This window comes from Engystomops pustulosus, chromosome 6 (genome assembly GCF_040894005.1).
Source record: "Engystomops pustulosus chromosome 6, aEngPut4.maternal, whole genome shotgun sequence".
Lineage (NCBI taxonomy): Eukaryota > Metazoa > Chordata > Amphibia > Anura > Leptodactylidae > Engystomops > Engystomops pustulosus.
Window position 1 is genome coordinate 134,717,299 of NC_092416.1, and position 144,179 is coordinate 134,861,477.

At 41.6% G+C, this 144,179-nt stretch overlaps 3 protein-coding genes across 3 annotated transcripts; 2 read left to right on the forward strand and 1 right to left on the reverse strand.

The window, feature by feature from the left end:
- Positions 1-10,853: 10,853 nt before the first annotated feature.
- Positions 10,854-12,108, reverse strand: RPRML (reprimo like). Its single transcript, XM_072111141.1, has one exon. The coding sequence runs from the start codon at positions 11,788-11,790 to the stop codon at positions 11,455-11,457; it is 336 nt and encodes a 111-aa protein (XP_071967242.1). The 5' UTR covers positions 11,791-12,108; the 3' UTR covers positions 10,854-11,454.
- A 21,929-nt stretch (positions 12,109-34,037) lies between these two features.
- Positions 34,038-89,586, forward strand: ITGB3 (integrin subunit beta 3). The gene is made up of 15 exons (XM_072111142.1): positions 34,038-34,194; positions 38,751-38,833; positions 49,443-49,641; positions 51,885-52,137; positions 56,117-56,279; positions 56,358-56,519; positions 56,626-56,721; positions 56,986-57,075; positions 59,148-59,282; positions 62,452-62,881; positions 69,636-69,858; positions 72,596-72,699; positions 74,855-74,974; positions 81,977-82,143; positions 84,836-89,586. The coding sequence occupies exons 1-15, from the start codon at positions 34,134-34,136 to the stop codon at positions 84,905-84,907; spliced, it is 2,358 nt and encodes a 785-aa protein (XP_071967243.1). The 5' UTR covers positions 34,038-34,133; the 3' UTR covers positions 84,908-89,586.
- Positions 89,587-98,620: 9,034 nt separating this feature from the next.
- Positions 98,621-109,699, forward strand: METTL2A (methyltransferase 2A, tRNA N3-cytidine). The gene is made up of 10 exons (XM_072111143.1): positions 98,621-98,755; positions 99,188-99,459; positions 100,365-100,456; positions 102,203-102,426; positions 102,764-102,813; positions 103,493-103,553; positions 106,343-106,482; positions 106,787-106,893; positions 108,143-108,208; positions 109,370-109,699. Exons 2-10 carry the CDS (start codon positions 99,212-99,214, stop codon positions 109,540-109,542), a joined length of 1,161 nt encoding a protein of 386 aa, XP_071967244.1. The 5' UTR covers positions 98,621-98,755; positions 99,188-99,211; the 3' UTR covers positions 109,543-109,699.
- The last annotated feature ends 34,480 nt before the right edge of the window (positions 109,700-144,179 follow it).

The following is a 144,179-nucleotide window of genomic DNA, read 5'->3' on the forward strand; positions in this document are numbered from 1 at the left end:
CGGGACCCAGGGCAGCGGCAGGAGGGATCGGATCCCCCGGTAAGCACACCGGGGGGGTCCGATCCACGGGGGACACACTTGCACGCCGCGGTCAAACATGTAAGGGGTTAAACACCCGGGATCTGAGGTTTTCTGATCCCAGGTGTTAGTGCCGGGTCTGGGCTGTGATATCACAGCCCGACACCGGCACTATACTGACCCGATGTCCCGAAATCTTCTTCTGACGCGGCGACGTCATTAAGGGGTTAAAGTTAATCTCACTCAAATAGACAATAACTACTTCCTTTACTGCTTTATATTGGTCCAGAAATTAATTCCAGAAATCCTGTGACATTACTGAGGCACAAAGCTCCATGTACCCTAGAGACAGCTTTACTTGCTTAACAATGCCATGGAATAAATGTTCAACCCACAGTTTATCTGCCTTTGTGTTCTATAGGCGGCTCTATCTAAAGTGACTTGGTAAAGAATCATTATTATTTATTTATAGAATGACTTTCTGTTTGCATAGCTTATTTTGTTCCCAATGATTCTTACTTATCTGTAGATTTGCATGATTTCAGAAGAGCAGAGGTCACATTGCATGCGTTTATTTATATGACACAAACAGAGCATATCAGAATTGCTGCATATTAACGACATATTGAGGAGTATATTCTTAAAGAGAACCTGTCGACTATAAAAAGGCACTAGAAGCTGCTTACTAAAGTAAGTAGCTCCAAGTGCTACAACTGTCCCAGCAGTGTTACACTGCTAGCGTTATATGAATCCTCTTATTCATGAGAGGGGCGGGCTTAGGGGTTTCGGGGCGGTGATTGCCGCATGACGCGCAATAGTCACCGCTGGCCTGTAGTGGGCAGGGCGGAATGGGGAAGAGGCAGCACCTCGGACCGCCCCCTCATGAAAACCCCGGACTGTTTCCAGCACGGTCCGGCGTTTCTAGTGCACATCACGGCAGTGTTTGTTAGCGTTATCAGAGGCCCGGGAGATTGGCCATCTCAGTGGGTAAACTCCTTTTAAGTTCAATGCAATTTAGTTGCATAAGTTATTTATATTAAAGGGGTATTCCCATCTTGGCATTCACATTTAATTTAATTCAATTGCCATATATAAACATTTCTTCAATTGGATGTTATTTTAAAAATGTTCCTGTGTGAAGATAATTTCTCATAAATGTCGCCATGTTGTCCCTTAGAAACGAGATAGCTTCCTTGGATATGACCACCTCACACTCTAGCAGAGGTGGCCAGACATGCACTATTGAGTCCTGCCTGACCACATTGATTCAAGGTTCTTTACCGCAGGACGTCTAAGGGACATGCTGTAACTCCCAAGCATTTCATATACAAAAACATTTTGTTTATTTGTGCAATCCCTCCAGCAGAGGTGGCCGTATCCAGGGACACAGTCTTGTTTCTAAGGGACCATATGACTATATTTATGAGAAATTATCTTCACACAGGTAAATTTTTTTAATAACATCTAATTGAAAAAGAAATGTATATATATGGCAGATTAATAAAATTGAATGTAAATAACCAGATGAGAATACCCCTTTAAGTTATGTAACAATAGTCGACTCCGCCCACCGCCAAGTTTTCTGCTTGGCATGGTTGCTGCTCCATCTTCCTTTTTGTTGTGGTGTCTTATACTTGTGGTGTCTTGTCACCTGCTGCCAGCTGGCAGCCTCTTGGTTTGGGGGTGTCTGCGTATGTCACTTCATGAGATTTATTGTGCTGGTGTTCCCACTTCTAAAGTGTCTCTGGCCAGTCTGGGCACACCCCTGATAATGAAATTAGTTTTTTGTTATTGGGTGTAGGTCTGCTTGTTTTTGGATCTCATGTGTTTGACCTCAGTTCCGTTATGTAAACAATGCAAAACACATGGGGGCTTATTTACTAAGGGTCCAACGTTTTCGGGATTTGTGCAGCTTTGACAGGTATTTAACAGGTGTCTGTGCTGGGATTGTGTCGCACGCGATCGGTTTTTGGTGCAGCTGCGCTGGCTTCCATGTGACAGAAACCGCGGGGTGTGCCGTCGGACGATCCGACTGATTCGGACTGAGCACAGGATTTAACTTTCAAATTGTGTCGCAAGACTAAGCACTTACATGCACTGGGAAGAAGGTGAACTCCGGCGGATCTAAGCCTGAAACCAACACATGCAGGATATCGGATGCAGAGTGCATTTTCATCGGACAATGCACTTTTGGGGAACTCGCTGGACTGGGTATGTAAATGTGCCCCATGGTGCTTGTTCCCGATCACGTGTGGAAAATTGCATGCAACGGGACCATGCCCCTCTCCAATGCATTTGAATTGCGTTTCAAAATGCAATTCAAACACCTGTGTCATGCACTGGTGTCTCTAAGCCCACTCAGCCAGCTGCTGTAGGTAGCCACCACAATAGGCAGAGGCCATGCAATCTCTCCACAGTAAATACCGGATCCCTGTATTGGGTTGAAAATGTGAAAACCAGAGAATTCCATGGATAACACCCTTAGTGGTGACTAAAAGTGAAGCCTGAAGGATAGCTCAGTAGATCCACAAGTCACTCTATATTTCAAAGTTTCCCCTTAGGGGCCTTATCTGTGAGCTGCTTGCAGCTGTCCCCTTGTATCTTTTCAGACATTTTCCTCTTTTTTTGCTGAACTTCAAAGCTATTTGGTTGGTTGCCAAGGATCTTTGGATGGAAAGCCACTGGGCTTACAGTACATGTGCCACCTGATATTACCTTATCCCACTCAACATGTTTGGGATGGGGTTCTGCTTGTGTCCTTACATAAAATACAAAGTTGCTTGAAAGCAAAATGACTTTAGGTACCACCAAGATCCTTCACTAATTTTTTCACAAAATTTGGATATGAATGGAGGAGGAGCGATACTCCATATTCATATACTTGGAGACTATTCCCACAATCAAGACAAATACACATCAGCCATGCCACTGCCAGGATTTCATGTTTCAGAACATGGGGGCAGATTTACCAGGTGTCTGAAAGTCAGAATATTTCTAGTTGCCCATGGCAACCAATCACAGCTCAGCTTTTATTTTACCAGTGTTCATGAATATTTTAAAGGGGAGCTGTGATTGGTTGCCATGGGCAACTAGAAATATTCTGACTTTCAGACAACTGATAAATCTGCCCCATGGTGTCTTGGGTTACTTTGCTCTTTGTCACTTTGGTCAATCACGAAAGAATAATTTTTCTCTTTTTCTATGAGGTATAATAAATGGTCTTTGTTTCAGACAATCTTTCTTCATCCTTCTTTTTCGCAAGTCTTCAAATAAAGGAAAAGGAAATCTTGTTTACAATAGAAAATATGGGCAGACTTCTTCAGATAGTCAGAGTATTGCATAATTCAGTGTTTTATTCAAGGTCTTACATCTTATTCATGATTTTTGATGGTTGAGCCCCAAAAGCTCCAAGGAATAGAAAAGTGGATAGTCTCAAGTGAGGTTATACACAGGTACTTAAATGAATCGTTAGCTCTTCTTTTTTTTCACTCTTTATTTTAAATTTTTCCAGAACAAAAAAAATTATGTAACACAGGCAAATCCACAGCATTACAGCACATGGAGATAAAACATAGTAAATCAAACCATCACAAACAAAAATGGTAGACATTTGTCACTTGTAAAAGCTATTCTCAATACATAGCCATAATATGATAGCACGGTTGTGGTTAGCACTTCTAAATACAGGCTGTGCATCAGTCATATGTAGAATATGTAGCAGCCAAGGCAGTGATGGCATCTTTCATCTACCTGCATGTTTATTAATGAGTTTATTATTTTGTATAGTGTGTGGACAATGCATGAAGGTGTGAAAATTTGTTTGTATGTTTATTTACATGTGATTTTTAAAGATGAAATTTGCATTAACCTGGATTCAATGTTGGAAAACTTGTTAGGACTTTTTACCAATCTATACTACTCGATATCTGACAATGTTTACACACATGCGCCTCTACGATATTTCAGAGGAAGAACAATACAAAAAACCTTTGTGATAGCAGCTCTGGATGTTAATAAGCATGTTACTACTCATTTGAGGGTTAACAATATTATGAAGATTACACATGGGGCAAAGTGGCTGTGGGCTAGCTACAGCCAGGGGCGTTGCTAGGGAGGTAAAAGTTCCGGGGCACAGGCCCCAATGCACATGTATCACACTTTCAGTAATGCCCCCTCCTGTACATAACCCCTCACATTTGGTTGTGCCAAAAACAACTTTACTGAGGGTGTATACACCTAGAGAAAACACAGAAGAAATCCTTACTGGTTACATCCAGTGACTGAAGGTGACGTGTCCTCCATCTTCTCCATTAGGCCTGGCATCACCACGTCTCCACTTCTGCCTCGTGTGGAGTTCACCACACAGACATCTTCTATTCTTCTGTCCCTACATCTTGGTTCCCTGACAGTGTTACCCTGCTGAGACCCCTAACACTCTCCCCAAAATCCTGTAAAGCTGCGTTCACATATTTGCTGTGCATTTAAACAATAAAGATACCAGGTGCTCATTACCAATCGCATGCATTTCACTGGAAACGCATGTGCAATCAAACTGAAGCCCATCCTACTGCCAACACACCCCAAGAAATGTCCAACCCACAGCCCCCCAATAATGTCCCCCACACATCCCCACAGTAATGTGCCCCACACAGCCCTCCAGTAATGTTCCCCACACAGCCCCCAGTAATGTCCCCTCACACATCTCCCCAGTAATGTCCCCCACACATCCCCCAGTAATGTCTCCCACATAGCCCCCCAGTAATCTCCTCCACACAGCCCCCAGTAATGTCCACACACAGCCCCCCAGTAATGTCCTCCACATAGCCCCCCAGTAATGTCCCCACGCAACCCCCGGTAATGTCCCCACGCAACCCCCGGTAATGTCCTTCACACAGCCCCCCAGTAATGATAATATAAAGTTGATTTATGGGGATGTAAAGAAAACAATGTTTAGCTAAAAGAAGCGTGTAAGTTAATAGGGCTCTATAGGAATGTGTCATTTGCTTTATTTGTGAAAATATGGTTACAGGTTCCCTTTAAGCTTTAATGCATTGGATATTCTGTATTATCGTTTCTTTTTATTTGGCTTAAATTGCTTGTGTTCTGGACAACAACTGCAGACCAGAGATAGCAGGTAAGAGCTGTCCTGTATGGTCTGACAACTCTGTTATTCCATCCTAATGCATCAATGGTCTGCAATGGCATTTAACTACGTTCCACACAGAGATGGGATGGGCACTGCATGATACTGATGAATATCAGAAAAAACGATATATTCCTTGATTCACAGTAATGCACATTAAATTGCAAATGATATTATATGAATTATGGTACTCAAGAGGAAGCTTTGGATGAGCACCTATGACATTGGAATGAAGGATATTTTGATGCAGCCTATGTAACAATTCTGACTAAATAAGAAAAAATAAATAAAAAAACATATGTTATTAAAATGTATTTATTATGTTGTTTAGAGAACCATAAGCATGATGGGATCTGAAAGATGAGATTCTGTGAGTAACTGTAAAGGGTTTTTTTTTTCCACAAATCAATAGCTCTTGGGATGTAAAACAATTTTGCCTTTTATCTTTGTTACCTAAATCCAGCATTTTCTTTGCTGCCTCTCCCTGTTCTGACAAGCCCTAGAGTCCGTATAATAAACAAACTGTCCAAACTCTTTGGAGGGGAGGGGCTACTGCTCCCTGCTCACAGAGGAGGAGATCATGGGACAGAGCTCTCTCTGTACATGTAGCAGAGCAGGATGTGTTCAGAACTGTGGATACAAATATCTTCTGTATAGGATATTGAGGTACAAGATTTCCCCTGTTCCCTATCAGTCCCTCCATCCCAGCCTGTCATTCTACAGATCTTTCTCTGTCTCTCTGCACCTCATGCTATTCCCTTCCCCCACCTTGTCATCGGCTTGTCATCAGCCCTGTACTGGAAAGCTATTAACCCTTAGTTCTCACACAGCACAAGCTATAGACTTCATGTAACTGGTTTACGTATGATTTATTTCCCTTATTACATGTCCCCTGCTCCTCCATGTGATGAAAGCTGCCAGGCTAGTCACCATATACATCCTGAATGTGCACTGTGCAGTGTTCATTGGATTTACTTGTGAGAAACCTAATGGATTTAATGCTAAATTACTTTATAGAAAACACAAGGCGTCATGGGATCTGGCCTCAGCTTGAGGGCATAGACAGACATTACAGGCAGTCCCCGGGTTACATACAAGATAGGGACTGTAGGTTTGTTCTTAAGTTGAATTTGTATGTAAGTCGAAACTGTATATTTTATCATTGTAGTTCCCGACAATTTTTTTTTTTTTGCCCCAGTGACAATTGGAGTTTCAAATTTTTTTGCTGTAATAGGACCAAGAATTATCAATAAAGCTTCATTGCAGACAATTTTAAGCTGATTATTGCAATCTGGGACTATTTTAAAGCATCCAGAGAGCTTCACCAGAGGTCACAGTGGGCAGAGGGGTCCGTCTGTAACTATGGGTTGTCTGTAAGTCGGGTGTCCTTAAGTAGGGGACCGCCTGTAGTCTCGGCCCACTTCGCCTCTGGTGAGAAAGATTGTTGTCAAACACTTTCAGAACAGAAAGTGCCAGAACTTTGGAAAGGAACTTTGGAGGATGTATAGTTGCTCCTGTTATTGTGGCTGCTCCTGTTATTTTAGCTGCAATGGTTAAATTGGGCACTAACTCCACGGTATCTTTGTATGTTCCATGGTATCTTTGTATAATTTATTTATTTAGCTACTGAAGAAAGAGCCAAGCAGAGCTCAGAAAAGCGTCTAGCGACATACAAAGATACTGTGGAACATGCAAAGATACCGTGGAGTTAGTGCCCAATTTAACCATTGCAGCTAAAATAACAGGAGCAGCCAAAATAACAGGAGCAACTATACGTGCTCCAAAGAAAACCCATCCCTTTTACCTGGGAAGTGTACAGCTAGAGACGATCATCAGCTGGAATAATCAGACGGAGCACAGCATATTGACGCATGTGCACATCCACTCTGGGGACGCCGAGACACTGCCCATCCTCACAGAACTGCTGAGCCTGTCCGATGCGATATCTGAGTCTAAGGGGGACTCTTTAGTCTTTCGGGAAAACCGTGAGTGTGACACTGGTCACGACAGACACGACTTTTAGTGAACAGTACTGTTTACAACATTTTTCACAACATTTTTAAGCAAAATACATAAATTGTATTCCCAGCGAACATTATTGGGACATATTACAAGAACCAACTATTTCATTACTCTGAACTCCAATGAAAAATCTGAGGAGTTAAAAGGCGTATAACTTATCGGCATATATGAGCTGTTTATAACCTATTGGCATATATGAGCTGTTTATAGCCTATTGGCATATATGAGCTGTTTATAGCCTATTGGCATATATGAGCTGTTTATAACTTATTGGCTTATATGAGCTTTTTACTTGCATAAACCCCACAGTACATAATTATCGCTACATTTATATTCCAATTTTTTATTAAGGGCACAGATGTGCACTTGGGCCCTATGGTGCCATTTGTGCCCCTTTTTTAGCCCAGCCTGAGATATTACAAAGTGTTACACACTGGTATGCATACCATTACATTGTACAATATTGTATTTTAATTTGATGTATTATTTGATGTAATTTGTATTTTAACCATCACAGTTAATAAATAACGTGTATGTGTAGTATCTAACCATTAGCATGGATTGGTGCTTGGTGCAATTTCCCCTTTTATACTTCCAATTTTCATACAGCTAAGCACCTGTATATCACCTGAGCACATTCATTGCTAGTTTTGATTCAACGTTGGGGTTAAGGTAGTGCTGAGTTATTACCATTGCTGTTCCCCTCTTTCAGTATATAGCCAGTGCCTGCTTCTCAGTATATAGCCAGTGCTTGCCCATCATATATAGCCAGTGCCTGTCTCCCAGAATATAGCCAGCAGCCCTCTACTATATAGCCAGCCCCATGCCCCCTATTATATAAACAGCAGCCCCCATCTATATAACCAGTGACTCCCCCTTGTATATAGCCAGTGCCAGCCCCCCAGTATATACGCAGTGCCTGCCCCCCATTATATAGCCAATGCCTGCCCCCTCATATATAGCCAGTGCCTGCCCCCCAGTATATAGCCATTGTCTGCTCAGTCTAAAAAAACCAAAAAACTCTTTACTCGCCCCCACAGGTCCTCTTCTATCTTCAGCTCTGTCAGTTGCGTGCTGACATCATAGTGTGTGTCGATGGTGGCGCACACCCTATGATGTTGGCAAGCGACTGACGTCGTGGTGTGTGCGACACTCGCGGGGACCCAAAAGCAGAGGCGAAGCTGAAGACAGACGAGGACCTGTGGGGGTGTTGGAAAGGTGAGTACAGAGGGGTTTTTTCATAGACTGGAGTATAAGCTGGGTTAGGGTTTTTCAGCACATTTTTTTGTGCTGAAAAACTTTGCTTATACTCAAGTACATATGGTAATAAAGATATGAGCTATGAATGAGACACATCTGTGGGAACCTGTCATTAGGTTTAATGGTGAAATTCTCATGACAGGTTCCCTTTAATATGTTAAAACATGACAAAAATGATATCTATTTGTTATCTACAGGATCATACCGTCCCAAAAATAAAGGAGAGGTGTAGCTTGGACCGTAGGGAAAGCCAATAAATATGAAGCCCGTAAGAAAATGACACAACTGTGTTTTTTGTCATTTGTGGTTCTTTTGGAATTTTTTTTACCAGAACAATTTGTCCTGCAGATAACAATCCCTTACACTGTACTGTTTTGTATAAAAAGTTATAATAAATATATAATAGAATCATGTAAGAGAAAAACGAGATGTGTATAGATGACACAATATAAACTTTATTAGTGTAACATTTAAAACATACTTAAAAACCCAAAACAAAGGGATTGGGTGCATATCACATGAGCTCCCCAGAGCAACCTCATGCATGAACGGTATACAAACCGTAATAAACACAATACATAGGCAGAAAATTGTAAATAGTGCACACAGATGTTATTCAGGACCAAGGAAAATAGTTGGTGGTATCAAAAAAAAATATATTATACGATCAGTGTACAGCAAGGTCCAACAGCAGCAAATAAATACATATAGTGCAAAGTTACATTACCAATTACAAAGGTGCGGTCTGGGGAGAGAGGGATGCCCAAATATGCACCCAATCCCTTTGTTTTGGGTTTTTAAGTATGTTTTAAATGTTACACTAATAAAGTTTATATTGTGTCATCTATACACATCTCGTTTTTCTCTTACATGATTCTAGTATTCTCTAGATGTGTGATGAAACCCTCTTATCCTTGAGTATTGTCACCCCACTAATTTCGAAGAAACGATAAATATATAATAAATTATAATAATCAAAATCAAAATGTGGGGAGTGAAAATGGAAACATAAAAACTAAAAAGGACCAGGTCACTAAGGAGTTCAAATCAGATGCCATAACGTCTCCTGTAGGTTCCCTAATACTATCTAAAGATATAAAACAGTCTCATTACATTATAACACCCCATTACTGAATTTCAGATTAATAAAAGGACTGCACATCACTTGGTCAATTTTTCTTAGTCTTATCAGGAAAAAAAACCTACTTTTTTCATGGCCAATCAGTATTTTTCCCCTGTGAGACTGCATCTATCTATCTCAGGCGGAAAGTCAATAAAGCATTTTACAGATTCCTTTAGTTATTTAAGACTATTTGAAGGGAACGAGGGAATTAAAATAAAACTACAACTGGTAAGAAAGGATTTGTTAGGCCTTTGCTATATGTAGAGATTGATGGGATTAGTTCTTCCACTACACACATCGCTTCTATTTTACCATATAGGAAAAAAAAAGAACAAGCATATGCTGTTTTAAAGGGAATAATTCTTTGTGTGTCAGATGTGAAAAAGGCTTTATCTTCCAGCCAAATCCTTTCGATCGTGCAGCGGCTGTTCCATGGAGATTTTAACATTTTCATCGTTATAAGACTGAGGATCTTGGGTGAGTTTTTCAGCCCTAAATCCCAAAACATCTGTTGAGGTTTTTGGCAGTAGTTGTGGTACCTCTGAACTAAGGGATATTTACTTGGAATTACATTCTGTATAAGAAAAAATCCACAACAACCACATACATCAACTAAGAGCACTATGTCCCCGGATATATACAGCATTACATGTAACTATCTTTCCTATCCATGAAACACAACTCAAATGTTATCACTACTATTAATTCCTACATTAGTCTCAAAATTAAAGAAAAGCTTTCATTCTGTGCATTTATGACTATTTGACTACTTGATGTGACTTAGGTACTACATCATATATAAAGTACTACTATTATAATGTAACAGTGGCCTATGTTCATTTTTTTATTGTCTGGGTAGATAGAACATCATTAAATTGGACAAAAATACTTCATTTTAGCTTTTCTTCTCAACGTATCAATGTAAAAGATATAATTGGCATCTATAGAAAATGTGTGTTTGATGCAGATAAAACTGTGCCCATTAAAATTGCCCAATTTGTGGCTCAATAAACTGACATAGAGACTGGGAGACACATCTGTAGTACAAACCTCTTATCATACAGGAGGCTTATTATCTGTCGGCAGCCGTGTCCCATCCTGTGGACTAATTATTAATTGGGGTTTCTGAGTAATAATCTCAGTGTCACGGTAGTTGTATCGCTGTTTGCAGAGAAAAATCATGTAATTATTTATGAGCCATTTGGCTCCAATTAAACCTTTACCAAGCGTTATTAACCCCTTACAAGTATAACAAAATTGCCCATAGGGATTACATGGAAAAGCACATTCCTTAAAAATAGTAGGTTTTATTTTTGTTATTTTCATCAAAATACAAAAAAATACATTTACTACAATATAATTAACATTGACTACAGATACAAAAAAGAAGCATTCCCCATCATGCTTAGAATTCAATAAATATAGTGCAATACACTTTGAAGAAACAGGACTGCAGCCTTGGAAACATGCTTGAAAACGTGTCCACAGAATGAGTAGGAGCAAAGAATGGGATATCGGCATCTCCGAGGTAAGGAATGATATTTTAGGCTGCAGATCATGCAAATTATTAACCCCCCGATTGGAGACAGATGAAGTGTATAGGGGCTTGCTATAACCCATGAGGTATAAAAATACAAGAACGTTTATTACTTAAGGAGGACTGCTGCAGTGCAGGGAAAGATCTTTGCAGATAGGGACAGGTAACCATTATAAAAGTCGTAGCAGCTTTGAAATTTCTTCTTCAATTTACATTCAGTAATGGTATGGTTCTCATTTGGCACACCCCATGCAGACCCCACAAACTCCATGCAATACTGTTCATCTCAACAGCTCTCATTGGTTCTAGGGCATGAATCCCAATGATATTTTCGAAAGATTCTCTTCTCTTTCAGTAAAGACCCAGAATCACTGCGCCCACATCTTTTGATGGCCTCCTGTCCTTCACCAAGAAGTTTATCATACTTTCAGACTTGATAAGCAAGTTGCACCCAAGGAAGAATACGCCAAATAAGACAGTGATGGATAGGACACATAGAACAGCTATCTGGACCACCCTGGTGATGAACAAGCTTCTCTCATCTGGTGTCAAGACAAGAGAGCCCCCATCACTTGTGATGACAGCCCTGGTCCCATTGCAACATTCAATCAAAGATCCAATTCCTTGGGATGAGTTGTTGTAAGCCCCCTCATCCAGGACAGTCTGGTTGAAGAAAGTCCCATTCATCTTTGTAGTTTTAGACCTTCCAAAAGCTCATAAAAGAGGGGACAGGCAACTTCAGCAATCTCTTTAAGAAAATGTCCAAGCAATCATCTCCAGAGGGTAAGTCTTGAGAAGACACCACCTTAGATACTGAATACATCCATTGCAGTGAATCAGTGCTGGAGCTTCTCATCCACAACAAATCTTCTTTCCAGACTATCTATGCTCTGGGGTGAGATGGTGCTCACTGATCTTATATATTGCTGGGAGAAACCATTAGCCTGGCAGGCAAAGGGGGTAGTGATGGACTGAAGTTGACACTTCAGTCTTTAAGCAAGCACTTTATGCTTCACAGTCCAGCAGGCTGGATATGTCCTGTCTCTCTGAGCAGCAGTGTAGGCAATCCGTAGGATTACTTTAACTCATAGTCTGCTGGAAAGATATACATATATACATTCCTATACTACAGTAAAGTCTAGATCTGTGTTAAAGCTCACATTCTGCAGTGCTACATATGGAAAAGGAAAAAAAACACAGAGAGAAGTCATCTGTATTGTATAAGATTTCCTAAGATGTACAATTGATACTGAGATCCACTAACGTCTGTAGGTTAAGGATTTGCCCATACTAAACTGCAGATAAAGAGAGTTTTGATATAATAGAATGGGAAGTTAATTTGTTTGTAAAGGCAGAGGTCAGCTCTAGATGACCCGGGGATGACCAAGCTTTACATGGGTGGCTTATTGATTTCAGTGGGCATTGAGTGGAAAATTTGATGTCTGAATTCCCAATAGAATAAAGTTGGAAATTCTATATTAAATTTCTATCATTTTTTATTTAGCAGTAAACATTCAACATTTACCTCCTGCCTCTACTGCATAAATTGGTTTTGCAGTATCCAGTTGATGTGCCCTTATATTTCTAGGAATCAGACTTACTTATTGAAAGGATTCAACAAATCAACATCTCATTTAGGACCAAGTTGACATATTTCAGATTTCTATCCGCCTGGAAATCAATAAGGCACAATGCTGCATCTTACCAATGACATTTAATTCAGGGCATAGTTCGATTAATGAATGTATTTCCTATATCTTTTTGGATTAGTCTATTACTTATAGCCCGTTTAATAAGCAGCTTCCAATGCTTTACTATACTTTGTGGGAAAACTATAGTTTAATCTGCAAAGATTATGGGTAAAATAAAATACATTTTTAATGAGGCCCCCCCTCAGCCCTCCCACAAACCACACACACTACCTTATAGATGTCTTTATACATGTCTCACTGATGCCTTTAGACATGGGATTAGAGCCATCACTCTTCTAAAAAAGACCTTTATTGATGTCCTCTGTTCCAATCATGGAGACAGGGAGCTGCAGTATACAGTCTGTATACACCACCTCCTCACTGACATTGCACACCCCCTCATGAATAAGAGAGACCTGTCACATACCTCCAAACTTTTTGGCTAGAGAATGAGGGCAAAAAGTCCTTCCCCCTTTTTTCTAAACCATGCCCATTGTCCGCCAATTGCCCCAGCTGCAAGCATAGTATATTATCGACCTTAATGGACTCCACATAGAATAATACCTCTTCCAGCAGCCAACCCCCTATGGACACATATAATACACCCTAATGCAGCTCAGCAACAAATATTATCTTTAATTTGGTCACAACTTTTAATTATCTATAATTATTATAATGCCCTAGTTTTCTATATTCCTCTAACAATGTAGCCCCTCTCGTCCCATTGTGCTCTCTATCCTCGTTTCTCTTCATATTGTGCTCCATGTCCTCCATCCTCCTATTGTGGCCTCCTGTCCTCCATACTCCTTATATTGTAGCCTCCTGTCCTCCATCCTACTCATATTGTGGATCTTGTCCTCCAACTTCCTCATATTGTGGAATCCTGTCCTCCATCCTCCTCATACTGTGGCATCTGCTCTCCATTCTCCCCATATTGTGGCCTCCTATCCTCCATCCTTCTCATATTGTGGCCTCCAGTCCTCCATCCTTCTCATATTGTGGCCTCCAGTCCTCCATCCTCCTCATATTGTGGCCACTTGTCCTCCATCCTCCTCATATTGTAGCCACTTGTCCTCCATCCTCCTCACACTGTGGTCTCCTGTCCTCCATACTTTTCACATTGTGGCCTCTTGTCATTCTGTGGCCCATCTCCCTATGTTTGTAGTTGAATATTGGCACATGGTCCTTAGTTCCTACTAGTCCCATACTGGCAGCTTGTTTGTAGCAGTGAGACCTGTCAATCAGGTCAGAGCCAGGGCAGTGATATATCTGCATCTGTTATGTCTAGAGCATGACATGAAGAGGCAGAAAAAGACTTTTCAGGGCTCTTTGAATAAATTATGAAGTGTAAAAAGCTGATTTGCTTTCTAAGATGAGCATTACAGAATGAAAAGAGTTACAATAAAACTTCTTACACAAGCCTTTGTATGTAACTGAAAGTTAAAAACTCAATCAATATTCCAGTGTGTGTACATAAGAAATAGCAATTCTGGACATTATGGAGGAAATTTATCATGTGTGTTGAAGAAACTGGTCCAATGTTAGACGGTTGTGTCCTACTAATAGCTGGTATAGTCTGTGCACCAAAATGTAGCACACCATCTTATATGTTTTTTTGGCGCACAAATTTTTCCCACAAGGCCCCACCCCCTTAGTTATACAAGTCGGGAAAGGGTTAAAAAAATAAAAGGTCTAAAAGCATTAATAAATGTAATACAATGTAAATGCAAACATTTTAAGCATTTTTTTCACAGAATTCTGCTTGACAATCTCCCCCATTGATGTTCTTCCCCCTACTAGAGGGAGAATATGATCTCCTCTTACTAGGAAAAGACGACATGACTTTGTAGGAAAAAGTCAGTTCTCCAAAAAATGAATTAATGTGGCACATTGAACTAGACCAACTAATAGGAGGCTCATAGTATGACTGAACAGTCTCACACTGCGCCAGCAGAAGACTGATCTTGGTCCAATCTGCGACACTTTGGGGGAGCTTTATAAAGATGTCTGTGCCAGAATTCTCAAGTGATTTGCAAAAAAACTGTCTGAAATACCTTGTACCACATTTATTAGGGTTTTTAGGCACTTTTCCGATTAGCATGAAAAAGAGGTATTGGGAAAGGGGCATGGACTTGCAGCAAAAAGCCAAAAAATATAAATTATAAAGTATTAAAAGTATAAAATTGAGACATAAAACCAAACCATCTAATAGATGTTGCAAAGTACAACTCAACAATCTTAAACTACAGCAGATTAAACCAGGATCAGACACAATGATAAATCTGGTGCAGCAGAGACTGCTTTAGTATAACTCTGCACTGGACACTTTGATAAATCTCATCCATTGATACATCTCCCCAAATGCTGGCATAATTCTGGCATACATGGATTAATAAATGACACCCTATCTGATGTAGCCTTCATTTTCTAGCAGCTCGGTGACTTTGCAGTGCACTTTCAGCTGGTGGAGATTTCATTGCAGTCACTCACTGCTCCCCTTGCTCCCTGCGAAACAATTCTATGTAATCTGGCTGGCACCTCATTTGCTTCTGCCCATCTTGGTATAAAGACAAAATTCAGCAGAAATAAAGTTTGTTGAAATGTAAGTGTACTATTTAGGACATGAGTACCAACATTTTGAGGCCATAAGAGGGCATTATATAATGCCTGGGCCACAAAAATTAGGGCATTATACGGCTTGGGAACCACAATGGAGGATCATACAGTGTGGGGTCACAAAGGGTGGCGGTATAAAAAGATGGCATTTTAAAGTGTAGGGAAAGAGAGCGTTCTTATACAGTGTAGATGCTACAATGGGGGGGGGGGGGGGCACAAAACTGGGGAAATGCAAAGTGTACAATAGTTGGTCATTATACATTTTGGGGGGCACAAAAGAGGTATTATATGGTGTTATGACCACAAGAGGAGGTATTATATAGTATGTGGGGCACATACCTCCCAACCACACTCGATCAACACACAGCAGGGACAGTGAAGCAACCAGGACTGCGGTGGGGAAAGGTAAGTTACAAGGAAAGGGGTCAAATAAAGGAACCACAAAGTGGGAGGTACAGAAAGACAGATAATTATAGGTGAGGGAGGGGGGATAAATAAAAGGCCCAACTATATGTGAGGGATTATAAGTAATGAGGGTATTCTATGAGGGGCAGATTAAGACTACCATGGGCTCTGGGCTGTATGAATATTATAGCCCCTGCTAGTCTGGAATTTATTTCCTACATATGGTACTAGCACCAAGCTTGTTGGGGAATGGAGGTAACTTCCCTTCTGCCTGCCTTTAATCTGGGGTTTCAGGACCTTTGGGGATCTTCAAAAGTCCTGAAATGACTCTTGTGTACATGTGTATTGAGAGCAGGAACAGATGTACAAGTAATACTATTGGTTGGTGTAAATTACAGGGTGAAGGGGGTTGATAAGGCCATGAACATGCATGGCGGCTTCTTCTGCCCCTTTTCCTCTACCACAAAAGTTGTCAGGTAGGCATGCAGTGTGGGGGCCACAAAAAGATGTTAAATTATGGGGACCAGAGGGGCACCATACAGTATAAAGTCACAAGGGTGAGAATTATATAGTATGGGGGCACAAGGGGACATTGTACAATGAAGGAGCTATGAAGGAGCTTATAGCATGGGACATTAGACAATCTTTGGACCACAAGAGGGGAATTTTATAGTGTTGGTTGACTGATGGGGGTGGGGGTATTATGCAGTGTGTGGTGGACACTATGGGTATTTTGCAGCTGTTTATATTGTATGTTTTACCCTCTTTTCACCCTTTAAAGGATGTGGGGTATGACCTAAGTATATGGGGGCATAGTTACTATGCACCTGTACTAGTGTCTGCAGTAGGAAATTACCCGATGCATATGCCATACTGGGAAACTGAAAAACATTCCATAGAAACATTCCATAGAAATGATAATAAAGAATAAAAACTGCAGCCATCATAAACTGGTGCCAATCTAGTTTTCTTCACTGAGCATGATTGGAGTTGAAGACCCACAGTCCTCTGCACAGAATACATTTTTTTAAATAAAAATTTTATGCAGATATTTCTAATAAATACATGTACAATAATTAAAGCACAATTAAGAATATGTACAGTAATATGGAAGTAAATTTATGTTACAATTGACATAAAGTAACAGGAATAAAGGTTAACTACAAAACAAAATAACTAAGGGTACATTTAGACAACCATCTGGGGGGACATATTTGCAAATTTGCAACCGCATATACATCCCCATAGATGGCAATGGTTGCTCCGCAACGGTACGGTGCCACACATCCCATAACATGTTCTATCTTTCCCCGTGTGTGCGGGCGTGCAGAGCTATTTCTTATGGGGATGGAGGGGTGAGCAGCACTTACACCTCCTCCTCTCCAGCACGCCTCCATATGCCTACCCGACTACGGCCGTGCGGGCATACGTGTGTATGAATGTGCCCTTTATCAGTCTCATTACAATTGTCAGTGAGTTATAGATAAACATGTATGTGCAACACCCTCGCCGATGCAATGGCGAGGTAGTGCTTGCGAATACGTCCCACCTGTAGGTAACATCACCTTACACTACATGATCCTTATAGGATCAAGGGGAAATTGCAGTGGTTAATCCTGCCTGGCAAGGCAGATGTTAATGTATGATGTAATTATGTCAACCAATGTCTGTGTTACATCCTGTGCTCTGTGAGCTGAGATGTGATTGGAGGAGCAGCCACCACCTGACCAAAGGGAGATAATAAAACCTCTGGCCCAGGAATGTTCTGGGTCTTTCCAGAGTTCTTTCAGCAAGGATTCTAGTTGAGAGAGATCTTGTAGACTTAGTGAGTGAGTGTGTGCGTATCTCAGTCTGGCCCATACCAGAGCAGGAAGAGCCTAGCCCCTGCCTCTGAAGAGTGGAGCTATTAGACTAGAGTAGTGTAGTGAGGAAAGGGGTATCATCTTACCTTTGAAGGTGATACCTGAAGCTCTACAGGACAAGCTGAAGCTTCCTATAAGGACACAGCTGCCACCCAGCCTGCCCTCTACATCCAGGCTGGTGAACTATCTCCTGAGGCTCCCTCCAACTCACATCTCGGTACTCCATCTACCTGTTAAAGGCACGTTTTCTGCAGTTCCTGCCGGTTGCAATAAACTGTAAGTTGTTTTCTTCAACTTCTGCCTCCGTCTGGTCCCTGCTAATACGGCTGCCTTCATCACCGGCACCCTGTCCATTCCACAGAGACTCACACTCGGGACATTAGGGGTTGCCCCAGGGAGATCCGCTATAGCAGCCGCTCCCTCATCATTTCTTGCCAACACCACCCTGCTGGAGACCTGCCAGGCTGTAGGACAGCCCTCCGGTTCCCCCCGTACCAAGCACCGTGACAATAGCGTGCTTAGGCCGCAACCGCCAGCCACTCCGGTACCGCGGGCCCCGGCTGTCTCCAGGCCTCCCCTTTAAGGCTAGGCCCCGGTGGGGGATGTTGCATATGTATCGTGGAACACGACTAACTTGTGGTTAGACACCAAATACTCATACCCAGTTTTCCCCATGTTTCGATAATACTCTTTTTATTACCTTTACTACAAGCAATTAAGTATTCAATTTTTTGCTTTGTATGCGTGATATTCGTTATTTCTTGGATTGTTGGTATATCGGAGGAGTTCCAATGCTTAGCTATCAAGTTTCTAATAATGTTAAGTATATGGGATATGATTGTATGATGGTGAGGGGGAAGAGCATCAAAGTTTAATAATAAGAGAGACACCTCTAGTCTCCAAGAAATAGGGTAAGGACTTAAGTTGACAATAGTGTATATACTTGGTATTACTTTGACCAGAAATTTTGAAAACTAAACCTAGAAAGGTGGCAGTAATGCTTTTTTACCACTAGATGGTGCAGTAGATTTACTTATTTCACACAGGAAGACAGATTCATGTAAAGTAGGTATAGGACTTTTCTAATGGAAGGGGATAACGTTTATTAATCACTAAATATAAAGTTCAGCAACTTTGATACACTTTAATAGGAGTTATATGTTCAAATCCATAACCATTGAAACACCTAGTTCTGCAAATAATCTTTATATACTCATTTTAATTGAACCTATTTCTAAAAATAATGTATAATAAAGATAATAAAGATACCTTGGTACAACAGATATAGTTGCAGAGGTGAATGTAACACCATTCAGTTGTTTGTATTCTGTAATATTACGCCTGGTGCCTGTTGTATTCGTACCTTGGCTGAATCACCAATGATAATGATACAGTTTGGAACATTTTGTCCTGTGTTATTCACAGATAATTTGCAGAGTAATGCTTTATACTGTGTGTGTTTTCTTTTGGCTATTATAACTTTTTCCCCATTTGTGGTTTTGAGTGGTTTTTACAGATATCCAGCTGTATGGTTCTCATTCTTCTGCACATGGTGATCCTTTCCTTTTATCTTCTGTCTTATGAAAAGTAAGTATGAAAAATAATATGTCATAGAAGCAAAAGAATGTACATATTAAAAAGATAGAGCACAACATAACAGCAACAAAAAAATGAGGCTTTGGGTCCACTCCAGCCTCCTTATTGATTGCATAGCTCGGGAAAGTCCCGGTTTTTAACTGTTCTCCCACTGTCCTGGGCAGATGGGAGATTGTCCCACGCTGCCCCGATTTTTCCCGCCTCCTTCTGGTCTCATACATTACAGGTGCAGAAAAAAGAGAACAAAAAACAACAGCGGAAGAGGACGGCGCCTCGCGTGATAACGTCAGGGTAGGTCAGTATTAATAGAGGTGAGAAGGTGGGTGCTCACCTGATGACCACTTGTTAGTAAGCGGTATAAATAAATCCAATCGGAGGGAAAGAAGGTCCTTAATTGTAAACCAAGGTTACTGCAGCAACTCTTACGCTCTTCCAAAGAACCGGTAACCAAAGGCACCGTAACGTAAATGATACAGGATTGCGCAAAAGGGGAGGGAGAGCCAACAGAGTGCGCTTGTAACCGGAAACACAATCAGATCTCCAAATGTGATGGAATTCACACTATTTATTGACATAACATAAAAGTCCAGTGGTTACGTGTGCTCACCGCTCTCAGCAGGAACTCAGCGTCCACACTATTGGTCTGACGAAGGGGTCTCCCCGAAACGCGTAACCACTGGACTTTTATGTTATGTCAATAAATAGTGTGAATTCCATCACATTTGGAGATCTGATTGTGTTTCCGGTTACAAGCGCACTCTGTTGACTCTCCCTCCCCTTTTGCGCAATCCTGTATCAATTACAGGTGCAGAGAAGGGGAGGTATCGGGGCCAGAAGGAGATAAGATCACCTTCCTGCTACCTCCTCAGGTATATCTTCTTCTCTTTAACAGTCATGTGAGGAGGTAGCTCCTCCCCTTATCGGCCCCCCCACCCCCCCTGCTCTTAGTCATATTCGGAGCCTGGAAAAAAATTGAAGTGGAAATTCTGCTCGGGAATCAGGGAAGATAAGTAATTTTTTTTTTGTTATTTTAAAACAAGCAACAGGGGGAGAATATGGGCCACAGTAAAAGGAGGATGGAGGACAGGAGGCCAGAGTAAGATGAGGATGGAGGACAGGGGGTTACAGAAAGAGGAGGATGGAAGACAGGAGGCCACAATATGAGGGGGATGAAGGACAGGGGCCACAATGGGAAGAAGAGGAAGAGAGCGGCCACATTGTTGGAGAGGGGGGCCACAATGTGAGAAGAATGGAGGAGAGGGGAGGGGGTAGGAGTACAGGTGTACCAGAAAAATTAAAGTGGGGGGGAAAGTATCATAGTATCATAGTTTATACAATTGAAAAAAGACACTTTTCCATCAAGTTCAACCAAGGAAGGGAAGGAATTGCATGAGGAAGGGATTTAGGGGAAACAATTCTATATAACATAACCATCAATGTTATTTTGGTGTAAAAAGGCATCTAGACCCTTCTTGAAGCTCTCTGCTGTCCCTGCTGTGACCAGCGCCTGAGGCAAGCTATTCCACAGATTGACAGTTCTCATAGTAAAAAAGCCCTTTCGCCTCTGTTGATTGATTTCTCCAGACGGAGACAGTGCCCCCTCGTCATTTGATTTGATTTAATCTGAAACAACTTATTTATATTTTTTGTATGGACCATTCATATATTTATGTAAATTAATCATGTCCCCTCGTAGTCGTCTCTTTTCCAGACTATATAAATCTAGTTGTTTTAATCTTTCCTCATAACTAAGACCTTCCATACCCCTTATCATTTTTGTGGCTTTACGTTGAACCTTCTCCAGCTCCAGGGCATCTTTTTTATGGACCGGTGCCCAAAACTGGACAGCAGATTCTAGGTGAGGCCGAACCAATGCCTTGTACAGCGGTAATATTACATCCCTATCACGAGAGTCCATACCAATTTTGATACATGACAAGATCCTACTGGCTTTAGAGGCAGCTGATTGACATTGCATGTTGTTATTCAATTTATGATCTACTAGTACCCCCAGGTCCTTCTCAACAAGGGACTCTCCCAGATTTACTGCCCCAAGGACATATGTTGCCTGTGGATTATTAGCCATCAGGTGCATAACTTTACATTTATCCACATTAAACCTCATTTGCCTAGTGGATGATCAAACACTCGGTTTTTCCAAGTCACCCTGCAGCCTATGAACATCCTCCATTGACTGGATTACACTACACAGCTTGGTGTCATCTGCAAAAATAGACACAGTGCAATTAATTCCTACCTCTATATCATTAATAAATAAAGAGAGGATAAAATTAAAGAGGGGGGAATTATATGTTGCTGAGTTGCATTTGGGGTATTATATGGGTCCATAGGGAGTTGGCCACAAGAAGGGACATTATACTATGTGAGGGCCATTAAAGGGGTTTGCCCATGAAGGAAATAATCAAATTACATTCCCCTAGTGATGTTTACATGATAAAGATAATTTTTAACCTTTTAATTTACAGTTTTACTGCAGTTTTAGCTACTATCACTCCCAAGGGTGTATCTCTAAGCAGATACTTCATAATTCCTCTAGTGCTGTGAGATACAATATGCTGACAATGTGCTATAGAGTATAAAGTATCCGGGAGCAGGTTTTATATACACTTTCATTCAGCTTCTGAACATTCGACTAGTATCTGATACATAGAGAGATGAGACATATGAGAAAAGAGATGATGAGATGTATATAACATTTTCAGCGCTGCTACATCTTGGCTAGACACACACACACTGTCAGATCTGATGTGCCTCCTCCTCCCCTGCATAAAGATCTTATCCGTCTGTAGCTTGCAGCTTTACTCTCTTCACAATGCTGCTGTTGTTTGCAGTGCGTTGCATTGCGTTGCAATGCATTTGGGTCCAGTACGATTCACTAAGGACGTGTGTCCAATTTCCTGCAGGTGCCGCTTCTGCGCCGAGGCCTGCCAGAGTTCACCTTTTTCTTCCTGGCGCATATAAGTGCTGATCTTGTGACACATTTCCTTTTTTAAATTCCGCGGTTTGTCCGAATCCGTCGGGTTGTCCGACGACCACTCCCCCCGATTTCTGTCGCATGCAAGTTGGCGTTGATGCGCCACAATCCGATAACATGCGCCAAAAACACGGGGCAATTCGGTGCAAAACGGAAATATTCGGGAAAACCCAACAGAATTGCGGTCCGTGAACCCTTAGTAAATGTGCCCCAATATGTCTGCCTAAACTCAGAAGATCCAGGGTCAGGTCCAGAGGCAACCAAAATTGTGTATAGCAGGACTGATAGAGACAGGTTGGAATTATATCTGTGAAATGCTGTATTTTTGTTAATAACAGTGAATTAAAGAATGTGTCATTTTGTTATCCGCAGTACACTACAGTTACTATATTAAAAATGTACTTTAAATTAATATAACAGGTCGGGGGAAGTTTTCTGCTTCCAGTTTTTAGAATCTAACATGTGTTCCTATGAGTGGTTATAACTAGAGATGAGCGAGTATACTCGTCCGAGCTTGATGCTTGTTCGAGCATTAGCGTACTCGAAACGGCTTGTTGCTTTCACTTAATAGGAGTCACTGTTATTATTCATTTTAATTTTTGGAGGCACAGAATATATTACCTCTATATACTATAGCAGCGATGGCGAACCTATGGCACGCGTGCCAGAGAGGGCACGCAGAGCCCTCACTGCTGGCACGCGCCCCATCCTCCTAACCACTGCCAGGTGCGGACAACCACTGTCCACACCTGGTTGTCATGTCTGCTAGCAGTATCGGAGCTGCGCTCCGCTACTGCTAACAGCCATGACAGAGCAGGGTGCTGACACTTCCTGCTCTGTCACTACGATCACAGCTTCGCACAGGACGGTAAGCGTCCCAGCGCTGGCAGCGAAATGATGTCATTACGCTGCGAGCGCTGGGCACCTTACTCCGTGTGCGCTGCAGTGATCAGCCGGAGGAACGAGGTGAGTTTTTTTTTTTTTTTAACTCAGCGCATCCACGGGGCATAGATCAGCAGGAGGCTGATTTCCTGCCCGCTCCCGCCCCTCCCCTCCCCTCCCCTAAGCAACCGGCCCGAAACTCACTGCGCCGCTACCACAAGCCCCCGCGCCCGATCCCCAGGCCGCTATCGCACCCCTACCCCCCCGCCCAAACTCCGCCCACTATTGCAATTTGCCTGCCCGAACTCCGGCCGCTCTCACTACCCCCCCCCTCAACTCCGGTCACTGCCCCGCATCACCCCCTCCCCTGGAACTCATGCCTCATAACCCCATTGCCCCGAACTCCAGATGCTGCATTACCCCCCCAGCCCTAACTCTGGTCGCCCACCCTCTGCCCATCTACCCTACTGACCCCCCGGAACAACAGACACCTGAACTTCTGCCCGCCAGCATGGCCGCCACCTTGGACAACCAAAGAGTAAGTAACATATGTATTTCTATGTATGTATTTATGTATATGCATATTATATTATATATTTATATGTGCATTTATATATTTATACCTGTGTGAGGGCTTATTTTTTGCGTAACATATTTTACTTCTCATTTATTATTCCATGTCGTGTACTGGGAAGCTGGATTCTAATACTTTCGCTGTGCGCTCCAAATCATTTGTCTCCTTTATTCTTTGGTTCGGTAAAATCACAGAAAATACCAGATTTGCAGGTTTTATTGTGTTTTAATACTTTTTCAATAATTAAAACAGTGTATGAAAAAGAAAATAGTTCCGCCATCTTGTGACGCTAATAACTTTAGTGCAAGGAGCTGGGGAGGTGTGATTTTTTTGCTTAATGAGCCGTTGTTTTCATTGCTACCATTTTGAGGACTGCGTGACCTTTTGATAACTTTTTATTTTTTTATGTGATGTAAAATGGTGTAAAAGTGGCGTTTCAGTGTGTATAGGACTGCTGGAATCCGAGCTCAGGCAGTCCTGTGTAAATTGATTCTAAACTAAACCGTCAGTTTTCTGGTTAAATTGCCGTACTGGCACTTTGCGATAAGTAATTAGGTTTTGGGTTGCATTTTGGGCACTCGGTCTCTAAAAGGTTCGCCATCACTGTACTATAGTATCAATTAGAGGGCACTGTGTATATTTAGTATAGGGGCCTGGTTTCAGTGCTGTTCTGTACGGAGCCCAGTTCTAGTGTAGTCTTTCTGTATGAACCCACCATAGCACAAAGGTCTGCCACAGCATACTGGACACTGTGCTCACTTATTTAACCCTCTGCTAGGAGGTGGCAGTGCTTGTACAATGCTCCAGCCTTTCTTTATAAGGGATAGGAATAAATAAATAATGCTCCTGCATAACCATCACCAGCCGCCATCTTTATGTACATAATCCATTGTGCATGGGCCAGGAGAGTAATCTGTGTATTGAAATGAAATGTGGAAGGAAAATATAAACTGGAGGAGTAAACAGTGGGGTTATTGAAAATAATGTTTCTTTTAGGGCATGTTTGAAGCGTATAGTCTAGGGCAGTGGTGGCGAACCTATGGCACTGGTGCCAGAGGCGGCACTCGGAGCACTCTCTGTGGGCACTCAGGCCATCACCCCAGCATGAAGTTCACCAGACAGGACTCAAAGAATCTTCCTACAATGATAGACAAATTTGCCCTCCTCCTTTCAGCTGCGTTGGTGTCTTTAGGAGGCAGAACAATTGAAAGTTGTCAAAGAACAAGGAGAAATAAATTACTGCTTAAATTGCTGCGCTGGCACTTTGCAATAAATAAGTGGCTTTTGGTTGAAGTTTAGGCACTCAGGCTCTACAAGGTTCGCCATCACTGGTCTAGGGTGTGAGGTTCGAATTAAAGAGTATAATGATCTTAGATTGCTGGTAGATAGAAGAACATGGGTAGGGGGATAGACTGAGGTGGGTGTGGAAATGTGGGGAGGTGCAGAATTGTGGAGAGCTTTGTGGATTGGAGGAATTAGTTTCAACTGTATTTGAAAGGTAATAGGCAACCTGCGCAAAGCAGCACAAGTCTCCATATAACATCTAGACTAGTATATGTAAATTGTGGTATTGTTGATCCTACAGACATTTGGGATTTTTTTTTTGAAGCTTAGAGTTGTTAAATAACATTACTGGGCCACGCAGTCATCTTAGTTCCCATAGTTGTTCCATAGAGAGGGGGATAGCTCAATTTTGGTCATGGAATGTGGGTTAAATAATGGGTACCCCCCATCCTGCCTCAGATTAACTTGATCAGCTGTTCATGTTATCATTTACAGCATTTCAGACCCACATTTTGAATAGACCTGGGTGTCTGTGCTTGGCCAGGTAGTTGGCTTTCATAAAACCATATGTTGTGCTAAAAAAAAATGTTACAGAAGACATTCGAAAAGATCTATTTAGTGTACTGTAAAGCAATATATTGTAATTCCAGGGGGTGGGGGAGTGCTCAAGTCTTGGATTAGGCAGAACAATACATAAGCTTTGCCTACCGTGATCCAGTTATTGTGTTCTTATATAAACTAATACACTTGGCTGCCCTGCAGCTATGTCCATTGCAAACAATAATTACTTCTTTCAGTCTATGGCTCCAAAAATTTGGTTAACTATTAAAAGAAACCATGAGTCAAAGAATGGCCATGTCAAGGTGAAAGGATCATTGTCACCTGTATTACCCAACAGAAACTCCAAACAAAGAGACTTATTTTCTATAGTTGTCAAGCACCCCTCCCCCAAAACATACAAACAGGAATGAGTGCAAGACCATACAATGCAGTCTTTTAGGCCTTCTGTATGCATGGCAATTTTCCATATGAACTAAAAGTAAAGTTTTGTCTCACCGGTCGTAGTCCTAGAATCTAGGGAATCCACAGTGGAGAGGATCGTGGTTGGGGTGCAGTAGCCTTAATCATTGGCTCCATCACGGGATATCCTTGTGGCAGAATCTGAAATATATGCCATGCAGGAGCTGGCTTACAGCCTAGCTGTTATATACACCAGCTTTTTGACGTTTAACAAGATTCATGTAAATGAACACCATTTTTTGCGAGAAAGAGGACTTGTATACATGTAAACTGGCATACATATAATATTAATTCTTTCCGTAATGTATAAAATATATTTCCATTTTGGACATAGAGATGCATTTATTTAAACTGACAAGATGGGAGGGTGGGGGTAGAAATTAGGCTGTCGCCCATTCATGGATGGAGTGTTACAAACTCCCTTCCTCTTGTGTCTGCCTTCTAGGTTGAACCACATGTTATGTCTCATGGGGATGAATCATGGACCAGAGAGGGAAAAGTTTATTCAGAGCGATACAATATTTAATTTCCTCTAGACAACAGACTCATTCCTTCCCCCTCAGACAACACGTATAGATTGACTACTAATTCCTTCTCTGGAACTGTCCCCTGTCTACCTGACCTTCCTAAGTTACTAAACTATGTCATTAGGGTAATCGCACATCCTCTCATTATCATAGTAGAGAGAGGGGATAGACTTCACTACTTTAGTTGCTTTGGACTATGACTTGTTCAAGTCAGGGGTAATATTCTAGACGTGTTTTGACGAGTCATTCTGATACTTGTGGTACTGCACCATAAGTACTAACTTTTATCATGTTTGTTTAGGCACAGATACACATGACAAGCGTGTAGTGGACCCAGTGGCATAACTAGAAGAGTCAGGGCCCCCTAGCAGGCTACTGCATAGGGCCCCACTTCCCACTTACAAAATATACATATTAGTATACTCACACATGCGAGTTACAATCACATATAAATACACTCATGTGCACACACAGCATATACACACACATACAGTGCCATATGTAACATACACACATACAGTGTATACAGACACCTTATACACATCACAGATACTGCATATATACATCACAGTATATGTTATATACATATTATGCTGGACAATGTGCAGTACAATATAGATATAATGGTGCACATCCTCCATTCTTTATTGTTTCAGGTTGGATGACAGGGCCCCCTGACACTGCGTGCCCCATAGCGGCTGTTATGGCTGCTACCGCTGTAGTTATGCCCCTGAGTTGATCAATATCTAACATCATAAGAAGTAACTGAAATGGGTATGTAACAAAGAACAAATCTCACTTTGATGACAGTCATTGATCAGCAGTAAACAGTGGGGAAGGGAAGACCCCTTTAAATTTTCCTTTGTTTCATTGTGGTCAAGATCAAAAAAGTTCTTTTTTTTGTGCACCCCATCTTAACAGAAAAAAACAGAAATGTAGCTATTTTTGCTAATTTATCTACATTTCAGTTTTTTCTGTCAACATGGGGAGCAGAGTGTACATTAATGAGGAACAAAAGCACTTTTTTGATCTTAGCGATTAACTACAGTGAAGCAAAGATTGAAAAATTAAAAGGGATCTGAATACTTACCGCACCCACTGTAGGTACTTATATAAAGGATAGCTGTGTTATATGGCAGACTTTCTATATAAATAAAACAAGTAATAGAGCAGGAACATGGTGTTCAACCAGTGCAATTACACAATGCAACAGACAGGGGCACTCAAAGTCCCAGTGTCTACACATTGAGGGGAGGGATTTCTATTGTGATTATCTAATGTGTGTACTAAAACTGTATGTAGATTCATCATCCACGCTGTATTCTTTAAAAACATTTGTAAAAAATTAACTAAATTGTGTAATCCCCCTATGCTGGTTTTCTGTAATAAAAATGTTGCGCATAAATTAATACGATTTTTCAACAGTCAGTAGTCCACACAATTGTAAACCTAAAGCAGCTATGATCTGGTATACTGTGTGTTTCTTCTTTAATTCATGGCATTTTTTTATCTGAGCTTTAATGAGGTACAAGTGGCCCAGGTAAACCTCTGGTGTTCGAGTGAGTTGGAATAGGGAGTTACTAGATGGTAGATGGTAGAGCTTCTAGATGGTCATCCACTTGTCAAATGAGGTTCGATGTGGATAAATGTATGGTTATGCACCTAGGGGCTAATAATCCAAAGGCAAAATATGTCCTTGGGAGAGTAAATCTGGGAGAGTACCTTGTTGAGAAGGACCTGGGTGCACTAGTAGATCATAAATTAAATAACAGCATGCAATGTCAATCAGCTGCCTCTAAAGCCAGCAGGATCTTGTCAGGTATCAAAAGTGGTATGGACTCTCGTGATAGGGATGTAATATTACCACTATACAAGGCACTGGTTCGGCCACATCTGGAATATGCTGTCCAGTTCTGGGCACCGGTCCATAAAAAAGATGCCCTGGAGCTGGAGAGGGTTCAACAAAAATGATAATGGGTGTAAAGGGTCTTAGTTATGAGGAAAGATTAAAACAACTAGATTTATTTAGTCTGGAGACGACTACGAGGGGACATGATTAATTTATATAAATATATGAATGGTCCATACAAAAAATATGGTGGTAAGTTGTTTCAGATTAAATCAAATCAAAAGACAAGGGGGCAACAAGGTTTAATCACCAGAGGCGGCAGGGCTTTTTTACTATGAGAACTGTCAAACTGTGGAATAGCCTGCCTCAGGCGCTGGTCATAGCAGGGACAGCAGAGAGCTTCAAGAAGGGTCTGGATGCCGTTTTACACCTAAATAACATTGATGGTTATGTTATATAGAATTGTTTCCCCTAAATCCCTTCCTCATGCAATCCCTTCCCTTCCTTGGTTGAACTTGATGGTCTTTTTTCAACCGTATAAACTATAATGATGATTTTTGAAAGGATATTTGACAATCTGAACAACCAATGCTTCCTTTTGCTAGATTGTATGTTCATACACATTTCACTAGTTGTATTTTTTCTATTTTGTATTTCTTCTATGATGTCCCTTCGATTTCAAGATGATTGTGATTGTAGTTCGAACCAAGAGACTACATTCCGTGAAATAACACCCATTGCTGGTTACAGAGAGCATGTGTATCCTAGATAGGCAACAAGTAGGAAGCGACAGTCCACAAGCTTCCTGTGTCACATCCTCATAGATTGTAAGCTCTTGTGAGCAAGCCCTTTATATTCCATCCTATGTTATTGCTCTGTCATGTCTTATTATGTTTGTATACGTAGACCATGTATAAAGCTCTGCGGAATATGATGGCGATCATAATAAAGAGAAAATAAAGATTTCTTTTATTTATTTCAACTTGAACCTAAAGGGGCATCATACACAAAACTGGTAAATACTGATATACCTAATGCAAGGTCTGGAGAGTAGGTGTATAACAAAGACTTTCAGTAATACTAAGGGTGTGTTCACACGTGGCGTACTGATGAATGCATCTAAAACGCATGCGTTGGAACACCACTTGTGAACGCACCCTAGGAATATAATTCATATGGCATCCTCTTAAACACATGTCATATTTTCTTTTTGTTACATTTCGTCTCTAGACTTTTCAAGGTTACTTCATTTGTGTGTTATGGACAGATCTAGTAAGATCTCTGTTCCTTGCCTATATCAAATAACAACTATTGTACCATCCCTCTGTTATTCTACCTGGAAATGTATGCATAACCTGCATATTACCTTTACCCCGGGTTGTCAACAAAGTTAATCCCTATGTATACTGACACTGAGCAGTTATTGGACAATACCAATCTGTGTGACACATCACAATGACAAGGAAAATGATACCTACCAGTGGTCAATTTACTCATACAACTTTAGTAGGAATACCACAGTAATGAAATAACACAAGGCTTTTTGAGATATGGTTCTCAGCAAGTGTATGTGGGTTTGATCAGATTTGCCTTTCTTCCCAAATAGAGAGTTGTTTTAATTGGCTTCAAACATGCATATCTGTTGTTTTAGGTCCCATGATGTGTATTTTTTGGAGTTTTGTTGTGTTTTTACTGTAACTAGTTAGATATTTTTGTGGTCCTGTTGAGTTGAATTACTCAAGAAAGCAAACAGAGAGATGAAAGAAAAAGAAAGAAGAGAGCGGGGGCGCTCGATGTGTAGTAACCTCACGGCAATGGTGGTTTAGTGCTCAAGCTAAATGTGCACTCACCTTCTTACGTCGTGCTAATGGCACAACACATATCTTCGCATGATTTTTTATATCATGTCAATATTTATGCTTATTACTATTTTTACTATAGATGATTCACGTTCACTTACGATTCAGATCGATGACACCGGTCATCCACTGTTAATCCTGTATGACGCTTCCCACTCCGGTACCGGGAACGCGCCAAAAAATATGTATTTAATGGTTGCCTACAAACTGACCTTGTAAAATCAACTGAAGAAGGACCCAGTTCGGGTCCGAAACGCGTCTTGATCTTAATCTATTTTATTTATTTATTTTATTATTCATTTAATAAACCGCCTTTGGAACGTAGTGCGCTGGGTCTTTTGTCTAAAAAGATCAAAGGGGATAGCCTACCAGGTTTCAAGTAACGGAAACCCTCCATTGCCCAAGAAAGCAAACAGGGAGAGTAAGAAAACATATATCAAGATATGAATGAACTATCCACAGTTATGTCTAAACAGAGCCATTTTAAGGTTCCATGCACAGCAACATGCATTTTCAACGTGTACTAGCCATTGTTTTTACAGCTATTACCCCTCCCTGTGTCTCTCTACAGTCCTACGTATGAGCCGACTGTCCAGGCTGCAAATTTCTTTCAGCCCTTTCTACTGTCATCGGCACATGCGCGGAGTCAACCGCAAAGAGCGGGTCACAAACGATGGACCACTGATATACAGGATTTATCCCATATCATTTAAATAGTGATAGGTTGCCAAGCACGGCTCTATAGCCACGGAGGTGGGTGCATTTTCTGAAAAAGGTTACTTTTTTTTCTTAATCTAGAAACCCTTTTCACACACCGTTTAGTATAATGATTTGTTTTCTAGAAAAAAAACACCAGAGGATTTTCAAAACAAAGCCATTTTGATATTGTGAAGAGTCAACATTTGGTCACCTCGTCACTCAGGAATATCACTTTAAGCCAAACCCGTAGGCCCCCCCACCCCCCCTCCCTCCATGGGGAGTATACTTTGAAAGGTGCTCCAGAGGATGCAGCATGAATTCATGCCAATGGTGGAGCAGGTAGTGCCCACTTCATCAGTGTCTGTTAGTACACTAAGTTACCTCCAGGAGGCAAGATGACATCATTAGGAGGAGGCTCTTAGCTCCTATTCACTTACAACGGATGGGGCAAGATGGCTGGCCATCGAGAGTGGTACATATTAACTTTTTTCATTATTAAATGTAGGGGGTCACAATGAGGATGCATAATCAAATGTGGGGGCCACAAAAGGGGGAGGGGGAACATACAGTGTGTGTGGGGCACATTTATTGGCCATTATTAAGTGTAAAGAAAAGTGTTTTATGTAAAGCGTGGGAACCGTTTACTGTGTGGAAGCCATCACGGGGAGTCATTATAAATCATGAGCTTCATTCATCGGGGCCACAATGGGAGTGTTATGCTTTGCAGGGGACATAATTGGGGATCATTATATGGGGAACAACTGGGACAGTGTAGCATGTGCAACCATCATTATACATACCTGGGCATTATATATATTAAATACATATACATGCATTATACACTGGTTATACCCTGAGGGCCAGAATGATGGGGGGCTTATTGCTACTAACTACTAAGTGCTACTAACATTTTCAAGGAGTCTCAGTTAGAGAACTATTACAGTACTTACTTGGGGGCGCAGTCTTAGGAGTAGCAGAAAGATGACACTACAGGGGACCAGGATTGAGAGGACAATGGAAAAGTAAAGAAATTAAAAAGTAAAAATAGACCTGGTGTGGCTGGAAGAAGTGCATGGGCCTAATGGAGAAGATAAGGTTAAAGAGAACAACTACAATCTGTGCAGGGGTGTAACTACAGTGGAGCCCACATTGTCAGGAGGCCACGTCATAAGAATAATAATCTAATAATAATAATGAAATTTATTTATACAGCGCCATCAAATTCCGTAGAGGTTTACAAGTCATAGGGGACATATACAAATATAATAGGGGACATATACATATATAATAGCTTACCTTATTTATTATCTTACACACGTATGTGTGTTAGATAATAAATATGTGTGTATGAGTGAAGAATTGTATGTTTATGTATGTAGGTATATAAATGTGTGTATGTGTATATATATGAGTGTAATATGTATATTTCAAAGTGGGAAGAAAGCCCCATTGAGAAGTCTGCTATGGGGCCCTGCCTCTCCTAGTTACGCCTCTGAATCTGTGGACATGTCGCCTTTTGTCACTGGATGTAATAGGTACAGATACGCCCACATACACCTTCACCCTACTGGTTATGCACTCACTTGCACCAAAAACAATAGTATTATTCATATGCAGCTACAGAAACACATGAAAAATATATTACTTGTACCTGCTACGCAGAATGTGGTACATATGCATTTAGGCTTGCCCCGTCCAGATCTTTTATGACGTTAACAAGTCCCTCTAGTTAACCACAATGTACAACTTGATATGCCCTGATATAATGTTACCACTTTCTGTCTTCTCTTAGCTCAGCTCCTTCAGATTGCCTTCTGTGTATGGACACTAGCCCAGCACAAGCTCCACCATAGTTTGGTGCATAGGGAGCCAATTCCTATTAAAGCAAAACCAGAATTTTTATACACAAAAAATAACTACCTGTCTGTGCAGTCACTAAAATTATTTTTCAGCAGTGTATTCTGGCATATTGCTTCAAGGTTTACCTTAATTATATGGAAAAAAAACTGCAATCATTTAGCACTTTTCTTTCTTTCCCTTTCTGTAGACTTATACTGAGTTCTTCTTTAGTTATCAAACGCTCTCCATACTTCCTCCATACTAAGTTCATGTCACACTACAGCCACCACAAGAGCTGATAATCTCTCTCCATTTTTAGATTTCTCATGAAACAGCAACGGGTTATCTGAAGCTCACAAACACACGCTAAAATTCTTCTATGGGGAAGATTTATTTAAAAACAAGAAGTACCATCAGTTTTTTTGTGACATGATGCGGTGACTAAAATGAACCCATAAGGTGCTGGAACATTGGGTGACCATTTGTAGAGCCAGTTCTGTCACCTAGACAGATGGATCTGGGGAGTGATCAATATTAGGCCACATTGTATATATATGTATAGTGTGTATATTTATGTGTGTTTTATTTTGTGTATATATATATATATATATATATATATATATATATATATATACAATAAATGAAATAAATGCTTAGACACATTTGGAGTCTTTGCTATATTTTGGTACAGATTTTTAAGCCAAAGCCAAAAGTAGATGAAAAATAACTAAAAAAAAAAAAGCTAAAATGTAATATTACAATGCTGGGCATACTGCTGTATTCAATATGAAATCACAGTATACGTATGTTAACACAAGTCAAATAATCACAAATTTTTATGTTTATCCAAGCTAAATATCTTGCTAAATGCCAGTGTCCTACACCAACTCTACTACACACATTTACCACAAGCTTCCTTTGCTTTAATCTAGTGTACATGTGGTCTTGGTTCTATCATTTATCAGGGAAATACAATTTTGCAGTGTTGCATTCATGTTATGTGTTAAAAAAAAGTTTTTCTATAATTGTTATATTTCATATTAAATATTTTAACTATTTCAAATCAATACAGTAGCAATACAGTATCAGTGTTAGAACTTATTACCTCCATTTTGCAAATTAGCCAAAAGGGGGCAGCAGTAAGCAGAATAAGTTTAACTAAAGGGGTCTAGTAAGGATGAGTGAAGGAGTTGCAGGGTGTGAACATGGGACAAGGGAGGAGTTGTGATGACTAGAGTTGGTACTTACACTCCAGCGCCCAGCTGATTGTCAGCATACAAGCTGGTTGGGAGCTCAAGGAACTGCTTCCCCTTCCCCATATTCTGAGTGACAATGATGTGTCTTATGTACAGAGGTCTGATCCTTGTGTTACTGGTCTCTTCTATAAGCTGTGGTAAGTGGACAGACAATTTGCATTAGATGTATAATGTTATGTATTGAGAAATGTAGTGCCCACTCCTAGATTGTAAGCTCTTATGCTCAGGGATGATGTATGTGTATTGCTTCCTTATCTTGTAAAGTGCTGTTTGCACTATGTAAGTATAGGTTATTATTGCCATTCTGTAAAGTTGCAAGTTGCTACCCGCCATGCGTTAGCTCTTGGCCAAAATATAGCTTTTAGCACAGGAGCCACTGGGAGTTTTACTTCTACAAACTCATGTCAGGATATGCTGGGAGTTGTAGGTCCGTAATAGCTAAATGTATTGCTAGATGTTGCTTCACAACAGACTGTTGTAGAAGAGTATGCTGGGAGGAGTAGTTCTACCACCATGTGATGATTCATAATGCTCATTGCTATAGAACTACAGGAGATGTATAGAAATGTACTGGAGTGTTTCTCTGGTTTGTGAAGGAATTGTATTTTTATTTAAATATATTAAATAAAATATTGATTGATCAGATAGATAGGTCTTCTTATGGGTCCAGTATATAGATATATACAAGATGTATGTAATCACACACGAGTCAGACGCATGTTCCTTCTATATAGTCTATGTCATTGTTTGGCATGTCTCCACATCTGTCTGAAAATTTCCTTTAATTTGGAGAACAGTTCCATTCAACAAAGAGATGTAAAGTACAAAAAACAATTATACCCTCATTCTACATATATTTCACTCACTTTCCTAAATGCAAACATATGGATTGTCCCAAGAAAAAAGTTATATGACTGCATTCTATGGGACACATTTACGAAGGGCTTTGCGCCAGTTTTCTGTGGTACTTTGCATGTTCTCATAGGTATAAGCTGCTTGCACAGGTATTTAAGAAGTGTCTCGTTATGTGGCGCGGCTGCACTAGCCACCATGCAACACAAATTAGGGGGCGTTCTGTGGTAAAGGTGCAACACAAAAAAGTTGGTGAACTCTGTTGGGCCAGTGCAGGGAAGCACTAGATTCATGATATCTGGCGCACGTTCTTAATGAGTGTTATACACCAGCAGAGCACTTTTAGTGTAGTTTCCTACATTCTTAGTAAATGTGCCCTGTGTCAATGATGTCCATCTGGCTGATACATTTTTGTATTTCTTCCTCTAAAAAGAAGAATTCATCATAAATTCACTGTATCATTTTTGCTAATAAGAATAAATTGTTTTATGGATCTGCTAAACACTCTGAATCAAATAGTTTTTACGGGTTGTAGAGGGTGTGGTCATGATAAATGAACGAGTGCTATCTGTTTTTTTTTTACCGGCAACACACACTGCATTAAATGCAATGTAATGGATTAATGCACACTTCCTTTTTTTTAACTGACTGTCGGGGTTATTTATCATCGTGCGTTAGCGGATGATAGTCCTGTCGCTGCTCTGGAGCAGACGGATACATCTAGAGGCTTCTCCTGCGTAGAGCTTATCTGTCGGCCTGGCGTAAAAATAAACACAGCAGGCGGATTTTCATATCTGAAAATTTGCCATCTGAAGCGAGTGTGCACAGGGACAGGAAAATTTGCCATCCGAAGCGAGTGTGCGCAGGGACCCATTCCCATTCCCTGCCGGCTGTCCGCACCCCCTTCATACAAGCTGTAAAAGTGTCTTTTATTTTTTGTGATGCACACTGTATCAGTTGTGGGTTGCACAGCCTATTTTTAGGCCATGCCTTTTGCCCTGATTCTTATCCCACCCCCCACACCAATAATCCCCTCTAAAGGGCCAACATTGCATATTACCTCCCAACACTGTATTAAGCCACTTATTGGGCACCCTATGCACTCACTGTTTAAAGACTCCACCCCTGTGGTCCGCTTAAATATAATTCACCCCTATTGTGCCCCAACATTTATTGCCCCTAACCCCCTTCACACAAACACTTACTTCCTCTATATTTTGGTCTAACAGAAAAAAAGTTAAGGCTTTCTGGATTGTAGTGCAGAAAATCTGCATGAAAATGTGTACCCAATACGCCTGTTTGCATTTTTCATGTGGATTTTTTTGTGTTTTTAAGCATATTTTTTACCTGTTTTATTTCACCTGATCTGATGTCATTTCAATCAAAAATCTGTATCAACTCCGCATCATGGTACAAATTTGAAGCAGATTTATTGCAGATTTTCAGTCTCCCAATATAAAAAAAGCATGAAGAAAAGTAACATCATCATTATTTTATTTCCAGCTCTGAGCAACAATTTTTGTACATTAATTTTTCCAAATCACATTCACATTAATGCTACTGAATAATACTGCAAATTTTCTGCACCACAACCTGTGTGTAAAATCTGCACAGAATCCGTAACATGTACAGATAACCTAAGGTTGCTGTCTTCTCTGCTGCGTGCCAAAAAATGAACCTCTATTTAATATGCGCCAGTGGCACAGTCCCTGAGATCCAGGACTTTCCCACTGAATCCGTTACATAACTCCCAACCATCCTGGATCCACTGAGACAGTCCTGCTTAGTGTCCTGCTGTCCTGGACGGCGGGAGGTATGTACTGGGACATCAACTCTGCCAGCATACTCGAGACGCCAACAGAGTTTATTACTGTAATAATGTATAGAGCCGGCAACTCCCTGCACTGTTACTCCGCTTCCGCTTTGCATAGCATAGCTGGCAGATGATGACATCATGTGATGATGTCATCCAGGCCTGTCGGCCTTACTGCTACATACAGCAGAAAGAGAGGAGAGAGGAGTTGTTGCGGGGGAACGGGGAAAAGTATTATTTTACTGTTGGGGCACAATAAGATGGGGATCTTCTGTGGGGGCACAATAAGAGTGGAAGCTGCTTGAGGATGAGCTGCTGGGTGTGCAGAATAAGAAAGGGGGCTGTTGGGGTTGCAAAATAAGAGGGGGGAATGGGGAGGCAAAAGAAGAGGGGGAGCTGCTGGGGGAGGCAAAAAAAGGAGGGGAACTTCAGGGGCACCATAAGAGGGCTTTAATATGAGAGGGAGCTGGGGGCACAATATAAGAGAAGGAGATGAAGGGCTCTAAGGGGGAAATAATACTGTCTGGAGGTGAAGTTATGGTGGAGCAAAAGGTGTGGCTTAAGGCAAAAAAAATTCTGCAGTGCTCATAGCGCTTTGCATATTTTGTCCTTTTTTCTTGCTATGAAAGTTTGGAGGTATGTCTCTACAAATCCACAATGCCTCCCAGAAAGAACAGTTCTCAGACATAAGTTCCCTGGGACATGCCCTCCAAAATATGGGTGCTGGGGCTGTATTGCTCATGCAGAATTCCAGCATTCTGGAGTTGCCGTTTCTCAAGAACCATGAAAAATTTGTGCTCCATATGCATATGCCAACACTCCACAGATCCCGAAAATCTCTCCTTTTTTTAGGGTGCCTCCCATTAGACTTGGAATTGTAATATTTTATATTGTTTATATTGACACTTGAATTATTGTGTGACAGTAGAAATTTCTTGATTTCTGTCCCACTCTGAAAGATGTGCAGAATTGAGATAAGTAATTAGTTAACTGCTGCATTCACACTTTTCATCTTATTACCAGGAGTAAAACCACATCACCTGGAAGCTACATAGACTGACATACTATATGGCATGGATCCACTTACCACAACCCAGTCTGATCTTTAGAACTCTAGGCATTATCCTTCCCCTTCCCTTTCAGGAGCTGATTATAACTCCCTGTATATATGTATTGCTTATTCCCACAAATATAATACCACTTAGCTCACTCATATTTAACCCCAATGTGTCACTTTAATAAAAAAAGGGAATTTATTTACAAAAAATAGCTTTTAGTCATGTACTAATATTCCTGAATATACCTCAATGGGAAACTGTAACGTGTAAATGATATTCAGGTAACTAACAGAATGTTATAAAACAGGATGCGTTGTGCAGGATAATGCATAGTTTTGTCTAAAAAGACTGAGTATAACTTATTGATTTATTGGTGCTCTATGTGCACTTAAGAGTCCAATGGGCAGTCCTAATCAGTGATTGACAGCCATCTGGGTGTGTATGCTGTTACAGGTAAGGTTGACAATCACTTCAGTGTGTTTGGTTTACAATCTTTGATCCTGTTGGTAGATGTCCTTTAAGGTTAAATACTTAGTCCTTTCACAGCAACCCCTGTGCATATGCCCTATTTGGTCATATAAATGTTATCAAAGGAGAGTTCCCTACTTGAAGTGGAAAGTAGCCAACACGCAGCAGCTCTTGTTGCTCTTCCCATTTACTGTGTAGAAAGACTAACACCATGGAAGTCAGCAGCTTCTGTATGATAGAGTTAGTCTCTTACCTAACACAATATAATCTAATGTCTACAAGTGATTCCCTGGTACAGTCATATATTGTACAAGGGCACAGAGGTTTTTGGATGATAAAGGTATATACAGGCTGTGATTCTGACTGTTAAACTGAAGAATTAGCAACTAATCAGACCTGCATTTCTGTTGTTAACCCTTTTCTATGCAGGAAAATTATGTCAGTATACTACATCTATGTACATTTTCTCATAAGTAACATATGCAATATCTGTATATTTCAGCTTCCATTTGCTCTTCACGAGGGGTGAGCTCCTGCCAGCAATGTCTAGCTGTCAGCCCAATATGTGCCTGGTGTTCACAGGAGGTAAGGCCCTCTAGATTGTAATCTCCTTGGGCGAGAGTATGCTAATAATATAAGATTGATGCCAATTATTGTCTTATATTGTTATATTTTGATGTACCTTTTACATGTTGTAGTTTCCGTGTTGTTTGGTTGCATGTACACAGCTCCCCTTAACCCCGTCAGTGGTCTACAGATCCTTCCCGCTTTCCTTCAGCCTCCTAATAAGGCAATGTTTCCCTGGGCTCATTCTACACGTGGGGCTGTGTCTCCCAGACAGATGTAACAGCGAAAATCCTGACACTGTGCCAGGTCCCCACCCTCAGCTCCTCCAGAACATCTCACATCTGGGAATCCTTGTACTTGGAGCTAAACTTCCACGGACAAGCTCTTGGTTTATATGTTTAAGTCATTCTTTACATATTCTATGACGTTTGAGGGAGTAGCAAAAGCAGCTGGACAGAAAAGATTTCCTTTGTCAAAAACCTAGTTCAAAAACCTACCATTTTAGTCCAGGATTTGAAAATAGTGGGGGACTCCAAACTATTATAGTTATCTAGCCCAGATTAGTACAGTTGTGAATGTCAAAATGTGTGTGTGTTTACTTATTTTCTTTTTAGAACAATTTACATTTTTTAACATGTAAAATACATTGCATGACTTGTGTGGTGCAGTGTATTATACTTTCTGAAAGTGAATCAGATGCTATAAGGCCATGCCTCTGGCATATGCTGTAGGTAACCATTAGTTGACATGTGACATAATAACTTCCTCATGGTCATGCTACTGGGTGCCAAAGAGGACCAGGGCCTTCTGAAACCACTTAGACATAGATGGCTGTTCAGTCTAAGAGGTCAAACACCAAGGGCTATTGCTCTTCCACCACAAAGCATGGGCTGCAGGAAGACTTGATGTCAGCCTCCATAAAAACCCAAAGTTGTTGTCACTAAGGGAATGAAACGTATTTCTATGTAATAGATACTGGTGATTTATCATCAGGATAGACTGATGTGTGGGAGAGTGACACCAGTCAAGCCCACCAATCAGAATAAAGTAGGAACCACAACTTTTGGTCCGATATGTTACATTTCACCTCTTGTTGAAGTGAATGAGATCATAGCTATAATAAAAAAACATAGCTTTTGCACCTAAAACCCCTCAAAAATTGCCATGGAGTTTAGAAAACTAATTTTCAAATATCCCATGAGGAATATTTAAGCTCCTAGAGCAGTGATGGCAAACCTTTTAGAGACCACATCATGGCCGCCACCAATACAACTGCAATATATTTTACCACAGACACCATATGACTCTTTATATTCACACCTCCTTGATTCTTAAAAACAGCTTTTTATTCAGCAGGAGCAAAAAGGCGACAAAACTTCTCTCTTATTGCATATGAGGCCATAGACGTGGTTATCCAATTTCTTCAGCAATCCACACTGCAGCAGGACTTGTTTAATGAGATGCCAGTAACCTTTACAACGTTTCAGAGCCTCCGCCTTCTTCCTCAGGCATGAGCATCCGGCGTATACTATCCAAACCATAACGTATCGGACACAATAATCCTCTACTCAAAACAATTCATCATTAAAAACACACAGGCACAAATTTATCAAAAACAGTGCAAACTGTGCTAAGTGCAGTTTGCCTGTAGAGTGTACAGTGTGCGACAGAATCAGGAAATGTGTCGCACAGACTTCATGAATCTGGTGCCCCCTGCACTGCTCCAGTAGAATGCAAAAACTTTTTTTGTGACCCTTTAACATAGAGCTTGCAACACAATTATGTCGGACTCTGCATGATAAATGTGGCGGTCCAACTGTGCAGAAATTTACGTTGCGTCTGGCAAAGTGCAGCTGCGCCACATATGTGTCATGGACACTTTATAAATACCTGTGCAAGCAGTTTGCACTGAAAAGAAAGTGCAAAGTCAGACAAAAAACTGGCACAGGGGTTTTAATAAATCTGGGCCACCGTGAACAAGCCCTGCTGCAGTGTGGAACGCTGAAGAAATTGGATTCTCATGCCTTTGATTTATTTGCAGTAAGAGAGAAGTTTTGTTTCCTCTTTGTATTTTTAGAGTGCTGCTAAAAAAAGGTGTTTTATAGAATCAAGGAAAGGTGGATATATAGAGTCATGGGGAATAGTAATCACTGTGCGCCGGTGTATAATAGCCCCGCCGCTGGGTTCTGCGCTGTGTTTATTTCTACGCAGCCAGTGACTCTTCACACGTGAAAATTCTCCGGTTGCAGCGAGTGCACGGGCATGGTGACGGTAACACCGCATGCCAGCCCACTCCTACATGCGCTTCCCTGCACCCACCCCCCCCTTCACTCCCCACTGGCGTGAAGGTGGCGGATTAGGTAGAATAATTGCAAGTGCTAGCAATAGGCTAGCATTTTCAATTATTTCAGGGCATCTACTACACTGACGTGGTACAGAGGCCATGATAAATATCACACATGGTGTCGGTGGTATGATACATTGTAATGGCTAAAAGGAAGTGAGAAGCCTCCTAATTTAAAGGACACCTGTCATCAGGTCTCTGTCACTATTTCTGTTGCCTCTACCTGTTGGAGCAGATCACAAGGATCCATCCCAGCCTTTATCTAGTAAATTCATACATTAATCATTATAAAATCATCTTTTCTTTATTATGTAAATGAGGCTGGTCACATGGTCAGAGGCAGTGATATCACCCCTGTTACCCCTCCCCTCTCCTCCCCCTGCTCAGGTCCGTGTGTAATGTATAGTAAAGCATTGCTAGCGTGTGTGCTGCATCTGCTAACATGCTGCATCCTCCTAATACACAAGTGTGAGACACAGACATCAGCTACACAAGTACCTGACATGTTCTGCTATAACATGGATGCCTGGAGCTGTTGTATATCTCCTATACACACACACAGGCTGCAGGGGGCGTGGCCACCAGCAAGCACATGGAGCAGCCATCACCTCATTATACAGCCTCACATCATTACACAGGCTGTCAGTCAAGCACTGGGGGTGTGGCTGTACCTCCCACTCATGAATAAGGTGGACAGCTTGAATATGCTAATGAGTCATTGGACATTTCACAGGTCATTTGCATACAACTTTAGGACCTCATTGCTTAAGTTTACAGGCATGTAGAGGGACAATGAAGGGATAGAGGCGATGCTCTCTAATGGCAGGTTATGAAAATATATTTAGTTTAGGGGGGTTATTTTGCCTGACAGGTTCTCTTTAAGATTTCATCATGTCGTCTATGTGAATGTTATCTGAACCCAAATACTTATTTTTTCTGCATTATAACAGATAACCTATGAATTTCTGCAATTTATTCACAAATGTGAAACCACAAATTCCAATAGTGTTCGGAAACCATTAGGAATGATTTCCTTCCACATTTCACAATTAGCTGGATACATCTAGAATATGTATGTCACATCATAACAGTTTTTAGATCTTCACATGAATCACTAGACGTCTGTAAAGTACAGTAATGTACAGTAAAGAGTAAAATAGAAAATACAAGGACTATTCTATACTAGTTACCACTAGTGGTAATGATGCAAACCGTTACAAGCCAATGGAAAAATATGCCATGAAACACAAGGTATGAGACATGCTGTAGTTGAGAATGTTCTTAAAGGTCCAGTGTGTTAAGTAAAATTCATGAGATGACTCTGCTTATCCTATCCCTGTCTACACAGGAAAGCTAAGTAAATCTAAAGGATTGGTCTGTTGTGGTCGTTTTTGTCACTATGAAAATGCATTTTTAGTCATTACAAATGCTACTTTTGCTATAGGGCGAGCTGATGTAGAAGAACTATATCAATGGTCCTCCTGCCCACAGAAAAAGACACCACCATTATAAATGTAGCTTGTTAGATTGGGGCCTTGTTAAAGATTTGGCAATGTGGTACAGAAACTGGGGCTGCAGGGGGGGACTAGAACTGGGGCAGCAGGGAGGGACTAGAACTGGGGCAGCAGGGGGGGCTAGAACTATGGGAGGAGAGGGGAACTAGAACTGGGGGCTGCATAGGGGGAATAGAATTGGGGGCAGGAGGGGGGATAGAACTGGGGCAGAAGGGGGGAACTAGAACTGGGGGCAGAAGGGGGGGAATAGAACTGGGGGCAGGAGGGGAGGGAGATAGAACTGGGGCAAAAAGGGGATAACTAGAATTGGGGGCAGGGGGGAATAGAACTGGGGGCAGGAGGGGGAACTAGAACTGGGGGCAGGAGGGGGGAACTAGAACTGGGGGCAGGAGGGGGGACTAGAACTGGGGCTGCAGGGGGGAAACTAGAACCGGGTGCAGGAGGGGAGGGGGAAATAGAATTGGGGGCAGGAGGGGGGAACCAGAACTTGGAGCTGCAGAGGGGAAACTAGAACCGGGCAGAAGCGGGGGCCTAGAACTGGGGGCAGGAGGGGGAAACTAGAACTGGGGGCAGGAGGGGGGAACTAGAACAGGGGAAAGGCGGGGGAAATTAGAACTGGGGACAGGAGGGGAGGGGGAAATAGAACTAGCTGCAGTAATGGGGAGGGAAACTAGACCTGGGGGCAATATAATAGTAGTCATATTGTTGTACATAGGGGCAGTATTATAGTGGTTATATTGTTGCAGATACAGGCAGTATTATAGTAGTTATATTCTTGCACATAGGGGCAATATTATAGTACTTATTGTCTTTTACATGGGGCCAGTATTATAGTAGTTATATTGTTGTACATAGGGAGCAGTATTATAGTAGTTATATTGTACATAGGGGGCAGTATTATAGTAGATATATTCTTGTACATAGGGGCAGTATTATAGTTGGATTCATGTATATAGGGGGCAGTATTATAGTAGTTATATTCTTGTACAAAGGGGCAGTATTATAGTAGTTATATTCTTTTCACCTCAGGCATCAAAAAGGCAAGACTCTTCCTGGTGCAGCAGATAATTAGTAATGATAACCGGCTGGATGCAGGCAGGGCACAGTACTGAGGTCTACCAGAGCCCCTGTGTGCAGTCAGTTTTTCACCATTATTACCTGCTGCATGGGTTCAGACAATTTCCAACATCATTATTATCATCTTGTTTGTGCCCTGTATTGTAGTCTGCTCTGGGGTCTATGTCACTTGTTGTACAAATACAGAATTATGCAGTAGTGGTTTCTGGGGGGAATTTGCTATGTATTGTGGTTTTTGGCGCATCAAGGGTTTTGGTTAATAGTGCGGCCCCCTGAAAGGTAGTGGTATGACAATGCAGCCCTCGGACCAAAAAAAGTTGTGCACTCCTGGTTTAAAAAAAACAACGTGTCTGTTTTCTATTAGTCAGAATTTAGTTCCAGAGCCTTCTATACGCCCATCCCAATGTCCTGGTTGCTTCCTGCCTTCTTACCTACATAGCTGCAGGTTATCTAGTTTACAAGCCTGTACTGCACTCAAATGGGTAATAGATAGGGTTTTGTGTGCCAGAACACAAGTGGGTGGGTAGCAGCTTGCTTCAGGGAATATAGTACTGTGTCAATCACTTACAAAATATTCACATACTAAATAGTTACTTGTGTGGGAATAGAAGTAAAATGTATGCTAGCACGAAGCATCTAGGCACAGAGTAATGGACAGAGGGACATTAGCTCACAGGGGGAATGACGTTATGTGTTACTTGGCCTACAGAGGAGAAACTTCCTGTCTCAGAATACAGACACCCATAAATACACACACTGATTCACAGACGTACAGCCATACATACACTATGTGACGTATGCAATGTATACAGACACATGCATCATCCACAAACAGAAAGCTGTATTTACACTACAAAAGAAAATTCTGCGGATAAATTGATCGCCTCACTGATGAGAAACACAGCCATCATCTGTATGTATAGGGTCCCTGCAGCCGGTGTTAAAAGGAAACGTTTTTTTGTATTTTCAGCTCGCCTTTATTGCTGTCCCGGGATAGCCGGTGCTACGATTAAGGATCATAAAGATTCTAAAAGCATCCGTTTTTTTACTCTCTTGTCATGGCAATAAGAGAATGTTTTTAACTAGAATGAATTTTAAGGATTCAATGTATTTCAAGGATTTGGCTGAGTGCTGGAAACCATTTATTCCTGTGAGCTGAAGTTAAACCCTGTGGCAGTGCTACCACAGAAGAAATTAAGTATTGTACGATGTATTGGATTATGTATTATCCCTATGTCTTGTCACATGGCCTCATAAAAGTTAATCAGGGTATAGGCTTTTCTGTCACCAGGAATGTCCTTCTTAGGCTACATTCACAGACATGTATGGGGGACGTATATACAACCGACGTATGTACGGCCGATATACGCCCCCCTTACACTTCTATGGGCTCACGGCCATGTACGGGCACCGTGCGGCACCGCACCGTACCGCTCCGTAGCCCGGGAAAAGATAGGACATGTCCTATCTTTTCCTGTGATACGGCGCCGTGTGCTATATCTTCCTATGGAGAGGGGCGGGGGTGAGCAGCGCTCATCCCCCGCTCCTCTCCGCATCGCCGATGTATGCCCGCCGTACTACGGTACGGCGGGCATACATCGTGTGAATGTAGCCTTAGCTCGTGACAGATTTTAATAACCTATGCTTTGCTGATTTTAAAAATGTCTTTGTCAGGATTACGATTCATTTCAGTACTTTATATAAGCTTAATTCACATTACCGCGCTCATTAACTTGGTGGGGGCAGGGGGCAGCTGCAGCCTGTGTGTGACTGTGTCGGTTTCCTCTCCTCCACACTCATCCAGACAGGTTGATTGTGGAGTAGAGGAAGAATGCATGAGGAGACACTGGCTGCAGCTGCGCCTCCCCATGGGACTCACCACATATCACATGCTGCGGCTATTGGAACCTGTTGCCAGCTGAAAATGACCTGGTGAAAAGTTCACTTTAAGATATGACTAGAGGCATAGATATCCATTTCCCATGTTTTTGTATATTCCTTACTCAGAATACCAAGTGTGGCATGCAAGGACTTTAAGAATCTGTAAACTTGTAAAGGTGGCCTGCACAGGTTAAATTCCCTTCCTGACCCACATCCATGGCCATCATATACACAAACAATTCCCCTACACTGTATTGATGAAAGCAATTACTCTATAACAGTGCTGTCTGTAGTTTGGAGTCTTTTGTTTTTGGCATAGGTACTGGTTTGGGCATCCCATGTCATGTTGCTAGTAGGGTGCTGCTACAAAAATAGAGATACATTGCCAGTGGTAGATGACACAAATAAGTCTCACCTGAGACAAATGAATATGTTTCAACTGAGACAAAAAAATTTCAAATGTTGAGGGTTGGATTAAGCCCCTCGGCTGTATTTATTTTATAGCCCCTACAAGTCTAGAATTCACTTTATACATATGGCACTAGAATAAAACTTCTTAGAGACTGGAGGATGCACCCCTTCTGCCTCCTCTTAATCTGTGGTTTTGAGACTTATTGGAGGACATTCAAAGGTCATGAAAGGGCTCGTGTACATGTGTATGGAGAGCAGGAACATATGTACAAGTATTTTACGGGTGAAGGTTGTTTTCAGTGTAAAATTTGGTGGGCAGTTTGGTTGGCCATGGGCCTTGTAGAATGCTTGGGCCCCACGATACAGCCGAAACTGCCTATATTACTACTTCTGCATCCACTGCTGCAAAGGGTGCACTCACATGTTGCAGTTAAAACTGCATTGTGATCAGTTCTGATGTGGTTTTAGGTCCATTTTCTTAATTTAACTGCAAAAACATGAACTGTGAAATGTGAATCACATTTATTGAACAGGTTTCGTCTTCGTGACGGACATTCCAGCAAACACATGATGCAAGTTTGATGTGAGTTGAATGCATCTAACTCGCACGTGGGGAGTAAGTCTTAATCTTATAGGAGTAGTTCACTCTTATATATCTAAGATATTTAATAAATGTCTTACAGATGCAGATCCCTCAACTGAGACTTGCACTTGTCTCCAGTTCTGGGGAGTGTGTCTCACCCGATGAAGTGTCAGTGTAGGGTTGTAGATTCCACAAGTCAGTTCCTCTCCCCTTAGTCAGGTCTGTTAAATCCAAAGTTAACAGAGAAAAAAATGGAGATCTCTGGTGCACTCCTTACGTCTTTAACATCCTTTCCGAAGTATAAATGCTTGGCTCAGTGGTTAGCACTAACACCTTGTAGCGCTAGGGTCCTGGGTTCAAGTCCCATCCAGGTCAACATCTGCAAAACGTTTGAATGTTCTCTATGTGTTTGCGGAGGTTTATGCCTTCCAAAACACACTGGTAGGTTGATTGATTGATACTGTGCAACACTGCAGAATCTGTAGGCGCTATGTAAATAAAGAATTATTATTATTACTCCATTCTCGTTTAAAAATTGGTTTTCTATTTGTTTATATTGATTAAAAGAAGTACAATTGTTAAAATGGCCAATTGGGCTAATCATGTTTCGAGGCTAACCTTGCCTCTTTATCAATCTATTATCAAAAATATGTACATGCTGCTTATTCTGACCTTAATAAACTATTCTGCCCTAAGGCAGAGAGATGCCTTCTCAGTCAGGCCTAAAACTTAACTTTTAATAATTAAGTAAAATTGTAACTTAAACTAAATTCACACACATTTTTAAAACTGCAGGTGAGGGTTGCAGATTATAGTATGGTGTCGCCTGTGAGGTAAGTATCAACTCAGGATATATTGTATGTTAGTCGATCCCTGCAGTGATCGTACTCATTTGCAACAACACACTTGCGCTTAAAACACACACTCTAGCCCCCCCGACATGTTTCGCCGGTTAGACCAGCGTCATCAGGGGATCGGGGCTACTAGTTTGTGGGAGGAGCTAAGGCAAGTATAAATGACTTCTAGGTGGGACTTAGACACGTTGTTAGCCAATAGGAGGTACTTGGTTCTCGTTGTATCCCAGTAACCGTTACCGACAAGTGAGGCGGCCAATGGGTACCGGGTATATGTATAGCGTCCCTCCTGTTATACAGGAAGTGACCTGATAGTTATGAGACCGTATTGCGATTGGTCAGCTGGTCAATTAACCCTTCATGTTTATTTTTACCCCCATCCAATAAAGTTTCTCAACGGAGGTGTATGTGTGTTAACTGCGCGTACCTCAATTGGTCATCCTCCTCGCATCATCCGTTTGCGCCTTATCCTTATTGGTGAGGGATGCAGCCTGTAGGATCGCGATCTTACTTACCACAAGTTCTCGCGACTGTTGCGTGCTGATGTCACTGTGCGCATGCGCGTGGAGATAGAATTATTTTCTCCACCCTATTCCTCCGTGCTAGATGTCACTGTGCGCATGCGCGTGGAGATAGAGTTATTTTCTCCACCCTATTCCTCCGTGCTAGATACCGTAGTGGGCATTGCGCATGCGTGGGGAGATAGAATGTTTTACTGCCCTATTCTTCAGCACTAGTTATCGCTGTCGGCTTGGCTCATGCGCACAGGGGTAAAACGTATTTTATCTTTACTTTCAGCCGCCCCATTTGCTCAGCAATGAGCACCACTCACTATGACTAAAAGAGTGGTCGATAGTGGTATAGATATAGTTCTATTATTAGCAATTTGCTTGGATGTTTTTCTCTTTGAGGGGATGAGTATCCTTGAGTATGCTTGGGTATGAATCGTATCTTTGTATGACTATTGTGCCCACGTAAGTCTTTTTATTCTTATTTATTGTTATTTTGTATTATTATTATTTATTTATTATTCTTCATGGGATCGTCGTAGTGTTATAAATGTAATGTAAATCTGTATTAAGGTTGAATTAGCTTGTCTATACACTGGCTGGCCAGGGTCGCTAAAGGGTCGAATTTGTTATAACAGATAGACTACAAATTCGTCGAATTTGTCATATTTATAACAAATAGACTACGATATGTCCCCTAGAATAACTTTTGTCATTATTGTGCCTTTATTGTGATAGCTCCCAAAATTGTGTGATTCTTGAACATCAGGTAAGTTATTAATCATGTCTTTGGTTATGCCAACATTCCAACATGCTGCTTATTCTGTGTGCGAAGGACGTTAATATAAGGACCTATGCCTCTTGATGTATCTGGCCGGACGTGGGGGGGGCTTGCTATCATATCCCAGCGTATGATATATCTCCCCCTTTATGTTTATATCCATATGCATGGCAGCAAATAGAAGTCAATAGGATGTTATGAATAAATTCTGTTTACAAAACCAATGTGTAGATGACGTCACTCATCCCTTGTTTGCTGCATTTTACCCTTATATTTGCACACAGAATAAGCAACATGTACATTTTTCCAATAATAGCTTGATAAAGAGGCAAGGTTAGCCTCCAAATGCGTAGCAATTGGCCATTTTAACAATTGTACTTCTTTTTATCATTATGAATAAATGGAAAACCAATTCTTCAACAAGAACATTTATTTTTCGGAAAGGATTTTAAACGACACAAGGAGCGCACCAGAAGTGACTGCCTGTGAAGTGACTGCTGGCTGCTGCATTTAAATTGAGACTGGATGGAGAGATAGTCACTTCTATGTGTGCCACTGAAATTCGTTGATATGCTATCAGTGCCTTAGGTTGGACTACGTATTGGCCTGATACCATCATCAATACTACTGTACAATAACTGGCATATCTTATACGTCTACTTCTGTCCTGCAGGACTATGGCAGAGGAGCTTCCCGCTGTGATACAAGGTCAGAACTTGAGAGTAATGGTTGTCTCAGAGACTACATTGAATACCCTGTCAGTGAAATCAGCTTTTCAGCCAACCAGCCACTGAGTGACAAGGGTTCTGGTGGGGAAACAGAAAAGATCACCCAGATGTCACCACAGAAGATAGAATTGTTCCTAAGACCAGGTAAAGTAACATTAAGACATCTGCTATCATGTTGCAACCCATCGTTAATATATAGCAATAAACAAAGTAACCTTTAGAGGGGACCTGTCATCAGGGACCTCATTTTCACTAAAGACAGGTTGCAGAAGCCCATCACACCAGCAGTGCAAATCTGCCTTTCTGCCTTTTCTAAGCATTTGCATTACAATATAATTGTGTGTTATAACTTACTCTTGCTCCCTGACAAAATCCTGGGGTAGTCACAGGGGCTGGACCTTTGTTTGGATGCATTTCAAAAAACAACATTTGACCTGTTTGAGCTGCAGGCTGCCTCCATCTTTGTGCTCCTGTACAGCTAGTCTCTCCTCCACTGATGTCAGGCTGACCAGGCTGTGACCTCTGAGAAGAAGCAGGAGGTGGAGCTGTACAGGAGCACAAAGGTGGGGGCCAAGCTATGAGGAGTGGGTAACACAGACAAGCCACATGTTGTTTTTTGAAATGCATCCAAACCAAAGTCTAGCCCCTGTGACTACCCCAGGATTTTGTCAGGGAGCAAGAGTAAGTTATAACACACAATTATATTGTAATGCAAAGGCGTATTTGCACTGCAGGTGTCATGGGCTTTTACAATCTGTCTTTAGTGAAAAATGAGGTCCCTGGTGACAGGTTCCCTTTAAACCATTGGTAATGTTGACACATCCTAAGCTTGAGACTTCATTCACAAGTTGGTATTGTACTGCATTACAGATTTTTAAAGTATTGTTTGGACTCTACTAGAAAATGCATTCTAAATACATGAATTTCACAAGAAATGCTATATTCAATCAATTATCCAAGTGGAAATACATGGCTGCAAATGTTTTTAGATTGAATAATTGATCAAAGGCATAGATCTGTAAAACAGCATTTTGAAACATTTTAAAACTATAACAACATGTAAGAAACACTATGCAGGATTTATCACCATGTTGCCCGGTTTCTTGTACTACCTTTTGAGACATTTTTGTTGCAGTTGAGACTTTTTAAAAGTTATTATAGCCCCTACAAGTCTAGAATTCACTTCCTACATATGGTACTTGAATTTAGCTTCTTGGGGAATGGAGGATGTGCCTCTTCTGCCTGGTTTCAATCTGCAATGTCAGGACCTTCAAAGGTCCTGGAATGGCTCTTGTCTACACATGTATTGTGAGCAGGAACAGATGTAAGAGGATTTTTTCAGTGAAGCTCCTGAGTATAAAATTAGTGGGTGGTTTGGGTGGTCATGTGCCCTATAGAAGGCTTGGGCCCCGGGCTACTGCCCAAACCACCTGTATTATAATCCACTACTGTACATAAGTCATTTGAACTGTTTAGCTAATCACAATGAGGAGCTATGCTAGCCAGAGTAAGAATTCTAGAAAGAGTGTCTATTATTGTGTAGACCTGGCATTTTCATCTATTATACAGCATATTCATTTATATCTGAGATATAGAAAATACTTTAGTAACCAATGCTGCCAGCCTGTCCTACAGAATGCTTACAAGCCTCTCACACAGACAAACCAGTTCCCTACGCTGTACTGAGGAGACCCAATCAGGCAGAAACAGTGCTGTCTACAGTTGGGAGTCTGTTCCTTCTGGAATAGATATACTGGTTTGGTTTTTATCCCGCATCATGTCATAAGGCCTCTGTAGGTCATGCTTGATGTCAAGGGAGCTACCCTAGAAGGTATCTAAAAGAGGCGTGGTCTTCCTTATCCCATCCTGGAAAACTTATGAAACTGTGCAGCGTTATGAAGAGCTTTGTGGATGAGGGTCATTAATTTAAGCTGTATTCGAAAAGAGACGGGCAACCATTGCAGTGACTGGCACAAACTGGAGGCATCTGTGTAGTGTTTGGCCTGAAAGACAAAGCCTGGCTGCTGCATTAAGGATAGATTGTAGATGAGAGAGTTTAGTGAGTGGAAGATGGATTAGCAGGGAGAAGGGCATAACAGAAACCAATACGCAAGATGATCCTTCCATTCCCCATGGACTTCAATTGACTTTCCATCACATTTCCGCTATTTATAGCAGAAGATAAGGTGCAGGCATTAGTAACTGAGGTGGGAATTTAGCCTAATGAGTAAGCATTTGAAATGTGGGTGACTTTTTTTTGTGTTGCTCTATGATGTTTCCCTAGAATATATAAATAAGAATGGCATTTAAAACCAAGAAATACTAATAATTTGGGAACAATTTAAGTTTTATGAAACCATAACAGACATTATATCTATATTTTACAGATGATTCTAAGGTGTTTACAGTAAAAGTGCGGCAGGTGGAGGACTACCCTGTTGACATCTACTACCTTATGGACTTGTCTTACTCTATGAAGGATGATTTAGCCACAATTCAGACATTAGGCACTAAACTGGCTGAAAGGATGCATAAAGTAACCAGCAATTTACATATTGGTTTTGGTGCTTTTGTTGACAAACCCATGTCCCCCTATATGTACATCTCTCCTCCAGAGGTTATCGCCAACCCATGCAAAGAGTGAGTATTAAGAAGTCTTTTAAATTATTTTCTTATTTTCAGTTCTCAGAGTTGTGTGGATGGAGACTAGTTGCTACTATATACTCCCATATACTGTACAAAGAAAGTAGCAGAGAATTTACTCACTCTCTTACTCAGAAGGATCAAGTAGAACAATATGGAGTGCTGGGCATTCATGGGCAGGGGGTTAAGCAGTTGGGATGAGGTAGAAATTTCTTTTTATTTCTGTGTTGTTTCCTTTCGCCATCTTCTGTGAAGACTTTATGTTATCTGTGAGCTGCATTCTGTGTTTACCTACAGTGGTAGCTTTTTAAGAATTTCAGGTTAGAGTATCCTGAAGATAATTAAAAGCCCCCACTAAATTTTTCTTTAAACCTTCAAACTGGAACCTAATACAGAGATTATAGCAAAAGCAAAGCTATAAATAAGAAGGACATGGTTTATGAGATAAACCTTTCAAAAACATTTATGTACATTCCAGAGGTGCAGAAGTCCATAACTTATTGTTTCATAAACACCAATATTGCCAGTTAAGACCTTTATCGTCTGCCCTAAATACTATTGCTGCTTCCTCCCACCCTTCCAAATGTCTACTGTTTATTTGTGTTCACACATTCCCTGAGCAAATCACCTTTAGATAATCTCAGATTGTAAAAAATGGGGAGGAATTGTAAATATTTTAAGACATACATTGGCCGGCTGCCCGTAAATCCCCAAAGACCAGCAGGCTGGGAACACAGTGACCGCACAGGGTAGATAAACTAGCTAAATATGCACGCTTGCTAAGACTTTCATGTCCAGAAAGCACTTGTCCAGGTAAGATTATGTAAAAGCAACACTGAAAAGCCCTTAAGATCATATCCTGCTATAAAAAATGTTACAGATCAAGAAACAACACGATTTTAAGAAGTGTGTCAAAAAGACTAACAAGCTGTTGAAGGGTTATGTTCTTACCATGGGGTGTTGTGTGTATAACCAATAACCCACTCATCCATGCAGGTATTACAAAAGCCTAGTATCCTAAGGCCTAGGACAGATAATGAGTCCAATGAGGAGGCAACAGAGCTGGCAACAGCAGAAAAAAAAAAACTGCTAGTTTCCATTACAGCATTGCAGCACAGACCATTTTGCTATTAAGGTTTTCTTAAACAGATGGTATCTGTAAAAATCGTATCCACTGTGCTAAGATTTAAATCACTGCAAGTTTTTAAAGGATCATAAACATTTATCCTGATTTTTAGCCTTCTAAACAGTGTATTCAATTTTTTTTAAAATACTTATGTCAACCAGTAAAAGATGCTTGGTAAAAGAGGTTCTCCAATATTCCGAAAAAACCCTGGGAACATCATTTGCATAAAAATATTGAAAAAAAACCCCAGATACTTGCAGATCTACAAGGCCACCTCAGTTCCAGCAGGTGCTCCATGGTCTCACCTTTTGCCTATAGCATACATTTTTTGGCAGAAATGCAGTACGTTTTACATGTTTCATTTAGTAAAAAGGGTTTTCCAGTGTGACAGGAGTATCTTAAGTCTACACGGCACACCGGGCAAACGGCGTTACCGGGGAGAGGAGGGGGGAGAGCGCTGCTCACCCCTGCCCCTCTCTATAGGAATATATGGCGCAATGCGCCGTATTCCAGAGAAAGATAGGACATGTCCTATCTTTCTAGAGGATACGGAGTGGTACGGTGCCGCACGTGTGCTGCACTGTACCACTCCCGTTGGGTGCCAGAAGCTCATTGCCGTCTATGGGGGACGTATATAGGCCTTATATACGTTGGCCGCCTTTTTAATTTTTTTGTTTCATTGCATGTTTGGTTAGAACAAAAAAGTTTTATTTTTGCTCATTAATGTGCACTCTGCCCCCCATAGTGAGGTGCAGAGCACTCTGGCAGAGGCAAGATGTCTCTGTACTTGGCGGCATTTATCTTTCCTTCAGTTGCAACCAGTCGTCCTGTCCCTGCAGCTGATAAACCCCACATAGCATGATGCTGCCACTACCATGTGTCACTGTTGTGTTTGTATATGGCAGGTCATGAGCAGTGCCTGGCTTTCTCCACACATACTGCTTAGAATTAACACCAAAAAGTTCAATCTCATCAGACCAGGGAATCTTATTTCTTATCATTTAGCAATCCTTCATGTGTATTTTTGCACACGGTATGCAGCTTTCTTATGTCATGCACTGAGGAGACACTTCCGTTGGCACACTCTGCCATAAACCATGACTGGGGGAGGCTGCAGTGATAGTTGACTTTGTGGAACTTTCTCCCATTTCCCTACAGCATCACTGGAGCACAACCACAGTGATCTCGAGGTTCCTCTTTACCTCTCTCTCCAAAGATCTTCCCCCATGATTGCTTAGTTTGGCTGGACTGCCAGGTCGAGGAAGAGTTGTGGTTGTCCCAAACTTCTTCTGCTTTTTGAGGCCACTGTGCTCTTAGAAACCTTGAGTGCTGCAGAAATGCTTTTGTAACCTTGGCCAGATCTGTGCCTTGACACAATTCTGTCTCTTAGCTCTTTGGAAAGTTTTAATAATCAAGTTCAATCAGTTAAATTAAACACAGCTGTACAAGGAAGGAGTAGAACCATGCAAAAGGTCTGAATAGTTATGACCATGTGAAATATAAGTTTTTCTTTATTTTTAACAACAAAAAAAAAACTATCTAACCAACTGGCTGCAATAAAACAAATAGTGAAAATTTTAAAGGGGCCTGAATCCTTTCCGTACCCACTGTAAGGGGAAAACCCTATCATATTTAACCAGCTAATGTCCCTTTGCTGGTAGATACTGCTGACTCTTTATTTTCTTAAACGCTGACAAATTTTATAATACCTAAAGGCTAGTGATTGGCTCAGCAATCATGTACTCAATGTGCAGGGCATTCTAACTTCTAGTCTGGAGAGGTAAGTTTTGGGGGAGTATCTTTTTTTTACACAAATACTACCCCTTTAGGGATTATTCGAATAATGGACAATCATTTGAGGTGTAAGTGTTGTCACTGTGCTGCATTCACATGAATTTATGCCCGCCGGCATGACCCCTCCCCTCTCCAAAGCAATGCACGGCATACGGGCTGTAACACAGGGAAAGATAGGACATGTACGCAGCAGTACAATGACGCATGTGTGCAGCGCGGTATCGTGCCGTGTGGCCATTGCCGTCTATAGGGAAGGTATGTATGGCCCCATACTGTAGTATGGTAATATTGTAAGTCTACTGTATAGTTAAGCATAACTGTCATTTGAGATCATTTTTGATACTTTGTGGTGGGAGTTTTGTGAATATTTTTCTAATATACTTTATTAAGAAATTCTTCTTAGTTTGTAAAGGAACAGGCTGAAATGTCATATAGATCTCATATAGAGATCCACAGTCCAGCCTGTGTAGCATGTATCTATAGAGACTAACAGGCTTACATATAATTTCCCTGTGTTTGTCCACACAACTGTGAGCAATGAGGATTAATGCCTTCACTTTTAGCTGGATGTTTGAAAATTATGCTCATAGCATATTTATGCCAGGGAGAGAGCACAAAGGGTTAACACTCACAGCCCAGAGCTGTGTAAACAAGCACAGAGGAGATGGAGGAGTCCTGTTTTCAGCCTGGTAGGCTGACAGTCCTTGACAATGCAGAGGTAAACTAGTTACTAATGGGACACTTTGTATCCTGTTTTCTCACAAACTGAGCAGAATTTATTAATGAAGTATATTAAAAAAATATTCACAACACTTCCAACATAACAGACAGTTACTCTTTAAAATATGTATGTAACACCATTATATTTTCTGGAGATTGTGGAGAGTCTACCGACCTGCTCCATATCTGAGGCTCCCTTAATTTGGCCTTGAGGGACAGGTAGTTACTTTCACCTATACATTCTCTGTAGCTATGCCTCTGCCAGTCCAAAATGATATCAATAATCAAGTTGGTATGGGTATTTAACAGACCACAACCCTTTTTTTTACTGCCCAGCATTTACACTACCTGCTTGCCTACCTTCGGCTATAAGCATGTCCTAGCACTCACAAATGAGGTGGAGAGATTTAACCAAGAAGTATCAAAGCAGCAAGTATCTCGAAACCGTGATGCCCCTGAAGGTGGATTTGATGCCGTTATGCAGGCTGCAGTGTGCGATGTGAGTAGGATTAGATAGGAAAATGGGGGGGGGGGGTAGGAATTTTTTTTATAATTTTTATAATTTTATAATTGATAGGAAAGAATTGGGTGGAGGAATGAGTCTTCCCACCTACTGGTATTTACCACTGACGCCAGGACACACATAGCTTTGGATGGAAGACTTGCTGGCATTGTCCAACCTAATGATGGTCACTGTCATTTAGGGGAAGACAATCATTACATGGAATCTACCACATTGGTAAGGAAGAAAAGATGCATTTCCTCTGTATTGTGACATTTCCAAAGATAACTCTATCTATATCCTACATTTGACATACATTATAGTAACAGTTTCTGTCCCTTAGGATTATCCATCCATTGGTCTCATGACAGAGAAACTTTCACAGAAAAACATCAATCTTGTTTTTGCAGTCACAGACAATGTCCTGGACCTCTACAGAGTAAGTCCTGCATCTGTATAATAAATACTTGCATGTTTTCTTTTTCAATTTCAATATAATCTCTTTAAGAGGTTCCCAAGTATTGAGCAGGGAGTCCTTTAGCTATCTGCTGTCAGCTCACCAGTTCTGAAATCATTGATTGATGGACAGCCCTAGACAACCATCTTCTTCTTCTATAATATGTAATGCATGAATTACACATATATGATAACTTTGTCCTAAAGGCACTCATTAATAACATTCCTCTTAATCTACGTGTCTTAGAAATACAGTGAATTGATTCCAGGGGCTACAGTCGGCACCTTATCTGGAGATTCCAGCAACGTTATTCAGCTAATTGTAGATTCCTATGAGGTAAGACTCTGCACCCACATTGGTAGTTATCATAAGAAACAGAAAGTACCCATAGTTTTATTAGAACATTATAAATAACTTCTATGCTTTAAAAACATATTTCATTTAAGTTAATACATGAACTACAATACTCCACAGTGTTCATCAAGGCTTGTGAACATTTATGTAGTTAAGAAGTGGGTCCCATTAGTAAATATCAAAAAGGTACACCCCAGGAACCAAACTCTATTATCTGTATAAAGAATGATGTTCAAACAGAAAATCTATGAAATATGAATTTTATTATATAAGCCAAAACATGTATTTAAAAAAATGTAAAGCACAAAACCTTGTGCACATGTAAAAACAATTTCACCCTCATTAAGATGGTATATATAAAAATAAATAAAGAACATTGAGTGATACCCCAATACAATGTAAACCACAGTAGTGCTAGATGACTAAATGCATGACCCATGGGCAGGGCTAACTAATACACAAGTGAGTAACTAATATACGTGGAATTAGTTGGACACATGGTTGTATTTGATTACCTGGTCCACAAGGATAGATCGCATAAGATATGAACAGCGAGGGAAGGTTTTTTTATGCAGACTAAGATCTGGACCAAAACAGCTATTGTTTTCAATTTTTAGCCATTGTTTTGTAGATATTCTACTGTTCTTGGGATCCTGTAGTATAATCCAGCGTTTGCCAAGTTTTAGCTGTTAAAAAGATGACCTTACATATGACTATAGCATACTTTACATAAACTATATACCAGCAGTAAATATACTGAACCTATAACTATATACATGCAATTAATACCTTGCACAAAAGTATATGTCAGAAATGAATGTGCCAACATAGGATATATACTTTCAATAAAAATATTGGACCTAAACTTATACCAGGAGTTAATTTACTGCACAAATAAATACTTACCTGTGCCCATAATATATACAAGCCTGAAATAAACTATACAGATAAATATACCAGATCTCAATATAGTAAAGATAAATATATACCAGAAATAAATATGAAACGCATAAACATATAACAACGAAGAACATAGATATACACCCGCATTCAGTGATGTAACTAGTCTTCTGTGCCTTACACTGCCACCCTTCCTTTATAGCCATAGTAACTTGAAAATGTCTGCCTATTATCAGGAGATTCCTGGACTTTCCAAGAGAGCTGACATGTAAAAAATACACTATAAAAGTGACCCATCTTTTTTTGTTAAGTACTCTCCTTTCTCAAAGTGCCCCCTTATTTTTGGCAAGTATCAAAAGAATTTTTTGCAATATGCCCCCTTTTTTGACCAAGTGTCCCCTGCTTTTTTGCTCACCTTTTTGCCAAGTTTTCCCTTTTTTTAAATATGCACTTTTTTTAAGCCAAGCGCTTCCCTTCTCTTCGCCAAGTACCGCCCAGGTTACAGGTCTGTTGGGCATACTGAATTCGTGCAAGTGCACAAGTGAATTGGCACCATAAGAAAGCACCATTCTTTCCTGTAGCAGGATGGCACCCTGTAGCTGCCGACACTTAGGTCTTGTGCAGTGAGCACTGCAGGCAGTTTTCTGCTGGGGCTTTTCCAGACACAGCGCATGGGCTTGGTGCAGCACAGGAGTATTGTCGGATTGACCTTGTCTTGCACCTGTAACCTGCCAGAGAGAAGACAGTACCAGACCGCACGGGGCAGATGCTGTAATTCTTACCTCACAGTTGCCGACTCCCTGCGGGCCCAGCCGCGGTTGCTGTTTCTGCTACCGTGATCGTGATCGTTACATCGGTGCTTACAATGAATTCACTGCAAGAACTCCCATCACCTCATGGCAGATGTGGCCCTGGTCATGAAACTTGCAATGTCTGAGATGTAATTTCTAAAGCAGGGGTTCATTTGCTGTTAATTTGCAGTTCACTACTGGGAATGACTGCCAAATGTTTATTTTTTTTACAATGTCCTCTACTATATATTTTTTTAACTTATATTACTTCTTTTTACAATAATAGACGGGTATCTTATAAAAATACATTCAAAAGAATACCAACATTGAATGTATCTTAACTTAATTATTTTGCAAGTACAGAAGATCCGCTCTAAGGTAGAACTGGAAGTCCGTGATCTGCCGGAGGAACTGTCACTCTCATTCAATGCCACCTGTACTAACAATGAAGTTACACCCGGCTTGAAGTCTTGCTCTGGTCTGAAGATTGGGGACACGGTAAGCGGTTATGGCCTATCCAACAATCAGATAGGTTTTGCACTGGAACCCAGAAGGGAAATGTATTATATGCATGCCTTGCAGATAAATGATGATCCATAATTAAAACTGCTACTCTATGGCCTACTTCCCCAGCCTCTGCCAAGCATACGCTGTGGGTGTCCATATAGGGACAGTTTTACCATTTGGGACACTATGTACCTGAACATTGGCAGCTGCCAACGCTTGCTTCTCCTTTCACTTTCAGGGAGGAGAAACTAAACTGAAAGATGCATCCCACTGTATACAGTGAGATACACTGCTGCCCTCGATCCTCCCAACATATCCTTACAATGGAGGAAAATAGCGCAATTTGAATGTAGTCTAAAACATACTCCTTTATTACATTTTTGTTAAAAACTGCTTTTAGCTCCCCTCTACTGCTTGTTTTTCACAAAGATGGAATACAATTTTAGACTTGTATTTTTGTACGGTGGACTCAAATACATCTAATGCATCTAAAGCTGAGGGCTTAAAATATACCGCTCCATACTTCATGTTACTCACATAATGACGTCATAGTGAAGATCCTCATGGTTTCCTTCTTTGCTAAATTCCTACATATGTAGCTTATTGTACTGGCTAGTAGGTTCCACATGACTGCAGTAAACACTTGTGTACACATGTTCCTTGTTAACTACATCCTCCTAATGAGAGACCAAGCACATCTCCGTATAGACACAAGCGCACAGTGTCAGATTTGATTCATCTCTGGAGATAACAAGAATCAAATGTTCTGCCTGCAGCTGTAGATTTTGCTTATTCACTTTGTTCATTCTGTTAGGTCGAGGTCACACACTGGCGGTTGTGAAAGCGAGTGCCACTCAATATTTATACATGATGTGAAGATTCTACAATGACATAAGTTCAGTTCAGGAGAACAATTGTATTATTAACCCTGAAATACTGCCCTATTGTGAAACCAACCTTAAGCCAGATTAACATTTTTGTACCAGTGCAAAAGTGTGGGTCATGAAACGGGATGTAGGGAGACAATTTCATGCAACCAATTATCTCTGTAATCAGATTCCATAGTGACTACACTGCAACAACTACTTACCGGCTGTACTACACATATGGCACTTCAGCATTCTTAAAAAGGGTTGCCACTTCTGCTGAAAATCCCAATACAGGGATTTTTCTTTGGAGAAACTGTATTCTTAGCCCTCTAGAGGATATCCATGGCTCTCGCTGTGACTAGCCACTTCCCAGTGCTTCCACTCCCAACAAGTTATATGTGATTATTTCACATTCATAGAACAAATAATGTCATGGCCATACATTTACCTTTGTTGCTAGGTATTGTGCTAGATGCCATGTGTGCAATGAATGAAGCATTGGCACAGAAGGCCAGTAAGGATTTGAAGAACTGAGACACGGGCACCCTTTGCAGGGGTTAATATCTAATTTCCCCCCAAATGCTGCCCATTGTAGTAGCTGTTGGCCAAACCCTTGTCTGATAGCTTTTCCTCCCAGCAACACCCAAACTGGCTTTGGCTTTGTGTGGAAAGAGCCACTGCCAGACACCTCTGGTGGTAGTGAATCCATAGGGGAGCAAAGGATTCGGCAATATAAAATTCATCATTCCTGATATTTTATCCACCCTAAGGTATGCTAAATGTCTCTGCCAAATACATCATACACATTAGATGGTTGGCTTGTCCAATCAAATTTGTTGAGTTTGGTGAACCAAAAACAGGGGTATAACTAGGAGAGGCACACATTTATATACTTATGATATAATACAATTGTACTTTATCCCCTGGGGGGAAATTCTTTTGTACATAGTGTTTTGGCAATTGTTTCACACAGTTAGAGATAGGCTTATCGTTGCAGTAACATAAATACACTTCGAGAAGCACGTTCTTACATGTTGCTACTTCCTTGGTTGCATCCAAACATAGTTATAGGATATACAGATAATACAGTACAATACAGGTTACATTACATGTGGGGTAACAATTATGGTACGGAAATACACAGACAGACATGCATAGGGGTTACTACACTAGGGGCGCTAACAGTGATTGAGGTAAAACAGGGGTGTGTTGCTGTTGGTTTGGAAGAAGAGTCACTGCCCATAGCTCCACTTTTGCCAATTACCTTAAGCTGCCTGGTGCTGGCTACCACTGGAGCCTTGGTACAGCAGTCCTCATGCAGAATAATATGCATACAACGGTGAACATCCTCCATTCTTTAGTGTGGCAGGTTGGGTAGCTGCTTTAGCTGCTACCCTTGAAGTTATGCCCTTGTATGTTCAGGAACAATTTTGTCTTTACACCTTTTGGCAAAATTTAATAACATTAAACCAGGTTGTTATACGCAATAAAACAACTGAAATAAGTAATGATAATAAATTGTTATGTAGTCCTGATACAGTTTTATGATTGGATGCATGTTTCAAGTTACATTCCTAAATGATTTCCCTGGTAACCTAGGAATGCTGAAAATAGATCATGTGGTTTTAATATGCTGGAAGCTCATTGCAGCTAGAATGTAGACCTTCTGTTATATAGCACCGGCTCATACTCCAGCTTTAACTGTACAGTAAAGGTTACAAATGCAGATAGGTATCTAGACTTTATGCCAGTTTATTCTAGAGCTGACCTATCAGTATGCTGTCATCTCCTGTAGGAGGAAGGGTATGTTCACCACTATGCTTCACAAGCTGGAGCATGCATTTGTAGTATTACATGCCAGCTATACAAAGGATTAGACTAGCCAGGTCATAAACTAATCCTGTAAAAGTGGATCTTTCTGGTCAACAAACTACTATTATTACCATATTAAAGATACAGGGCTGTACTACTATAAGTCAAAATTACCCAATAACATGTTGTAGTATGGTCAGTAGGAGTCATAGTGTGAATCTGTCTCTATTCTTCAGCACAAAGGAACAGAAAAGATGGGGTTAGCACTGTGAATACAGCCAGACACATGCTATGAGACTAGTGTATTATTTCAGCACAAGTCTAAAGTGCATTAGGATAGTACAAGTTGCTCATGATTACAAAATGTATTACAAATTCAAGTTAATGGATTATGTTTGTCTTATATGACATGTTCTTAAAAAAAATGTAGGTCCCATTTTACTAATTCTTCTATGATGTATTATATTTCTTTGTTAAAGGTGAGTTTCTCCATTGAAGCTAAAGTACGGGGTTGTCCTGAAGAAAGGGTGAAAACGTTCACCATTAAACCTGTTGGTTTTAAGGACACCCTTACAGTAACTGTGCACTTCCAGTGTGACTGCAAATGTCAGGAGAATGATGAACCCGACAGCAACTCATGTAACATGGGCAATGGGACCCTCAGCTGTGGAATATGCCAGTGTCACGCTGGATGGCTGGGACCACACTGTGAGTGCTCAGAGGAGGAGTACGATCCCACCCAACAAGACCGCTGTACCCAAAGTGAGAAGGGCAGCATATGTTCACGGAGAGGGGAGTGCGTCTGTGGCCAGTGTGTGTGCCACAATAATGACTTTGGAAAAGTTTGGGGCAAATACTGTGAATGCGATGACTTCTCCTGTCTACGGTTCAAGGGCGAGATGTGCTCAGGTAAGAAACTATTGCCTCTCTTATGTATACTTGAATAAATCAATAAATCAATGTCCAAAGTGACTAAAACAGTAGGTTTATTGCCCTTGAATGTATATCCACCTGACCAGTGTGTCCAAGGGAGTTACCATAGATATCCTAGGTATCTAAAAGTTACAACCTTTGCTTGTCCTTTGGATTGTTTCCCATTTAGAAATTTTTTATGTGCCCCCTAGGAAACCAGCCTCAACAAGGTTCACATTGCAGGCTGTGAAAGGGGTGCCAACACTTTTATTTTTGCGTACGTTGGTCGGAAGAGTGACATAGTCATGTTGCGTAACACAGATTTATGAGTCTGTGAATATTAGTTAGCGTAATCACATTGTCTGGGACATAGGATTTGCTGTAATATTCATCACATAATACAGTGAGTCTTCTCCTGATTCACCACCTCTGCACCTACTTTACCACCCACATTCCCGTAATCGTTGTGGTGTTGTGACGGGTATTTACTTCTGTGGGTCCTGAATATTTGCAAACTGCTTCATAGCTCACCCCGGCTAGTACGCAATACTTAACAAAACAGTAGATAACAGATTAACTGCTGAGCATGGGTAATCCTTGGCTCCTGACTTCAGTAAATGAGTGATATGGTCAGGAAGTGGAGGCATAGTATGAGTATCTGTGACTCATTAGAGGTGATAAGAGATTCATCAAAGAGGAAATACCTGCCCTACAGTTATAAAGTTACATCCTAGTAAGGTGGAGAGAAGTATGATCACAGAGTCGAGACCTGCTGAGTAAGAGCAGTTATATAGCATGTGATACTTTCACTGCTCTGCAGCGGTTGCTCGGGGATCAATTATTTACTAAAATGCAGTACCTGCATGACAATTTTTAAGGAATCCTCATCAATGTAATTACTAAAAATTAATTGTTGAATGACAGCAAATGTCTTGAAAATGATTTGTTGACACTAGTGACCTATATGTTTTAGTCACTACTTGTATCGCTCATTCAAAAGCAATAACTAAATGTCTTTTCATAACACTTATACTGTTCCTCTATTATCTTACATGAAAATATATGATTAAATTATGACCTGTGTGTTAATGATGGGTATCTACCACTGTTGGAATCATAGTGGTTCTTACAGGGTCCATGGAATCAGGGCACTATAGTGAAGGATGGGACACATTACTGGACATGTATGCAGCACTTCCTTCCCCCTTCTTCTTCCAACATTAACATCTGTAGGTAGCATCTAACATTGTAGGTACTCTCTAACACATTACAGTGATGTGAATTTCTTGTGATGCTAAAAGGTTAGAAAATTCTTGAGGTGCTGGGGCACAAGTAAGAAAAACAAGTACTCTGCTCTGGCTTCTAGTTCCTGCATAATATCCGCTAGATGATTTGCTAACACTCCTCACTAGGCTGATCAGTCGTCTCAGAAGAACTACAGGCGGTCCCCTACTTAAGAACACTCGACTTACATACGACCCATAGTTACAAACAGACCTCTGGCTATTGGTAATTTCTTGTACTTTAGTCGTAGGCTGCAATAAACAGCTGAAACAGTTATCAAAGGTGTCTGTAATGAAGCTTTAGTGTTAATATTGATTCTTATGACACCCCAACATTTTTAAAATCTAATTGTCACAGAGACCAAAAAAGTTCTGGCTGGGATTACAATGATAAAATATACAGTTCCGACTTACATACAAACTCAACTTAAGAACAAACCTGCAGACCCTATCTTGTATGTAACCCGGGGACTGCCTGTATAGTAAATATATTCTGTGCCAACATTTACCACTGTAACGGACACATCTTCCATAAAATGTTTGCAGCAATTTTGTAAGTATGATAAAGAAAATGCATGAAACAGCCAACCTAAGGATAGGAGCAAGAAGAGAAGGAATTTGCCTATATATTTGCCTGAATGTTGTCACCACTTGGGGCTAATCTGTTCATGTATCTATGGACTTGAATTATATATAGATTGTAGTTGTAGATAAACTTTGGCGTTAGAAGTATTATTGGATATGCTGATCACAGTTAGTATTTTTATGAATTTTTCCCATGTTTTTTTGTTTATCAGCTTTGATAAAGGCTATGTAGGGGGGGTGGACATGTTCTGTAATAATGCCTGTTGCCAATATTATAGATCGATCAATAGCAGTTGTGCACAAAAGTATCATGGATTGTGTACTGAATATTCAGCTCGGATAGGTGTGTCCGCAGCCTATTACAAATATCTTTTGGTTATTTGAAGAATTCGGAGCGTGCACTGACTCGCACACTGATAGTGATACACAATGCTAAAGACTTTCTGCTTTGACCTTTCAAACTGGATCTTTTGTCCCATAACTAAACAGGAGTCAATTCTTTTATATTTCGGCTCAGATTATACACAAATGGCTACTAGAAAATGACAGATACACAGAATTAAGCTCAGCTTTAAAGCTTATTTTCCCATTATTTCTTTTTTTTCTACTTAGCACTTCAGAAATGTTATATGGACTGTAAAGTACATTCAAATCCATGCAGATTTTCTTCTTGTCACTCATATTAGGATCTATACATTGTTACTTCAGCCCTATGTTACCATTGGATACCTTGTAAGTGTGGTCATGAGGAAAATTTTAAGGAAAATAACAATTTTATTATAGAATAGTAAATATATGACTACATATTAAAAACTTTTAGAACTTGTTACATTGGATTGTAGGTGCAATTGACATTCCATGACCAGTTTTGCAGAAGATTCCACCTACTGCAGCACAAATCCACAGATAAGAAGCTGCTCCATAGTCAGCCTCTAATAAGGAATGCTGCGGACTTTTAGCTTGTGTTACATAGTTGGACTCGCTCCTAATATGGCCTCTGGTGTTTGTGAAATAACAGGAGTAATAGTTTGTAAAAGGAATTTCCTCAGAGACTGAGCACAGGAAAAGTTAACAGGGTAAACAGAGGTGGATATGGAGTTATACTACAATTATCAGATTGACCCTCTTTCAACAATGAAGCAGGTTATGCAGCGTCCCCCTCCCCACTCTTCCCTGTCATCACCTCTACATTGCGCTATGAGTAGCCTTTTAGCTACCCTCCTAGGATAATAAGTTTCCATATAATAAGTCTAGGATCACAGGTGCCACATACTCCTTCACAGGTTTTAATATCCATCCCATCTAACAGGAAAAATACAATGTTCCTTCTCTTCCCACTGAAAGTAGGAGGAGGAGTGAACATTGGCAGAAGCCAGTGATTGGCTGCTGTTGATGTTCAGGATGTTTCCACCAGTGTTGTCACTGTCCTTATATGGAAAGCAACATAATTTGGGACCGCCCTGAATGTATACTCAGCGAAAGCCAGGGTGGGATGCAATGCTTTGCATCCATCCCCCATTAACCTCTAATGGTGTCTGTTCAGCCTATGTCTCTCTCCAAGAGGATGTCTTATTAAAATAAGTTTGGTGTGCAGACAGAGGCAAAAAGGATGGATATATTTAGGGTATGTGCTGAATGTATAAAAAAACTGCCTAAACGTCAAACTTGCACAACTTTTTCAAACCATATCAGACATCTGAGGCTGTTAACATAGTCTTCAGTGCAGATGTGAGAAAAACAACAGATCTTTTTCTATTTGTGGCCATAGAATTATGTGTAAATTTATGGAACAGTCAATAAACCAGTCTCTGCTAGATATAACCATTTACTAATGATACATGCACGCCATGCCAAGAAAGAAGTGAAAGAAATGTTTATAGATGGTGGAGCAGACCAGCCTTCCTGATAACATGGGGTGCAAAGTTCACAGTATTGTTAGTAGTTCTGGTAAAATATAAAATAATGTAGTAAAGCTATTATTGTAGAGCCAAGCAAGTTACTTCTAAACAGGTCTGAATGTATACAGCACACTAGTGGCAGAGGTGATGGATTAAATAGGAATACTACAGCAGTTAGAGTTATAGGTCAAAGGTAATTGGAATAATATGAAGAGATACAGAGAGAGATTGGCTGGAGTAATAGGGGAAGATATATAGAGAGATGTTATATGACGTAATAGGAGGAGATATAGGGAGATGTTATATGGAGTAATAGGAGGAGATATAGGGAGAGGTTATATGGAGTAATAGGAGGGGATATATAGGGAGATGTTATATGGAGTAATAGGAGAAGATATAGGGAGATGGTATATGGAGTAATAAGAGGAGATATAGGGAGAGGTTATATGGAGTAATGGGAGGATATATAGAGAGATTGGCTGGAGTAATAGGAGGAGATATAGGGAGATGTTATATGGAGTAATAGGAGGAGATATAGGGAGAGGTTATATGGAGTAATAGGGGAAGATATATAGAGAGATGTTATATGGAGAAATAGGAGGAGATATAGGGAGAGGTTATATGGAGTAATAGGAGGAGATATAGGGAGAGGTTATATGGAGTAATAGGGGAAGATATATAGAGAGATGTTATATGGAGTAATAGGAGGAGATATAGGGAGAGGTTATATGGAGTAATAGGAGGAGTTATAGAGAGATGTTATATGGAGTAATAGGAGGAGATATAGGGAGATGTTATATGGAGTAATAGGAGGAGATATAGGGAGATGTTATATGGAGTAATAGGAGGAGATATAGGGAGATGTTATATGGAGTAATAGGAGGAGATATAGGGAGATGTTACATGGAGTAATAGGAGGAGATATAGGGAGATGTTATATGGAGTAATAGGAGGAGATATAGGGAGAGGTTATATGGAGTAATAGGAGGAGTTATAGAGAGATGTTATATGGAGTAATAGGAGGAGATATAAGGAGATGTTATATGGAGTAATAGGAGGAGATATAGGGAGATGTTACATGGAGTAATAGGAGGATATATAGAGAGATGTTATATGGAGTAGTAGGAGGAGATATAGGGAGAGGTTATATGGAGTAATAGGAGGAGTTATAGAGAGATGTTATATGGAGTAATAGGAGGAGATATAGGGAGATGTTATATGGAGTAATAGGAGGAGATATAGGGAGATGTTACATGGAGTAATAGGAGGATATATAGAGAGATGTTATATGGAGTAGTAGGAGGAGATATAGGGAGAGGTTATATGGAGTAATAGGAGGATATATAGAGAGATGTTATATGGAGTAATAGGAGGAGATATAGGGAGAGGTTATATGGAGTAATAGGAGGAGTTATAGAGAGATGTTATATGGAGTAATAGGAGGAGATATATGGAGATGTTATATGGAGTAATAGGAGGAGATATAGGGAGATGTTATATGGAGTAATAGAAGGAGATATAGGGAGATGTTATATGGAGTAATAGGAGGAGATATAGGGAGATGTTACATGGAGTAATAGGAGGAGATATAGGGAGATGTTATATGGAGTAATAGGAGGAGATATAGGGAGAGGTTATATGGAGTAATAGGAGGAGATATAGGAAGATGTTATATGGAGTAATAGGAGGATATATAGAGAGATGTTATATGGAGTAATAGGAGGAGATATAGGGAGAGGTTATATGGAGTAATAGGAGGAGTTATAGGGAGAGGTTATATGGAGTAATAGGAGGATATATAGAGATATGTTATATGGAGTAATAGGAGGAGATATAGGGAGATGTTATATGGAGTAATAGGAGGAGATATAGGGAGATGTTATATGGAGTAATAGGAGGAGATATAGGGAGATGTTACATGGAGTAATAGGAGGAGATATAGGGAGATGTTACATGGAGTAATAGGAGGAGATATAGGGAGATGTTATATGGAGTAATAGGAGGAGATATAGGGGGAGGTTATATGGAGTAATAGGAGGAGATATAGGAAGATGTTATATGGAGTAATAGGAGGAGATATAGGGAGAGGTTATATGGAGTAATAGGAGGAGATATAGGAAGATGTTATATGGAGTAATAGGAGGAGATATAGGGAGAGGTTATATGGAGTAATAGGAGGAGATATAGGGAGATGTTATATGGAGTAATAGGAGGAGATATAGGGAGATGTTATATGGAGTAATAGGAGGAGATATAGGGGGATGTTATATGGAGTAATAGGAGGAGATATAGGGAGAGGTTATATGGAGTAATAGGAGGAGATATAGGGAGAGGTTATATGGAGTAATAGGAAGAGATATAGGGAGATATTATGGTGTAATAGGAGGAGATATAGGGAGAGGTTATATGAAGTAATTGTAGGTGGTATAGGGAGAGGTTATATGGAGTAATGGAGGACATATACGGAGAGGTTATATGCAGTTATAGGAGATATAGGGAGAGGGTATATGGAGTAATAGGAGGAGATATTTGAGATAAATATGTTGTTAGAACAGATGGTAGAGAATAGACAATGAACAACGGAGAGCATTAGGGGAATTTTCTTTGCTAAAATATAGTGAATAATAGAATGTTCATATAGGACAAGAGTATAATTTTGGTTTTTCAACAGGATATAGTAGGCAGACTGTGTGGGATAAGTGGGCAAATTAAGCAACTGAAACTATGATATTGCTCTTTTATAAACATTACATATCTGCTTTCGTTGCATAACATTTTGCATAAATCTGTCTACATTATGCAAGCACTATTATTTTTTCCCAACATTTGTGTTACCATGTACATAAGCATATATATATTAATTTATTTTCCATTTTGGATATTAAAGCAAACTAGTAGATGTCATTTAATTCTACCAAAATGTCGACCCATTGTGCAGCTTGACATAAAAGTATGTCTGATATACGTGTATTGCTTAATTTTCAGGACATGGACAGTGTAACTGTGGAGACTGCATTTGTGAGTCTGACTGGACAGGAGATTATTGTAACTGCACAACTCGTACAGATATGTGCATGTCCAGCAGTGGGCTCCTATGCAGCGGAAGGGGACAGTGTGTCTGTGGGAAGTGTGACTGCACCCAGCCCGGTTCTTATGGCGACACCTGTGAAAAATGTCCAACTTGTCCAGATGCCTGTACCTTTAAGAAGTGAGTGTTATTTCATGAAACCTCTTGGCATGCCGTTTACATAATTACTCCCTAGATAAACTTCTATCTTTCTATCTCTTATCTGTAGATAGATTCTCAGTGTATACAAACGTAAAAAACAAATATACTTCTCTTGGAGAGAAACAAAAACATTATGTTTTATATTTATATAGTTTTATATTAATTTTAAAGAGTAACTGAACCTTGGAAACTATTTTTTTATTTTACAAATGAACAGTAGAAATAACTGTAAACTTTGCAATATACTTTATTAAGTAACATGGCTTCTTAGTGCCAATTTTTGCTCTTCTTTGTCCTGTAGTGAGCACTTTATCTGAAGGCATTCAGAAAAGTAGGCTAATCTTTAACTCTTCCCATGCCTAGGGCAGATTTCACTTAATGATTCAGGTCTCTGATGTGATTAGACTCACAAGGGACTGTCTGTAAAGAGTTACACCATTAAACACTTAATCAGATTCCTTTATCTCTCCAATGTCATTGGATACAGAACAGAAAGCTTATTAACACAAACTACTTGAATAAGAAAGAAAGGCATAGGATAAGGAAGGTCACAGGAACATATTTCTTTAACAAAGTATATTACAAAGTTTACTTTTACCATCTGCACTATTCAATTAAAGAGAACCTGTCACCCAAAATTTCGTAACTAGGAGCTGCTTACTTAGTAAGAGGCTCCTAGTGCTCAAACAAACGCTGCAGTGTTGGAAGGATAGCGTTACCGGAAATCTAACACTGCCCCGGACCGCCCTGATCTCTCCATAGGCCGCATCATGCGGAAGTCACCACCCCTAACCACGCCCCGAACCCGGCCCCGTCATGATTACATTGGATCGCTTTGCAAGCAGTCTGATGATTACATTGTACCCAGCCACAGTGTTAGCGTTACCGGAGGTTTCCGGTAACGCTGTCCTTCTAACACTGCATCGTTTGTTCAAGCACTAGGAGCTGCTTACTTTAGTAAGCAGGTCCTAGTGCCGAAATTTTAGGTGACAGGTCCTCTTTAAGCAATTTTGTCAATAGTTTATTTGTTTATTTACACTTTAAATCTTGCATTTTTCTAGATCTCCATAGAGCAATTATAAATAACATTTGCAATGAGTCACTATGCTCCCCCTGGTGGTGGTTGGATGTAAACTTAATATTATCAGTTAGGGCTCTTTCAGATTGGCATTGATGTTCAGCTTCAGTTGCACATTAGATGCATTTTTTCTCTGTTGTGTCTCTGTTTTTCTTCCGTTTTGTTTCCGTGATCCGTCAGTTTTGTCTCTGTGTCCGCAAAGCAACCGAAGCTTTAAAGGGTTATTCTCATTACCGCAAATTAATCTCATTCTTTTTATTATAAAAAGTTATACAATTTTCCAATATACTTTCTGTATTAATTACTTACAGTTTTCTAGATCTCTGCTTGCTGTTCTTCTATGTTTACTACTAGTGGAAAGAAATCTGACCATGGTCATGCAGGTGCCCGGCTTGTTATACCACAAACCTCTGAGGCCGCGGTCACACATACCGCTAGGCGTCTGTTCATAACGCGACGCTAGCCCACAGGGGGCGGTCCTCGGCCTGAACACACATGCGTTTCCAGCGAAACGCATGCGATCGGCTTATCAATCGCATGCGTTTCGCTGGAAACGCATGTGCGTTAGGGGCCGAGGACCTCCCCCTGTGCGCTAGCGTCGCATTATGAACGGACGCCTAGCGGTATGTGTGACCGCGGCCTGAATACTGTCTGTGATATAACGAGCTGTGCACCTGCCTGACCATGGTCAGATTTCTGTCCACTAGTACCAAACATAAACGCATTCTATAGAATGACAGCAAGCAGAGATCTAGAAATCTGTGAGGAATTGATAAAGAATGTATATTGGAAAATTGTAGAACTTTTTATCATTGAAACAATAACAATTATTTGCTGAAATGGAAATAGCCCTTTAAAATTGCTTTGAAAACATCACACCTGATTCTCCTCTTCAGTGAAAGAAAATTGATGTTTTATCCATGTATTTTTGCTGAACCATAGACTTCTATTGCATTTGTGATCCACATCCGTGAAAAAATATACAAAAATGTTTCATAATTATTTCCACGGACAACTGATGAGTGAAAATACAAGCCTAGGTGAAAACACGCATAGAAATTATTGGCTTAGTGAGGCATCCGTGGAAATCACTGAATCACGGACATGAAAAACAACGCCAATGTGAAAGAACCCGTATACTGAAAACTAATTGGGACTGATTTATCAATCTGTTTGCAAAATACTTCTGTTGTAATCAGCTTGCAAAACATTAATACAAAGATTTCAGATTTTAAACACTTATGCAACCGCCCCCGATAAAATTGGGTGTGACGTAAATTTCAACAATCGATTGTGCATCAACTAATATCCAACTATAACCTAACAGTCTTAATTCAGCCACATTTACCATCCAGTAGCAGACACTTTGATAATTCCGGCACAGGATAAGAGTGTTTACTCTACCTTTGCAGTGTCTAACTTTAAGACACTTTGGATAAATCTGCCCCAGTTGCTTTATTTTCACAAATCTTCATCTAAAGCTTCACAAGATTCTATGTACACACTGTTAGGGTTAAATTAAGATTATTATTAATCAATAAATCAATCTTATTATAATAGATCATATTTCTTCTGAGAGTCTTCATGTGTATCATGTTTTATTATGTTTACCATGTTTTTGATACCATTGTAAATCAGGGGTTGCGTGGAATGTAAGAAATTTGAAAGAGGTCCCTGGTTTGAGGAAGAAACTTTGTGCAGGAGGATATGCCGTGATGAGATTGTATCTGTGGCTGAGCTTGGTAAGTCATGCATATGTCAACATATCTGAAGAAATAACCTAAAAATCTTCTATTTTGAAGGGCTCTTCAAAGTGTATGCCACTAATAGTTCATATTCTGAAAAGTGAAATTGGAAGCTCTCAATTCCCTGGATTACATCTGACATAGATAACCAATGGCTATACACCCATACACACCTTTTATGTATACGCTCAGCATATAAGCCAGAGACGCTCCCAGCCTATACACTGAACATATATATAGACATATACTGGCAGATGGAGGTAATCTTGTTTGCACGGTATACATCATATACGCTCAACTGTAGCCTTAGGAAGCAATGGAGGATGGATGCAAGTACGGAGGTCCCCAGTGATGTAACTGTCCATACAAGGACAACCTGAACATCTGATCTGGATGATGTATCCCTCTGAATAAGCATGCATTGGGATACATAGGAGCCCTCCATTGTAATGTCATGTAGGGAATTTTCCTTGCGTATCTTTACAATGGAGGCACTAAACAAGTTGTGAATCCTACTTAAAGGGATTTTCCTACAAAAGAAAATTCTCAGATTTCTATCCCCTAGTGATGTTAACACAATAAAGATCATTTTAACATTTTCCTTTACAATTTTACTCAGTTTTATTGCTGTTTTAGCCCCTATCTCTCCCTCGGCTGCTTAATGTAAAATCCCAGGGTGTGGGAGAGGCCTCTCTAAGCAGACACATTAAGGCCCATCTAGTTTTGTGGGGTTGCAATCTGGCTAGATTATCAGGGTACAAGATGTATATGCACTTTCATCTTCTGACAGCTTCTGACATTGTACTAACACACTGACACATAGAGAGATGAGACAGATCAGAGATGAGATGATTACACAGAGGCTGATAGACAGAGGCTGACAGACCGTTACACTGTTACACTATCAGCCCTGCTACATCTCACAGCTATGTTCCTGTCTCCCCCTTCCCCCGGATCACTTATCTCAGTGATGGCTAACCTATGGCACTGGTGCCAGAGGTGGCACTCAGAGCCCTTTCTGTGGGCACTCAGGCCATCACCAGAGATGACTCCAGGTATATTCCTACAGTCCCACACAGCCCAGGACTTGCTGTGCACAGAGCTAGATTAAAGTGACAGCTCTACCTGGGACTATTTTCTGCTTTATTGGTGTCCTCAGGTGCCGGTATCAATGAAAACTGTGACATAGAAGGGAGTATAAATCACAAATTACATTTCTGTGGTGGCACTTTGCGATAAATGAGCGGGTCTTTGTTGTAGTTTGGGCACTCGGCCTCTAAAAGGTTTGCCATCACTGACTTATCTCCTTGTAGCTTGTAGTTTGCAGCCTCTCTCTCTCACTCATAATCTCCTGGCAGGAAGTAATCAGTGAGAGTCTCTGAGCTCCATGCAGGGGGCGTGGCTACAGCTATACAGCATAATCAGACAGGAATCTCTACTCCACGATCTCACACAGAAATCCAAGATGGTGACCCGACCCCAAGTCAGAAGTTACAGGGTCGTGTCTAGAGGCAACTGAAATTGTGTACAGCTGGACTGATAGAGACAGGTTGGAATTATGTCTGTGAAATGCTGCATTTTTGTTGATAACAGTGAATTAGAAAATGTGTTACTTTGTTATCCTGAGTACATATAACTTGTCTTGGGAATACCCCTTTAAATAAAGTTAGCACCTATATTAGGCACCACCTATACAGAAGAGAGACCCGTTTGTCTATCTTTTTGCGTGTCCTTTAAGGAATGTTCACTTATTATTAATTTAGAATGGCTTTGGGTAGATTTAAAGGGGTTGTCTTACTTTATCAACTCATCACCTGTCTTCAGGCTAGGCGTCTGATTGCTGGAGGTCTGAGCTCATCAAAAGATTGTGCACTGCTATTTTTATTCTTGGGATTGAAAAAAATACAGCTCTTGGCCATCTTTTGCCGTCCCATACAGTTTGATTGGAGCATGGTAGAGACAGTTCCAGTGTTCTTGTGTTTAATAATGGCCCTCCTGAAATTAAACATCTTTGTGGATATGGGTAACTTGCTTTTGCAGGACAACTACTTTAGGCTTCTGAAAGAACCATGCGTGAAGTGAGGATGGAGGTTATGTAATACAGAGGTTATGTTGTAGTCATATGATATCTTTTATCATGTTTCATCTACAGTTGATAATGGGAAGGATGCTGTGAACTGCACCTATAAGGACGAGAATGACTGTGTGGTCAGGTTCCAGTACCATGAAGACTCCAGCGGGAAGTCTGTATTGTATGTCATCAATGAAGCAGGTAAGCAAGCGATATCTATATGGCATATCTTAACATATCTTCCTCGTCACATGCTATTCTTGACCTGGACTAGCATAAGTATGGTTTTGAAGTACTGTTACTTGCATGTTAGTGGTGTTGTCCGTGTTTGGATAACCCTTTGTCACATAATTATGCACCAGCTGGATGGACTCAGCAGCCTGGACTTGTTTTTCATGTTGCTTTCCAGTAATTAAAACAAATCATGATGTTTATTATGTCCAAAACTTTGTAAGGTCATCACAGGCCTCACAGGAAATTGCTGTTTGTTGGTGAAATCTACTTATGTGAGGTACTGGTACTCCTTGTGTATATCCAGCTTGGCAAAGGGAGTCTTAAAGGCAATGTGCCCTGAAACAAATATACAAATGAATTCTCCTGAAACAATTCTGTTTCTCTAGTGCCACCTGGGCAAGTGCCAGGGCCCAGAGCTGCTTGTGTGTGTGGGGGGGGGGAGGGGTTGTATATAATAAATCCTTAGTGGGTAAGGGGGGCTTTATATACCGTATGTCAATCCATGATGGCAAAAGGATTACAGTGCCTCTAGGCTACCTGTAACTGTATGGATGAAGCAGAGCTGTGTGTGTGCTGAGCTGTGTGTGTAACTGTATGGATGAAGCAGAGCTGTGTATGTAACTGTATGGATGATGCAGAGCTGTGTATGTAACTGTATGGATGATGCAGAGCTGTGTGTGTAAATGTATGTTTGATGCAGAGCTGTGTTTGTAACTGTATGGATGATGCAGAGCTGTTTGTGTAAATGTATGGATGCTGCAGAGCTGTGTGTGTAAATGTATGGATGCTGCAGAGCTGTGTGTGTAAATGTATGGATGCTGCAGAGTTGTGTGTGTAAATGTATGTTTGCTGCAGAGCTGTGTTTGTAAATGTATGGATGATGCAGTGCTGTGTGTGTAAATGTATGGATGATGCAGAGCTGTGTTTGTAAATGTATGGATGATGCAGAGCTGTGTGTGCTGTGCTTTAGTGCGACCAACATATTAATTATTTTAATTGGTGTAAAATATATATTTCCCTTTTTGGAAGCCTATAACTTGGGTGCGTCCTATAGTAATAAGTGTCTTATAGTCCGAAAAATACGGTAAAATAACCATTAGTGGGCTGGTATGATAAACCAGGGAATATCTTGGGGAAAAGGAGAATGATTTAGTTTCTCAATTTTAATGCCACCATGTGTGTTCACTACAAAGGGGCCCACAGAGGCTCTGTCGCCCAGGAGCCTACTGAAACCTGGAGCCGACCCCGACTACTATAAATGATAGTTGGGGAGGCCTGGTACAAGTTTTGCATTTTCCGAATAAAGGATATGTACCACTTCTCGTACATAATAAGATAAAAAAGTCTTCATCTATAACAAACAGTATTAGGCCTCATGCACATGACGGCATGTTTTTTTCTGTTCTGTATGTACAGCTGTATTCTGGCCGTGAATACGGGACGTATTTCTACAGTATAGCAACATATTGCACCCTATCTATACCGTATGAACATAAAATACAGTAGGCTGGCAGATGATGGCAGGCTGACCATTGGCTGGCTGACAGAATGCACCTCCCACTGGTTCTGGATACTGCACTTATATACGGCAGCATACGGTGCACAGCCATATGCAGCATGTATTTAGCCCGTATTTTATACGTTCTCATTGATTTCTATGGGCCATAGGGAACGGAAACATGGTGGAAAATAGGACATGCTCTATATTTTTATACGGCTTGCTTACGGTATGGTGCACAATACGGCTTGGGACATGGATGGCCATATCGGCCATTGGAATCGGGGTCGGGTCCAGGTTTCAGTTTCATTAACAACGAAGAAACTACAGCCCCTCATAGTTTTATTATAAAAAGCCCCTATGGAATAATTATATACAGTTCCCATGTCAGAACACTAAGAACTTACATCAAGAAGAACTAGGATTAGTATATACAGTTCGCCCACCAGGTCTGGCGCCAGCACCCGGCATACTTGAACAAGTTAGGACTACAACACCTAACTCTGAAGGAGAAGGGAGAGCAGGGGAGCTTTGGAGGACTACAAGTGCCAGCCAGGAGGAGAGGAGGTGTGAAGAGGAGATCTGGAGGCCTTTCTCATGCAGGACTATAACTTCCAACATGTCCAGGCTGAGGGTGGTAGGCCTTGTTCATGCAGGACTACAGCTTCCAGCATGTCCTATAGGGGGGGGGGGGTTCATGCAGGACCACAACGCCCAGCAAATCATGGAGGACGAGGGATACATGGTTCATGCAGGACTAAAACTCCCAGCATGTCTGGGAGGAGAGGGAGGTCTGGCTCATGCTGCATTACAACTACCAGCATAGCCTGGAGGATAAGGGGGGACTGGTTCCTGCAGGGCTTCAACAATCGGCTTAACAATAGCATGCGTTTCCCTGGAAACACATGTGCGTGCGGGCCAAGGACCTCCCCCTGTGCACTAGCGTCGCGTTATGACAGACGCCTAGCGGTACGTGTGACCGCTGCCTTAGTATGTCCTACAGAACAGGGGGAGGCCTGACTCCTGAAGGATTGCAGAGCAGGTCTGTGTGCCGTGCTGACAGGCTCCTCCACACCTCGCTTTCATCCCAGGCAGCAGTAACAGTGTTTACATGGCAGGCTGCAGCTCCGGAGCTCTGAGGGCGCATTCACACGTTCCGTTAGCGCTGCGTTCATAACGCAATGCTAGTGCACAGGGGGCGGGGCTCGGGGCGATCGCATATGTGTTTCCAGAGAAACGCATGTGATCAGGTTATCAATCGCATGCGTGTGAATGGGCCCTGACAGCTCCAGCACAGGGCTTGCTGACCTCCTGGAGACTGGAGATCAAATATTAAAACCTTTAACCTTTAAACAGCGAGACCCTGTAGTGCACACATATGAGGATGACCAGCAACCAAAAACCCACACCTGCGCTGTGCGATAGCAGAATAAGAGGAGTCACACTGAAGTATGGTGGTTTCAGTGCTAGAGCGGCTGTGTGAGGAGGAAGCTTGACTCCTTGGCCCACAGTGTGCGCCAGGTTTTAAAGGGAACCTACCACCCCGATTCTACCTATAAAGGTAGAAGAGGTGGTAGGTGGATGGATGGGACGTGAGGATAGCCCTTTTTTGGGCTAATTCTCACGTCCCGGGTGTCTTTTACAAAACTTTATTACATGTATATGCTAATTTTTTATGCGGCTACTGGGGCATGGAGTAGCCGGACATGAGGCTACTAGTCGCGGCTACTCCACACCCCAGTAGCCACGTTACTCCACCTACCAGGTAATCTTCGGTGCGCAGCTCCTGTAGCTGCGCGCCCTAGTCCGAGTCCCCCGGCTACTGCGCATGCGCAGTAGTTCCGGCCCTGGAGCCGCAGCCGCGCAGCCGAAGGCCTGTGTTCTGCGCATGCGCAGAACGCAGCGGACCCGGACGAGGGAGCGCAGCTACCAGTTGCTGCGCGCCGAAGATTACCTGGTAGGTGGAGTAACGCGGCTACTCCACACCCCAGTAGCCGCATAAAAAAATTATCATATACATGTAATAAAGTTTTGTAAAAGACACCCGGGACGTGAGGATTAGCCCAAAAAAGGGCTATCCTCACGTCCCATCCATCCACCTACCACCCCTTCTACCTTTATAGGTAGAATCGGGGTGGTAGGTGCCCTTTAATGAATCTGGTGTTCCCTGCACTGCTCTGGAAGTGTGCACCATTTTTTTGGCACACTTTGTTAATGCTGCAGAATTGTGGTGCACAGTGCGACTAAACACTAACACTCCCCTTAAGGTGCACATTTTCTTTTGCAGAAAAATGGTCCAAACACAAAATGTAAGCCCTTGACATTATGATTTTATTGGCACAGAAAGAATAAATGTGTTTTTTTTACAAGAATACTGCTGCAGAAAGCCTTAGGGAAACCATTAATGATCAGAGTAAGGTACTACCGGAGGTTTGTGGGAAGATGCAATGTGACATGTTCCCTTTAAGGTTTCCAGTATTTCTATGTTTACATTACACCTATTACTGCTGTCTGAATGAGGACTTAGAGTTAGTCTTGTATTTCAACTAATCCTTGTTCAATTAATTTAGGCTGAGCTGCGATACCAGACACAGAGCAGGGACAAGGCTGCGGTTGTATCTAGAAGAAAAGCAGCCATTTTTCTTACCTGTAGGACCTGTAAAATTAAGTTCTTAGAATTTCCTTTAAGAAATCTACAAAAATAACCTGAAAACTCATCAGAATAAAACCTTGTGTTAAGGACAACATACTTATTGGGGCAGATTTACTTACCCGGCCCATTCGCGATCCAGCGGCGCGTTCTCTGCGCTGGATTCGGGTCCGGCCGGGATTTATGATGGTAGTTCCTCCGCCGTCCACCAGGTGGCGCTGCTGCTCTGAAGTCCGCTGGAATGCCTCGAAATACACCGGCCTATTCCTGGTGAAGGTGAGTGAAATTTTCGCGATACAATTTTTTTTTTTAAATGCGGCGGTTTTTCCGAATCCGTCTGGTTTTGTTCGGCCACGCCCCCCGATTTCCGTTGCGCGCATGCCGGCGCCGATGCGCCACAATCTGATCGCGTGCGCCAAAATCCCGGGGCAATTCAGGTACAATCGGCGCAAATCGGAAATATTCGGGGAACACGTCGGGAAAACGCGAATCGGGCCCTTAGTAAATGACCCCCATTGTCTCAACTAACAGATGACCTGTGCGCTCCAATGTGTCTGTTTTAGAAAATAATTAACACACCGCAGTGTGCCATTCCCATATTATTCTTCCTACATACTCAAGTTACCAATTATTTGTCCATTTGCATTGTCTTTAAAATGTATGACACTATTCGGGCACTCTGCACTACAGCATGGGGAACTCCCAATTCATATTTTATTTTTCCTGAATAAAATGACAAAGATCCAGTGGGTTATTCTGAATTCTGCATTTCCCCTATCTCAGGGAAAACTGCTGATTTCTTATCACATTTCTTAAGAAAATCAGTGCTAGTAATGGCCCATTTCCTATGTTTCATGAGAACCACTGCCAAAGTACATGGACTGCCTGTGACGTATAATATCCAGCTTGGAGGTGACTCTGGCAATGATACACTTCCTGTCTGATTTGGGGAAATTAATAAAGATTCCCACCCACTGCTGCTTTCTGTAACATGTCCCAGATGCCAGGAGGGAGGTACGAGAGAAAAACATAAACTTTACAGGAATTTTTACAGCCCCTTCCCTTCACATTAGTTACAATATATTACCAGAGAAAAATAATCTGTAGTAGGGATCTCAACTCTTCGGCAGCTGGTACAGATTGTCTCCTAAGGGAGATCTGTTCTGGTTTATATGTAAACATTAGTATAGCTGAGGATCTAAAATGGCAGGACAACTATGGGCAAACAACTATAAATAAGACACTGAGTGATATTGAGTTGTAAGCTGTAATTTAGAAGAGGGTCCTTTTAAGGGGGTGCTCACGGGGACATAAACACTGATCGTCTTATCTGAAGGATCAATGCAGGTACATTTTCTGGAATCCCTTAACCTGTGTTCATGCCCCTTATCCGTGCCAATGATGTGAATTGGATAATGACCAGGCATAGCTGTTTATACAAATCTAACATTGATTGCCCATCCTAGGGATAGTTCCACAAAGTTAAGCTTTTGCTAAACATTTTTACTTTTAAGGCATTCTCATTTACATATATATGAAAAATATTGGACAACATACTGCTTAAAGGGAACCTGTCATGAGAAATTGTCCTAATAAACCACTACCAATATGTTCTCAAGCTCTTGACTTGCTTCTATATGATCTTCCTTTCATGACCTTGCTTGGTGACATCATCCAGAAAACCAACTTTAAAGTAAGATGTATAAAGACAGGGAGGTGGAGAGTTTAACATTGAAGTAATGCTCTCACTGCCTCTGAACACCTCCACCCATGTGACTGACATCATGTGCCGGACTTCAGGAGATCTGACCAATGGTGTCCATGAACGCAGGGCCATCAATTACAGTGAAAGGGGCATTTTAAGGCAGGAAAAGCTTAACTTTCTGCCTCCTTGACTCCATAAAACCAATTAAGTTGATTTTCTGGATGATGCCACCACACCAGGCTGTAATAGAAACATAACATAGAAGCTGCTCAGCTGCTTAACAACATAATTTTAGTGGTTTATTAGGCCCATTTCTGATGACAGGTTCCCTTTAAATAGGACCTGTCAGGTTGATGGACCTGTAATTTAGGGTCCCAAATCAACCTGTATAAAGGATGTATGTAGGGAACATTTAAAAAAGAAAAAAAAACGTATAATAACCTAGATGTGAACCCAATGAAGCACAACTGCAGATCCCGTGCTGGTGCCTCATCTCACGATGTGGAAAGTGATGCCAGGATAATACCCTTTCCTGCATTACATTCGCTTGTACAGTGAAGCCAGGGTGCACAACACCAGCCTCACTTGCCACAAATAAGATATTACAGAGTGAGAACATTGTCAGAACAAGAAGGAATGAGGGCCCTGCTCGCAAGAGCTTACAATCTATGAATACACTTTTTTCAGACCACAGGGATAACCGCTATAAAATTGTTCATAAACAGCTTTTGAATAGTAAAATGACAATTATAGCGATAAGTAATAAGACAATTTTTAATTTGTATACAAAATTAGGATTTATAATATATCGTCAGGATGCAGATTGGTCTCAAGACTGCTGCAGGCTCTATAAGTGTGACCCGCATCTATCAGATATTCATGGCATATCCTGTAGCCATGCTATAAATGTCGCTGATGGGTATTCCCAATTTACCAACACCATCATGCTTGATTTTGATGGTAGATGTGCTTTAAACTAGCTACCACTGACGTAGCAGAATAATGAGCGCAGCTCTGAAGCAAACTGCAAGCGGCAGGAAGATGTTTGGAAGAGGTTTCATATCTTGTGGTCCTACTCGTCAACTCCATGGTTAATACTTTGCATTTTCTCCACAGAATGTCCTCAAGGCCCAGACATCCTTGTGGTCTTAATGTCAGTCATGGGAGCCATTTTGCTTGTGGGACTTGTAGCATTGCTTATTTGGAAATTACTTATTACTATCCATGATCGACGCGAATTTGCCAAGTTTGAAGAGGAGAGGGCGAAGGCTAAGTGGGACACGGTAAGAATGGGAACAACACTGATAGTATCGGTAATAATTGATAGGAAAAGGCAGCAACCTCTCGCTCTACACTTGTGCCAGCTTTGTTATAATGTGTCTGTGCAATAACTTTGTGTACATAGTGATATATGATGTGATTTACTTCTGCAAAGTCCCTTGTGCTGGCAAACACACATTTTCTGATGAGAGATAAATGGGTAAAGCAGAAGGTCATGTCACTGCCCTTGGGGTATACAGACTTCCTGCCATTAGTTGGATATTTCCTTTGTAGTTCTTGTCTTTTGCTGCTTATTTGGGTCATTTTCTACTATTTTGCTAGTGCGAGTTCTTAAGAAAGTTGCCTTCTAGAGAATTTCCACACATTTATCTACAGCCTATTTCCTATATTTAGTAGGATAATGGGATCACCAGTTGTAATTCAGTAATTCCTGAAATGCCCCAACATTTACAAGAAAATGTAGTTAATAGTAGAGGATGCTGAGTTCAGGAACCTACTATCCAGTCAGGAGAGTATTCACAAAGGGTATCCCAGAAAATCTGACAGGTTAGATGGTCACCTGATAATTTGAATAAAGATCCTTTGATGAATAATTACCCCTTCAGCGGCAGTGGAGGTGAATTTAACACATGATGACAGGTTCACCAACAGATTACAACTTATTACTAGGGGCCACTTTTCTGTTAATAATGAGGCCAGCAAACCCATAAATGTTACCAAATAAGGCTCTATTCAGATCACTTTGTAGATATCCACTGAGCATTGCACTGGCAGAGAAGTACCTGATACATGTATTCATATTTATCCCCTGATGGATCACTGAAGTAAACAGACTGCAGTAGGTTACGCTACATGCGCACATATGTGTTTTTTGTCTGTGTGCTTATTGATGCCACTTTGACACATTAATTTCAATAGGCTGCAGAAAACTACATGTTCTAATTGTGCCCGTGTCTGTGGCTGGAGCCTTCTCATACAAGTTTGTGGGATTGTTAAAAATATGGATGTAACATGGGTTCCATCTGTATTTGCGGATCAGTTTATAGGTAAAACTAGTCAGTTTAAAGCAAATCTTCCATCAAGGTCAAGCATAGATAAACAAGGGTCACTTCAGGCACCGTGACTATGGTGATCTTCTTATATTTGTTATCCTTCCTCCATCTAAAATCAACTTTTTAAATTATACTAATGATCCAAAAGGGCTACTGGGGAGGTAAGAGCCCTTACATGCTGCAAATTCATAGGCTGTTAGATTGCTTCCCCTCTGCACTCCCCCCTCCCTCTGCCCGATGTAACCTCAGTACATAATGGGAGTGGGCAGTGCTCTTTGCACACTGTAACAGCCTGTGAATCTGCAAAAGAGAGGGGATCTGGGAACTGCCCTAGTAGCCATTTAGGATCATTAGCATAATTGTAACAGTTGATTTTACAAGTAAGGAGGCCATGGATAACAAATATAAGAAGATTACCACAGCCACTGTGCCTGGCTTTAATCAAGTGCTTGATTTTTGATGGTAGATTTCCTTTAAAGAAGACCTCTCACTAGAATTTTACCCCACCCCAAACCAACAATGCCTGCTGGTAAAGGCTTACAAGAACTCCTCATATCATCTACAATTAGCTGTTAGTGAGGCACTCCACCTTAATTAAAGCTGTTTTGTATGCAAATTGGCATACTTGACTCATTTATCCTGGATATTACTCTTCATTTTTCCTGGGCTACCAGTGAACCACACCACCTTATTTTGACTGACAGCAATGTTTCTCTTCAAATCAGGCTCCTTGTTTTTGATTGACAGGTCTTACTGCTATTACATGCTGCTGTATGGTACTAGTACTTAGGCACTGTACAGAAGCTCTGTTTATTTATAGGTAAAATTGTGTCAAATTTTTTACACGGTGCCTTGTGTTACATTCATGTCATATGACTTAGAGTGATGTCATCTAAGGACCCTTTTCCCCTAAAATTTTACTTATCTACCCCATGTATGTGTCTAATCACATGAAATCACAGCATGCCTCCATGGGGGATGGGGAGAACTAGAAGTCCGTGGAGGCATGCTGTGATTACATGTGATCAGATACACACGTGGGGTAAATTTGGGAAATATTAGGGGGAAAGGACCTTAGATGACATGACCCTGGTCACATAACATAAAGTGCTAAATAATGAGAAGGCATAAGGCATGGGGAGGTGTAGATGGGGGAGGATTTTAAGGGAGGGTGTGAGGACAAAACTTTTTAGCTAAAATAAGGGTGTATTCAGTAAACAGCACTATATTGGAACCTGTCACTAGCTGAATTTGTGAAAATTTTGTGACAGGTTCCCTTTAAGGGGTTGAGGCAAGCAAGTGACATCATTTAGCAGTCTTATATTTCTTTTATGATGACATACAACCATGTGGCTCAGACTGATGACACGGAGACCGCAAAAACAGACCATGAATCTGTTGTTTGCAGCCTGAGTACAGCAAACAATTGAGTGGAGATAGCCATGTATTGTACAGCTTTAGCTGTTTTCCGTCCATCTTGCATACTGGGTGCTACTTTCAGGAGGAATAAAGTTCAATCTCTTTATTATTCGGATGTATTACCCCAGGAAATTGCTCAGTGGAGATCTAAAGATATAAATGAAATCTGAATGGAATAATGGTGTAACTGGTTGCCTCCTTTCTAACACCTTTCTTGTTTCAGGCACACAACCCGCTATACAAAGGCGCCACTTCAACCTTCACCAACATAACATATCGGGGAAACCCAGAGTGATCCTAGTCATTGAAGGGATGATGGACTATTCGGAAAGGACAAAAGCCAATGCTGTGAAGCCTCATTCCTGCCTCTGCTGATTTGGAGCAAGTCATACAACCTTGTACATTATAGTGCCACTTCTAAAAGAAATCTATGTCTGATTAATAGGGGGCTTTAGAGCTTTTCTGGAACTGTTATACCCCTGATCAGATCCAACCATGTCCATAGGTCTAAAGCCTTGACCAGCATACACCTTGCAGCTCTGAGCACTCTAAAGCTTGATAGACAATTACTTGCTCCAACACAATCAGAAGATTACAAACATCCTCCAGGTATCTCAGGAATGCCAACCCTGCAGCACCTGATAGACCCTTCCCCAAACATGGTGGAACTTGTTTTGTCCACACCCATAGGAGATATCAGCACTAGAAGATGGAACATAGAATTTGTGATCAGAAAGTTTCCACTAGATTTACCATATATTGTGTTGGAAAACATTTTGCCAATTGTACATGGAATGACCCATAAAATGTACCCCAAGTCACTAACTTGGTTATGGGCCGTTTTAAATTTTCACTGCATACTTGAATAGGCCACAAAAGCCCAGTTTCTGTGCTGTAAGGTCTATACTTCTGCCTTGTGCGATAATCAGAAGCCAATTTGTCATATTTGCAATCATAGCCTACTGCAATGCTCTGTAGAGGAGATCTAAAAACTGAATCAGTGATTCAATGATAAACTGTATTTTGTGAAAAGTTGCTCAGGTTCTCTCATATCAAGGCTCCGCTTATATACCTTGTCACTAATACATTCTGCAGGGTGAAAGTTATCAGGAAGCTTTTGTGGTCCCTGTACATCATGTCTTAGATTATACTGCCACCTGCTGGACAATTTAGAAAATTGCAGATGTGTTCTTCTGCATGGAGTATTTGCAACCTTAGAATATGCAGTATTAAAAGGCAAATGGTATGGCAGAAAAGAATTTACCGTAAATGCTTTAGAGGAACAAAAGGAGCTGTAGCAAATGAGTCTATAACATTACAATAATTTAATCATAGGTCTGTAAACGTTATATGGTGAAATGAGCACCCCGCCCAGAATTTTTTTTTTAGAGTTTTTGAGCAGCCAAATTTAATTTGTAAGGGTACAAAAATAATTATTGCACTGTTTTTCTTGGGATAAATATGGCTGTTCATTAACACCGTATAAAAAGTGACAAAATATTTTTTTTTCTCATTTATTTGCAATTTAAAACCTAAATGATGTGTATAAATGGGTTCCTTATTGTATTATGGTGATTTTGATATTTGTATAGTCCTGAGTGAACAGACTGGCTATGGTAATGGTTTTTCCTTTAATATCTTTTTGTATTTTTTTTTTTACTTGTACATATTCTAACTGTATAATATCCTTCATGAAGTCATAAAAGACTCCTAAGGGGTATTCACATTTTATGATTTTTTTTAATTTTCCTCTAAATAGGGCATCATTGGAGGCTCCTGTTATTGGTGTAAACGGTCCTCTTTAGTATCATTAGTCATGAGCAGAGGAGAGCTGATCTGGGTTTGTGAAGACCCAGCTGCTCTGCCATGGTGGGGGGCTGCTGTTGACCACATGATTGTCAGATCCAAAACAAGTAGCGGCACTACCACTTCAACTATTAATAATATAATGCAGCACTAAACAGGAACGGATGTAATTTTGCATTTTTGCCTTTTTTTATAATTCGCAATGTCTCATGATTGTTACATGATTTGCTACAAATTTGCAGCATTTTTCAGTTTAAGGTCAATTTACTAGAGATTTTCCATGTGAATCCAGATGTGGTATTTACCGTATTTAGATTTATGAATTCGCTTCTTTACAGAGTCTATGGGTCAGATTTATCATTAGGAAGGATCTTACTAAGGCCTCATGCACACAAACATATGGTCTTTTCTGTTCTCTATTGCAATAGTATGGCAACATATTGCACCGTATCTGTATAAATTACGGTGGGCTGGCAGATTATGGATGGCTGACTTTTGGCTGGCTGCAGAATGCACCTTCCACTGGCATCAACTTATATGACAGGGTGGCCCCACATACATAAAAAACCAAATTGTGTAGTAATAAGAGAAACCCTGTTGACATTGAGTGAAGAAGAGATATTTAATGGTCATTGGTATGTGTCTTAATATGGTTACACTAGTCAATAATGAATGTGATAAGTAAATTTGTCCCAGTTTCTTGCTCACTCCAGGGCTGCACTGCCTTGCCTGATCTAATCTGGTGGCCGTATCTCACATTATTGCAGTAATCCATGGCATGAGCTGCTACATATTCAGACACACAGGGGGGATCCAGCTTTTCACCTGCTGTGTAAAGCTCATTTTCATCTGCAGCCAACACTGTCTTTTCTAATAACAGGAGGCTAATACTGACACCCTAAGGGGAAAGCATTATTGCATCTATTATAAAAACCCTGCTTTAGATTGTCATGAAACTCGGGGACCCTGATGGCATCACTCGGGTGACATCACTTTGCACAGTATCTATAGGCATTCTAAGCAGTAAAGTTGTATTCTGAATTTACTTTGATAGAACGTGCTATAAATTCTCATACAAGGGATGTATACAGTAAATGCATATAGTATCCTACACATTAAATCAATTTCAGCTGAGGACCAGATGTATGGTGTGATGTTGGGGATAAAAAGGATTGGGCAAGTCTAATTTCAACATCCCCATTCTTGGTTCTTGTCGAAGATGATACACTGTCACTTATTTCTCATAGTGTCATATTTACCTCTTTCAACTGAGAACATACACATTCTCAGCAGTGCCTATCCTACATGTGTATGGGTGAAGGGAAGAACCACCAGTATTATGATAAACTGTCAGGGGCGTAACTAGAAGAAGCAGTGCTCTTATTCCCCCTTAAAAATATACATATTTGTATACACACACATGAGTTACAATCACACACACTGTCAATAATTATATACATACACACATTTATACACTCATGTTCACACATTTATGCACTTATACATCATATACACATCTTTTACATACATACAGTATATGTGCTTTATATACACTTACAGTATATATACTTTTTATACACACCAACAGTATATACACATCAAATACACACACATATAGTATATACACATCACATATGAGCACACATATATAGCATCACATATACACATGTACAGCAAACACACACATACATACAATACAAAGTCAAGACATTCAGTATATAAACACACATACATTATGTACACACATATTATATACACATCACATATATACACACACATATTAACAAACATAGAGCATAATCACATCACATAGTTACATCAGTAAATTAATACACATATACGTATATACTGGCTCTCAGGCGGTGTTGTTATGCTAGGGTGGTGTCAGAGGCCACAAATATGTCCCAGTAGCTCCTGAACACATGGGGGAAGCAGTTGGCTTGAAGTAGAAATGAGAGACTCTAGTCCTGTCGTTCCACTGTCCTCTCCACTTCCCCAATATTTCTTATCTGAACTGCCGACTCTGTGTGTACTGTGCAAGACGTGGAAGATACTGTACAAAGTGCAGCATAAAATGTATAATGTTACAGATCCTCCATTCATTACTGTGTCAGCTCGGCTGCCGGGGCCCCCCTGAAACTGCAGTCCCTATAGTAGCTGCTATGGATGCTACTGCTGTAGTTACACAAAAAATATTAAAAGGATAACTGACAACAAGCAAAGAAAAATAAGAAACTGAATCGGGTTTATGGTAAATATCTGATAAAAGACCAGTCTTTGTTACCCGTCACTACAGAACAGCTTTTATCCTTCAAGAGCAGAAAACAATTAAAAACTGTGTATTGGTTTCTATGGGTAACAAAGACAATTATTCTTTGAGACACTTTCATAAGGTCACAAAACCTTTACAAGTCCTTTTAAGTATTAATTTCTATAATGATATAGATTGGTACAGCAGTACATTGTGTAACAAGTATAATGTCATTGTGCTACTACGCCATATGTGGCAGTGTTGTCTATGGGCACCTCAGAATGGGGACTACAACCTCTCAGCCTTCAGCCATGTCGTTCAGAGATATTTCCCTGCGCTGTAGAGGCGTTTATAGCTTCATAATGTGGTTACTACTGAAGATTTTCATGGAAGGTACAGTGACACTACAGCATGTGACGGTTCCTACCTGAATAAGAGACTTAAGGTGTATAGAGTATAGAGACTATGGGATAGTTATCATACAAGGCTTAGGCCTCCATATGTATCCTGCGGGTGGCTGCCCTGGTGGCGAAAACTACACCAGCTGCTTCCTGCCATAGTTTTGTGCAAAAACCGTGTGAATGTTCCCCCTTCACGCCCACTTGTCATGGAGCTGGTATAAAGGGGATAATAATTGCAATATCGGGCGGTTCGCAAGGCATTGTGATTAATTCAGTGCGTCTATGCCAATTTTCTAGCGTAGAAGCAATGATAAATGTCCCCCTCTAGTGTGTATTTCCGGATGTATAATACTTGGAACAGCTTGTAAATAAAAGTGGCAGGTATAATCTCAGACATAGAAACACAATCTATTAGTGACAAGCGGATGATTATGATGTTACAGATTGTTTACAAGATGCTTTTAACACAATAGCGCTGTTACAAATAAAAGAATTCACTTCAAAGAACAATTGTCTTTGTCATATCTCAATCGTAAGTGATTAGATTCTACATCGATACATGTAAAACACAAGGCACTCTGACTGAATCTGGCCCAAAATGGCATCTTATGTGACCCCCTGAGATTTGCTGCATCTAAAGTAAGCCTTTTTTATGCAGCATTACTACAGCCAGGGCTGGACCTTCATTGAAATATCAGCAGAACTTGGCTGGGAGGACATGTTTCACCCATGGAGGTGGTGATTCTGTAGCAAGGAGAAAGTCACTCTCACAATTGGTAAATAAAAGGTCTGTGGGATATCTTCCTAGAGGGAAACTTAAAGGGGATGTCCACTTTCAGCAAATAATTGATATTGTTTGTGTAATGAAAAGTTCTATAATTTTCCAATATACTCTCTGTATCAATTCATCATGGTTTTATAGATCTCTGCTTGCTGTCCAGCTATAGAAAGCTTCTATGTTTACTTCCAGTGGATAGAAATCTGTCAGTGGCATGTGATGGACACACAGGTACACAAGCCATTATTATCACGCGGCTCTGATTACTCTATGTGATAATAACGGATTGTGCTCCTGAATCTCCATCACAAGACCAGGAATACATTTTTATTCACTGTATAACTTTTCACGATATCAATTATTTTATAAAAGTGGACAACCCCTTTAAAGATTATTAAAAAAAATATTATCATAATCGACTTATTGAAATACCAGTATAATGTATAAATGTATTCCTAAACAGCAATGTGCATGCACAGGTTGCTGAATGACTGTGAAGTTTACCCAGTGGAAATTCACCAGCCATTCCACAAGCATCAGAAACCATCTGCTGGGATTTTGCATTGCAAAGGTTTAATTTCCACAGTGGAAATCCATATCTACTGCGGATTCTATAAAAAAAAAAAAAAAAAAGTTGGACATCCCTTGTTTATTTTAAACCTTTAGTCATAAAGTCCACCCAGTGTCAAGTTGTTGGAGGCTAATTGGCATATAAAATGCACCTCATCCATTCTCTGGGGCCTGGACCCACACCTTATAAAAGCAGTTAACTATTGAGAAAATCCGAACATGAACTATACTGTAGAAATGTGCAGACCTGCGCCCTATATATACAATTATATATCAGCTGAAATTTGCTGAGCCTGTGTATTCCTTTATCTGCCGTCGCCTGGCTCTTCTCTTTCTCCAAGTCTTCAGGAGTTTTTAAATAAGTCTATTAATGCAGAAGGCTCAGGGTTCCATGGAGACGCTTAATTCTGTAAATAACTTATGTGTGGGCGATATGTGTGTCAGTTTTGGCATCATTCAGACTGTGTCTGTGTTTTAGATATATTTCAAATGTCATATCAACAACTGCATGTGACATTTTGTTACATGTACACACGGCAAAGCTGCTATTTTGCTATTTGTAAGGCTAAAAACACACAAACATGCTTCGTTGTGATACTAGAAAGGGTGAACCCCATTGCAAAATTGAACTTGGATCCCCCTCACTCAAAGGATGTATACAGAATCCATTTGCACATCAAACAATATACACAATTTAGATAATTTTACTGGACACTTTGGGGCTCACAACTCGTTTTTTTGGACATGTTTAGTGTGTCCAGAAAAGCTCCCGGCATATATACTAAATGTGCCCATAAACTTATACCGGCAGGCAGAGTCATCCTTTTTTTCACAGTCTGCACAGTATAAGATGCATCCAGCAGGAAAAACTGTACTGCTTTTTGCCGGGGAGAGCAATACATACTCAGCAGAGGCAATTAGAGGCTAGAGGGGAAAGATGCATCTGTATGGCACCCATCCTTAACCTCCAATGAGTGTACGTTGTGGGTCTTTCACCAGTGATGTAACTGTCCATATAAAGATGGTGAGACAAGCTGTTGGAGCTTCTGTCTGCTCCTCAGAATGTCACAGCCACTAACAATGTAAGGTAGTGGGGTAGACCAGTGGCAGATACAAAGACGCCCCAGTCTGAGCGCCCGATGTATAACTCTTTATGCCCCGCTGAGTCACTTCTAACCCAGCAGGAAGTGGGTCAGGGTCGTGCAGCCTTGGCCCCACTATTACCACTGGCCCCCATACCTACCGCTTAGACTGCTACAGCGGTAGTTTTGCCACTACCATTGTAATAGCTGGATTTCATCCACTGAACACTAAATCATAGTTATATATTAGGCAAGGAGTCCCATCCCCAGCTCTGTGTTCAATTAATTAATTTGAGCCCAGAATTCAAATTCAGGATTTCAGGATACAAGGTTGTGTTTCTATAGATGTGCGGGCCCTGGCCTGAATGCATGCATTTCCATTGAAACCGCATTCGATTGGTAACCATCGGTAACCATGCAAGACACCCAATGCTGGTTAACGATCGCATGCGTTTCCATGGAAATGCATATATACGATCGGGCTGAGACCCGCCCCAGAGTAGCTATCGTCGCTGACATTGGGGTGGGGCTTAACATCTAGGCACAGGAGACTATATAGTTTACCTAAAATATACGATATAAATAATTTATCCAATGCTTTATGAATAACATAGAAAACAAAACAAGGGTGTCATTCATTATTGTTCCTATTGATAAAAACATTTATATTCTCATACCATAGACATCACAATGAACAGCTTACTTATCTTGTAAGCAATTACTATTTAGTTATCAATGAAGTTGGAAGCCACCTGTTCTCCTTTTAGAACTATACAACTTCTTTACTTAAAGGGGTTGTCCATCTTTATCTAGGTGGGGGGGGGGGGGGGGAGTTAAAAATAATAAGGAATATATAATCCCCTCCTACGCCACTCCAATTCACATGCCGCGCTGCTGGTCTCTGTATACAAAGGTTTGCTGTAGCAGGTGTGTACCACAGTGATAGGCACCACAGGCCTACGTGTATAAACAAAGACCAGGCAGTGACAGATGGCGCAGCGTGTGAACGGGGGCAACGGAGGCAGTGTTTATATATTCTTTAATATTTTTAAACCCCCAACCCCGGCCATATATATATATAAATATTTAAGTCAAACAGTCAAACCTTTAATCCTTCCTTCACAGATCACGCTTCTGCTGCAATACCATTAATAGCCTCCGGATAGCAGAGTAACATAGAATAGGGGATTAGTGCGTTTGAAATATATGAAATTCCCTAGTTTTGCTTAAAGGAAACCTACCATTTCAAATGGTAGGTTTAAGCTGTAAACACCGAGCACCAGCTCAGGGTGAGCTGGTGCCGGTGCTTAGTTTCGTTAGTGTTAAAACCGCGGTATCGCGGTTTTAACACTTTTTAAACTTTATAGCAGGAGCCGCTTCGGCGCTGCGCGCGCAACGCCTGCGGCATTTCCTATGTAGGCGCGCGCACAATCGTGCGCACGCAGCGCCGAAGCAGTTTATGCTATAAAGTTTAAAAAGTGTTAAAACCGCGATACAGCGGTTTTAACACTAACGAAACTAAGCATCGGCACCAGCTCACCCTGAGCTGGTGCTCGGTGTTTACAGCTTAAACCTACCATTTGAAATGGTAGGTTTCCTTTAATAGAGTTGGCCAGACTCCATTAGCTTACTACCATTTACTCTTTCCTCTGTTTTTGTGTCTGCCCTGGCGCTTCACTTTACTCACGCCGTGAACGGCAGTTATCTGTCCATATTTACTTTATTACTGTCCACAGTGGGCAGATCTGCAGGCATATTATCCCGCCCGGGTGCTAAGTGATGAGCATCCTTAGATGTCCCTGTAAATAAGCTTATCGCACTTCTTCACTTCCCTGTGTCAGACACATATCAGGGAGTGGCCGTCTCTCATTGTTTACCTCCGCCCGCATATTCTCCAATGGCTGTGCTCTACGCATGAATCGAGGCGGTCCATAGGCGTCCCGATGACACGCGGTCACATGACCGGAGGCCTGTGACAGCCAGCAGCTTTCCATTGGATATACCATCTATGATGCTACTGGCTGACGACCACCCTGTGACGACACAGGTGGGTGGGGCGCTTGCTTTATATACCCGGCTTTCCCCGCGGGCGTCAGCCGCTGCCATCAATGCGGGGATACGCTGTATCAGTGTTCTTAGAGACCAGACACAATATGAATTGTCTTGTCTAGCCAATTATTAGTTACATACATCATGATCCCTGATGAATGTGTTCAGGAAACGCGTCAGATCTAACAAAATTGAAAGGAGAGCTAGTGGGGGATAGAGTGTTATCGATGGCTGCTTAGTACAGTCCACACGCTAAACACTATATTGGACTGACAATTGCGACAGCCCACTCTATCCTGACATCCCAGTGAGACACAGCCTCCTAAGCACATCTACTGACCCCAGTCCCTTGTCAGAGTATTTCTTTCTGCGGTCTGGGGTCACAATATGTTTTTTACTTTCACTTGGTGTAGGGTCTACACTGTGGGTAACACAATTTTTGTATCTTCCATATATTTCTGGAAATTTTAATAGTTTATTAAAGGTTAAGTTTTAACCAGTTTATACTCCCTTTTTTTCTTCTCAGTGAACAGTGTCCATTAGCTTGCCAGAAGGCCAAGTTGAGTGCATTTATTTATAATCTTGCGGTTCATTACACCAGGCAGTGTTCAGATGGAAAATACAGATCCGACCACTTTGGAATTAAACGTTTGACACTCTCAACTTTATTCAAACATAATATAGGGCCTTCTCCAGCCACAGTCTTACTTCTGATGGGGGTAGACAAATTTCCATTATCCAACAGAACGGTAATTTCACACACCCTAATGAAGGAGGTACACTGCCCCAATATTAGTGAGGTTGTGAACCAGGTGAATACCAATTGCATATATGAAAAGCACATCTCTATGCAAGAGAACAGATACCTTACATTTAAAACAGATTGGGATATATGGATAAACAGCCCTAACTACCAAATGTAATACTAGACCTTCTCAAGTCTCTCTCAGGTCGTTGTTCGGACTGTTTCGTTTTGGTTGTTCTATTCTGTACTCTGTATTGTTTCGCAGCACAGAATATTCTGTGGCATAACTTTGTTATTTATTGTTTAATGTCACAGAAAACTCAGAGATCTCAGAAATCTCTAAAACCCATTTAAAAACAACAACAAGCAGATGGACTTACTGTAAGCTATTATTGTAATACTCTGCTTTGGAATGTATGTACCCAACTATATCTATACTTGCCCGGTCTTTGTCTGGTGAAACAACGCATTTGTCCCGTTTTCTTGTGAGCTTATACGCACCATGTCTACTTTATTCTTGGGGTCGGTACGATCACGGGGATATCACATGTATATAGGTTTTATAATGTTTTCATACATTTCTAAAATTGTATTCTATTTTTCAGACTCCCTAGGGCAGTGATGGCAAACCTTTTTGACACCAAGTGCCCAAACTGCAACCAATACCCATGCCAATATGACAATTAAAGCAGTAACTTATGACTCCCTGCTCTTTCACAAGTTCGAATTGTAGTGGCACCTGAGGACACCAATACAGTAGAAAGAAGGAGAAGAAGTTTGCATTATCATTGTCATTATTATCCTTCTAGGGTCCTGGGTTGCCTGGGACTGCAAGAGGCCTCGAGGCCTGTCTGGTGGACCCTGCCCTGGAGTGATGGCAAGGGTGCCCATATAGAGGGCTTTGAGTGCCACCTCTGGCACCCGTGCCATAGGTTCACCACCACTGCCCTAGGGTATTTTAACCCTAGGTTGTCTGATCGATCCTATCATATACTGCCATACTACAGTATGACACTATATGAGGCTTTTCCTCCGCATTTATGTGCTGATCGCAAATTGTAATGAAAGGGTTAATACAAGAATCCGAGGCTGTCATGGCGACGGATCGCAAAAGACTTACTATGACTGACTATGACCTCTGTATGCACCCGCAGCCAGCATGTCACCGTAGTATTACGTCACATGTCGGTAAGGAGTTAAGACTGGCAAGAAACTGATTTTTAAAAATACACCCACAGATAAGTTACATGAGTAGTGTAATATTCATAAAGGAGTTAGTTGGTGGATGTTTCACTGCACTGCTACCTCAGGGGCTCTGCACATGTGACCTGGTAGCTGTAAACCATTCCTGCAGAATTAGTGCTGAAAAAGCTAAAGGTAATAATTGTGAAAAAAATGTATATACAATAATGATATCCAATTCATATAAAATAACAAAGAATAAATACCATCCTTGACACTACAATATAGTCACAATCAAAAAGTTACTTTTAAACTCTTAACACTTCACTCCACAGCAGGCTGGCATAGATTAATAGACATCCCAAAATGTCTCATCTTTCTAAATTCTAAATATAAAGACTGTTGTTCCGGGTGGTGAACCCCAAAACGGAAAATATTGCCCAGATGTCTGAAACACCACATTATGGATAAGGTAAGTAGAATGTTCCCTAGATGACTCCCAAAATTTTTGAGTATTATTTCACCTACTTTTTTTTCATCTGGTTAAATTACCAGACTTACTATAGGTCAGGGTCGCTCCCATGTTTGGTCCCTATAAACACATTTTCAGATTCTACAAATATCCAAAACTATTACTTCAAAAATTAACTACTGCATTTTTCGGACATTGAGTGTCACATTAGTGTCTGTTTCTACCTCTATATGCACTAGTAGGTTGAGGAGATGTTGACTGTTTTTCACTCATTCGGCAGTGTGCATTACCCAAACAGGTCCTTAAGTATCTTGGTGTCGTAATTGATGATAAGCTAGAATGGACGACGAACAGCGACATGGCACTCAAAAAAAGCTTCATACAGAATGTACTTCGTCAGGAACTTAAGTCATTCGACATCTGTAACAAAATCCTAAAGATGTTTTACGAATACTACGCCATTGTCTGCTGGGGAGGCTCAATCAAAAAGAGGGAATACAATAGGATGGCCAATATCACCAGACGATCACAAAGCATTGTAGGTGATAGCCTGAGCCTAATCGACAGTATTTAGCAGGTTAGGATTCGCAGTAGTACCAAGTACTACTTCAACAATGGAGCATGAGAAGTGACCGGAATAGGCAGATGAGCTGCTGAACAACAAGGTTTCAGAACTCCTTTATACCAAGAGCCATCAATTTCTACAATAAATGGACTCAAGGAGCAGACAAACCAACTAAATAACCCCCACTTGCCCCTCCAACTAAAGTCTCCTGTGTTACGGCTGTGTTTCTGACTTCCTGATTTTTCTTTTGTGTACTCTAAATGTGGGAGCCATGTATAGCACAATTTCCTCAGGGGTCAATAAAGCTTTATTGTATTGTATTAGGCTCTATTGGCAAGCTGTCTTTTGTATTCACCACACCCATATCAGGAAGGTTCTCACTAGCAGGAGTTAACAACTTGTGATTGTGAGTGCCTGCTCCTACCACTTGGGAGAGAGTTCCTTCTCAGGATTAGGCCTCCTGCAATCAATTGTTTTTCTCCTACGGCCACAAAAAATGATTCTATTGACCAATTTTTAGGACCGTGTGTCAACAGTATTTTCCTGGACTCCTGTTCCCATTGCATGAGCTCTGCATCTGAATCTGTGCAACCACAGCGGTGGTGTCTTGCACTAAAGCAGAGCTGAACTACAAACATGATTTCATGTAATTTACACTTCATATTTTTCAGTCCCTGTGCTACTTTTTGGCAATTGTATGCAGTCAGGTGACTTTTGGAGATTTGCCTCCATTGCCATTCACATGGAGGATGAAGATAGAAAGACAGAAAGTAAATTGTAAAATTTACACCCCCCCCCGATTTCTGTCGCGTGCATGCCGGCGCCAATGCGCCAAAATCCGATCGCGTGCGCCAAAATCCCTGGACAATACAGGGAAAAATTGGCGCAAATCGGAAATATTTGCGTAACACGTCGGGAAAACGTGAATCGGGCTCTTAGTAAATGACCCCCAATGTGTCCTCAATAACACCTGCAGTGCTGTCTGCATTCAATATACAAGAAATCCATATTCAGGTTTTCTACTGCAGTTTTGGATGTCCAGACCTGGATTAGAATAAGGGTGTGGTCACACTTGGCATTTGCAATGCATTTTTACATGTTACCAAGCATTTGAAAGCAGTTACCTTCATTTCTGAAAGTATAAGCAGCTGTGAAAATGGTGACACTGCTGCTTAGGCTGGTGCCACACGCACCGCTCTGTCTGCGTTTGAAAACGCAAACAAAGCCGCACCCACCGGAGCGGGCCATGGCCCGATCGCATCGGCGTTTCCATGGAAACGCCTGCGATCGGGAATGAGCCACCGGTGTTTTGCGTTAATTTAATGCAAAACACCGGCGGCTTGTTCCCTATCGCAGGCGTTTCCATGGAAACGCCTATGCGCTCAGGCCGTGGCCCGCCCCGGTGGGTGCAGCTTTGTCTGCGTTTTCAAACACAGACAATGCAGCCTTTGGCCGGCGGCACATGTGGCGCTTTGAACCCGTTTTTGGGCAGTTTTTAAGCAGTCTGTTAAAAAACGCAAGCCTTTTTTTGAAAACGCATCCGTTTTTGACCGGTTTTGCCAATTATCTTAATTAAAATGGGTGAAAAAATGATTCGTTTCTCAAAAACGCATGTGTGACTGCACGTGTGACTGCACCCTTAGAAAAATACATTGATAGAGTAGTACCTCTCAATTATATGATCTCTCCCATTAGGCCGGTGACACACGTGGCATTTTTATTGCGTTCAAAAACACAATGCTTGATGTGTGATAATTGCAGGCAATATTGTTTCCAATTTGTAAAAACGTATCTTCTCCTGGCTGTTTAAGCATGTAATCACATGCATTTTCAAACGCAGACCACAGAATCATGCATTTTCAAAAACGCAATAAAAATGCACCTCAAAAAACGCAGACAAAAAAATGCAGAGTAGAAAACATCAAAATAAGACACTTTAAACTAAAACCCATTGAAAAAGCAAATATGATAGTTTTTTCAAGGATGCAGAAACGCCACGTGTGTCACCGGCCGTATGAACCACAACTACTTTTGCTTCAAAAACAGCGGTGATGAAATGTATCAGCTGCAGGGCGACGTCAGCCATGTCCCCTCCCACTCCATCTTGACATCTCCAGTCTCCGCCTGTTCCTGTGAGACTATACATCACTATGGTGTCTGCTGAATTATGGAAGCTCGAGGAAGAATCTGATACTCTACAATAGGCAGTCTCTGCAGCATGTCATATTTACTACATTAACAGGTAATGACTGATCACAACTGGTACAGGTTCTGTGCTGCCATTGCACTTCTCATATACAAGTACATTTTCACTGAACTCTCCAAAGAGTCCAGAATTGGAAGTGTATAATTGTGTGCTGTTCCTAAAACTAACACTGGTATAACCTCAAGCCAGTCCATGTATCTGCGGATGTGTCTGCAGAGGTCATCTGCACCTTATATTCAGCTCTTGGGAGAATAAAAATTGTGCATGGAATCTGATTGCCCCAATTATAACTAATCGTATGTCCTCTTCAGAGAATCTTTCCATTGGTCTGAATGGAGGATTTCCTAGGAAAATAGCTCTGAAAATATTTTACAAGTGAAAGTATTTTTTTCACAATGCAGTGCGTTATCCGCCAATCTCCTCAGAACCGCACTGCATAAACCCCGCTGATATTTTTTCTCCTCACAGAACCGCACTGTACAGACTCCGCCCATGATCTCTCTCCTCACACGTGTGCGCTCCAAACACTTCCGCCCGCTGTTGGGGCGTATCCCGCTCATCGATTGGCTTGCACTTTATTGGCCCCGCCTCTTGCCGGCAGCTGGTTGGTCCTACACAAGAGCGTTCCTTGTCTCCCCGGTAACCGGTACTACATCCGCTTCCGGAATGGAGGGGAGAAGGCCGCAGTTCGGTAACCGGCACCTGAGAGATCCGGGCCAGGTGTTCCAGCACAATGCCTGGTAAGATGGGGGTAATCATGATGGCGTCATATAGAGGGGCGATAAGTGGCTGGTTCTCTTGTTGCAGTTATTGCACGTCTATAGGTGGTTTTGTATAGCGGCTCATCTGTAGCCCAGCTGTAAGGCCACTTACCGCCTGTGGATTTTAACTCAAAATGCCTATTTAACTGGGAATGGGCATTTTGTTATCCCAGGTTCCTGACGTCGTGTCATACTGCTCAACTTTAAAGGGCCATCCCAGTACCAGAGATGCCCCAACTGCCACAGCACAAAATGTCCCCCAAAAATTATAAATACCACACCACATACTGCATCTAGTGAAACTCGGATAATAATCGGGATACCCCCAGAGTAGACAAGAGATACATCCTCTCCTTTTATGGCTCCTATTCTGCACCACTTTGCAGCTTCTTCTCTCCTCCATGTTCCGCTCTGCTCCGTTCTGTGTCCATTGCTGGTTTTATAACCTGGCATCTGGACCCAGAGAGCAGAAGAGGACCTGGGAGCAGTACCGTACAGTACAGCTTACCACGGCTGGGTCCTGTGCCGCTCTGGTCTGGGTCCTGTCATCGGCAGCATCAGGTGTCAGAACATGGAGAGGAGGAGTGAGGACTGGCTGCACTCACTGCTACCTGTACTCCTGCACCAAAGAATGCTTCCATCAATTGTCTGTCTGTAGGGTGCAGACTACAAGGCTGAATGTGACCTGCGTACAGGTTGTGATAAATTGTGTTTATGCACATCCTGAGTAGTGAAGCACCAAGTGACTATTTTAGTGGAATTGGAGTCAGCGCTAGGGAAATTGAGGAGTTGGAATTCTTCGAAGCCCTGATTGTTTCATATTTGTCCTCATCTATCATTGCATGAATTTTGTTGCACATTTTTCAAAAGTGATCTTGTTATAGGGACAACGTACAGTGGTCTGAGGAGCAAGAATCCGCAGCACGCAAAAAAGTGCTTGAAAACAGTTCCCAGCCGCTTCCACCAGAACAGCAAGGTAAGATAACAGGAACTGGTTCTGTGTGAGCTTTTAGGATATTGCAATCTTCTGAGCTGGTGTTCAGATTTATTTAATAAGGTATGTATGGTGCATGGGTTTCACATCCAGAGATGTGACTAATAGATCCTTCTGCATATTAACCCCTTAGTACCGTAGCCCTTTTCGGTTTTTGCATTTATTTGAGTTTCTTTTCTTGCCTTGCAAAAGACACAGCTTTTTTTTTTAGATTTTAGATCCATATTGGGGCTCGTTTTCTGCAAGGCAAATTGTTCTTAATGGTACCATGAAATATTCTGCTGGCTGCTGGCACATACTTCACATATGAGAGACATTGACTTTCACTATCTAAGAAAGTAAAGCAGTCTTCATATACTGTGGTGAAAGGGATTGTCCAGAGGATGAAAAAACATTTATATCTTCTTCTAAAATCTGTGCCACACTTGACATTGGTTTGGGTCAGTACTGTGGTTGAAGGTACGGTCCCATGCGGCGCTTTCAATGCATTTAGAAACGCAAAGCAAGCCATGAGCCGCTTTTGTTTTATGCTATGTAAATTTGGTATCCCACCGACCCCAAGAATCAAGTACACATGTCATTTAGCGCGCATAGTGAAAGACTTAAAATCGAAGGCCACTAGAAAATTGCGCAAATGCATTTTTTTTTCACCATTTTCACTGCATTTGGATTTTTTTTTTCCTGCTTCCCAGTACACGGCATGGAATATTTTTAATACCGTCACTATGAAGTTCAATTTTGTTTTGCCGAAAATGAGCCAAAACAAAAGTTATAGATTTAAAAAAAAAAAAAAAAAAATGGAAACACAAAAATGAAAAAGGGCCTCGGCATTAAGGATTTCACTGGAAGCGCATATGCGTCAGACCGAGCCCTGCCACCAGGTGCTTACATACTTTACATACTCTTTGTGTACAGATGAAATGGAGTTTTGTTTCAATTACAATGTAATACTTATGGTCAAGAAAAGAACTTTGGAAGAAAGCAGCCATGTTATTCAACTTCTGGACAAGCCTTATAAATTAGACCATGGTATTTGAGGAATCTGTGGTATCTATAGTGCATTAGCAGAGTTGTCTCTAGTCATGGACCGAGAGACCAAGTTGCAGCTGTAAAAGCAGTGGAGACCCTGTGGCTATTGCACTGCTTTAAAGGAAACCTACCACTTGAAGTGGCAGGTTTCCGATGGCAATACCGGGCACCAGCTCAGGGTGAGCTGGTGCCGGAGCTTATTTTAGTTAGTGTTTTAAACCGCGGTATCGCGGTTTAAAACACTTTTTAAACTTTATAGCCGGCGCAGGCAGGTACGCGCTCGGCGCTTACCGTTCGCGCGGCTACATAGGAAGTGAATGAGAGCCGCGCGCATGGTAAGCGCCGAGCGCGTACCTGCCTGCGCCGGCTATACAGTTTAAAAAGTGTTTTAAACCGCGATACCGCGGTTTAAAACACTAACTAAAATAAGCTCCGGCACGAGCTCACCCTGAGCTGGTGCTCGGTATTGCCATCGGAAACCTGCCACTACAAGTGGTAGGTTTCCTTTAAGTGGTCCACTTGCTTTCATCCTTGTTTTGACACCAGACACAAATCAATCCTTTTAGTGATACAAATGGTCCATTGCACCGTGAGATACGATTCTCCGTTTATTAGTTGGCTACATGTTGTTGCCTCCTTAGTAACATAGAAGCTAATATAAGAATATATTTTAGCAATGCTGTCTGTCTTTTGTTTCAGAGGAATATGAAACTAAGGCTAGCAATTACTGGGATGACTTCTACACTATACATGAAAATAAATTCTTCAAAGACCGACAATGGCTGTTTACAGAGTTCCCTGAACTGTCTTCCAAGCACATGGGTCAGTCAGATATAGACCGAGAACAAATACAGGACTCAAACATGGACCGAGGTGATGAGAGTAAGGATCCAGGATCTTCAGCCACTTATCGCATATTAGAGGTAACTACCCTAACCCTACACCTGCCTTGCTGCTACATAAGTGAGGCTGCTATAGAGATAACTATTCATGGGCTATTATATCTAGATCCTTATCAGCATCAGATTAATGAGCCATACTATACTTCAGTGGTCACACTGCATAGATCACTGCATCTCCATCCTTGATGATTGTGCCATCTTCTGATACACTCCATTGTGCAACATTAGTCTGCTGGTGATAACAGCCAGTTGTGCTCATCTATTCCACTCGTATGTTATTACTTCTGTTATGACAGCAGAAGTTCCATCATCAAAATGTATGCTATAGCACGATTTCCATTTTTTTTCTGATTTTTAGGTTGGATGTGGTGTAGGAAATACAGTATTTCCCATTTTACAGACCAATAAGTAAGTAATTTATTACGTATATTATATAGCAGTACATCTTACAGCTTAGTCTGCTTCTAAGGATGTAGCATGTTTTGGCAAGCAAAAAGCGCTGCGTAATCTGTGCGCTATATAAATCTATTCCACTTTCACAGGTGGAAAAGATGGGTCTCAATAGCCAGAGGAATATTTATAAAACTTAATTTTTTTTTTTCATTTATGAAGGCAAAAGATTTAAGCGGAAATAATGTTGCAATCTCATACTTATAAAGAGGTGGCATAGAAAGTGGAGTAACCTCTGAATAGACCTGTGTTATTGTCATCTCTGTTTTTCTATTTATGATCTCTCCCTTCTGGGACACTAAGTAGATAACTGGGAAGGGGAAGAAAGCAGATACTGGACAACATGAGATATTGAAAACACAGACAAGCAGACCGCCTCCAGCCTGTACAACAACCCTGTTCCGTGTCTACTTCATTCTGAACATGGGACAGCGGAATTAATTACGTATTTTACATAAAGTTACCGTTCCAAATAAGCTTACTGTGAATATTTAGTCACGGCAGATGCTGTTCCTCTTGTGCACCTTGAGGCCACATCATGTATAGCTTGTATAGTAAGACTGCTCCCACTGCAGAATAGATGGACGTATATACATATAAATCGGCGGCAGGTAGTAATGTCTGTTTCTATCTACAGTGACCCCGGCTTGTTTGTATACTGCTGTGATTTTTCTTCCACTGCAGTGGAGATTGTAAAGGTAAGTCTCTCTTGGATTACTTTACTATATATATATATATATATATAATGCAAAGTCCAAAGCAGCACAAGCCAGTAATTAGTAGTTGGTGCAACAGCCGATGATCCCTTGGCGTGGGTCCTTGATATACGTAGTGAAGAGGCAGCACTCATTGAGTGCTGCCTCTTCACTACGTGTATATATATATATATATATGTATATATATATGTATATATATATGTATATATATATGTATATATATATGTATATATATATGTATATATATATGTGTATATATATGTGTATATATATATGTGTATATATATGTGTATATATATATGTATATATATATGTATATATGTGTATGTATATATGTGTATGTATATATGTATATATATATGTATATATGTATGTATATATGTGTATGTATATATGTGTATGTATATATGTGTATGTATATATGTGTATGTATATATGTGTATGTATATATGTGTATGTATATATGTGTATATATATGTATATATGTATATATGTATATATGTATATGTGTTTTACTAGGGAAAAGTGGGTGATTAAAATTTTTTTTGTTTTAATTTACTTTTTTTTTTTTTTTTTTACTTGGACCCTCTAGGATACTTTAACCTGATTAGTCTCCTTGTTCCTACTATATACTCCAATACTACTACATTGCAGTATATGGTGTTTTTCCTCATGACTCAATATGTTGTGGATTTTCTTGAATTACAATCTTATATACTTTTAGAGAATTAAAGAATTTTCTTTAATTGGTTGGGTAAAATTACAATCTACAGAAGTGTTCAAGTGCACCAACAAACAAAATTAATTTTGAGTCTTCACGTATGCATCCTGTATCTGCATGTAGTGAATATTAATCTTATTACCAACCAAAAAATGTGTTTTGAATCTTTTTAAAAAGAAATTAATAGCCTGTTTTTAAATAAACGTACAGAACAATCCCCCAACCTCCTCCTGTGCCAATGTTTTTAATAGTTTTCAAGCCCCATCTAACCCCAAGCTAGACTTCACCCCATTCTGACCCCAAGCCTGGGATAGCCAAATACCATGTATACTGGAGTATAAGCCGAGGCCCCTATTTTAACCACCAAAAACTGGGAAAACCTATTGACTCGAGTATCAGCCGAGGGTGGGAAATGCATTGGTCACAGCCAGCCCAGCCCCCATGTAGTATACAGCCAGCCCAGCCCGCACTGAAAAAGAAATACACTTATACACACACCCTCCAGAAGCCCCTATTCTCAGTGCGGCTCGTCTTCTGTAACAGCCGGCAGACGCGGCCAAGCGCTCTGCCGACAGGCGCATACTACTACGCGGCCGCTGCTGACGTCATAGTATGCGCCGGCCATCAGATGACATGGCCATGTCTATGCCGGCTGTTAACAAAGACAGAAGAGGAGCCGCGGGGAAGACAGAAAAGGAGCCACACTGAGCATTGGGGCCGCCAGAGGGTGAGTGTATAAAAGTGTTTTTTGGTTTTTTTTTTAATTGACTAGTGTATAAGCCAAGTTGAGGTTTTTCAGCACACTTTTTGTCTATACGGTAATCCTTCTTAGTAATTTGTGTGGATACTAATAAACCTATAATTTACCATAATTCTGTGTAACTTGGTGGAACTTAAAAGGGTTTGCCAATGAAGGAAAGTTCTCAAAATTTAACCCCCTAGTGATGTCAACACAAACATCATTTTACCCCCTTAATTTACAATTTTACTCAGTTTTATTGCTGTCTTAGCTCCTATAACTTGGTGATGATCAGTGTAAAATTCCAGTGTGTGGGCGGGGGTTCTCTAAACAGACTCTTCATGATGTACTGACTATGTGCTTAGGTTATCAGGGTACAGGTTTATCTACACCTTTTATTTAGCTTCTGAACATTCCCTAGTATCTGACACCTAGAAAAAGAGAGACCAGAGACCAGACATGAGATCCCACAAAATGACATTCTCCAGCACTGCTAATTCAGCTATATCACACACATAGACCTCTTTGCTAAATGCCTCCTTCCACTGAAATAAAGATCTGATCTTGCCGGTAGCTTGTAGATGTACTCTCCTCACACTGTTTGCCAGCAGGAAGTATGTGTGTGTTTTGTTTTTTGTGATACACTGCGGTGTGAGACGGGAGAATCTATTCATGAGAAGAATCTGTCCGACCCTGAAGAACCGAAATAGACCGGTTGCAATTATATCTGTGAAATGCTGTATTTTTGTTAATAACAATAAATAAGATAATTGTTTTATTTTGTTATCCTTAGTCTATTTAAGAGTCTCTCGTCTTCATGTGAATACCAATTTAACCAGCTGTAATGCATCTGAGGCAGGTTTACTCCTCTTTAAAAAAGAAAAAAAAAAACCTGTGTTATCAGCAGTAGGCTGCAGTCGGACATCTCTTCATTTCCAAGCATTTTTTTTGTGTGTGTGTGGGGGGGGGGGGATATGCCTGAATACATTCTCTGCAAAATTAAGAAATTATGGTTCGTCCACTCTACTCTATGGTACTGGATCAACAAATGTTACCGGCAATAGGGATGGACGGATAAGATGTCTCACAATAAGATACTGTAGGTCTTTCTTGCCAACATCCATCAATGAGCACAACCTGTGAGAATGTCAAAAAGTGATATTTAATATCTAAAAAATAGGTTTTTGGAATGCAGGGAGTTAAAAAAAGGAAATTCAAAAACTTAAAAGGCTTAGTTGTATGAGGCACGCTCATCTTTTGGCATTCTTATTACCATCTTTTTTTTTTTTTTTTTTTTCCCCTCTTATATAGAGTAGCCCTAATTACGACCCGTCACGCTGCTTTGCCTTTGTCCACGACCTGTCAGATGAGAATTCCTCTTATCCTATTCCTGAGGAGAGCCTGGATGTCATTGTCATGATCTTCGTGCTTTCTGCAATCCTGCCAAGCAAGTAGGTGACCCGTAAGATTTGGAGCTTATTCCAGCATGAGGACATGAAATGGATATTAACAACTGCAGTCACAGGTTTTGTGCTGAACCTGCACTCGTGTGATGCTGATCACTAACTTTGTAATGTGCAAGTACTGTACAAAAAAATAAGATAACTTCTACAAATTACCTCTTGTACATTAGTTGTGCACCATTGGCTCTTTTTTTCTAGCTATAAGTAGAGCTCCTAAAGCGAACCCTAATGGTAAAGAATTGCTATGCCTTCCAGGTTTCACTTGCATTTAACCCGATCATTGCTTTTATAGGATGCAAGAAGCCATTACACGTCTCAGTAAGCTGCTAAAGCCTGGTGGTTGCATCCTCTTGCGGGACTATGGCCGGTATGACATGGCTCAACTACGCTTTAAAAAAGGTACCATCTTGTTATTCTGCCTTACCCTTAAAGGAAATCTACCCTCAAAATCAAGCATGGATAAACCACTTGCTCATAGATCTAGGCAGTGTGACTGACTGTGGTGATCTTCTTATATTTGTTATCGATGACCTCCTTCCTTCTAAATCAACTTTATAATTATTCTGAAGAGCCTGAAGGCTCTAGGGCAGTGGTGGCGAACCTATGGCACGGGTGCCAGAGGTGGCACTCGGAGTCCTGTCTGTGGGCACCCAGGCCATCTCCAAAGAGAACACAAGGGATCTTCATGGATTCCCAGGACTTTCTGTGCTCAGTGCTATCTTAAAGAGACAGTGCGGCCCAAGACTACAGGAGGAATGGGAGGGGGGGGTGTTTATCTGGAATATTATTGTAGCTTCAGCTCCAGGCCTGAAAATTTTTCCTATTCAGGGGAATTTTTCACCCTTTCTTTCTACTGTGTTGGTGTTCTTAGGATACTGAAAGCTATAACAGCAAGAAATTACTGCTTAAATTATACTTAAATGTTGACACTTTGGGATAAATAAGTGGATTTTGGTTGTAGTCTGGGCACTCCGTGTCTAAAAGGTTCGCCATCACTGCTCTAGGGCAGTGAAGTGATGGCAAACAGTGAAGTGTAGGTTCACCCCAGAAAATGAGACTATCGTATTTTTCGAAACCCAAATACACCAGGTGTGTAAAAGAACCCCCACACCCCATGTACTCACAGAGGCATATATTTCAAAAGAGAATGAACATTCACTGATGGTGATTAAAAGTTATCCAGCCGGGAAAGAAGTAAGAGCTGGTCAGAAATCGGGTGGGGATAGAGTGGACCTTAGATGTGCATTTCACCTTTTGTAGGCTTCATTTATTTGTTAGATGTACACACAGAGAAGATGCAGAATGTTTCTTTAAATGCTTTCAACCCCCCTCTGCCCTGGAAAATCAGGGGACAAAATGAAAGACATCTTGTGGTTCCCTACCTGCCTTGCCTATGAAATGAAGGCTTCCACTTTCAAGAACAATGGGGTCAATGTCCTTTTGTTACAGGAAACTGATTATAATCCACTCTGTCAAAATATACATTTGACTTGACTGTGGTACCCTGACCTTTCCAAATGGTCTGCAGGGACCACTTCGTAAGAATTTTGAGCCCATTATAGTTATACAGTGGGACACAAATCCTTACTGTAATGGCCTTATTGCCGAAGGGTCTTGTTGTGAGTAAACGGTTTTTTTGATGTTGTAGGACGCTGTCTTTCCGAAAACTTCTATGTCCGAGGGGATGGGACAAGAGTCTACTTCTTTACACAAGGCAAGTCTTTAAGTTGGACCTAAAGGCATCAGGCTTCATTTTGAAAAAAAATTTCTGTTCTATTCACAAAAGCAGCTTGCTATTAAATGTACATTGTGAGAGGACTTGTTTAACCATATAAGATGGATATCTTATTGGATACAACATGCTGCAGACACATAGACCAGGCAGGGGAAGGTGTACTGGCAAAGTAACATCATATATTACCCACAGATTGAGAAACCCAGGGTGGGGTATTGAACCCTCCATACGCCATCCCCTGGTGCCATTTTTAACATGCAACTCCAAAATCTAATATTGGATTTAACCGTGATTCTAGCTCTTAAACCTCTTAGATGCTGCAGTCTACTATTTCCCAATAAACACTTTACTAAGGGATTTAAAAATTAAAAAAAAAGAGAGAATATCCCAAATGAAAACTGTGCATATTTGTGCAAAATGCTTTGTTCATGGGTAAATTAAAGTTTCAACTAAAAGTGTAACCTGCAGATTTGCAAATCAACAGCCTTAGAGTTGTGTCTTAGTTTTGATAGCAATCCAGTACACACAACGTGGATGAGCCCTTCCGCTGCATTTTTTTTTTTTTTTTAATCCACAGCAAATAAGCAACATGTTATTTCCCCCCCCCCCTTCCTAGAATAAAGTTGGGGTATCAGTTTGTTGTATATTTTGTGTGAATTTGCCAAGTAGATTGATACTGATTTTTATCGGAATTGACATCGGATCAAGTGAAAAAAGGTGTTTATATGGATCAAAACCAACACAAATCTCAATGTTGTGGATGCACAACACAAATCTCAATGGAAAAACGCACTGAAACGCATATTTTACATTTCCGCATCACAATCTGCAGTGTGTTCAGATACTTTAAAGTATAAAATAGGTGATCAATTGGTTAAAAACAGTGGTTTGTTCTGATCCCATGTATAGAGCAGGAACCGTTGTTAGAAATCCTTTGTTCCCTCTACTACAGTGAAGCTAAACCATCTAGTAGACTATGGACCAGCAATGTTCTAAAATACACATTGATTGCAGCCATATGACTCTATCACGTAGTACACAACTCAGTTACCGGATACTGTACTGCTACATCTTTCTGAAACTATGATGTTGTTCCCTATTGGCTTATGACTAAATATAGTGCATTAACTTTCTTTGCAGATGAACTTGGGCATTTGTTTACTTCTGCTGGTTTGGAGAGAGTGCAAAATACAGTGGATCGAAGGCTTCAAGTGAACCGCGGCAAACAGCTTACAATGTATCGTGTATGGATTCAGTGTAAATACCGCAGGCCTTCTAACGCTCCAGCATCTCCCCATGATACACTGCCATAGAAGGGAATACATTTTTGCTCTTTATTCCATTTCTAATAAGAATTCTCTCACACACCGTATTTTTTATTTATGAGTAATTTTAATTTGTTTTTTTTCTAATATTTTGTGGAGGATCCATTGGGACAGTTTCAAAATAAATTTTATCCTTTTGATTTTACTTCAACTTTGTTTATTTCAATAACTTACTTGCACCTGGATTTTTTTTTTTTTCTTACATCTGTGTGGCATCCATTGAACAGTTTACATTAAAAACACTGTAAATTAAGGAAACCTACCACCATTTCAATAAAAAAAAAATATTTTTTATATATTTCTTAATCTTAAAATTATGCAATACATTAGCCACTATTTCCATAACGTCCCCCATGACGGCCCACTTGGAGGATGACCCTTGACCTCTGTAGGGACAGGAAGCAGAGAGGTTAAAAGCCTCCCCCCCCCCCTCATCCTCCCGTCAGTGTCTTCCTGTCCCTACAGGGGTCAGGTCAAGAGAGGGTCTCTCTCTTCCTAGTGGGGGGGGGGAACGGTATCTAAAAAAATGTGTATAAGATACATAGGCAATCTTAAATGTCTTACCTGGGGTTACGCTGACTTCGGTCTAAGTTCCCCTCCGGACGGTCCTCGGTTGGCTCGGCGGTGCGGGCCCTCCCTGGATCCGGCATCGATCCAGTTTCTCGTCCTCTCCGGCGGCCTGGCATGTCGGGGCCCTCGCGCGGACGTGAGAAACTACGTTTCCCAGAAATCGCTCGTGGCTGATGACGACTTCCGGTCGCAACCAGAAGTTACCGCGTGTCGTCCAGGATACACACTCGGACAGCGCGGATCACGGAGGTGGCCACCTGCAAGGGGGATGGGCTCCCCATAAAGGTATTTAAATCCTCTAAAGCGGGTAGTCAGTTGATCCGAGGTCTGACATCGATTCGAGGTGTTGGCCGTCCCAGACAAAAAATGGCTGATGAGGCAGATTTGGGCCTACTCCACCCCCCAGTTCACGTGAGTGGTGCTGTATGGCAGGTTATATCTTTTTGTGTTTGGAAAAAGAACACCAAGTCATTATTTCTTTGCCTTCTTCCCCTAGGAGCAAGGGTCTAAGGGGAAAGGCAAAGAAGATAAATCGGTCAAATCCGAGAAGTCTAGTAGAGAGAAACCTGAGAAAAGTAAAATCCCTGTTAAAAAATGTAATATGTGCCTTCACACTCTATCTGAAGGTTATAAGAAACCTATTTGCAGAACCTGTATTGAGGCTTTCATGCGGGAAGAAAAAATGTCCTTTATGGATGAATTAAAAACCTTTATAGAAGAAAAAGTGGGTTCTTCGGTTGCAGCCGCCACTCATGGAGCCCCCCCGCAAAAAAGGGCAAGACCCGTATCAGTCTCCTCATCTGAGGAGGAAGAGGGCTGCATCTCAGATTCTCCATCCTGCTCTATGGTTGAAGATCAGGAACATCAGGATCACGAACAAGCAACAAGCTCCCGTTACTTATTTCAGAATGATGATCTGGACGATCTCTTAAAAGCTATGCGTGATACACTGAACCTAGAAGACGAGGTACCTCCCTTATCTCTTGAGGATGAACTATTCGGTGGTCTTAAAGCTAAGAAACATCGTGTCTTCCCACTTAATGATACCCTGAGAGGGTTAATCAGTGAAGAATGGAAAGATCCCGAGAGGAAGATCGCAATTTCTAAGAACTTTAGGAAGCGGTTAGTCTTTGATCAAGAAGAATCAAAAGATTGGGACTCATTTCCTAAAGTGGACGTGCAGATATCCAAAGTCTCAAAGAAAATGGATCTTCCCTTTGAAGATTCTGCACAACTCAGGGACCCAATGGATAGAAAATCAGAAGCCCTGCTGAAGAAGGCGTGGGAAACGTCTATGTTAAGTCTCAAGTCGAATTTAGCCGCCACCTCAGTGGCAAGAACACTCTTTTTTTGGCTGGGGAAGTTGGAATCCCATATCCAGGAGGGCACTCCCAGACACGCCTTACTTGAGAGTATACCATTATTAAGATCTGCTACAGCCTTTCTGGCAGATGCGTCAGCAGAAGGGATACGCTTCGCTGCTAAAGAGGGAGCCCTTACCAATGCCACTAGAAGGGCCCTGTGGCTAAAGCAATGGAGTGGAGACATACGCTCAAAATCGAAGTTGTGCAGTATTCCTTTCTCAGGAGCCTTCGTCTTTGGGCCTGAACTGGACACCATATTAGAGAAAGCGTCTGACAGGAAGAGGGTATTTCCGGAGAGTAAAACAATCCCCAAAAAGACTCCTTTTCGTCCTTTTAGAAACACCAGAGAGGCTTACCGTGGAAAAGGTAAACCGGGGCGATGGAGTTACCCTAAAGGAGGAAGGGGAAGGGGTTTCCTGTTCTCCAACCCCCCAGATGGCTCAGGAAACAAGAAACAATGACGCCAAGGTGGGGGGGCGTCTTCTGGGGTTCCTATCCCAATGGACAAAGATCACTACGAATCCTTGGGTGCTGACCATTATGGAATCTGGTTACAGGATAGAATTTATGTTACCCCCCCCCCCTCCTCAAAGTTCATCCCTCCTTTACCCTCTGTTTCCATTGCGTCCCCCATGACGGCCCCACTTGGAGGATGACCCCTTGACCTCTGTAGGGACAGGAAGCAGAGAAGTTAAATACCCCACCCCCGGCATCCATACTCCAGTGTCTTCCTGTCCCTACATAGGGCAGGTTGTAGAGAAGATCTCTCCTCTGATCCTTCCATCCAAGAGGGACAGTGAGAGGGGAGCATGTGTGGCGCGGGGATCCTCCTCTTACCCCTCCGGTCCAGGACAGCGATCGGTGCATACGACCCTTCCCTTGTCGGCATGTTGGGGCCGGTAGTTCCGGCTCTGTCCGCGACCCCGTGAGGTTAACGACACCCGGACTTCAACAAAATGGCGGCGGCGTGCCTGACACGGCCGCCAGTGACAACTTCCGGTGGCGCACCGGAAGTGAGGTAATCTGTCGCACGGTCCGGAAACAGGCGCGTGGAGCGGTAAGATTTAAAGCTGGCGGGGACGCACAATGATCTGAGGTCTAATGCTCCTGTATTCCGGCGCACCATATCCTCCACTGCGGTCTATTAAGGTATTTTCATTGTAAACTCGGCCTGAGACATTTAATATACAAAGTATTATATATGGCTGTATATTTTTCAGGCACCACCATATTGGGCCAAAATTACCTCACGATCTTGTGTGTCCAAGGCAAGTATGAACAGCAGTCCAATATATATATATATATATATATATATAACGTTTATTTGAAATATGCTAATATATATATGTGTACACATAGGTGCCGTTTTTTACCATTGGCAACGTGGAATCTTGTACTATGGATGCTGTGTCTATAGATCCCCCGCCTATAGCTCCTGTGAGTGGTTTCGGGGTATCTAAGTGTTACTGTGGGTCATATCCTAACATACACAAATTTATTTATGCCTAAAGATTTAGTATTCTATTCTTAGATAGTAACACTGTTCTCCTTCTCTGTTGGTAGGAACCGAAAGAGAAGGAGAAGCATAGAGAATCTAAGGATCCACCCCCCAAAGATGCAGGGAAAAGAAAAATTACCTCCCGTCGATGCAACATGTGCTTTTACAAATTGTCTAACGATTATAAAAAAGCAGTTTGCAAGGACTGTATTGATAGCCTCTTGAAAGAGGAAAAGTCATCCTTTATGGACGAAATGAGGACTTTTATAAAAGGGGAGGTTCAGTGTTCGTTAGCTTCATCTCTAGCTAACCTAATACCTCAGGAACCTGTACAAAAAAGACAGAGAGTTGAATATCAATCAGAGTCCGATATAGAATCACTAGAGGGTTCGGTCAAGGACTCCTTAGATTTAGATTCAATTCCATCTACATCAGCAGTAAAAATGGAATCCAAATACCTGTTTATGTCCGAGGATTTAGATCCTCTATTAAAAGCCATGAGAGACACCCTAAAGATTGAAGAGGTTGAAGAACCAACATCTATTCAGGATGAGCTTTTTGGGATCCTTAAGGCTAAAAAGAGACGCGTCTTTCCGATCAATAAGACCCTGAAGGATCTAATCCTTGAGGAATAGAGAGAACCAGAAAATAGAATTTCTATATCAAGAGAGTTTAAGAGTCGTCTATCCTTTGGGGAAGAAGAATCAAAGATCTGGAATTCCTTTCCTAAGGTAGATGTCCAGGTCACAAAAATTGCGAAAAAGACCGATCTCCCCTTTGAAGACTCTATTCAGCTCAAAGATCCCATGGACCGCAAAGCAGACAGCCTGCTGAAAAAGACATGGGAAACGTCTATGTGGAATCTTAAATCGAACATCGCCACTACGTCAGTCTCTCGTACCCTTTTTTACTGGCTATCTGAGCTAGAAAATCACATCAAGGATGGAACACCGAGAGAAATTCTCTTAGAAACAATTCCTGTACTTAAATCAGCAGCAGCCTTTGTTGCGGACGCCTCAGCGGAAGGTGTAAGGTTTAGCGCCAAAGAAGGAGCACTTTCCAATTCGGCAAGGAGAACACTGTGGCTAAGACAGTGGACAGGAGACTTCAGGTCAAAATCTAAACTGTGTGGCCTTCCATTCCAAGGGGAATACCTATTTGGACAGGAATTAGATACCATTCTTGAAAAGGCAGCCGATAGGAAGAAGGGCTTTCCGGAGGCAAAAACAACTCAGAAGAAGCAGCCCTTTCGGGACCAAAAAGAAAAGAGATTTCCCTATAGAGGGAAAGGAAAGCAGGGGAAATGGAGCTACCCAAAGGGGGGTAGAGGAAGGGGGTTCCTCCTTAGTTCCAGCAACACCACCCCATCATTTAGGAAATGACGCCAGAGTGGGGGGAAGACTCCTGAAATTTCACCAACATTGGATAAAAATTACACAGAATCCATGGATTTTATCGATGTTGGAAGATGGATACAGGCTGGAGATTACATCTCTTCCTCCCCAAAGATTCTTCCTCACCAGACAACCGTCTCCAGAGCTTGCTCTTCAGTTATGGTCGGAAATTCAGAAGTTATTGAATCTGGATGTCATCATTCCGGTTCCAGAATCAGAGATATGGGAAGGTCATTATTCCCTATTATTCCTAATAAAAAAAAACAACGGGACATTCAGGATGATATGCAACCTGAAAGACCTGAATCAATACATCCTATACAGGAAATTCAAAATGGAGACTGTGAACTCGGCGATCACCCAGATTCCCCCAGAGGCCTTCATGTGCACAATCGACTTGCAGGATGCCTATTATCACGTGCCAATACATCGAGCATCCCAAAAATTTCTCAAGGTTGCGGTCCTCAACCCAGAAGGCATCATAAGTCATTTCCAGTACAAGGCACTTCCCTTCGGAATATCCTCAGCTCCCAGGACATTCTCGAAGATTATCATCGAAATAGTTGCCTTCTTAAGAACAAAAAGGATAATCATAATCCCATATCTGGACGATCTACTAATTGTGGCAAGATCCGAACAAGAGCTAATACATCACAGAGATTTCACAATTACCACCCTCAAACAGTTGGGTTGGATCATAAATTGGGAAAAATCAAATCTGAATCCCAGCAGGGTTATTACGTTCCTGGGGATTTCTCTAAATTCATCACTCCAGATGTCCTTCCTTCCTCAGGAAAAAGTATCAAAACTTTGTCAAGAAGTAGAATTATTTCAGAACAGAGTCAACTGTTCCATAAGAGATGTGATGAAGTTATTAGGCCAACTGACGGCATGTATCCAAGCAGTACAGTGGAGTCAGTTTCATACCCGCAGATTACAAAGTTGGCTCCTATCAGTATGGGACAAAGATCCGACTCATCTAGATTGGAAGATAGAGATTCCTGCAAAGGTCAAAGACGCTTTAGCCTGGTGGACACATCAAGAGAACCTACAAAAAGGGATAGCCTGGCACCCATTGCCCTTGTGGTCACTCCAGACAGATGCAAGCCGGTCTGGATGGGGGGCAAATTTCGAAGGATCCCTTCTTCAAGGGAAATGGCCTCTATCCATACAAAAACGTTCTTCCAATTACCGGGAGTTGAGAGCAGTGTGGGAAGCCATGAAAGTCAGCGGAGATTTAATGAAATCCCATCATTTAAGAATATACTCAGACAATGTCACCACAGTAGCATATCTACGCCACCAGGGGGGCACAAGGAATTTGGATCTTCTTCTTCTATCAGAAAAGATCTTCAGTTGGTCAGAACAGAACATATTATCCCTATCTGCAGTCCATCTGAAAGGAGAAGAAAACACGGTAGCAGACTACCTAAGCAAGAAGACCATCAACCAGAACGAATGGTGCCTGAACAACGAGATCTTCAAACATCTAACCCTAAAATGGGGTGTTCCAAAAATAGATCTATTCGCAACCCGCACAAATGCAAAGACAAAGTTTTTCTTCTCGCTAGACAATTCAACACCTATGAGCCAACTAGATGCGTTCAGACATCCCTGGAATGCGGCACTGATGTATGCCTTCCCACCAATACCAGTAATCTCCAGAGTGATTCAGAAGATCCAAAGAGAGAAGGCAAAAGTAATCCTCGTAGTGCCCTACTGGCCAAAGAAGGTATGGTTTCCATCACTCAGGAGGCTATCTCTGGAAGAACCTATTCACCTCCCTCCTCGTGCGGACCTACTATTCCAGGGACCACTTCTACATCCAAATCCCCAGGCTCTCCAATTATCAGCATGGATCCTGAAAGGGAATTGCTAAAAACCAAGGGCTTGTCCCACAAGGTTATCTCCACCTTAAAGGCGAGTCGGAAACCTGTCACTCAGGCTATTTACTTCCGCATATGGAATAAGTTTGTAACATTCTGTGGACCTGAGATTCCTAACCAGAACTCTCCCAATATTTCCCAGGTATTGGATTTCCTCCAAGCAGGGTTTGACAAGGGCCTGAAGACCAGCTCTTTGAAGGTCCAGATATCTGCGTTGAGTGCCTTCTTCGATAGTCCTCTAGCGGATCACCAATGGGTAAGAAGATTTATAAGAGCTACTTCCCGACTAAAACCTACCGTAAGAATAGCTGTCCCAAGTTGGGACTTATCTGTTGTCTTAAATTATCTTACCGGTCCTCCATTTGAGCCATTAGACTCAAAAAATATTAAAGAATTGACGCTCAAATTAACCTTTCTCATTGCCATAACATCAGCCAGGCGTCTAGGAGAAATCCAGGCATTATCTATCAAAGAACCATACCTGAAAGTATCTGAAGATAGAATAACATTAATGCTTGATAAAAATTTTATTCCCAATGTGTCCTCTAGCTTCCATCTAAGCCAGGAGATTATCTTACCTACATTCTGTCGAAATCCGAAAACTCCGAAGGAAGAAGAATGGCACTCCCTTGATGTCAGAAGGATTCTTCTCTTCTACCTAGAAACAACAAGGCAATGGCGAAGGGACTCAAATATCCTTCTACAGTTTAGCGGGAAAAACAAAGGCACGAGAGCTTCAAAATCCACTATAGCGAGATGGATCAAAACTGTCATTAAAAATGCTTATGTAGCTCAAAATATGTCTATACCTGAAACTATTAGAGCTCATTCCACACGGGCCATGGCAACCTCGTGGGCCGAAAAAAGGGGAGCTTCCATTAATGAAATTTGTAGGGCAGCAACATGGTCTAGTGAAATGACGTTTGTAAAACACTATAGGTTAGACCTACAGAGTACAAAAGAACTAGCATTTGGCAGAAAAGTACTTCAAGCTGTTGTCCCTCCCTGAAAAAAATTAATCTGTTATGTCTCCAAGTGGGGCCGTCATGGGGGACGCAATGGAAAATGGGAATTATTCTCACCGTTAATTCGGTTTCCATTAGTCCACCATGAAGGCCCATATATATTCCCACCCATGTATATTATACTGTACTTTATGGAAAAATTGTGTGTGATTTAACATACAATAAAAGAGTTGCATCCGCTGCCGGTGTAGTTATTTGGTAGTCACTGGAGTATGGATGCCGGGGGTGGGGTATTTAACTTCTCTGCTTCCTGTCCCTACAGAGGTCAAGGGGTCATCCTCCAAGTGGGGCCGTCATGGTGGACTAATGGAAACCGAATTAACGGTGAGAATAATTCCCATTTTCTCTCTCTACACATTCCTTCATTTGGCAGGAAGTATCTCATCTTGTCCACATGGGAGTTGTGGTACCAGTTCCTCGGGAGCAAGAAAGGCAGGGATTCTACTCCCCGTTGTTTCTTGTCAAAAAGCCGAACGGGTCAAACCGCCTGATCATCAATCTAAAGGAGTTAAACCGCTTCATCGTTTACAGAAGATTTCGCATGGAGTCGGTAAGAACTGCTACCCAGCTTATTCACGTAAACTCCCACATGTGCACATTAGACCTACAAGATGCATACTACCATGTACCTATTCACCCTGCATCTCAAAAATTTCTCAGATTCTCGGTCCTCTCTCCCGAGGGTTCTATCTTACATTTTCAGTTCCATGCACTTCCATTTGGTATCTCATCTGCCCCGAGGGTTTTCACCAAGATTATGGTGGAGGTGGTAGCCTTCTTAAGGCTACAAGACATATCTATTATCCCCTACCTAGACGACTTGTTATTAATAGGGAAAGACAGACAAAGCCTGTTAGTGGCAAGAGAGTCTTCCCTAAAAATTTTATCAGAGTTGGGATGGTTAATCAATCTGAAAAAATCCAGTTTAACACCTTCCACTCAAAAGACTTTTTTGGGGGTTATATTAAATTCAACTCATCAGATGTCTTTTCTTCCCCGGAAAAGATAAGCAACATAAAGGACCAAATTCATTCTTTCAGAAGGAAGGACTCTGTTTCAGTCAGACAGGCGATGAAGATCCTGGGGCTCCTTACAGCATGCCTACCTGCGGTCACATGGAGTCAGAGTCATACTCGGATCCTTCAGAACTGGATCTTAAGCTTCTGGAACAGGAGATCCTTGGGGCTAGACAAAAAGATCCGGATCCCATCCTTCGTAAAGAGGGACCTACTGTGGTGGACGGAATCGACAAACCTGGAAAAAGGGGTTTATTGGCACCACCTCCCAAATATTACTATTATAACAGACGCAAGCAGCTTGGGTTGGGGAGCAATCTTCCCTTCCCACTACGAGCAGGGGTCCTGGACCCCATCCCAAGCAAGGAAGAGCTCAAACTACAGGGAGCTAAGAGCAGTTTCGGAAGCCTTAAAGTCAAACACAGCCTGTCTGAGAAACCATCATATACACATACTCTCGGACAATGTCACGGCAGTATCCTACCTAAGGAGACAAGGGGGTGCTATTAAACCTGGCTCACACCATCTTCTTATGGGCGGAAGAAAACATCCTTTCCATGACGTCCCCCATGACGGCCCACCTGGAGGATTACCCCTTGACCTCTGCAGGGACAGGAAGAAGAGAGGTTAAATGTCCCTCCCCCTGCATCCCTCGCCAGTGTTCTTCCTGTCCCTACACAGGCAGGGGGAAGAGAGGGTCTCTCTCCTTCTCATCTCCTTAGGGGGGTGGGAGTGGAGGGGGACGCCTTTATGAGGCGCGGTACCTGGTACTAAGATCCTCTCCTCTCCTGGCCTCGATCGATCTCCTTCCTGGCTGACATCTAAATGGGGAGGTATTGGTGTGATCCCTGCGGTCCTGCGTTGATCCACGGCAGCACCACATGTTCCGGCTCCCGATGGTGAGGCGCAGCTGCGTTCCACCGGCCTCCGATGACGACTTCCGGTTTTGTGATGACGACTTCCGGTTTTGCGTTCCACTGGCCGGATGACGACTTCCGGTCCGCGCGCACCGGAAGTGACGCTCGTCATTGGCGTTCGGGAGTCAGGAGCGTGGAGCGGTGAGTTTAAAAGGCAGAGAGTCTACTAGAGACCTTCTCTTGCTTCTGAGATATCCGCAGGTGATTTATTGCAGATCTAAGTGTGTCACAGACAGGTTAGTGAAACACACGATGGCTGATCATTTATCTGTACCACCGCTCCACTTACACCTCTACCTCCTTCCCTGTCCACAGGCAAGCATGGACCCAGTTCCCCTTCCTCAGATATCTGTAAGTAAGGGGTCTGGAGGGTGGTTCGTGGAGGGGGGGCCCTGTATATATATATACATCCCCTATGCTTCCTCTTGTCTTCTTCTCACATGTAGGAGAGAAAAGACAAAGAGAAGAAAGAGGATAAAAAAGAGGAAAAGAAGGAAGACAAGTCTAAGACTAAAACCCTTCCATCTCGCAGATGCAATATGTGTTTTAATAAACTTCCAGAATCCTATAAAAAACCGCTATGCAGAGACTGCCTTGACAGCATAATGCGGGAAGAAAAAGCGTCCTTCATGGACGAGATGAGATCCATGTTCAAATCCGAAGTAAAAAACACAGTTGCATCCCTCTTTTCTGAAGGAATTCCTCCTAAAAGGTTCAAACCCTCTGAACCAAATCCGGAGGAGATGGATTCAGACCCAGACAGGGCTTCCTGTTCCTACCAAGGAGGCGAGGAAGAACAGTTAGATAGCCAAGAACAAAAAAACGACACCAGATTCCTTTTTTCTATGGACAACTTGGACACCTTACTAAAGGCAGTCCGAGAAACACTAAACATTGAAGATCCTGTGGAGATTAAGTCTGTACAGGACGAACTCTTTGGTTGCTTAAGAGCAAAAAAGAAGAGGGTATTCCCAGTTAATAATGTACTAGAAGACCTTATCCGGGAAGAGTGGAAAGATCCAGAGAAACGGCTATCAGTGACCAGGGATTTCAGGAACAGACTCGTATTCGACGAGGAGAAGTCAAAATACTGGAATTCAATCCCAAAGGTGGATATCCAGATTACCAAGATGGTTAAGAAGACCGATCTCCCCTTTGAGGATGCGACCCAACTTAAAGACCCCATGGATCGCAAATCTGACAGCGTCTTAAAAAAGACCTGGGAATCGGCAATGCTAAATCTGAAGGCAAATGTCGCAACCACATCTATCGCCAGGACAATGACCTGTTGGCTAAATGGGTTAGAGAACCAAATTATTGGCGGAACCTCGAGAGAGAAGCTTCTGGAGTCTTTGCCACTGCTAAAACTAGCAACTACCTTCATTGCAGATGCATCAGGGGAATGCGTCAGGTTTTCCGCCAAAGAAGGAGCACTCTCTAACGTTGCCCGCAGAGCCCTCTGGCTCAAGCAGTGGTCGGGTGACTTCCGTTCTAAATCTAACCTATGTGGCATACCTTTTTCCGGCGAATTCCTATTTGGTCCGGAACTGGACACGATCCTGGAGAAAGCTGCAGATAGAAAAAAAGGCTTTCCAGAACCTAGACAGAAAAGGCATTCCTTTCGTGATTCCCGCGACAAAGTTCCATCCTATCGTGGGAAAGGAAAACAAGGCAGATGGAGCTATACCAAAGGAGGTAGAGGTAGAGGTTACAGTTCCTTCCAGAATACCCAACCCAACCCTGCCAGAAAGCAATGACGCCAGGGTGGGGGGAAGACTAGCTCTTTTCCCCTCTCAGTGGGAGCAAAGCATAAAGAATGCCTGGATTCTACAAGTCATACGCGATGGCTACAAGATCGAATTGAATACCCCTCCCCCTCAAACATTTGTAACAACAAAGACATCTTCTCAACAAATGCTTCTGCTCATGTGGGAAGAGGTTCAATCCCTATTACTCAAAAATGTTATTTCTCCTGTACCTCCCCACCATCAAAAGAAAGGGTTCTACTCCCCCCTCTTCTTAGTTCAGAAACCGAATGGAGCCTACAGGATGATCATAAACTTAAAGAGTCTGAATACCCATATCAAATACAGAAGATTCAAGATGGAGTCCCTAAAATCCACAACACCATTGATCCCCAAAGGGGCAGCTCTTTGCACCATAGACTTAAAAGACGCGTATTACCACGTCCCAATCCATCCCATCTCTCAAAAATTCCTGAGATTTGCCATCCGGTCCCCGGAAAACCAGGTAAGACACTTCCAATTCAGAGCTCTACCATTCGGGATCTCCTCAGCTCCCAGACTATTCACAAAAATTATGGCAGAGGTAGTAGCAGTTCTGAGACAAAGAAACATACTACTGATTCCTTACTTGGACGATCTCCTCCTAGTCTCAGGCTCAGAAGAAACCTTGTTATCCCAGAGAGACATGACATTGGCAATCCCAAAAGTACCAAGCAAAAATTTCTGGGAATATTGTTGGACTCAGTACATCAACACTCAATTCTCCCAGAAGAGAAGATCAAAAATCTCACCCTACAGGTATCTCTGTTCCAAACCAAACAGAAGTGCTCAATCCGGGAAGCTATGAAACTCCTGGGCCTTCTCACATCCTGTATAGCTGCTGTCCCCTGGGCTCAAAGTCACACAAGAGATCTTCAGATTTGGATTCTCTCGTCCTGGGACAAAAATCTAAACCACCTGGAAAGAAAAACCAACATTCCCTTATGGGTAAAAAGTTCACTAAATTGGTGGAAGACAGTGGAAAACCTCTCCAAGGGCCTAAAATGGAACAATTGGCCAGTAACATCAATCCTAACAGATGCAAGCAAGACAGGTTGGGGAGCGAAACTTCCGGGGAAACTGATTCAAGGTCAGTGGTCCCAGTCAGAGATAAGCAGATCATCAAATTACAAAGAACTGAAGGCAGTCTGGGAAACCCTGAAGGCCTGCTCGGATCAAGTACAAGGAAAAAACCTAAAAATATTATCGGACAACACGACCACAGTCGCCTATCTCAGACGCCAGGGGGGCACACAATCAGCATCTCTCCAAAAAATATCAAGGAAGATCTTTCTCTGGGCGGAAGAAAATGTCCTGTCTCTGACGGCAACCCATCTAAAGGGGTCAGAAAACAAAGAGGCAGATTTCCTAAGCCGATACACTCTGGATCCCCACGAGTGGTGCCTAAACAAGGAAATCTTCTTCCAGTTAACCCAGAAATGGGGAGTACCACAAATAGATCTATTTGCCACCAGAGAAAACAAAAAAGCAGACCATTACTTCTCCCTACAGAAGAATACCCCAGACTATCTTCTAGACGCCTTCTGCCACAGTTGGCACTCAAGACTGGCCTATGCCTTCCCTCCACTTCCTCTGATATCAAGAACAGTACAAAAAATAAGACAAGAAGATCTCAGAATTATCCTGATAGTACCCTTCTGGCCAAAAAGAAGTTGGTTTCCAGCACTGAAGAACTTGGCCCTGGAAGAACCAGTTATTCTCCCTCTAAGGAAGGATCTCCTATACCAGGGATCCTTTCATCATCCAAATCCAGAATCACTCCATCTATCAGCCTGGATCCTGAGAAACAAATGCTGAAAGCTAAAGGTCTCTCAGAAGAAGTCATTGCAACATTACAGGCAAGTAGGAAGCCAGTTACTTCAGCAATCTACCACAAAATTTGGAAAAGATTTGTATCCTTTTGCCATCCTGAAATTCCTAATCTGTCCTCTCCTAACATACAGCAGATATTGGAGTTTCTTCAAGCAGGACTGACCAAAGGCCTAAGGACCAGCACACTAAAGGTCCAAGTCTCAGCCCTCAGCGTTTTCTTTGACGTCTCTCTGGCTGACCATAGGTGGGTAAGACGATTCCTTAGAGCATCTTCTAGACTAAGTCCTAAATGTCCTGTCAGGACTCCTCCCTGGGACTTATCAATAGTCCTGAATGGCCTTATACAGGGGCCCTTCGAGCCTCTAGAGGACGCTAACATAAAAAATATCACCCTTAAAACTGCCTTTCTTGTTGCTATAACAACTGCTAGAAGGTTAGGAGAAATCCAGGCACTCTCCATTAATGAACCTTACCTTAAAATTACGGATGATAGAATATCCCTGATGCTTGATCCAAATTTCCTGCCCAAAGTAACTACAGATTTCCATCGTAGCCAGGAAATTATTCTCCCCTCCTTTTGCCAAAAACCAAAAACCTCGGGAGAAGCTAAATGGCATACTTTAGACGTGAGAAGAATAGTGTTACACTATCTCGAAACAACTAATAACTGGCGGAAAGACTCAAACTTGTTTCTTCAGTTCCAGGGCAAGAACAGAGGAAGAAAAGCGTCAAAGATCACCATCGCCCGCTGGATTAGACAGACTATCCGGGACTGTTATTCTATCCAAAACTTAGAAGCTCCTACAAATCTTAAGGCCCATTCTACCAGGGCAGTAGCCACTTCCTGGGCAGAGCGGGCAGGAGCTTCCCTGGACCAAATCTGTAAAGCCGCAACCTGGTCCAGTTCCACAACCTTTGCGAAACATTACAGACTGGACTTGCATTCTACCAAGGACCTGTCATTTGGTAGAAAAGTTCTGCAAACAGTAGTCCCTCCCTAAAAAATTCCTTTTGTTATCTGGTATATCTCCAGGTGGGCCGTCATGGGGGACGTCATGGAAAGCGAGAATTAGACTCACCGGTAATTCGTTTTCCATCTAGTCCACCATGACGGCCTGGAATTTTTTCCCAACCCTTACAAAACGTGATTATCTGGTTTTTTCATTGTATGTGGAGTAACATGCTAATAAAACCTCTTGCATCCTTCCTTGGTGTGATTATTTGGTAGAACACTGGCGAGGGATGCAGGGGGAGGGACATTTAACCTCTCTTCTTCCTGTCCCTGCAGAGGTCAAGGGGTAATCCTCCAGGTGGGCCGTCATGGTGGACTAGATGGAAAACGAATTACCGGTGAGTCTAATTCTCGCTTTCCATCTCGGCCACTCATTTGAAGGGAACCCTAAACAGAGAGGCGGATTATCTCAGCAGGAAGGTAATCCGACCCAACGAATGGTGTCTCAACCAAGAAGTTTTTCTACATCTAACCAGCATCTGGGGTATTCCCCAAATCGACTTGTTCGCCACGAGGGAAAATACAAAGTGCCAGCAATTCTATTCTCTGGAGGCCAGCGAGTCCAGGGATTACATGGATGCGTTCAGCCATCGCTGGAACGGAAGTCTCGTGTATGCCTTTCCCCCTATTCCCTTAGTCGCAAGAGTCCTCAGGAAGATCTTGCTCGACAGGGCGAGGGTGATCTTGATCTGCCCAAATTGGCCAAAAAGAAGTTGGTATCCGCTGTTGAGATCTCTATCCATCCAACAACCTCTAATCCTACCGGTTCGGAAGGACCTCCTGAACCAAGGTCCGATACTTCATCCAGATCCGGGAAGACTCCAATTGGCAGCTTGGATCCTGAGTCCGAGTTCTTAAGATCCCAGGGCCTCTCCCGAGCTGTGATAGCCACATTGAAGGCAAGTAGGAAGAAGGTTACCTTCGCAATATACTATAAAATATGGAAAAAGTTTGTAACCTTTTGTGGGGCTAATCCCCCCGCTCAAGCTAACACAAATATTTTGCAGGTCCTAGACTTCCTACAAAGGGGCCTAGAAATCGGTCTTTCTACAAGCACCTTGAAAGTCCAGATCTCGGCTCTTAGCGCATTCTTCGACCATCCCATGGCAGATCACAGGTGGGTCAAAAGATTTATTACAGGCGCGAACAGGATCAGGCCTCAGATTTTGAAGCAAGTTCCTTCATGGGATCTCTCCCTGGTATTAGATGCTCTCTCCAGGCCTCCCTTTGAACCCTTGGATAACTCTAATATAAAAAATGTAATTTTAAAAACCTCCCTCCTAATAGCTGTGATTTCAGCTAGGAGGTTAGGTGAACTCCAAGCCATTTCTATTAGAGAGCCTTATATGTGCATTCTTCCCGACAGGATAGTTCTGACTCTAGATCCGAGTTTCGTCCCCAAGGTGGTGTCGGATTTTCACAGGAATCGGGAAATAATCCTTCCATCCTTTTGTGGGAATCCCTCTTCAAGCAAGGAAATAGCGTGGCACTCCTTGGATGTAAGACGCTCGGTTTTAGCTTATTTACAAGCCACAGAGTCCTGGCGCAAGGATCACAATCTCTTTGTTCAGTTTCAGGGGAAGAACAAAGGGGTAAAGGCATCTAAGACTACGATAGCCAGATAGTTAAAAATGGCCATAGCCAAGTGTTATACAGAGCAAGGGAAAGAGGTTCCTCCTAACCTGAAAGCCCACTCCACTAGAGCCATATCTGCCTCCTGGGCGGAAAGAAGGGGCGCTTCTCTCGAGCAAATCTGCAGAGCTGCCACGTGGTCTTCTTCATCCACCTTCGTTAAACACTACCGGCTGGACTTGCCTAACTCACAGGATCTCGCCTTCGGTCGGAAGGTGCTCCAGGCAGTGGTCCCGCCCTGATTCTACTTATTTGGTAGATCTCCAAGTGGGCCGTCATGGGGGACGTTATGGAAATGGTGAATTAGGACTCACCGGTAATTCGGTTTCCATCTAGTCCTCCATGACGGCCTATATATTTTTCCCTCCCAAGGTTTTCTCTAATTTTGTTGATATTCTTTGTATGTGAATACAAAACATGCAGAATAAAATTATGTTGTATCTTCCACCGGTGTAGTTATTTGGTAGACACTGGCGGGAGGATGAGGGGGGGAGGCTTTTAACCTCTCTGCTTCCTGTCCCTACAGAGGTCAAGGGTCATCCTCCAAGTGGGCCGTCATGGAGGACTAGATGGAAACCGAATTACCGGTGAGTCCTAATTCACCATTTCAATATCCTGAATGACCCTAATAGAAAATGGGTGAGATGCGAAGCAGGAAAATCTACAGTTAATATAGAAATGGTGATATATTTGCAAAGGTTAAAAAAACTACTAGGTTATTTTCTATCTCTATCAAAGAACATTAAAGGGGTATTCTCATCCGGGTATTAACATTCAGTTGAATTAATATGCCATATATATACATTTCTTCAATTAGATGTTATTAAAAAAAATATACCTAGGTGAAGATAAATGTAGTCATATGGTCCCTAAGAAACCAGACTGTGTCCTTGGGCCACCTCTGCTGGAGGGATTGCACAAAGAAACGAGGTTTTGGTATATGAAATGTCCAGGAGTTACTACATGTCCCGCAGCTGTCCTCTGGTAAAGGATGCTGAATCCAGGAGGTCAGGCAGGACTAAATAGGACATGTCTGGCCACCACTGCTAGAGTGAGGTGGTCGTATTCGAGGAAGCTATTTGGTTTCTAAGGGACAACATGGCGACATTTATGAGAAGTTATCTTCACACAGGAACATTTTTTTTTAATAACATCCAATTGAAGAAATGTTTGCATGTGGCAAATGAATTAAATTAAATGTCAATGCCTGGATGGGAATACCCCTTTTAAGTTTGCTTACTGGATCCTGATTTTAACCATTAAAGGAAATCAACCACTTAAACAAACAGCTAAAGATACTTGCCTCCTCTTCTCTTCATCTGATCCTGGTGCTGCTAATTATGCAACACCCCCCACCCCGCACCTTGACCGCCCCCCCCCCCACGTACCTCTCCCTCTAATGCTGGGAGCGGGGTGAGTATCTTTCAGCTTTAAGTGGCTGATTAGCTTTAAGCTGCTTCAGAACATGTCTAGCAATGTATTGGTTCATACCTGTGAAAATCTGCCCCGGTTTCCCTTGCCCCAACGTGCTTCTTATTTTAGATGGCTAAATACATTGTTCACAAGGATAATCTGAGAAATAAAGGTCTGTATACTATCCCTGAAAATTGCAGATATCATACTGTGGAACTTATCATATACGTCCCCCATAGGCCAGCAATGGGCGCATGGAGTTGTACGGTGCGGCACCATACTGTTTCTCTACCCGGGAAAAGATTAAGACATGTCCTATCATTCCCCATATTATGGCACCATGCATCTCTATGGAGAGGGGCAGGGGCGGGCAGAGCTCACCCCCTCCTCCTCTCCCGTGCGCTGGCATGGCGGGCACACATTAGTGTGAATGTAGCCTTAGAAAGTACCTGGTGCCACATTGATGTTGTGCTATAGTGTCATGTGTCAAACTTGCTCTAATTGGTCATCACTAGCCGTTTATTCAGCACCTTAAAGGGGTTGTCCGAGAGTTATGAAAATTAAGTAAAGGTGTCCGGAGGGGGCTGCTTAAAAAAATAAAGAACTACTTACCATCCGGTGTCCCGCACTGCTGTTGCTCCGGTCTGTGTGCCATGTAAACAAACATGGCCGCCGGAGCAGCGCTGGACTCCGCTTCCGGCCGGACCAGACAACCTTCCGGCCCCCATACACACTGCTGGGAATAGGGATGGACAGGCGTGCCCGGCCACGGCCGGCCGGAAGCTGAGTCCAGCACTGGTCCGGCGGCCATGTTTCCACAGGGCACCAGAAGGTAAGTAGTTCGCCACCTTTAGTTAATTTTCATAGCTTTCATTTAACCCCATTAAAGCAAGTAGTTTCTCCAATGGAAAACCATTTGGCCCTGGTATTATGCAATGCAAAAAAATGCCTCCCTGTGCATTGCAAAGGAAAGTCTGTCATTCTGTAGTGTAAACTAAGAACACTAGTATGATATATGCATATAATAGTGTGTATTCTGCTAAGTGCAAGTGTTGGAAGGATAGATCCCTAAAGAAAGCTGCCTGTAGGGGCTCCTTGCAAAACCTACTCTGCTTATAAAATTATCCATTCTCTGCCTTCAAAGCATACACTTTAAAGATGGTAAAGATTTCTATCATGTAATTGAAAAGGATGCTAAACTGGGCATTGCTTGGTAAAGACCAAGATTGTTACAGTACTGGTCCTGCAATTCAGCCAAAAGACTTGGCTGATGCATGGACCCTCATCCTGCGCTTATGTGCTCAGTTTGTGGGATCCATGCTGTGAGAAACTTTATGGAACCTCTTATCTAGTGCTCAGTCATTAATTAATGCTCTATTTTATTTGTTGGAGCATATTCTTAATTTTTTTAATATGTACTTTTACTTGTAATTTAAACTCTATGATTTTTTTTCTTTTAATGCACATGACTGTAATGGGACTGTGAACTGGCCACGTGATCGCACAGTGATCTGGGCCCTGTACTGTGAGAAAACGTATTTATAGAGCACCATTAATTCCATGTTATTGTTCATTTAAGACGAGAACAAGTACAGAAACTACAGAGATCAGAAACAATGGAAGGGAGGACTTTGCCTTTGAGGGCTCACAATCTATATGGGATGGTAGATGGATATACAAGCTGAGGGAGCAGTGACGTTATTTGGCGTTTTAGGCAATCCAAATATTGACAAGTGAGAAAAGGTTGAACTGTTATATATAAAAAAAAATACAAATATCTTTTAATATTTAATCACTACATCTTTGACGAAAAGATAAAAACAATTTAAACACTGTGAAGTGTAAATCCTAGTTCAGACAAACTTGCATTAAGAGCCTAGTGCTTGTATTAAAAATATGTGTATATTTAATCCATTCTAAGTGCCATATATTATAACCAGCTCATGATAAAGTTTTATATTTTAGTGACTAATGGGTACTGATGTTCCTATTGGACCTTTTTTTTTTTCTTTTTTACAGCTTATGAGATAAAAATATTATCCCCTTAAATATTAACCCCTTAATGACTGCCCTATCGTCTTTTTACGGCAGTCATTAAGGGTACTAAAGATTTCGGGACATCAGGTCCTGCAAGTGCCGGGGTCGGGCTGTGATATCACAGCTCCGACCCGGCATTAACACCGGGGATCAGAAAAACTCTGAGCCTGGGTATTTAACCCCATGCTTGACCGCGGCGTGTATGTGTCCCCACCTTAGATCGAACCCCCCCCCGGTGTGCTTACCGAGGGATACCACCACATATGAGGTATCAGTACACTCGGGAGGAACTGGGCTTCAAACGTTGTAGTACATTTCATTATTTAATTTATTCTGAAACGGTCAGTTTTGCCCTAAATGAATGTATTTTCCCAAAAAATTCTAAAGTTTCTAAATCGCAGGTCCATATTGTTTTAACCCATGTGAAACACTTAAAGGGTTAATAGACTTAATAGAAGTTGTTTTACATGCGTTGAGGGGTGAAGTTTCTATAGTGGGGTAATTTATGAGGTTTTACTATTATTTAGGCCTTTCAAAGTCACTTGAAAGCTGAGTTGTCCCTCAAAATGTGAGTTTTGGCAATTTTCATGAAAATGAGAAAAATGGCACCTAAAGTTCTGCGCCTCATAACATCCTAGAAAAATGGGAGGATGCATAAAATATCATCCCAACATAAAGCAGACATTCCGTAAATGTTAATTACAGGCGGTCCCCTACTTAAGAACACTCGACTTACATACGACCCATAGTTACAAACGGACCTCTGGATATTGGTAATTTATTGTACTTTAGCCCTAGGCTACAATAATCAGCTGTAACAGTTATCACAGGTGTCTGTAATGAAGCTTTAGTGTTAATCCTGATTCTTATGACAACCCAACATTTTTAAAATCCAATTGTCACAGAGACCAAAAAAGTTCTGGCTGGGGTTACAATGATAAAATATACAGTTCCGACTTACATACAAACTCAACTTAAGAACAAACCTACAGACCCTATCTTGTATGTAACCCGGGGACTGCCTGTATTAAGCTTTTTGGGTAGTTTTACTTCCTGTCTGGAAAGCAGAACATTTCAAACTTGGAAAATGAAGAATTTTTACAAACTTTTGCCAAATTTTCACTTTTTTTCCAGAACGAAACGCAAAACTTACAATCACTTACATTTTATAACTAACATGAAGTACAATGTGTCACGAGAAAACAGTCTCAAAATCACCTAGATATGTTTAAGTGTTCCGAAGTTGTAACCAATTATCGTGAGACATGTCAGATTTGAAAAATCGAGTCTGGTCATTGAGCTGAAAACTAGTGTCGGTGATAAAATGCATGTGACTCTGCAACATCCTCCACCAGGCCAAACCTTTTCGGTCTTGGGGGCAGCTGTATTCCATTTGGTACCCAAGTGGCTGGTTGAGTGCAGTTCAATGGGGTCACGGTGGCTGGATACTAGAGAAACAGGCCTCATCCATGACAGGTAGGTATCCGGCAGGTAGATTGCAAGAAAAGAGAGGGAGATGCTGCAATGGTAGATAGGAGACCCTTGTTGTTATTCAGCTTTGGGGCAGGGATCACATGGAGACCAGGGATGTCAATCATAGTTCCTTTATTTCCAGTACACGAGTTTCAACATGGGCAACAGGCCAAGGCCACCACAGCAGTGGGTTACATTGTGCCCTGTTTTGGGCATTGGTACTGTCTTTATAACTTATATTCTAACTATCCTTTTGTGTCTGACTGGGATACCCCATTGAGGGATGTATAGCTATTACTATTCTGACCACCACCCTTTGTCTTGTTGTTTCTGTGGTTTTAATTTTGTTTTTAATCCATTTGAGTGTCATTTTGTGGCTAAATAAAGTTTGAATAATTTACTACGAATATGGTACTTGTGTATTGATAGTGGTAAGATTTTGATCCTATGTACTGCTTATTGGTATTCATCCTTTGATTGGTATAGGGATTATATTCTATTGTAGTGGGTATCTTTGTTGGTATTCCCTGTTAGGAGTCAAGGCTGCTGCAGGAGGCCTGATATATCTGCAGCCAATATATCTGAGACAGCAGGGCTCGGACACAACCTCTCATCAGGAATCAATCTCAGCAAAGACCCAAGAATTTCCAGCCACAAGGGGTTTTATAAACTTCCCTTGGGAGTGGTCAGTTCAGGTGTTAGCCAACCGAGACCTTTGTACAATTTGTTATTAACACTACATCTCATTGGTCAACATAAATAACCTTTCCTTTCCAGGCAGAAATGAAGCAACCGTGCTACCAAATATAGACAGTAGATGGCACACATAAGTTCTAACAGGATCATTATTTCGTAATAGACACTGCAGTGGGCAGGCCATTACACATTCACTGTAGAAACTAGACATTTATGCAAAATGCATACTTTTTTAACCTCTTAACGCTCTACGTCATACATAGACTAACACTGTCATACAGAAGTGGAGTTTGCTGCATATTGCAGCAAACACCCATGGCTAATACCCGTGATCGGTGCTAGCACTGATTGTTAGTATTAAGCCCTTGATTGCAGAGCCGCCGCCATTTAAATGATAGTGGCGTGACGGTGCGCCCAGTTGCCATGACAGCCTTGGACTGGAAGGATCTGATCACTGGCTCAAGTCCAATACACTGCTCTACAATACTAATTTACGAAGTGGGGCATTTTAGAGAAACAGTCTGTGACCACCCAGATGACGATATTACCGGAAGAAAGTGGAAGATCCATCATAAAGTCCATGGCCATGTGAGCCCACGGGCAGCTGGGTATAGGCAGTGGCAGAAGCAGACCTACTGGCTTGAGATTTGATTACTTATTTTGGGCACAGAAAGCACAAGAACTCACAAAGTCTTGTACATCCTTGATCAGACCTGGCCAACAGTAAAAAAAAAAGAGATGAGAGCGACAGACCTCTGCACCCAGGCTGCCCAGCCACAAGAGAGCAATGTCCCCAAGATAATATCCTCTTCCAAAGGGCAGGTCGGACATAGGTCTTGCCAGGAGGAATTTGCTGCAGATCCACTGGAGTGGCAACAACAATGAGGAGGAATGATATGTTGAGGAGCTGGTTCAGAAGAATAATATCAGAAGCACAAGAAAGGGCATTGGATTTGACATTCTTCTCTACTGGATGGAAATGGATCTGGAAGTTGGAGCGAGAGAAGAAATGGGACCAACAAGCCTGTCGTGGATTAAGGCGTTGAGCGGTCTGGAGATACGTGTATATATATATATATATATATATATATATATATATATATATATATATATATATATATATATATATACCAGATGACCAGCTTTCCAGAAGATAACGGCACTCTTCCAAGGCAAGCTTTTATTGCAGGAAGCTCCCGATCACCTATGGAGGAATTCTTCTCTGTGGCTGAGAAGGTTTCCGAGAAGAAACCGCAAGTGAGAGTTTGGCCTTTGGGCCCTTTCTGGGTGAGAACGGCTCCAACTCCAAGCAAGGAGGCATCAACCTCAAGCAGGAACGGTTTCTCCATATCAGGCCGAGTGAGTGCAGGAGTAGAGGCAAAGGCAGACTTCAGATTGGAGAAAGCTTCTTCAGCCATCAGTGGCCAAAGCTTAGGATTGTTGTTTTTCTTGGTCAGCGCCAAGTGGGAGACACAAGGGAGGAAAAATGTGGTATGAACTGCCAGTAATAATTAATGAAGCCCAGGAATCTCTGGATGGCATGAAGTCCCACCAGGCGAGGCCACCGAAGGACAGCATCCAATTTCGTTGGATTCTTCTGTAGTCCCTAGTCAGAGATGATATACCCGAGGAAAGGAAGGCTCTTTTGATGGAATAGGCACTTCTCGAGCTTGGCATACAGACAGTTGGCCCTTAGGCACCGGAGTACGAGACGTACTTGAGCCTGATGGGACTCGAGGTCCACAGAGAACACTAGGATGTCAACCAGGTAGACCACGACACACGTATAATGAATGTGGATGAGATTATACACCCCACATAGGTCTAATTTGGTGAAAACCTTGGCTCCACATAAGTGGTCGAAGACTTCCGTGATCAGAGGTAGTGGGTAGCGGTTCTTCACCGTAACTTTATTGAGATTGCAATAGTCTATGCATGGACGGAGTGAACTATCCTTTTTGGCCACAAAGAAAAACCCAGCACCGCTGGGGAAGAGGACTTGCGTATGAACCCCTCCTGCATATTCTCCTTCACATATATTATAAAAAGACAGTGCAGCACACTTCCATACCACAGGAGCTAATACCACAGGAGCTAACACCACAGTCTAAGAGCGATCCAACAAGTCCCACTTTAAACAATAAAGAAAGGAATATAAAAAGAAACTCTGACCGGAGCTCCCAATGATTCCAAAACGGGCTGTTGTTCAAAATTCCTTCAAAGATCTTCAATTATATTCTACCAATGAGGAAAGTTTTGCAACAAGATGTAGGTCACTATTCAGAATGTCCTTAAGGTGCAGTTTTTCTCCTTAAACTCACTCAACAGTGTGAGTGACAGGAGAAGTGCAGTCTCTATATATCTACACACACCTACTTTTCCTCGTGCAGTATCCACCTGTCTTACTATGCCTATATTCTCTCCCACATAACTTTTTTGACAAAAAAAAAAAAATTGTTCCGACGACGGGGTTCTTTCCCTAACTCTGACTTAAAACAGACCAAGCGTCTTTCAACTACACATTGGTCTTTCATTTTGATATGTGTATGTGCGTGTGAACTGCAACCAAAAATCTCTAATCCCATTGTTATTCGAATATTCAAACGATTAAATGTGAGGGGAGATATGCTAGAGTGCATGTGAACTACAACAAAACTAATACTTTTGTGGTGTGAAAGTGACTGAATATGAATGTGAACGGGTGTGTATATGCATATACATATATATATTTTTTTTTATTTAATCCTACCTATCTAGCTATAGATCTATTAGTGTCATGTGACCGCAAGTGGTTGCACTGTTTATTGTAGTGTACAAATTAGTTCAACTGTAATTACTGTGTTTAAATAATCTAACATTCTTTGAGAAAACATTTCAATTCAAAATCGATGTTGAGGCCACCTGGTGTGAGAGTGCCCAACTTATGTATCCAAAAGCCTTCTTTTTTACTAAGTTTAACATCCACCCGTCCACCTCGCCAATGTGTCTTAATTTTTTCTAGCACTGAAAAGCACTGAATAACGATAGTAATGATGCACATGAACACATGGTTTGGGAGAAGGTATTGAACCAGTGCTCTTTTAATGTCATGAGGTTTATAATTGAAGTTAGAAGAAGAAAATTGGAAACTATTAGTAAAAATGTAGAAGAGTACAAGAATAAATTAGAACCTTTTAAGGGACTAGAGGATTATAGAGAACTATCTAGTAAGTGTCAAAAAAATGTCAAAAAAGCTGAACAAGAAGTGAGAGCGAGAAAATGTAAAAAGCTAAACAAAATAAAAAGGGATTACGCAGACAATATTGTTTATAGATGGAACAAGAAAAATAATAGTATAAGCTTAGAGGAAAATACACTGGAAAGTATCAACAAGATGAATCCTGGTTTAAAACAGGAAGTGGTTCACTATGAAGAACAAATAGATATTAGTAGAAGACGAAAACAATCAGACGATGACTACAAAGGACAGGAGGATGGGAGATATAATCTCCATAGAGATAGGAAGACCTTCGAGGTATCCCAGTGATCAATACAGGTTTAGGAATGACAGACAAAAAAAAAAACATTTATACACGACCAAAGGAACAAACTCACTATTCCCCATATAGAGGAAAGAGATCACTAAATGATCAATATTATGGGAAATATGAACCTAGGGGGTACAATCAACAATATGAGAGACATGAACCTAGGAATTACAACCACCATAGGACATTGACCCCAAATAAAGAGCAAAGAAGGAGTGGCTATTTTGAATCCAGTTTTATCGATTATTACTCCTCAAATAGGTTTGCCCCTTTGTCACAATATGTGAATAGTCCCCATATGAATAAACAAAATTTTCCCCATCAGAAAATTGGCAATGCCCATCTAGAAAACATAAGAATGGGGAAAAGAAAACTAGACGAGGAGGGAGAAGAAGAAAAAAGCAGGGTAGAGATCAAGAGGACAAAAGAAACATAGACACAGCAGGTATTTTTAATCTTAGCAAAATGCAGTTGAACCAACATCATATTTCATTACTTAACAAAGGACTAAAATTCGCCCCCGAAACTAAGATGAACATTTTCCAATCTTATATTGACATTAACAAATATGTACAGAATATTAACTTGAAAAAATATTTTTTGAATAAAAAGTACTAATAATTACACAACTTTGAAGAATAAATCAGATTTTATACCACCACCCATGGCAAATAATGATTGCATTGATACGTTTAAAAGGTTGATTCTTAATGATTTCAGCAAAATAAAAAATGATATAAATAGAGATAATTTGAGTAGAAATGAGAGGTCGGCCCTAAAAGAACTTAGGGAGAACAAAATATTATTATTAAAAGCACCGATAAAGGGGGGGGGGGGTAAAGTCGGATTACTATAAAGAGGTGTATAGGCAACTCAATGACGCTTCCACTTATATGAAGTTGAGGAGTGATCCTGCAGTAGAGTATAAAAAAGACCTTATTAAACTCTTAAATTGGGGTAAGGATTATGATGTCATCAATGCTAAAGAGTTTGCGTATTTAAATATACACACCCCCAGGACCCCAGTCATATACTATTTACCTAAAGTGCATAAGGATCCACTTAACCCTCCTGGCAGACCTATAGAGTCAGGCATAGATTCAGTCACATGTCGCCTAGGCGAATTTGTGGATTGGTATTTGCAACCTATGACTAAAATCATGAAATCATACCTTAGGGCAGTGTTGGCGAACCTTTTAGGGACCAAGTGCCCAAACTACAACCAAACACACTTATTTAAATGCAAAGTGCCAACATGGCTATTTAAGAAGTGACATGTTGCTACCGGTTTTGCATCCTGAGGACACCAATACAATTAAGAGAAAGAGGAGAAATTCTGACTATCATTGTAGCTTCCAGGGTCCCCTGAACAGGAAGAATTGCAGGAGCTCCAATAATAATGCAGCCTTGTCTGCACCTCCATGCTTCTCCTGTAATCCCAGGCAGCTAAGGATGTGTAGCTTTAAAATAGCACGGATCACAGCACATCCTGTGTGGCCAGGGATTGCAGGAGGTAGTTTTGAGTCCTGCCTGGAAACTCTGTTCTGGGGTGATGGCCTGGGTGCCCAGAAGGAGTGCTCTGAGTGCCACCTCTGGCACCAGTGCCATAGGTTCGCCACCACTGCCTTAGGGATTCCCAACACCTGATCGATATTCTGAGAGGAATATAGGAGAAGAGAAAGACATACTATTGTGCTCAGTCGATGTTTCATCTCTATATACTTCGATTCCACAGAACTTGGGTCTGTTAGCCATAAAGGAGAGATTAATGAACAACCACAATATTGGATGGCAAAAACGTTACTTTCTTTTAAAGGCTACACGATTTTGTTTACAGCACAACTATTTTTGGTTCGACCATGGTTTCTATGTACAGGTTGGTGGTACGGCAATGGGTGACAAATTTGCCCCGTCCTTCACCAACCTGTACATGGAGAAATGGGAAGAGGAATATATTTTTGGGCCTCGCAACATTTTCAGTAAAAACATTTTATTATTTAAACGTTACATAGATGATTGCGTGATTATTTGGAGGGGTAATAACGAAGAATTAAAGAAATTCATAAAATACATAAACATGAACGATTACAACTTAAAATTTACACATGAGAAGAACGAAAGTAAGTATTTTCTGGATTTAGAATTGTATCATGAGGGTAATAAGATAAGTAGTAGAAACTATTTTAAGCCGGTGGACGTAAATAGCTATATTCAATATAATAGTTGCCACCATAGACCTCGGATAGATAATATACCGAGAGGGCAAATTAATAGAATTGAAAGAAACTGCATGAACAAACGAGATGCAGAAGAACAGACAAAAATTATTAAAAGTAGGTTCAGGGAAAGAGGTTATCCGGAAAGGCTTTTAGAAAAAAATTCTATTACAAGAAAAAATAAATATAAGGTAGACGACGCGACAATTAACCCTATTCGTCACCACTTTTTCACAAAAAGCTCTGCAGATTAAGTCTAGCATACAAAGACACTGGCACATTTTAAAAAATGACCCGATCGGAGGAAAAAATCTAATAGAAAAACCCAGGATAGTGTTCCGAAAGGCTCCAACGTTAAAGGACATCTTGACTAGAAGTTATGTGAGAGAAAACATTGAACAACAAAAAATAAATAGGGATAAGAGATTAACTTACTGTGAGACATGCAAAGCCTGCAGTGAGACTGGACCGATGAGAAAACAAATTAGAGATAACGTAGAGGTGAACGGGCATAAAATTACTTTAAAAGAGGAGACGAACTGTAATACGAACAATGTCATCTACATTCTGTTATGCCCCTGTGGATTAGGTTATGTTGGGAGAACTGGACGTAAAGTTAAAACTAGGGTGGCGGAACATTATAGGAATATCAGAAAGGGGATCCTTACTCATAGCGTATCGGCACATTTCAAGAAGTTCCATAATTCCAATCCTAATTTATTATATTTTTCAGTGCTAGAAAAAATTAAGACACATTGGCGAGGTGAACGGGTGGATGTTAAACTTAGTAAAAAAGAAGGCTTTTGGATACATAAGTTGGGCACTCTCACACCAGGTGGACTCAACATCGATTTTGAATTGAAATGTTTTCTCAAAGAATGTTAGATTATTTAAACACAGTAATTACAGTTGAACTAATTTGTACACTACAATATACAGTGCAAACATTTGCGGTCACATTACACTTATAGGTCTATAGCTAGATAGGTAGGATTAAATAAAAAAAATAAACAAATAAATAAATATGTATATGCATATACACACCCGTTCACATTCATATTCATTCACTTTCACACCACAAAAGTATTAGAGACTTTTGTTGTAGTTCACATGCACTCTAGCATATCTCCAATCACATTTAACCGGTTAAGGAACGGGCCCTTTCCCGTTTTTTCATTTCCATTTTTCACTCCCCACCTTCAAAATTCTATAACTTTTTTATTTTTACACGTAAAAAGCTATGTGATGGCTTGTTTTTTGCGTAACAAATTGCACTTCATAGTGATCGCATTGAATATTCCATGCCATGTACTGGGAAGCGGGAAAAAAATTCCAAATGCAGTGAAAATGGTGAAAAAACGCATTTGTGTCGTATTCTTGTGGGCTTGGATATTACGGCTTTCACTTCACGCCACAAGTGACGCATCTAATTTATTCTTTGGGTCAATACGATTACAGGGATACCAAATTTGTATAGGTTTTATAATGTTTTCATACATGTACACAATTTTTTTTTTTTATTTTGCTGTCTTCTTGTGCTTATAACTTTTTCATACTTTGTTGTATGGAGTTGAGGGTGGTGTCATCTTTTGCGACTTTTGATGATGTTTTCAATTGTATTATTTTTAGGACTGTACGACCTTTTGATCACTTTTTATAGAATTTTGAATTTTTTTTTAAATGGCAAAAAAGTGCCAGTTTTGACTTTGGACGCGATTTTCCGTTACGGGGTTAAACGCAGTGAAAAACCGCTATCATATTTTGATAGATCGGGCATTTTTGGACGCGGCGATACCTAATGTGTTTATGATTTTTACTGTTTATTTATATTTATATCAGTTCTAGGGAAAGGGGGGTGATTTGAATTTTTAGGTTTTTTTATTAATTTTTTTTTTTAACTTTTTTTTTATTTTTATTTTTACTATTTTTCAGACTCCCTCGGGTACTTTAACCCTAGCAGCTTTGCCGGCGGCGATCCTAGCACCCTAGTAGCTTTGCCGGCGGCGATCAGCAAGAAAACACCCGCGATCGGTGCCGGCACTATGCAATATGCAGCAGAGACTTACCGGCTATGGAGAGGGCTCGGCCCGCGAGCCCTCTCCATGCATCGGAACGCGACCGCCGCCGTGAATACACGGCGGGCGGTCGCGAACCGGTTAATCGTTTGAATATTCGAATAACAATGGGATTAGAGATTTTTGGTTGCAGTTCACACGCACATACACATATCAAAATGAAAGACCAATGTGTAGTTGAAAGACGCTTGGATTGTATTAAGTCAGAGTTAGGGAAAGAACCCCTCTAAAAAACTAAGTCCGTCGGAACATTTTTTTTTGTCAAAAAAGTTATGTGGGAGAGAATATAGGCATAGTAAGACAGGTGGATACGAGGACGAGGAAAAGTAGGTGTGTGTAGAGATATAGAGGCTGCACTCCTCCTGTCACACAGGTGAAACAAATTACTTGGAGCATGGTGAATGAACAAGGTTTATAAATCTTCTGCTAATTCTGTTTAGTATATATATTTAGTTCATTTGTATTTATGTATGTACTGTTCACATATAAGTTTGTGTAATATGTAATTGGGACATTTTTGTTTATGCATGTATGTACTGTTCACATGTAACTTTGTGTAATATGTACTATGGTCATTAAGTATTTAAATACGGGACTGATATTGGACGTCAGCACACGCCCCGGAAGAAGCTGAGAACGGCGAAACCCAGGGTCGGGCGAGCGAGTGGAGCTGGCGTCCCGTTTTGTATACTGTTTTATGCGCATTTTAAACATACTCTTGTGAGTATAACTTATAAGAATACAATTCAAGGTTTTAAGAACGTACTATGCGATTTGGTGCCTACTTTCTCTTTTAGTTTTTGCTACCATACTGTTGAGTGAGTTTAAGGAGAAAACTGCACCTTAAGGACGTTCTGAATAGTGACCTACATCTTGTTGCAAAACTTTCCTCATCAGTAGAATATAATTGAAGATCTTTGAAGAAATTTTGAACAACAGCCGTATTGGAATCATTGGGAGCTCCAGTCAGAGTTTTTTTATACTCCTTTCTCCTTCACATAGCTTGACATAGCTGCGGTTTCAGGCACAGAAAGTGGGTATACCCGACTCTGTGGAGGAGATGTACCAGGCAACAAGTCTATGGGAAATTGTAGGGACGGTGCAGTGGCAGAATTTCCGCTTGCTTCTCCAAGAAGACATACACAAAGTCCATATACGAAGCAAGGAGACCCACCAGAGGCTTGATGGACACTGGAGAAGCTGTGGTGGATACTGGATGAGGAAAACAGCATGACTGGCATTCCGATCCCCAGCTTAGAACCCTCTCCGGTCTGCCGTCTGAGCACAGGAGCGTGATGTTGCAACCACGGGAGACCCAACAGAGCAGAAGACGTAGAGCGAAGCAGCACAAAGAATGACAGTCTCTCCTTGTGTAATGCCCCAATTTGCAGGCACAGGGGCTCAGTGCGGTACTGGACCGAGATGCAGAGAATCTGCCCACTGGATGACAAGCGGCTTCCAGGAAGGCGGAAGGTTGAAACTGGCTACCTATCCCAGAGTTGAGTAGAACATGGATATTCAGACGTGGAGAAGCTTTGCTCTCACCTAAGGCCGCTTCTCCCAGAAACCCTAGGTGCCTGCGTTTCCAGAACATTGTGGACGACGTGGACAGAGCTCCGGGCTGGCACAGTAGAGACACAGATTCTCCTGTCGACGTCTGGAACGCTCTTGGGGTGTTTATCCACCTGAATGGCCTCCTCTGCAGCAGACAATGAGTACGGCTGTGGTGGTCTTTGGAAGACTGGAGCCAGACGGGGCAGTTGTCCAGTCCTGATCTGTACACGCTGAGAACTGGATGTCTATCCGAGTGGCCAGGGTGATGAGATCACTCAGCAAAGATGGCAGGTCCCGTGCAGACAGAGCGTGTTACATATGACAGGCCAAAATCTACTTAAAGGTGGCGACCAAGGCAGCTTCATTCCAAAAAAGCTCAGTGGCAACAGTGCGGAATTTAACCGTGTAGTCGCCAACTGACAAGTCCCCTTGACATAGATTCAGTAAGGCTGTTTCAGCAGAAGATGCTGATTCCTCAAAGAAGGGCCAGAATTTAGTGAGGAATACAATGAGATTAGCTGTGACCCGGTCGTTCCTATACCAGAGAGGGGTAGCCCATGCTGATTACGAATGCCACCTTAGACCGTTCTGTGGTAAACTGTGTAGGCATCAATTCGATGTTCAGGGAACACTGGGTGATGAACCCCTCTGCTAACCTAGCATCTCCGTCATACTTGGAGGGCATGGATAAACACAGTCTGGGTTCTGCAGAAGACAGAGTAGCTGCTGTAGCGAAACGTGACACAGGAACAGGAAGCTGCTGCATGATGGCGGTGAGCTGGCCAAGTTGCTGGCCCTGCACGGCAATCTGCTGGGACTGCTGAGCCACAATGGTAATGAGATCAGCCAGTTCAGGTAGCGGAACCTTGCCGGATCTTACCATCAGGGTCGGTGGTGGTGTTGGACCCACTGAACCACAGTGAGCGATGGCGTAAGCCGAAACCTGAGAGCGGAGTCTAAGTGGCACCGGTATTTACCAGAGCCTGCCAGGATGCTCGACAGGCGCAACTTTGTTCATGGTGATGGCCAAGGTGAGGTACAGAATCCGCAAGTAGAATCGGAGTTGTTGTCAGGGAGAAGGTCAGGACAGGCAGAACAGGATAGGAGTCGAGGTCACAACGGGTAATTCACAGAAAGTCATAAACACTTTTTCAATGGCAATGAGGCACAAAGGGAGCACAGGAAGAGGTAGGCTATTTATCAGCGGCATGCTGGCCCTTTAAATTTCACAGAGCAAACGTGCGCGTCGGACAGCAAGGAGAGGTGAGTGAGCCTGCGGCCGTCCTGGTTGGGCACACGGTGCCCCTGCAACCCGAGACATGGGTCGCAGAAGCACTGTGACAGCCACCATTAAATCCAGCTTCCTCCCGAACCCAGGCCTCACGCCGGAAAAAGGCAAATTCTCCTACTTACCAGCTAGATAATAAGCTAATCAATTATTTAGGAAAGATTCGCCAGGATGGTGCATATTCAATATTGATGTGCAGCTGATCAATACCCACCACCTGGGCTGTATTCAACTCCACCATACCAAGCAAAGCAGAACCCGCATACACGACAAATTCAACTGGATCCTCAGCAGCAGCTACACCATCTCCAACAGCACCCTCAACAGTAACAGCTACTCCAGCACCAGCCACGACAGCCTGAGCCACTTCCACAACACCTGCTACCACAGGAGCAGGAGCCATTGCAAGAGAAGTTGAGGAATCATTTTTTACTCCATGTTTGTATAGTGATGTATTCTATAAGGGCAAATTCTCCTACTTACCAGCTAGATAATAACCGAATCAATTATTTAGGGCAGATTTGCCAGGAGGGTGATTCACAGTATTGTTCACGGCAACCACTTTTCTAAACATGATCATTTATATGGCACCACAAAGGAACACAAGTAGAAGCACTTTCTTCCCTATGGACGCCTCAGATATTCACAGCTTCTAGAATCTGGCTATACAGAATTACAAAAGATGGATATACACAAGAATTGACTTGTATGCTGCATTCAAGATCCTGCTTCTATCTGGACTCCTCGGCTTTACTTGGTTTTTCCAATTGGACTACATCCTCTGCTATATAGTTCTTCATTAGGACTTACAATCGGTGTGATCTTCATCTTTGTTTATTAGACCATATTTTACACCAATATAACGATGCTGTCTTTATACATTGCATCCAGCGCTGTCATTTACTGGGCTTCACTGTACTTCAGGCTCGTCCCTGTGTATTTAATATCTTGTATCACATGGCTGTGCTGGCTGGGGGTGTGCCCGGCCGTGACATTGCATGGCTGCCCAAAGTTGAAGGCAGGAGGATTGGGACCGTCATGTGACCTTGCGGCGGGCGCATGCGCAGTCAGTGACAGCACACGCTGAGACACCACACAGGTGAGCAATTTGCCAATTTCCATAAATAGTGCCTATTCATCGTCCTAGCGATATACCCCTGAGGAAGCCACATGGTTTAGTGGCGGAACGCGTGGGGAGCCTGTCCCCTCTCCTCATACCTGGTGATATTTTTTCTATAAATCCTTCTGCTATTTCTGCTATATGCTGCTTAGACTGCTGGTATTGTACCACAGCCTTATAAGATTTAGGAACCTATTTACACTCTCAGGTTTAGTAGGAGAGGGGTAAATAGCAACCTTTGCTCATTTTTGCACAATATTGTTAGGCTACTATTTGCTACCAGTACTAATTCATGTACTTATTTTTCTGGTAGCTTCTCAGAAAGCTATGCACATGTGCTTTTAATTGTTTTTAAATGTCTGGCTAAGATTGTAATATGAATTATTGTCACAATAAAAACTTTAATTGTATTTTCTATTGATCTATTGATTGCATCATTTCAGTACCTATAACAGGTCACACTTCCTTCTGGTTTTGCAAAGAACAATAAGAGGCTGCAATAAGATGGAAGGTTCTTAGTGGGGCACTCTTGGAGTGTGCGTGTGTTAGAGATCCCTGGGTAGATGGTAGTGGGGCCTGTGATGTTAGCGGCAGCCAGGGGGTTACACGTGAAGACAAGATATAAAACATCAGACTTACAGTTTCTCTATTCTAAGATGTCAATACAGCAACAATAACAGGCTACGGTAGTGGTCCTATCTGCGAGTGTACGAGGTAGCAGGTTGGATGCAGTCTGGTACAATAAGCTCACAGACCACATTTAGGAACTTGGAGAAGGTAGAAGCTGCTTTGGCAGCAATCTTAGGCAGACTATGTAAAGGTAGACAGAGCTGATGGAGAGAAGACAGCTGCAGCAGTCTGGTGCCTGCAGGCCTTGTGCCTGCTTAGTTATCCTAAATTGTTCTCTCGGAAAGATCTCCCAGACTGTTCTGGCCAGAGGGTGTATAAGTTAATTCCACCCTGGGCAGAGTTTCAGGCATTCACCAATTAGGAACCATGGGGCAGAACCAGATCAACATTAATGAAACATAACATATGCATCAGGAGGACGCTGGCCCATTAAGTCTCAAAGAGCTGGCGTGCACGCGCCCTAGCAGTGGGAGCGTGCGGCCTAGCAGGAGGACAACCAGGAGCGTGGAGAGGTGAGTTCAGGCTGGGGAGCGGGACAGCGGCATAGAGGGGCACGGCTGTGCCCGCGATCTGCGACAAGGATAGGGGGTGCATCTGTGACACTGACATTCGCAATCACGCTGATAATCAAAGTAATTATACATATTTATTTCAGTGTGTATATT

Excerpts from the sequence above, each read along its gene's own strand:
- METTL2A (XM_072111143.1), top strand. The coding sequence starts at position 99,212 with ATGATCTCTCTCCTCACACGTGTGCGCTCCAAACACTTCCGCCCGCTG. Across the intron at positions 100,457-102,202 it reads GCTTCCACCAGAACAGCAAG|AGGAATATGAAACTAAGGCT; the intron begins GTAAGATAACAG and ends CTTTTGTTTCAG. Across the intron at positions 102,427-102,763 it reads CCACTTATCGCATATTAGAG|GTTGGATGTGGTGTAGGAAA; the intron begins GTAACTACCCTA and ends TCTGATTTTTAG.
- ITGB3 (XM_072111142.1), top strand. The coding sequence starts at position 34,134 with ATGATGTGTCTTATGTACAGAGGTCTGATCCTTGTGTTACTGGTCTCT. Across the intron at positions 34,195-38,750 it reads GGTCTCTTCTATAAGCTGTG|CTTCCATTTGCTCTTCACGA; the intron begins GTAAGTGGACAG and ends TGTATATTTCAG. Across the intron at positions 62,882-69,635 it reads CAAGGGCGAGATGTGCTCAG|GACATGGACAGTGTAACTGT; the intron begins GTAAGAAACTAT and ends CTTAATTTTCAG.
- RPRML (XM_072111141.1), bottom strand. The coding sequence starts at position 11,790 with ATGAATGGGACTTTCTTCAACCAGACTGTCCTGGATGAGGGGGCTTAC.